This window comes from Populus nigra, chromosome 4 (assembly GCF_951802175.1).
Source record: "Populus nigra chromosome 4, ddPopNigr1.1, whole genome shotgun sequence".
Classification (NCBI taxonomy): Eukaryota; Viridiplantae; Streptophyta; class Magnoliopsida; order Malpighiales; family Salicaceae; genus Populus; species Populus nigra.
The window spans coordinates 2242750-2364655 of NC_084855.1; the positions used below are offsets into that span (position 1 = coordinate 2242750).

General features: G+C 34.4%; 16 protein-coding genes, 1 long non-coding RNA gene and 2 pseudogenes across 25 annotated transcripts; 7 read left to right on the forward strand and 12 right to left on the reverse strand.

Moving 5' to 3' along the window:
• The window catches only part of LOC133692505 (mannan endo-1,4-beta-mannosidase 7-like), a 3362-nt pseudogene extending 1860 nt beyond the window's left edge, over positions 1–1502 (reverse strand).
• Positions 1503–10562: 9060 nt separating this feature from the next.
• Positions 10563–12651, forward strand: LOC133692256 (dihydroflavonol 4-reductase-like). The gene is made up of 6 exons (XM_062113068.1): positions 10563–10800; positions 10884–11053; positions 11323–11517; positions 11630–11789; positions 11880–12072; positions 12173–12651. Exons 1-6 carry the CDS (start codon positions 10683–10685, stop codon positions 12375–12377), a joined length of 1041 nt encoding a protein of 346 aa, XP_061969052.1. The 5' UTR covers positions 10563–10682; the 3' UTR covers positions 12378–12651.
• Positions 12652–15218: 2567 nt separating this feature from the next.
• Positions 15219–21979, reverse strand: LOC133692255 (auxilin-like protein 1). 2 transcript variants are annotated; one of them, XM_062113067.1, is made up of 8 exons: positions 21433–21979; positions 16834–20923; positions 16675–16741; positions 16473–16555; positions 16322–16387; positions 16137–16226; positions 15695–15871; positions 15219–15455 (listed from the first exon to the last, which is right to left on the reverse strand). In XM_062113067.1, exons 1-8 carry the CDS (start codon positions 21798–21800, stop codon positions 15420–15422), a joined length of 4977 nt encoding a protein of 1658 aa, XP_061969051.1. In that variant the 5' UTR covers positions 21801–21979; the 3' UTR covers positions 15219–15419. The 2 variants fall into 2 exon arrangements, with proteins under 2 accessions (XP_061969051.1, XP_061969050.1); XM_062113066.1 differs by having other exon boundaries at positions 16675–16744.
• An 8605-nt stretch (positions 21980–30584) lies between these two features.
• Positions 30585–32999, forward strand: LOC133692920 (proteasome subunit alpha type-1-A-like). 2 transcript variants are annotated; one of them, XM_062114096.1, is made up of 3 exons: positions 30585–31114; positions 32301–32675; positions 32718–32999. In XM_062114096.1, the coding sequence occupies exons 1-3, from the start codon at positions 30764–30766 to the stop codon at positions 32793–32795; spliced, it is 804 nt and encodes a 267-aa protein (XP_061970080.1). In that variant the 5' UTR covers positions 30585–30763; the 3' UTR covers positions 32796–32999. The 2 variants fall into 2 exon arrangements, with proteins under 2 accessions (XP_061970080.1, XP_061970079.1); XM_062114095.1 differs by having other exon boundaries at positions 32301–32999.
• A 563-nt stretch (positions 33000–33562) lies between these two features.
• LOC133690702 (uncharacterized) lies at positions 33563–36669 on the reverse strand. 3 transcript variants are annotated; one of them, XM_062110959.1, is made up of 8 exons: positions 36426–36667; positions 35742–36005; positions 35564–35635; positions 35392–35430; positions 34985–35092; positions 34604–34701; positions 34361–34472; positions 33563–34024 (listed from the first exon to the last, which is right to left on the reverse strand). In XM_062110959.1, the coding sequence occupies exons 1-8, from the start codon at positions 36588–36590 to the stop codon at positions 33776–33778; spliced, it is 1107 nt and encodes a 368-aa protein (XP_061966943.1). In that variant the 5' UTR covers positions 36591–36667; the 3' UTR covers positions 33563–33775. The 3 variants fall into 3 exon arrangements, with proteins under 3 accessions (XP_061966943.1, XP_061966946.1, XP_061966945.1); XM_062110962.1 differs by lacking the exon at positions 36426–36667 and adding an exon at positions 36361–36377; XM_062110961.1 differs by lacking the exon at positions 35564–35635 and having other exon boundaries at positions 36426–36669.
• A 5952-nt stretch (positions 36670–42621) lies between these two features.
• On the reverse strand, positions 42622–45870 carry LOC133692991 (gamma carbonic anhydrase 1, mitochondrial-like). Its single transcript, XM_062114179.1, has 5 exons — positions 45635–45870; positions 44122–44265; positions 43832–43957; positions 43577–43728; positions 42622–43200 (listed from the first exon to the last, which is right to left on the reverse strand). The coding sequence occupies exons 1-5, from the start codon at positions 45747–45749 to the stop codon at positions 42922–42924; spliced, it is 816 nt and encodes a 271-aa protein (XP_061970163.1). The 5' UTR covers positions 45750–45870; the 3' UTR covers positions 42622–42921.
• A 367-nt stretch (positions 45871–46237) lies between these two features.
• Positions 46238–49392, forward strand: LOC133690814 (protein RER1B-like). The gene is made up of 4 exons (XM_062111080.1): positions 46238–46690; positions 47117–47489; positions 48689–48869; positions 49082–49392. Exons 2-4 carry the CDS (start codon positions 47140–47142, stop codon positions 49133–49135), a joined length of 585 nt encoding a protein of 194 aa, XP_061967064.1. The 5' UTR covers positions 46238–46690; positions 47117–47139; the 3' UTR covers positions 49136–49392.
• Positions 49393–52530: 3138 nt separating this feature from the next.
• On the reverse strand, positions 52531–55161 carry LOC133692716 (phenylcoumaran benzylic ether reductase Betv6-like). Its single transcript, XM_062113839.1, has 5 exons — positions 54892–55161; positions 54655–54789; positions 53411–53648; positions 53113–53316; positions 52531–52947 (listed from the first exon to the last, which is right to left on the reverse strand). Exons 1-5 carry the CDS (start codon positions 55072–55074, stop codon positions 52781–52783), a joined length of 927 nt encoding a protein of 308 aa, XP_061969823.1. The 5' UTR covers positions 55075–55161; the 3' UTR covers positions 52531–52780.
• Positions 55162–59021: 3860 nt separating this feature from the next.
• Positions 59022–60194, reverse strand: LOC133691712 (uncharacterized). The gene is made up of 4 exons (XM_062112318.1): positions 60036–60194; positions 59794–59912; positions 59563–59681; positions 59022–59449 (listed from the first exon to the last, which is right to left on the reverse strand). Exons 1-4 carry the CDS (start codon positions 60085–60087, stop codon positions 59326–59328), a joined length of 414 nt encoding a protein of 137 aa, XP_061968302.1. The 5' UTR covers positions 60088–60194; the 3' UTR covers positions 59022–59325.
• An 11348-nt stretch (positions 60195–71542) lies between these two features.
• Positions 71543–73829, forward strand: LOC133691335 (tubby-like F-box protein 5). The gene is made up of 4 exons (XM_062111789.1): positions 71543–72287; positions 72393–72480; positions 72692–72824; positions 72906–73829. Exons 1-4 carry the CDS (start codon positions 71928–71930, stop codon positions 73573–73575), a joined length of 1251 nt encoding a protein of 416 aa, XP_061967773.1. The 5' UTR covers positions 71543–71927; the 3' UTR covers positions 73576–73829.
• A 65-nt stretch (positions 73830–73894) lies between these two features.
• LOC133691334 (uncharacterized) lies at positions 73895–75804 on the reverse strand. Its single transcript, XM_062111788.1, has one exon. The coding sequence runs from the start codon at positions 75715–75717 to the stop codon at positions 74068–74070; it is 1650 nt and encodes a 549-aa protein (XP_061967772.1). The 5' UTR covers positions 75718–75804; the 3' UTR covers positions 73895–74067.
• A 12-nt stretch (positions 75805–75816) lies between these two features.
• Positions 75817–78825, forward strand: LOC133691336 (CBS domain-containing protein CBSX3, mitochondrial-like). Of its 5 annotated transcripts, none has more exons than XM_062111790.1 (6): positions 75817–76684; positions 76763–77081; positions 77181–77256; positions 77987–78060; positions 78145–78205; positions 78316–78825. In XM_062111790.1, exons 1-6 carry the CDS (start codon positions 76521–76523, stop codon positions 78453–78455), a joined length of 834 nt encoding a protein of 277 aa, XP_061967774.1. In that variant the 5' UTR covers positions 75817–76520; the 3' UTR covers positions 78456–78825. The 5 variants fall into 5 exon arrangements, with proteins under 5 accessions (XP_061967774.1, XP_061967775.1, XP_061967777.1 ...); XM_062111791.1 differs by having other exon boundaries at positions 78346–78825; XM_062111793.1 differs by having other exon boundaries at positions 76777–77081.
• LOC133691333 (small ribosomal subunit protein mS77 (rPPR2)-like) lies at positions 78790–81137 on the reverse strand (annotated as a pseudogene).
• A 2013-nt stretch (positions 81138–83150) lies between these two features.
• LOC133691057 (uncharacterized) lies at positions 83151–84084 on the forward strand. The gene is made up of 2 exons (XR_009841569.1): positions 83151–83497; positions 83621–84084. It is a non-coding gene; the product is annotated as an uncharacterized LOC133691057 (long non-coding RNA).
• Positions 84085–86726: 2642 nt separating this feature from the next.
• Positions 86727–88573, forward strand: LOC133691832 (protein RADIALIS-like 3). The gene is made up of 2 exons (XM_062112437.1): positions 86727–87089; positions 88306–88573. Exons 1-2 carry the CDS (start codon positions 86818–86820, stop codon positions 88331–88333), a joined length of 300 nt encoding a protein of 99 aa, XP_061968421.1. The 5' UTR covers positions 86727–86817; the 3' UTR covers positions 88334–88573.
• A 6095-nt stretch (positions 88574–94668) lies between these two features.
• Positions 94669–96484, reverse strand: LOC133693002 (zinc-finger homeodomain protein 5-like). The gene is made up of 2 exons (XM_062114188.1): positions 96162–96484; positions 94669–95940 (listed from the first exon to the last, which is right to left on the reverse strand). The coding sequence occupies exon 2, from the start codon at positions 95808–95810 to the stop codon at positions 94929–94931; it is 882 nt and encodes a 293-aa protein (XP_061970172.1). The 5' UTR covers positions 95811–95940; positions 96162–96484; the 3' UTR covers positions 94669–94928.
• A 5908-nt stretch (positions 96485–102392) lies between these two features.
• Positions 102393–106823, reverse strand: LOC133691894 (uncharacterized). Its single transcript, XM_062112514.1, has 2 exons — positions 105466–106823; positions 102393–102788 (listed from the first exon to the last, which is right to left on the reverse strand). Exons 1-2 carry the CDS (start codon positions 106587–106589, stop codon positions 102767–102769), a joined length of 1146 nt encoding a protein of 381 aa, XP_061968498.1. The 5' UTR covers positions 106590–106823; the 3' UTR covers positions 102393–102766.
• Positions 106824–113620: 6797 nt separating this feature from the next.
• Positions 113621–114927, reverse strand: LOC133691431 (CRIB domain-containing protein RIC6-like). Its single transcript, XM_062111937.1, has 4 exons — positions 114867–114927; positions 114641–114744; positions 114366–114462; positions 113621–114126 (listed from the first exon to the last, which is right to left on the reverse strand). The coding sequence occupies exons 1-4, from the start codon at positions 114925–114927 to the stop codon at positions 113621–113623; spliced, it is 768 nt and encodes a 255-aa protein (XP_061967921.1).
• Positions 114928–118079: 3152 nt separating this feature from the next.
• Positions 118080–119599, reverse strand: LOC133691251 (glycolipid transfer protein 1-like). The gene is made up of 6 exons (XM_062111681.1): positions 119482–119599; positions 119113–119168; positions 118865–118995; positions 118619–118754; positions 118226–118357; positions 118080–118112 (listed from the first exon to the last, which is right to left on the reverse strand). Exons 1-6 carry the CDS (start codon positions 119597–119599, stop codon positions 118080–118082), a joined length of 606 nt encoding a protein of 201 aa, XP_061967665.1.
• Between the last annotated feature and the right edge of the window lie 2307 nt (positions 119600–121906).

The window sequence follows — 121906 nt, forward strand, 5'->3', positions numbered from 1 at the left end:
TTTTTATATTAACTTTGGTTCTTATTTTTATGATTGTTATTTACTTTTTTCTTATCATTTTTTAAATTGAAATTTTTTATCTATCACATTTGATCCTTATTTTTTTTATTGTTACTTATTTTATTTAAAATAATTTATGAAATTATAATTATAATTATTTTAATTTCATTATCTTTCAATTTTTTTATCTGTTAAATTTAATTTTAATTATTTTAATTTTAATTTAATTTATTTTAAATAATTTATGAAATTAGATTTTTTTCAATTTCATTCTCATTCAACTTTTTAATTTGTAAAATTTATTCATTATTATTTTAATAAACTTGAAAATAAAAAAAAAACATCAATAAGCTATTTTTCAGTTTATTTTTCATAACTTAATTAAATACTGAAAAGTGTTTTTCAACTTATTTTTTATGACACTACCAAACATAAAAAAATAATTTACTTTTCTAAAATTTATTTTTTATATAAATAATTTTTTTAAAAAAATAACTTTCTTACAAACAAACAAATCTAATAAACTCCCAAGATTCAAAAGATAATAGAGCTGAGAGATATTGAAGGCTGAAAATACTGTATTCATGAAGAGAATCAGACATGTACAATAAAAAAGATAAGATGGGGAGAAGTCTAGCTAACCTGAAAGGTCCTTCCTGATGGATCTGAGACACATCTGGGTTCATTCATGAGCTCCCAAACCATTATTGTTGGCTCATCTTTGAAAGCGACTCCGGTGATACTGTTACGTCTTGTGAGAATAGCCTATGCAATATATACAGCAAAGATAGAAGGAAAGGACATTGACAGAGAGAGAGAGAGACTACACTAGTTGGATCATTTGTTTCTCAAGCTGTCAGCCATGAGAGGATGAATAATGACAACAATGGCAAGGAGACAGAAGGAGAGTCACCCTCACGGGCCTCACCTTGATATGACTCTTGTAGTATCCTTGACTGGCTGCCTGGTTCACATACAATTTTTCTCCCTCTAAAGTCAACATAGTTGTTCACCCAACTCAAAACTAGCTTAATACCATGCCTCCTAGCTTCCTTCCTAGTAGCTATTTAACCTTTTAACAAAGGATAAACCATATCATTAACAAAGGATGGAGAATTTCAAAAGGCTAAAAAGAATGTTACCAGGCAAGATATATATATCATGAGTTCATGACTGCCTGGAAAGTTTGTTAATTGTAGTGGCCAGGTGAGACATGTAAAGCTCTATCTTGACCATCATTGTAAGCCCGAGTTCTTGCGAGGCCATGTTCTTTAGCTTCTTGGAAAACAGATGTCTGTCACTTTGTCTCTCTGTGAAGGGTCAGTTGCAAAGTACATTAGCCAATAGGCATTGAAGCCATTTGCATAAAATGGGCTACCATCCAACAAAAATTGCACTCCTTTGGTAGTTATGAACCCCTCATCTGTCTCCACTTGGAGAAAAATCCCCAGTTTTTGAATGAGAAGAATCACAGAGAAAGTGAGGCCCCAGTGCTTCATGTTTTTTCCTCTCCCTTTCCTGCCTTTTTTCTCAATGCATCAAAGAATTATGTCCCTGCAATCTCAACAAGTCTGCAGTTTCTTTTATTGAGTGTACATTTCTCCGGCCCTATCAATTGAGGTGGGTGAAAAAACAAAAAAAAAAGATGTCACTTTACTGTAACAGGATTCAAAAATAGGCATGTGGGTGACCATGCTTAAGTGTATAAAAATTAATTTCAAAGCTATCTGTCTTTCTGTCTGTGTCTTTTATTCTTAGTATCTTCGTCTTTTTTTATCTCACAAACCAATGCAATATAAAGGTTGATAAAAACTATAACAGACAAGATAATGTTTTTTTTTAAAAAAAAACATTTACCTACGGCCTAAAGTTAATAAATGACTGGTTAGAAACGTAACTGATGCTTTGGCAGTGTATTTGAAGGCAGAGGTTCATTTTCAGATCCTCCGGTTATGATTAGAGAAAATTTTATCACTATTCGAAGGTTCTCATTGGAGTTTAGGATGAAATACTGTGAAAAACTGCAAAATTATGATTTAAATATGTTAATTTTCGATTTTGGTATTATAAAATTTCTCCTCCTTCTCGAATGTAATTAACAAGCTTCGGAAAAGTCTATAAATTATTTCAGAAATGGCATTTCGGAATTCGAAATTCGATGCCTGGGAATTCAAAGTGTGTGTTGGTTGTTAAAATCCAGTAGATTGCCTTAATAATCTTTAAATCTTTTTTCTTTTTTTATATCTCATCCAAGTATTCAATAGGGCTTCACATGAGGATGCTAGGATCCACAAGATTGATGGCCTAGTTTAGAAATCGTTGACAGGCGCGCGCGCGCGCACACACGGATTACCACTGTACCAATTTGCCAGTTTTTATACGTCTAGGTAGCTGAACGGCTCCAAAATCAAGCGCAAGTCACGGGGACGTTTAGGACAAGCCCTTCGGAGGCTTCATTGGTCGGAGGTGAGATAACCTGGTGAAGCACTGGCCTGAGGAAACTCAGAGGAGAAACCAGGGGCATTGAAAATCTAGGAGTGGCATGTTTAGTTGATTTGACCCTGGAGACACTGTGTTTTGAGTGTGAGTATTCTACGGCTGGTGATGTTGTACGAGGAAGGTTCACCAAAGATCCGAAGGCACAATGAGACCCTAGCAAAAGCGAGTTATCTCCTGCTAAACGTTTATTGTTGTACGTAGTTCATCAAGTGGCATGTTGAGGTGTTTAGTTCTCTAGTCCTATCGAAAGGGAGTTATCTCATGGTTACCGAAGTTATGCGTTTTATAAAAATTATTATTTTTATTTTATTTAAAATTAATTTTTTTATATTTTAAAATTATTTTAATACAATGATTTCAAAAATAATTTTTAAAAAAATAAAAAATATTATTTTAATATTTTACAAATAAAAATCATTTTAAAAAATAATGACTACCGTGACTACATTTACAATTACTCTATATCTATGATTTCAACATCTCCGCCAACAGTCGGTGCTGAACATGGTTGATGAATTTCAGGAACTCCGCGTTGAATTATAGCAGTAGACATCAATATCAATAAAACCAACAGTTTTGAGAGTACTCTACCTTTTCCTCTTAGGTGGCATAGTTGGGCTCTAATGCACGGCTTCGAAGTGAGAACAAGGAACGGTTTGAGCTCACATCAGCCGAGAATGTCACAGATTTCTTACACGAAACTCCATGTCCACAATTTCTTGCCATGAACATGTAGCTACCTACCATGTGAACCATAATTTAAAATCTCCATTTTGATGTAACTTTCATTCCCTTTCAATTCCTCACTAGACATATAACTTGTGCTATGCCCCAAGCCTTTTTTTTTTTTTAAACACACAACATGGATGTTTAGATAATGGTAGTATTTATAAAGAAAAAAAGAAAAACATAATACTCGAGTCATTAACTTGACTGGATTCAATAAAACCTAGTAATGTAATAGTCTGATTTAAACCATAAACAACGATACCAGACAAACCATATATGGAATATTTGGTAATAATTAACTAAAATAAAAAAAGCTGCTAATATCATACCCAAAAGAAAAGGAAATAAAAGTTCGGTGGAGATTCACCATTATTCTACTGTGGACAATGCTTACCATCAGAGGACCTTGCTGAGATGGTTCAAACCCCACAACAAAAGAGTGCATAGCAACATTAAAAAAAGTTATATGAGTTGCTAGAGTAATGTCACAAGAAAGAAAAAAAGAAGAGTGGTCATCCGTTTATATTCAACCAATCAATTCTCTTTAACTCAATAATAAAATTTATTTATAAAAATAAACTTAATTAAAAATAATAAAATAAAAGACCTAGAGAACCCAATCAAATAAAAAAAACAAAGGATAATATAAAGGACACAAGAAGCTGAAAAGAAAAATAGAGCTCAATATCTAATTAAATAAATATCAAAGAATAAAACTGAAAACACATTAGATTTAAAAAATATTAAATAAAACAAATAAATCCCGAGCGAATCCCTTAAAGATAAGTTAATTTTTAAAATTTGCATCCCATAAAATCTTAGACACGAATTTAACCAAGAAGTTAAAATCCAAACAAATTAAAAGTTAAAGGATGAAATCAAGTAAAAAATAATTTAAAAACTTTACAAAGAAAAAAAAATCAAAACAATAAAGATGAAATCAAATAGAAAAAAATAAAAAGGGTAAAATAAAAAGAAATCTCATACATGTAGCATCACACTTACATGACTTCTATTTCATTGATGTGAAATAAAATTAATATTTTTTTGTTTTGTACTATAAAAAAATAAAAAAATATAATATAATAAAAAAATATTTTACAATATAAGTACAATTTCACAAGCAACAATTAACCACTACTCTAAAACACGTGAGGAAAGTACTGTAGCTTTCCCTACATGTTTTTTTTTGTTTTCTTTCCATTCCCCACATGTTTGTTTGTTTTTTTTCCATTCCCCACGTTTTTTCTTTTTTTTTTTAATTTTTTTTTCAAAATTATCTTTTATATATATATATATATATTAATTATCTTTATCGATTTTATTTTTTTACTATTGAACTGTTTGAGAATTTAGCTTTATAGTTTTTTTATTTGAAACATTGTCGATTACTACAGTGTTTCCCTACATGGTTTTTGTTTTGCTACAGTGTTTTTCCGCATGTTTTTTTTTCTAAAATTATCTTTGTCGATTTTTTTTTAATATTGAGATGGTTAAGAATTTAGCTTTATAGTTTTTTTCTTTAAAACATTGTGGATTGCTACAGTGTTTCCTCACATGGTTTTTATGTTTTTTTATGATTTTTTCCAAAATTATCATTGTTGATTCTATTTTTTTAATATTGAGTTGGTTGAGAATTACAATTGTAGCTTTCCTCACAAAACATTGTGGATTGCTGTAGTGTTTCCCTACATGGGTCTTGTTTTTTTCTTTTGGTTTTTTACTATTTTTGTTTTTTTATATGATTTTTTTCAAAATTATCTTTATTGCTTCTATTTTTTTTTATATTAAGCTAATTGAGAATTTAATTTTGTACTTTTTTTTCTTTAAAACACTGTGGATTGCTACAGTCATTCCTCATATTATTTTTTTTGTTATGATTTTTTTTTCAAAATTGTCTTTGTCAATTTTATTTTTTAATATTGAGTTGATTAAGAATTACAACTGTATATTTCTTCACAAAACACTATAGATTACTACATTGTTTCTCTACATGGTTTTTTTCCCTTTCATTTTTTTTATATATATTTTTTCTAAAATTATTTTTGTAGTTTTTTTTCTTGAAAACATTATCTCAAGGGGCGTAGCATGGTGGGAAAGGGCTTGAGATGTGCACAGCAGGTCTCGAGTTCGAGTCAGGACGTGCACCTCTTGTAAGAGCCTGGGACAGCCAGAGTTTTACTCACTTACCTGGGCCCATAAAGTGCGCTTTCCGGGAAGTGGGGTTTTCTCGAATAAAAAAAAAGAAGATATTTCTTTATATGAACTTTTTTTTATATTTTTTTTTATGAATTCACTGTAACACACAAACATACCATAAGCTGACATCTGGCGAGCATGACATCTAGTTATTATCTGCAACACGTTAGTTACAGACTACGAATTTTATTTTTCGGTTGTCATCTCCGAACGTGCAGGTTCGCAAATATAAGGGAGTTAGTTGGAATAACGAGATTCTAGATTTGTGTATTTGGGTATGTCATGAAGCAGACCGCAGCTTGCCTTGAAGTCGATCTCTTTGTTCAGTATATTCTCTCGATTCTTGTCCCTGTGATGAAGCTAGCATAAATGATGGGCCGTACTTTATGCTTTTCTGGAGAAGGCTCCCAGTCACGATCTAGCCTCGGATGGATGGAGACCCGAAACTGTTATGGTCCCAAAGCTCTTTGAGTGCAAGCAACCTGAATTAAGCTCCAAGAAGGGCACGCTCCTTGCTCCGTGTCAAGGTTGTCGGCTCATTTCAATTTTGTCTGGAATAACTGGTATATCCAACTTAGCTATTCTAGTTTCATTTTATCTGTTTTGTAAATAATATATTTTTTATTTTTAAATATATTTTTTCTTTAATCTCATCATTCAACACTTATTTATTATAAATTAAACTTTATAATTTACTGTGAATTGGTTTTTATGTTATTATCTCCATCTTAAGACTTATGTCACATGTTTGGTGAGTTAATATGGTTGACTTGAGTTTTTTTTTTTATCTATTTTTGATATTGATTTTTTTTATTCATCACTTAACATCTTCAATATTTAGTTGATTATAAATTAGACTGTTAATTATTTTAGTTTGTTTTCTATAAAATTATCCAAGTCTCATGATCTGAGTAGACTTGGAACATTTTATTGTGTTCCTTTTTCAAATTGATTTTTTTTATCTAATTTCATCGTTTAATAATGAATTTATTGATAATTGAATTTTATAATTTATTTTAATTTACTTTATAAGGGGTTGTCATGGTCTCATGACCCGAGTCGTGAATTTAAAAAGTTAACCAGGTTGACATAGTTCAATCTAGTATATTGTCATCTTAATATTTTTTTAAAAAGGATATTATCTTGAATTTTTTTGTAGTCAAACTATGTTTTTACTAGTTATCCAAGTTGATCAGGTCAACTCTCACGTGTTTTTTTTCTATTAGAAAATTATTAGCTATGCCTAGATTTTTTTTTCATTAAAAAAAATTGATCTGACTCACAAGAAGCGCGAGACAACAATTTAGTGGTTACTAAATAGAAATATTTAAATTTTAAAATTATATTTAGATATTTGATATTGTGTTTGAAATTTAAATTGCATAGTTTTAAGTTAATTTATCTTTGAATTTAAATCAAAATTATGCATTTGAATTAATATTTTGAATTTATATATATATATATATATATATATATATATATATATATATATATATAAAATACAACCCAAAATGATACAATAAAATACTGATAGATAAGAAAAGTTAAGAATTTTAGAAGAAATCAATGTATTAATTTAGGTTTCGTTTGTTTTGTATCTATTTTTATGTTTGCAGTACAAAAAATACAAAAACGTATTTGGTAACTATTAAAACTACATTTTATACTGTGACACTAACTAAAAAATTAGGTTTGAAATATAGTCTTCACAGTTTTTATTTATTTATTTTTTTAATTGAGTTTTGTATTACCGTGCTGTCAAAAAAATAATTGACCTCGTTTTGACATTAACAAGGAAGAAAATTACATGGAAATTGCATTAAAAAACCGAGGTAGTTTGAATTGGTATCCTTGGTGTGGGTCCCCATATGGCCTTGATAGCTTGATTTGCCCCAAAGCAACCCCACCTTCGCTTTGGGCCCGACAGTGCCTCGATGGCGAACACGGCAAGAAGTGCAGCCAAACAGCGGGCCCCTCCCCGGACAAGACCTGCACACACCCATGATCAAACATGGTTTATCGACCACCAATCAAACGAGGACACGAACACTTAATAATTGAAAACACACTCCTTTATCACGTACAAGACTGGAGATTGGTCTGATGAATTCAGGGTAATCATTTTCATTTCGTTCCATGTTTTTTTTTTCAAAAAAAATAATTAAAATTAATTCAAAACTAATTTTGATTCCGTTTCGTCTTCTAGAACAATTTGTTTTGGTTTCATTTAAATCAGTTTGATTTGATTTTTTTAGTTTGACTTGATTATTTTTGGTTTTTTTGTTTAGATCCGATTTGATTTTTTTAATTTCAGACTTATAAAACCAAAATCAAACCAAACTGGTTATTTTTTTAAAATTCCAATCAATTTAATTGATTTTTTTTTCATGGTTGGATTTTATCAATTAATTTTTTTTTATTTTCTCAATTTAATTAATTTTTTAATTTTTTTACTCACATTTATTTATGAGATGAAGGACAAGAACTCTCATCAATTAAAAACAAATTCCTCCTCCGAAGACCACTTAAGCAACCTCAAGCAAAATAGACTTATTAGTCTTTTATATTTCTAGGGAATTCTTCAAATCTAATAATTGAAATTTCTGAACAAGTCATTTGAGAAAAAAACAGTTTTCGATAACTGTTACACCACTTGTTGAAAAAAAAAAAACCGTGGTCAATCCACTTCACTATCCCCTGTTTATTTTTAGGTTAGAAAATGTTTATGTAAAAATATATATTTTTATTTTAAATAATTTTTTATATGTTTTTAAATTATTTTAATGTGTTAATATTAAAAATAAAAAAATATTTTGATATATTTAAAAACATTTTGAAAAGCAATACCATAACAATACCAATATATATATATATATAAATTGCTTTAAATCATTTTTTATCAAATACACTATTAATTTAACTTGTTTTCACCATATAAAAAATGCATTTAAAACTAAAAATTAAAATCAAAATTTGCTGTCATAAGACTCAAGAGGTTATCTGACCTTGTAAGAATTGCGTACAGGTATAACTCACGTGCGCAACGAGGAGCTGATCAATGGACACCGAATTAAATGCGTTGATCGGACGAATGACGTGGCTCCACCAAACTCCTTTTGACTGAGAGCTCACCAAAAACATTCTGGAAGTTGACAAACGGTCAGACTAGCTACTAGTCCACCACAATAATATACTCGTCATCTCTTATTATTATAATGGATATCTGATAATAATTGTTTTTATTTAAAAATATATAATATTTTTTATTTTTTAAAAATTATTTTTAACATCAGCACATTAAAACGATACAAAAATATAAAAAATATTAATTTAAAATAAAATAAAATAAAAATATTTTAATTTTTTTTCAAAAATACTGTTAAAACACAAAAACAAATAGATCTATATCAAGTCCAAGGTTGTTGGGTTGATGGCTTTATGGTGGTGTTTAATATTATTATAAATTTTTTAAAGTATTTTTTGTTTGAAAATATATTAAAATAATATTTTTTTATTTTTTAAAAAATTATTTTTAACATCATCATGTTAAAACCATAAAAAAACACAAAAAAATCAATTTAAAAAAATCAATTTTTTTTAAAAACACAATACCATCACAAAAAAAATACACTACCTTTACATTATTTGAAATAAATTTTATTTTTACACTAATCATGATTATGGTCACTATATTCTATTTTAAGATGAAAACTCTATTTGTTTTTGTATTTTAAAAGTGTTTTTTTTTAAATTAATTTTTTTTTCTATTTCAAATTAATATTTTTAAATTATTTTGATATGATGATGTCAAAAATAATTTTTAAAAAATATAAAAATATAATTTTAATATATTTTTAAATAAAAAATATTTTAAAAAATAACTTTTTAACGATTGCGTAATAAGTTTGTCTTTCTCTTGTTTTTTTCTTTGTATGCTATTTACTGTCACTTCCACCTCATTAATCGAGTTTTTTAATGATATCTCTGTAATTCTTAAAAATTTTAATTTAGCACCATTATTGCTATATAGAAAACGATAACGGATGCTTCCACTTTTAAATTATTATTTTTTTAGTATTTTAGTTTCCTTGTTTTTTCGGTGAAATATCACCATATGGATAGAATCTCATGAAGGATGGAATGAGAGAAAATTATTTAAAAAAAAATGATGAAAAAGAGCATTCTTAGCTACTTTAATTTTTATTATTATTTTAATTTTCAAAATAACATTTTTTAAGTTTTTATGCTTTCTCTCTTTTTTTTCCCTCAGCTTTTTCCACATAGAAATATAATTCTACCGCTAGCTATATTGATGGTGGAAAAGTTTCAAATTAAAATCTACAATTTAAACTCTATCAGTGCATCAAAAGTCCATTATTTATTATAAAATCTGTAAATATTTAATATATTTGATTTTTTGGCTTGGAATATTTTCAAAACAACACTACTTCTCATAACTTGTTTTAAAAGCTATTTTACATAAAAATTCAAAAACATTTAATTTTAAATTGTTGGGTTATACGTTACTAAACTCTACCTGGTATGTATTAAAAATACGTGTGAAAGAGGAAACAACAAGAATTAATTAATATAGCTTTTAATAGCAAATAATTCTTATTCTTGTTGTTTCCTATATATATATATATATATATATATATATATATATATATATATATATATATATATATATATATATAGGAAACAACAAGAATAAGAATTATTTGCTATTAAAAGCTATATTAATTAATTCTTGTTGTTTCCTATATATATATATATATATATATATATTAACTTGATGCATTTTAAATTCAAACACAATTTTACAACATGTACACAGCATTAACAGAGAAACTTGAATAATTCGATGTTTTTTTTTGACACATTCTTACAATTCCCTCGCTGAACTAGGAAAACTTAGAACAGCTCGTAATTGGCCGTTTTAAAATAGAATATAGATGGCAAAGGCACAAATCATGCAGGCAGGAAATTGTGTAGCTGCATCCACCTTATACACGAGGGAAGACTGTCAGCTCAGCTAATCATCTGCTTGATGGCTAACTAAAATTGATGCGTGGTAGGCCGTACCAGAAAAGTTAACTAAAATTGGTGGCCCAAGAACTGGACGTATCTATTTATGAGACAAGCAAGCAACGCCGAGAAGCCTTACCAAGCTTTTCTAGATTAGAAACACCAGACATTGCTTTCAATTTCCTACCTGACCCGAGTTCTCTCCACCATCTGTCTGAAAATTAAAGATGGGAACAGAAGCTGAAACAGTGTGTGTGACAGGTGCATCAGGCTTCATCGGATCATGGCTAATTATGCGACTACTAGAGAAAGGTTATGCTGTCCGAGCCACCGTCCGAGACCCTGGTCAGCCCCTTTCGACCATCATATACATCAGTTTCATTGAAGCTTTGGTTTATGATTTTCTCTTGTTATTTTCTCCCTGACAGATAACATGAAGAAGGTGAAGCATTTGCTGGAATTGCCAAAGGCATCAACCCACTTGACTTTATGGAAAGCTGACCTTTCTGTAGAGGGGAGTTATGATGAAGCAATTCAAGGGTGCACAGGAGTGTTCCATGTTGCCACTCCCATGGATTTTGAGTCCAAGGACCCCGAGGTATACATGATTTCTAACTGTACCAGCTTTGAAAATGCCAACAGTTTTTCTGCCAAAGGCGATTACCCAGCTTACGAGAGACTGGAACTAATTTCCTCCACTATATCATTCGCCGGAAAAATGTTGATAGCCGGCAGCTTAAGCATGTTTTGGACTATTGTATTTTGCTTCATTAAGCTAATTTCGTGGTAGCAAAATATAATGGTAAAAAACGGTAATTGCTAGTAAACAATTTTGGAATTACAGTGAAATCATTAATGTTTTGGCAGAACGAGGTGATCAAGCCAACAATCAACGGAGTACTGGACATCATGAGAGCATGTGCCAATTCAAAAACAGTTAGAAAGATAGTATTCACGTCATCTGCAGGAACTGTGGATGTTGAAGAAAAGAGAAAACCAGTGTACGATGAAAGCTGCTGGAGTGATTTGGACTTTGTTCAGAGTATAAAAATGACTGGATGGGTTAGTACTATATTAAGCACCTAATTAATTCCCCCTTTCTTCCCTTGCTGTACAAAATCAAAACATGAAATTTCTAATTAATATAAATATTTAAACGTACCATGGGGGCCAGATGTATTTCGTGTCCAAGACTTTAGCAGAGCAAGCTGCATGGAACTTTGCTAAAGAGAATAACCTGGATTTTATCAGCATCATACCAACTCTTGTTGTTGGCCCATTTATCATGCAATCAATGCCACCAAGTCTCCTGACAGCACTTTCACTGATCACTGGTACTGCATCTCCTACCCTTTTTTGTGCTGATTATTAAATTAGTGTTTTTGAATATGACATAGGGAACCATACTTTTCTTGCGACAACAGGAAATGAAGCTCATTATGGGATTTTAAAGCAGGGACATTATGTGCACTTGGATGACCTCTGCATGTCTCACATCTTTTTGTATGAGAATCCAAAAGCAGAGGGCCGCTACATCTGCAACTCGGATGATGCTAACATTCACGATCTTGCTAAATTACTCCGAGAAAAATACCCAGAATACAATGTCCCTGCTAAGTAACTTTCTCACCTAAAACAATCATAAATTATCCTTTCCCTTGATAGTTATTATCCTTTTCTTTCTCTGGGCCTAATTAATTAAATCTTGTCGGATCAGGTTCAAAGATATTGATGAGAATTTGGCGTGTGTTGCTTTCTCATCCAAAAAGCTGACGGACTTGGGTTTTGAGTTCAAATACAGCTTGGAGGACATGTTCGCAGGTGCTGTGGAAACATGCAGAGAAAAGGGACTAATTCCCCTTTCTCATAAGAAACAAGTCGTCGAGGAATGCAAAGAAAATGAAGTGGTCCCTGCGTCCTGATTGTTCCACGGTCCCGTTATTCCATAACTAGACGAATGCCAATCGCACAAGCTATACACTACAAATAATTGTGGTCTTTGACCTTGGATTTGCCGCCGACGGCTTTCGCACCATGATAGTGGTGTAAGGTTATTGCCCACTTAATGGCCTGTTTTATGTGCTTTGTTTCTCAAATTATGTTCATCGTTGGCTTTGAACAATTTACTATATTGTACCTTTTAATTGAATTATGATTAAAAATAAAAGACAAATAAAAACCTTTTTGTCGTTTGCATTTCTGTGTTTTTTTTTAATCAAGGAATGGCCAGGATAATTATTTTCAGTTCAATTTTGTTTTAAATAGAAAATAACAATTAAATTAATTTTTTTTAAAGATTCAAAATCAAACCAAAACCAAAACCAGTTTAAACTAATCAATTTTAATTTGATTAAATTAGTTTTTACCCGACAAAACCTTATGAACATTCTTCCATCCAAAAAGGTACAAGCGTCATGAATCTCTATAAAACTCAGACTATTCCATCTTTGATCAAGTACAACACAGAATAAACCTCTAAGAAGCCTGCTCTATTAGATCATAACCATGAAAAACAAACAAACAAGCCATTTCAATTTTTTTTTTGTCCTTGAAACCAAAAATTGGCTGAAAGGTACTCGAAGTCTTGAAGTAATAGTCAAAGTGTCATTGGTCCTAGAACAGTAAATTCCATGGCACTAGTCTCTAAACAAAACGTTTCACTCAACTTTTCCTCCTAAAAGTATTATAAAACGATAAGAAAAATGAGAACAAAAGATGAAAGGGACTTAATTTTTTTGTTTGAAGAAAAAAATCAAATAAATGCTTAGCTTGATAGCTAACACCCACTACAACACTCGAAGGCCTGACCGTAAGTATTAGGCAAGAAAAGAATTTAAAATCATTCGGGAAATATATCAAAAGTTTGAGTGGTCTTAAAGAGAACTGGTGATCGGGAGAGATTGAGACAACAGTGAGTGAGGGGGAGGCGGCTGTGATTTGGGGAGAGAGAAAACAAGAGAGCAGTGAGAGAGGGTGCTACAATTTAGATAGTATTTAGTATTTGGTTGTTTTTCAAAAAAACAATTTATTTAAAAATATATAAAAATAATATATTTTTTATTTTTTAAAATTTAATTTTGACATCAATATAATATCAAAAAAATTTAAAAATATCAAAAAATAATTAATTTCAAGAAAATAAATTTAAATTTTTATAAAACACGATTTTCACTACAAAAATAAACAACAAACATATAAAATCAATGACCAGGGTTGTGAGTATAGGTTTAATTTTAGGTTTTTCTTAGCCTTTTATAATAGGATTTAATATTGCAGTTCGGTCTAATTCATTTAAATTTAGACTTTTGAAATCAAACACAACCTAACCAAAAAAGATTTAGGGTTTTCTACTTAGTTAATTCAATTTTTTTATGGCATGTGTTTTTGCTCATAAGGTATGCTGGTAGTTTTTTTTTATGTTTATTGTAATTTAAATTCATTCTGATAGTTCAATATTTATGTTTAATTCCTTTCATGCATGTGGGGTTGCGCAAACTGAGTTGCTCAGAATTTGATTAAGGTTCGTGGCTTGGAAACGAGTGAGTTGTTAGGGATTTTGAGGTGTTTTTAAGCTAGCTTTAAAGGTAGTTCCTTGCATGACGTATTTGCAAATGCAGTTGCTTACTTATTCTTTTGCAGGACATCCCTGACCTGGCAAAATATGCAACAGTGCCTGTTATTAATAGCCTGACTGATGACGACCATCTTTGCCAAATAATGGCTGATGCTCTCATGAAAATTGAACATGGTGGCCGGTTGGAAGGAACCAAGGTTAGTTCATCATGCTTTCTATGTATGCTTTGTTTTGTCTTTGCACTACACGAGTTGCATACGATTCTAAGCTAAATCTGTCTACTGCTACAAATTCAGGTTGTTTATGTTGGGGTCGGGAATAACGTTGTATACTCTTGGTTGCTGTGATTCCTTTCCACTTTGTCTGTGCTTGCCCGAAAGGTTTTGAGCCTGATGCGGAAACTGTATAGAAGGCACAACAGTTTGGGATCGGAAAATTTGAGATTACTAAAGACCCACAGGAATCCGTTAGAGGAGCTGATGTTGTGTACTCTGATGCGTGGCCTGCATAGGCAAAAGGAAGAGGCTGCATATTGTCATCAAGTACTTGAAGGATTTCAGGCATATATGCTGCTTTTTTCCAAAACTATTGATTACAAAGGTTTTAAGCTTCTCATGCAGGAAATAAGTAAAACCCAATTTACTGTTAGTTTCAGGCTTATTCATTGAATTATCTTTGTTAAGATTTGATATTGTTATATGTAGATAATAAATTAATAGAGAATAAATATAATATAAATTATATGAGGATACATGAGTAATCAAGAGAAAATTCATTATCGTAAATGAATTAAAAAAAATATTTTACATGTTCTTTAATAACATTGATTATTAAATTTTACCCAAGATAGAATGAGATTTAAAAAATATTCCACCGTTGGTGATCAAGGAGCGTGCAAGATGATGTAATCAAGCTGCACATGCTTGGCTTGCGATCTCAGATCAGCCATACCCCAATCCCAAAGCATCCTAGTTCGTAACTTCATTTAATCTGAAGGGACGTAGAATCTTGTGGGTGGAATCCGTGCATTTGTTTTTCTGTGGAAACTTGAACAACAAAGGTAGCTGCAATTTAGTTACCATTGTCCGTTTGAAGATTTATAGTTTCTGCATATTATATCTACGCTTGACATCCCCCCACCCCGCATTTTTTGGTCTGGATCAAACCAGGGGCACATTGAAGTATGAACTAGCAGCAAGGACCCCTTTTGACAGCTTTGAAATTGCATATAAATGGGCATATGAGTGCACTACAAGAAATGGCCTAAGTATTAAAGACCAAGGATACAAATGTGGGTGTGTATTGCCTACACTAAAGGATTGAGGATGCAAACTTGGACATGAATTTTCTCTCCAGAGAATGCAACCGTAAGGATGAGACTTGACATTGTCTACCGTTCTTCTGCACTGAATTTGTTCCAGGCATCCTGGGAGAAAAAAATAAAGAAAAGAGCATCAGTTGAACAATTCAAGGACAGAGAAAAGGATGAAAAACATAACAGCTGCATGGCATTAAGGCTTAGTTTCCATCCTGAATGCAATACGTTGTTAAGTGCCATTTTTAAAGTTAAAGACCAAGACGTCTGCAATTATCCATGCTTTAGTCCAACTAGGCCATGACAAGCTACAGATAAATTTCCTATGAGAAGAGGAAACAGTAGCACACCTTTAGAAGATCAAAAACCTTCTCACAGGTGTATTTCAGCTGTATGCTTGCACCTCGTTGTTGCAACTTGTCAGGGTGAACAAATAGCGTGGCCTTGCGATAAGCTTTTTTCACAGCAGTACTTGACACAAGTTCAGTCAAAGGAATTGGCTGCCAGCCACTATCCGGGCCAAGGATCTGCAAGCAAGGGAAAATACTGTTAGAAAAAGAAGCTTCAAGGGGATAGCGCATGAGATAATCCCATTTGAGCACAAATGGATATTTATTTTAAACATAACAAATAATCAATTTATAATGTATTAAAATCTAGAAAAGTGATATAATAAGTTAGCTAGTAAATGTAAGGTCACTAAATTGTGAAGAAAATCATAAATCCGTAATGCATCATGGAGTGAATTTATAGAACTTATGGACGGGTATAAGCGGGAAGGTTTCTACACACATATGGCAGTGTTGAAAGCAGAGCACGCAAGTTCCTCTCCTTCCCACTTGACCATCTCTTGACATCAGCTTCCAAAGTTTCTGCCAGTCTCTGCCATCGATATTCAGTAGAAGACAGTGAGAAAAGTATTAAAAAACTAAATGAAATTAGAAATGTTTTCTTATCTTATTTGAGCAGCTAATTACATTTCTTTCTGCCTGCTCTTTCTGAGCAAGAAGTTCGCGCATATTCTTCTCTGCGAGAGCTTTTGCCTGGAAGAGACCAAAACAAGAAGCATACTAGTCAGAAGTCGAAGAATTAAAATTCCTATATCTGAATCAGGTGCAAGGAGCATACCGCACGCTCTGCTGTTCTTTGATGCCTTTCCAATGTGGCTTTATTCCTTGGAGCAGATTCACCATTACCTCCATTAAATCTTTCTGTTGAGTGGGGAAATAAAAAAGTGAATGTATTGCTTAGGAGCAGCATAGAAGCCCATGTGAGTTCAATATCCTTATGAAATGATAGAGCTTTCTATATATCATATTAAGGTACTTACCACCATGATTTGAAGAGCCTGGATACCTTGAACTGCTAGAAGGGCCTGGGTCATTGCATTGTTTATCCTGCTAGAAATTCCGCAACAGTTAATTTTCCATGCCAAATGCTTTTACGAATAGCATAAAAAAGCAATGAAAATACAAGTAAAGACACTAACTCTGGAATTCATCCCATTATCTTTTGAAATGCTTGAAAATCTCTCAGCTGCAGACTTTTCAGCCTGATTTCTTGCTTTAAAAGCAACCTTCTCAGACAAAGCTTTTTCAAGGGCACGCTGCCTGGCCTCTGCGGTTGCCCTCTCTACTGCAGCACGTTCAGCTTTTAGTTTGGCTTCAAATGAGGCCTTCTCAGCTGCCAACTTATTATTGGCCTCTAGAAGAGCCTTCCCTAGCCTTTCTCTGACCTCAGCCTTTAACCTTTCATGAGCTTCTGCAGCTGCTCTCTTGACAGCAGCCCTTTCTCGGGCTTCTGCAAAAGCCCTTTCACGAGCTTCTTGTATTGCCCTTTCGACAGCTATTCTCTCTTTTTCTCTTTCTATTTCCCTCACTTTTACTTCTTCCTTTTTACTGAAGTGTTTCTTCTCCACCTCCAATTTCCTTTGCAAATTATCTTCAGCTTCCTTCTCTTCTATTGCTGGATTCTTGCAATGATTCTCCTCTTTCTTGCTGGTGCTTTGGTTCGGTTCCTCTTCCAAGGATATCTCTGTGGTCTTCCCTTGCCCTTCGAATATAGGTTGCTGACTTGCTTCAGTATCTACACCATTACCTACCCATCTATCTTCATCAGAAGATTCAAAAGAATTCTTGTCTTTTTCATGATTTGTTGCAACTTCAGACTCCTTGACATCATTATTATTTTCTCCCAATTCGTGAGCAGCTTCTTCAACACAACACTCTGGATCATGAAGTGATTCTGTCTCGTCACTGGACCATCTTTCATTGTGAGATGATATCGAACTTTTCTCACTTTCTTCATTATCCGTGCCAACTTCAGGTTCACAGATATCAACATTACCATTATCATCCATTTCATTAGTTACTTCTTCAAAGCATTTTTCCTGATTGGACATGTTCTTGTATTCTGTCACATGATGCTCATTTTGCTTGTCATCAAAGTTAATGTCACTTTCACCTAAATATATCCCATTTTCTCCATTAAGACGAGCCTCAGTCACATCTGCAGTGTGCTTCTTAATCCTATCGAGTCCAATGAAACCTTGAGTGAGGCCTGCAATTTCACAATTCTGTTGCTCCAGGTTGTTCGCATCTTCAACTGCCTCTGACTCCTTCTCAGTCCCTTGTAATAGAGGGGAAGATTCAGTTACCCCCATTACCCTTCCATTCTCCTTGGCAGTAAGTACCTCTGCCTTTAAATCCCCAAAAGCAAAGTTTATTTTACATCCCAAGGCATTGTCACTCCCACCCAGGTTCTCATTTTCACACTGCTCATTTGCATCCTCGGCCATTTCAAGATTGTCCCCCTCGTATCTTAAGGCCTGTTCAGTCACTTCCATGGTCTTCTCATCTTGTTCCCCCAGGCAACTCTTGGATCTTATCCTCTCAGTTTCTATCCCTTCGTGTGCCTTCTCTTCTCTATTCTCAGTTTCATTCATCTGATCACTCTTTTTGATTATTTCCTCATCATCCATGAGTTCTTCTGGCTTCTCACTCTCTTCTATCTTACCCTCTTCGCCTAATATTTCTCTTCTGTGCAAGTCATTTAGTTTCTCATTTTCTTCTAGGTTCCAACCTCCTTGTTTCATTTCACATTCTACCCTGTCCCATTCTTTTCGCTGTCCCTCCATGTTTTCTTTCTTCTCATATATCTGATCGAGGCCTCCGTTGCTCTCCTCTCCAATAGGAACTTCATCTGATCTATTCTCTGTTTCCCTATGATCTAGTGCCTCCCTTTGTTTCTTCTCAGTTTCCACCCAATCCTGAGCATCTTTTAGTCCCTTCATATCTTCATTTTCCTCCAACTCCTGGACTGGAAGTTCTGTGTTTTCTTCAGGTCCATTCATCTGATCACTTATTTTTAGTATCTCCTCATCATCCACAAGTTTATCCAGCTTCTCATTCTTTTCTGTCTCACCATCTTCGCCTGATATTTCTCCCCTGTGCAAATCATTTAGTTTCTCCTCGTATTCTTCTAGGTTCCAACCTCGTTTCATTTCACATTCTACCCTGTCCCATTCTTCTTGCTGTCCCTCCACATTTTCTTCTTTCTCATACATCTGATTGAGGCCTCTGTCATTCTCCTCCCTAATAGGAACTTCATCTGATCTATTCTCTGTTTCCTTATGATCTAATGCCTCCCTTCGTTGCTTCTCGATTTCCACCCAGTCCTTTAGTTCCTTCATATCTTCATTTTCCTCCAACTCATGGACCGGAAGTTTCGTGCTTTCTTCAGGTTTATTCATCTGATCATTTTTTTTTAGTATCTCCTCATCATCCACTAGTTTTTCTGGCTTCTCACTCTCTTCTGTCTCACCATCATCGCCTGATATTTCTCCCCTGTGCAAATCATTTAGTTTCTCCGCATATTCTTCTAGGTTCCAACCTCCTTGTTTCATTTCACATTCTACCCTGTCCCGTTCTTCTTGCTGTCCCTCCACATTTTGTTTTTTCTCATATATCTGATCAAGGTCTCTGTCATTCTCCTCCCTGATAGAAACTTCATCTGATCTATTATCCGTTTCCTTGTGATCCAATGCCTCCCTTTGTTTCTTCTTGGTTTCGACCCAGTCCTGAGCATCTTTTAGTTCCTTCATATCTTCATTTTCATCCAACTCCTGGACTGGAAGTTTTACGTTTTCTTCAGGTTGGTGAAGATTTTCCAGCACAGTTTCACAGTCTTTCCATTCATCAGAGACTGTAGGTGTTTGATAAGTTTCTTCATGGTTATTAGAAATTCTCGTTTTGATTTCATTTTCTTCCTGATGGCAAACTTGTGATGGCTTAACAAAGTTTGCATATAAATTCCACTGAAATGCTCCTACCATTGAATTTAGTTCTCTCTCGACCTTGTCCTCATTAAAAACTTCCTCAGTGCACTCCTCTGGCTTTTTTAATTTTTCTTCTGCAGTCATCTTCTCGCTCCATTTATTTTCATGATTATATGATGCCATTTTCTCTGCATTGTCTGACTGCTCAAATTCTGATGGCATGTCCCTGATATCCTCATAGTCCGCAGCTTCAAAAAACTCTTCTGTTGATTCCCAGTCTTCAGCTTCCAGCCTATTATCTGTTCTAGTTGACTTGGATTCCTTGCTGTGTGTTTCTCCAGCAGCATTATTAGCAAAAGAAGATTTCTTCTCATCTCCAAAATCTGGAGTTAGTTGGCTTGCTTTTGACACATTACCCTCTGATACGCCAGTGAATTCTTGCTTTGCAGTATCCTCTTTTTCACGCATTTCCCGATCCACCAGCTCATTGGATCTTTTTAATCTTTCTTCAGTTTTAACCTCGCTCTTCTGAGCTTTCCAGCTTTTATTAAAGCCTGTCTTTGCACGATTTTGAAACCCTTCGTTCTTTCTTTCCATCAATTCTTTTGCAATTTTAATCTTCATTTGAGCCTCCTCTATTGCCTTTCTAAGTGCAGCTGCTGAGGCAGCAGCATCTGAATTTGCATCCATTTCCTCATCAGAAGAAGCTGGTAAATCTGCACCTCTAGAAGCATCATTTCTAGAAACTCCAAACTTGGAATTCTTTGATATATCGGTGCCACCAATATTATAGCTGGAATTAGTTGGTGAGCTTGAAGGTGGACGTCTGCCTAGGCCAATTTCAAACGCATCAAAAGGCATATCATTCGAAATGGATCTATTTCGACTTGATTTCTTCTGAAACTCAGCGGGACTTCTAAAACTATTTGTGTCAGCAATTCTGGGTTGTGGACCTGACACAGCTTTCCTGCGAGCTGTGTCTTCCTTCACACTCTTACCAACATTAGCATTGAGATGAGAATCATTTAGGACTGATCGTGCTGGCTTGCCACCTTCAGTCATCTTTGAGGGGGTGATTTCATCAACTAGAAAAGTATAGCCAGGAACTGCATGAAGTTGAGCAACACGTGTCATTCCATTTGTCCCATTTTTGTTCCCTGGGTTGCTTTTATTATAAGACACGTTAAGCAGTTTTACACCATCAATCGACTGGAATGGTGCTTCAGGTGATGAATCTTTTTGCTCTTTTGAGACATTAGAATGTTTTGACCCGGCATTCCGCGACCTTGCTTCGGCTAGAGACCTACACAATTTTGGGCCCAAAACAAACAAATAATCATTTTCCACCTTTACAAATTGAATATCCCATCAACAAATCCATTCAATTGTCAAGCAAACAAAACACTAAACGGAATTTACTCATAATTTTGGGGAATGTTTTCGCAGTACACCATCTATTTCTTTGTTTGGCTCAAGGGTTATCATTTTAGAAGAAAAATGTTTGAATTCGTTAAAGAAAAAGTTTCCTCCCCTCCTTGAAAAGCAAAAGAACACCCCCTGTTACAGCCTCTTTCCAAGTTTAAATTAGGCAAGCACATTATGACATTACTTCTTTTCAAATTCCATGCTTGTTCTGCTAAAACTAAGAACATATAACCATGCACAGCTTCAAGTCTAAACCACTAAATCCTTAAATTAAGCCTCGTTTTCATACTTATAGATCCAAAATTTCACTTATATAACTTCAAAAATTCCAACTTTCGAAATAAAAAAAGGAAAATGATAGAGAACAGGGTTTAAGTCCACACATACCGAGTTCCATTGATAGAACTCTTGACTTTCTTTCGTTTAGCAAAGAGTTCTTCGTGAAGCAAACCAAAATCATCATCTCCAAAACCACCGAAAATCGTGGCGTAATCAGCCCTTTGTGCACCAAAAGAAGAGACCTTACTGTTCTCATTCAGCTCGGGGACATCAAGAATCGGAATCGATGAAGCAGTAGCAGCAGTCCCACCAAATATCTCTCTATAATCCAACACTCGAGCCCCGAGCTTCACTGCACCACCACCGCCACTAAAAACGCCGTCGTACACATGCTTTCCGCCATGTCCACGGTCATAACTAAACTTCTTTGAAAACGGAGCAGCAGCAGAGACAGAGGAGACTTGCTGGTGCTCCATTCACAAAGACAGAGAGGGTATTAGTTTAGGTTTTACGCGTTTTGCTTTTGTTTAGGTTTGGTTTTAACTTTTGTTTTTGGTTTTGGTCTTCTCTGAGAGAAACGGTTTGGTCTTTCTCTGTAGATAGTTTTCGCAGAGTCAGACACGAGAGAGAAGACGTGAAAGGAGAAAAAATATTGTCGTTAATTAAGGTGTTTGATTTGTTACTGTTATTTTATTTATAAATATATTAAAATATTTTTTTAAAAAAAGAATTATTGTTAATATATCAAAATAATAGAAAAATTATTAAACAAATTAATTTAAAATAATAGAAAAATTAAATTTTCATAAAAAGCAACGGGCACAGTCATTGGGCGGACGAGATAGGGTGGAAGACGAGAAATTCAGGTAAATATTGTTTTGAATTCGCGAATTTTTATACAAGACAGTGGTGTTTGAGATAGCACTCGAATTGAAAGAATGTAATTTTTTTTAATATTGTTTTCAATTTTATTCTTTCATTTTAATTTATTATATATTATTTTTTTAACTTGATTTTTATTGTTTTTCCTTTGCTATTTTATCAATTTTTTTATTTCTTTTTCAATTCAAATTAATAGTATTATATTTTTTTAATTTGATCCCTATTATTTTAATTTTTAATTTTTTTTAGATTTTTTATAAAAGTTATTATTCTTTTCAATTTCACAGTTCATTGAAAAATTTAATTTTATTTTCAAGTCAATTTGGTTCTTGTTTTTTTATTTTATTTTTATTATTTTACTAAATTAATTTTTCTTTTTAATTTCACCTTTTAATCAGATATAAAATTTATTTTGTATTTTATTTTTATTTTTTAAAATGCTATTTTTTTAGTTCTTTTATACAGTTAATTTTTTTTTCTCAATTCCATCCTTTAATATTTGATTGATTAAGAATTGGACTTTATAGTTTTTTCAGGTAGTGTTTCGGGTTTAACAACTTGAATTATGAGTTTGAAAAGTTAGCATGATTTTTTTAAAAAAAAAACTTTATAGTTCTCTTTATTTTTTTATCAGTTATTTCAATTTCATGATCTGAGTCGTGGGTTTGGTCGGATATTCTAAGTTGACTCGGCTCTGATTACCAGGGTTATAGGTTTATATATCATGCTAACTCGAGTTGATCATGACTGTTTTTTATTTTTATTTTTTACCCCATTTTATTCTTTTATATTTAATAGGCTGTGAATTGAGATATATCATTTGCCCCATTTTGAAAAAATATTTTCTTCTCATATTATTCTAATTACTTTTTCTTTTGTGTTTGATTCAACTACTATTTTTTTCCTTCTTTTTTTTTGTTTACTTGAAATAAAATCAGTTTATTTGATCTAGTCGAGTTTATGATACAAGTCGAATGTTTGTTTGTTTTTTTAAAAAAATACAACACCTGAACATTATTTCTTGCACAAAAAAAGAATTTGATCTCGTGGCGAAGTGCGGGTAGTGAGGCTAATGGATTCTAATTCCAAGTGGTTTTTTATAAGTTAATTTATTTCTTAATTTTTTTAATTTAAAATTATTTTTTAAAAAAGTGTATCAAATCAATATAAAAATACACTTTTAAAATAATCCATGAATAAAACTTAATCTTGGAACAAAAATAATAACTTCATGTAGCAAATTTAAATCCCAACTTTTTTCTTGGATTTCCATTTATTTATATTTTGAATTTCCTTTGGTAGTCAAAGGTAAGTTATTTATTTATTTATATGGGACAATAAAGTTTATATATAAAAAAAATATTTCACAAGCTAATACAAGGTATAAATCAACAATCTTGAGGGGGTAGAAAACAACAAGCGATTAGAATAAGGAAAAAAAAGTTTTTTCTTTCTTTCTTATGGTTGATATAGATGTTTTCCAGTATAAAGACTGATTTCTAAAACAAACTAATTAATTTATATAATTTGAGACAAATTAAGCCGACAAGAGACGTATATATGCCTAGACCGTTAATAAGCCATGAAGAACAGCATAGGAGTAGGGAAACTCGCTTGGTTTAGCCCCTCAGAAGCGTTGTTGACACAACATTAATTTCCACAAATATCCATCTCTGAATTGGATCTGAGGTGTTTATAAAGTTTAACAAGGCAACGCTAGCTCCAAGGTAGAGGGCTCGTTTTATCATTTGTAAACTCTTTCCCAGAATAGCTGGACACACCCCAAATTAACCAGCTGCTCATCCCAGATACATGGAAGGCTCGTTTTTGATCCCCTGTAAACTTTTCCATATTGGCTAGACACACCCAGAAACCAGCTGCTCATCCCAGATACATGGAAGGCTCGTTTTTGATCCTCTGTAAACTTTTCTATATTGGCTAGACACACCCAGAAACCAGCTGCTCATCCTAGATACATTTATCCTCGGATCAAAACTAGTCTAGGACATGATCATGTCTGTACATTAAACGAAGGCACTCCTCTTGATCATGTGTTCCTTGAAAACAATCTCGTTATCGTCGTCATCAACAGTACACAGTTCACAAAAATCTGAATTCAAGCAGCTTCGCAGTGGTCCATGCATTGTCATCAATGGCTTCTGTCTTTGAATAGTAACACACACCGACCACACTATCTCTTACATACATATATTTGTGGGTTCAATGCTATGTGTCTTGAACCAAAAGGCACGGATTTGAAATATTAACCATATTTCTGTGCGGCCATTTTTTTTTTGTTTTATAAGATAAGTGAAGTATTATGATATTGTAAAATAATATTATTTTTACGGGGAAATATTAATATGTTTTTCAATGTACAGAAGGGATGGGCGATGAGTTTGATTTCTGGATCATTTTCAAGCCTAATACCTAGTACGAACAATCAATTCCAACCATCAAATTCCAGTTAGAGATGCTTGATTTTTCAATGTGATCGACCAATGAGTTCACTGCCGTACCTTCTTGGTTGGGGACAGCCTAGGGTTTGGTATTCAAGTTTGTTGGCAATTAACCATCTAGGTGGTGGTCTAGTGGTAAGAGCTTGGGACTAAGGGGTTTGCTCCCTCTTAGGTCTCAGGTTCAAACCCTATGACTGCTCATATGATGGCCACTGGAGGCTTACATGGTCGTTAACTTCAGGGCCCGTGGGATTAGTCGAGGTGCGCGCAAGCTGGCCCGGACACCCACGATAATCAAAAAAAAAAAAAAAAAAAAAAAAAAAAAGAAGTTTGTTGGCAATTTTGATTATTCAAACAAGTCGAGTTAAACATTGCGGTGCGTTTGAGAATTTTTCGATCAAATATATATTAAAATAATGTTATTTTTTTTATATAAATATATAAAAAATATTGAAAAATATATAAAAAAATATTTTTTTTATTTTTTTAAAACAAAAAATAATTCAAAGAACACTTTAAAAAATAGATTGAATCACATTACTATTACTAGGCAAAGTCTTAAATAGTTTAGTAACTGAATAATTAATTTTAAGGAATTGATTTTGTGGTCAATGGAGCTTGCTACGTCATCTGGTTTTTTAAAGTCAAGTATTAAAGTTGGTATTTTAAAATTTTATTTATTTGAATGCATATATAAGGATGGTGATTATATGGATTTGAGATGAGTTTTATCTTTTTCTTTCTTTCTTGATTTCGTTTGAAAACACGGTTGAAATCATATTTTTTTAAATTTAAAAAAAGTTATGAATTTTTGTTTATATTTTTATATCGTTTTGATATGCTGATCTCAAAAATAATTTTTAAAAATAAAAAAAAATACTATTTCGATGCATTTATATGTGAAAAGTATTTTGAACCGTAATCACTACTACAATTTCAAACATGCTCGATGTAATATCACATCTAGGGTGGAGGGAATAATTCTTTTTCTTAGTAGATTTGATACGAAATATAAATAATTAACATACAAAAAAAAAATATTAAGTCTTGTATAACCGTAATGTATGATTAAATATAAATAGTTAGAGGAAAAATCTAAAAAGAAAAATCATTGTAAAGGATAAATTATTCAAGAAACATGTTTGTAAAAAAATTAAAAATTAAAAATATGGTTATACATAATTGGTGTTAGATTTCCTATGAACCCCGTTTATTTCTGAAGAATTTATTGGACTGGATTTATGGAGACAGGTAACTTTGTTATTTTTAAATATACCATATCAACGTAGATCTATGCTATTAAAATTGTCTAAAAAAATATTTAATTTTAATAGATGTGTAAACTAGTTCGAGAACAAATGAAGGAAAAAAATAATTAAAATCTAATAAATAAATGCCATTATATAAATATTCCTTCCACACATTATTGACAATTGTTATTCATATTCTCGCTTTATTTATAACAATTGCAGATTCTCTTAGCAATTATACTACACGTCTCAACGTTCAATCAATTCGAAAACCAGGGCCCTTCACATGGGACAGCAGGTGGATTGGAGGTGACTCGGGACCGAGATCGTGTTGGAGATACTGGTAGGAATTATTTTTAATTTTAAAGTGTTATTTTTTTAAAATATATTCCAAAATAATATATATTTTTATTTTCTAAAATTTATTTTTAACAATAATATATAAAAAATAATTCAAAAACTTATAAAACTACAGCACCCTCCAAGATTACTCGGCACCCCGACCAGACAAGTGTTTTAGGCGACTTTTCGTAGCGGCAGGCCATATGCTCGGTTTTCCTAATGATTTGAAATCAAATAACAAGCTAGTTCATGAACTATTGGGTGTCTAAAATTGCAGACACATGAACTTATAATGATCAACAGCTCGGGCATAGCTGGCTCCAAGTGGGTCTGGAAATAAATCCAAGTATCGAACAATCATTATGTGAAAGCTAACGAATAATTTTACTGTCGTTTTCACCAACATTTTGCATATCTCAACGCTTCCCTTTTCTTTCAAGTTATGCTAAAAGACATGATCAAGAGCTTCGATCACTTAGCTCGGAGAGCATCTCCGATTATGAATAGCTCTACCCTACCTTCTCATTTTTCAACACTTAATTACTCCAAGATATTTATTTTAATGAAATCGTTAAGGAGTGGCATTGCCAAAGAACATGAACTAATTACAATACACATGATGATTATGACCCACGAAATTATTATGGCTTTACTTCTTTCTTTCTTTCTTTATGAAAATCAACGTTTTATAACGACGCCCGAAAGTATTGACTAAAATTCCTTGTTTTTTTTAGGCTAAGAAAATAAAAAATTACTTCTAGATTTTGAGTTAAACTAAATTTAACTTTTTTTTTAATTCTAGTACCTCAAAAAAAAAAATTAATACCGTTATTTTTGTTAATTTTAATTATAAATGATAATTTAAAAATATGATATGTATTTTCAAAACTAAAATTATTAAACTTGACTTGGCTAAAGATTCAGGTCACGATTAAGGTAAATTAACTATGATCAATCAATTTTGTTTTTTTTTTTAATCAAAACAACATTATTTTTTAAGTATTTTTCTAGAAAAAAAATTAGATTTTAACCGGTTCAATTAAATTATAGAATAACTGATGTAACCATATTATTCGATAGTTTCACCTACATTTAACTAGTCTTTTGCCTATGTTTTATGTATAAAATGCCTTGATATTCTTTGTTTTATGTTTTGAAGGCACCTTTAGATGAAAGATGCAAAAAAGAGGTAATTGGAGGTAATTGGCAGATTTGACCCTCAATCGATGTTTTGTGCAGAGCGTGAGTTCTAGAAGTCAAAATGAAGTGATTCCAGTGGCATTAGAAAGCTAACATCCATACCTTTCTGGAAATCTAAGTCAAGAAAAATAAAAATACAAAGAGCATGGAAATCACATCCTTTAAAGTCAAAACTCGCATTCTGCTAGTGTTGACCTTTGTCTATTCAAAATTCAATATCTGGAGCTGTAGATATCCAATTGATGCAAACTAAATTGTTTTGGATTCTTGACTCAAAGGTCTATAAACGCTCCAAATTTCAGCCAAAAACAATGTCATATGAGGGAGATATGAGTTTTAAAAGATGACAACTGAATTCTGCCAGCAAACAGGTTTCGTGAAGAAACGAATCCAAATTACATCCTGAAGTATCAAAACCGACATCCAAGTTTTAATTTCATCAATTTAGCTCCTCTAGTAAATCAATCCAGAAGGTCAAGGAAGGCAGCCACCAACCTCAAATCACCAACCACAAGCCAGCCACCAGCCGCCTTCACACTACCACTATCTATTGATGTTCACACTTGAACTTTGATTCTTTTTACTTGCATTTTATGTATAAATAGGCAGCTAAGTTTATGCTATGAAGGGAGCCAAGAGAGAGCTAAGAGAGAGGGGGAGAGAGTGTAGTAGAATCAAAGAAAGAAGGGTGGCAGCCATAAGAGAAGAAACACGAACTCTTCCCTCTACAAATCAGAAATCATGTATTCTTTCATCTTTAAGAGTAGTTGTTCAATAGATATGCAAGGCTAAACTTGTTTTCTTGGTTGTAAGGATGCAAACACCTTTAGATTTCAAGAACTGTGAGATTTATTCTTCCATTTATTTTCAGTTTGTATTATGAATGAGTATGTTTGTTTTTCTATGCATATTTTCTATGATTGTTTATCTTAATTGCTAGAGCGGACTCTAAGTTATTATTGTGAATAATCTATTGTTAAGTTTAATATCAAAACTGAAGTTATGGTATATAAACTTGTGAAGCAACTAAGCTTGATAATTGTAGCGGAACTACGTTATTAAACTTAGGAAAAACATTCGATTAAAGCAACACAAGCTGACAACTTGGTTGTTAAGATTAATGAATTTATCTAGATCTTAATGCTGCCATTAGATTAAATCATTAGTGCGGATACATTGTTTGTTGGTTAGGGTTAATTATACAGCGGATCCGTTAATTAACCAACATTAAGAAAAGATAAAAAATTCAGAATATAAACTGAAGTTTAGTTTTAAGGATCGGTTCTGATTTCTGTAAGTGGATGTGTGCTTGTGACCAAGGTTTGTTTTCTTGATAAATTTCAATTTTAATTGATTTTGTTTGCCAGTTTAATTTCTACCATAGTTTAGATCATTGCAAATCAAACCCCCCCTAATTGCATAACGTATAGCATAAAAATCCGAACTAAACCTTCCTCGTGGGATCGACACCTTACTTGCTCTATACTATCTTGTGTGTTTTAAGCTAGGATAATTAATTTGTGCGACCGCAACATCGCAACAATAACCCACTTGGTCAAACAACTCTAGATTGATTTTTTTTAAAAACCTAGCCTATATAGGGGATTAGATTAGTTAAATTCTGGGTTAAGTTATCTAATGAGACTGAGTTTAATAACTATGATGAAAGAAAAAATAAAACTAAATGATAGACTAAAATAGGAAGGAATAACCTATTTTTATAATATTACTCCAATAAAAAAAATAAAAACTAAATTGAATTTAACTCAAAACTCAAAATAATCTTAGATAATTTAGATTTTTTACATGTGCTTTCCCGTGTTCTTAAACAAGATAAACCTGAATTTCTTTTTCTTTGTTTTTATTTATTTATTAATATAGATGTTTGGATTAGCTTATATATATTTTAATTAATTTCAAAAGTTTTAAAATTAATAATTATATAAATTTTAAATATCCTTAAAATTTATGGAATTAAAACTGGTTTTTCCTTTGCCTTCAATCCCCGCACCTGCATGCATGGCTGTCCTTTTCTCTTTATATATAAGCCCAAGCAAAGGCCTTGTTTCCAATGCCCGAAGGTAACGATGCTACCGCAACTTTTTCCCTCACAACCAGGGGCGGAATTAGGAGGTCTGACAGGCACTGTAAAGAACTGTTTTTTCCAACGCTCTTTGTTTAATAAATTATATTCTTAACTCTTTAAAAAATAAAATTTGATCTTAATTTTTTTCTTCTAATTTGCCCCTCCCACAACCACAACAAGAAGGGAAAGTATGTCGAGTCACTTGTGACTACCAACTAGTCAACGCCTTCACATGCTGTCACCATGCTAGCTTGAGCAGAAATTCAACTGACTTGTGAATCTAATAAACTAGTTCAGTTTAAGGAGGACAGCTTTTAGGGTAAATCTTGTTCATCTGCTTTTTGTTTGTTCACTTTTATTTTTATTTTTATTTTTGTATTTTTTAAAAGTGTTTATCACTTATAAATATATTAAAATAATATTTTTTTTATTTTTTTAAATTTATTTTTAATGTCAGTACATCAAAATTATAAAAAAACATTAAAAAAATAATTTTAAGAATTAATTTTTAAATATTAACTAACCTCTAGGACCGAACTCTCAAACAGAGATTTATATACTTCACTCGGTGCCGCTTTTAAGACTCGAGCGACCACCAACTCATTCCTTTTCAACGTTTGGTTTCTGGTAGAGTTCTCAAAAAGCTCACCACCTTTAATGTGTGTGCATTGGAGTTTTTTCTCAGGGAATCTAAGCAAAATGCTGTAAAACTTAAAAGCTCTGGGATGGTTAAGTTTTTTTTAATCTTGACTAGTCCAGGCCTGCCGGATCCCAGCTTATCCGGGTTTTAAAACAATGCCCGGCAGTCCTCCATGGGCCATGGTGGTACCACGGAGAGCAATTCATCTATTACTGGACTATCTAACAAACTATTTTTAAAGGCCCAGGCAATTCATCTTGGATTGAAAAAATAAGCTGGTTGCGGATCTGTCCAGCCCAATAGGCCCGTTTTCCAAAGAGCCCAGTAGTTCTTATACTCGCACTGGACTCATACTGGGCCTCCAATTCCAGATACCCACCTTTTCGTTTCAGGGTCAAAACCTCGAGCTCTTCAGAACGCGGCAAGAACCCTGCCTCGATTCATCGACTCAGCTCACCCTCAACTCATTGCTTCCTGACTTGGCCAAAAAGAAAAAAGAAGCCCTCCTATATACTCCCACACCAAGAAAACTAGACATCATCACATCAAATCGAAGATAAGAGAGTGAAAGCTTGAAAAAATGTTCAGGAATCAATACGACACAGACGTTACCACATGGAGTCCTGCGGGTCGATTGTTCCAGGTAGAGTACGCGATGGAGGCAGTGAAGCAAGGATCAGCGGCGATTGGACTCCGATCTAAGACTCACGTGGTTCTTGCATGCGTTAACAAAGCCAACTCCGAACTCTCCTCTCACCAGAAGAAGATTTTTAAGGTCGATGACCATATCGGTGTCGCCATCGCAGGACTCACCGCTGACGGCCGTGTTTTGTCTCGGTACATGCGAACTGAATGCATTAATTACAGTTTCAATTACGAGTCTCCTCTTCCTGTTGGTCGCCTAGTCGTTCAGCTTGCGGATAAGGCTCAGGTTTGTTTGCTTATTTTTAGAAGGCCTAACTTTCTTTTTGGGTTTTGCTTGATTTTTCAGATCGCGGGGTTTAGGGTTTTGGTTATGTGTTATTTGAGTGAATAATTGTTGATTTTAGAACCTAATTTTGCGGGGAAAGTTGGGTTTTTTTTTTGTTAATTATAAATGCAAGCTACTTTCACCAGTACAATAGCGAGCTGAATGTACCTTTGTGTTGGTAAAGGAGTAATTTGGTCAGCAATTAGTGTTAAGTACGAAAATTAGGTCTCTTTAATCTCTCTATTTTAGTCTGTTTTATCTTTCCCTTGATGGATTTGTATTGGGTTCTTTGTTGAGTGTTTATGATCATGTGCTTTTTAAGGATTAAAATCCCCCAATGCTGATGGTGGATGTAAGTATAATCTACCAGCACTGAACCTTTGCAACCCCTTTCTACTCAAGGGTGACATAACTGAGCTTTGATGTCGTGGATTTTCCCTTAACATGTCTGAGTTATAGGTTCAACTTAAATTGACATCTTCTCCACCATTCTTCACATGTCAGTCAATACACAACACAGATTTATGCCTTTGATTTTCGAAACATTCTTTTTGAAACATTGAAATCTTGGAATTCAGATTAAGTTTCAACTTGTGAAACTATCAACCCTTTTTTTCCGATTAACCAAGGAGATTTTATTTGCTCACCAAGCTTAATGAGCTTGGAGAAGTCAATACTTGTGAAACCATCCTTGTAGAAGGTTATCTTCAAAAAAGTGATGGTAAGATTAAAATAATATGCATATTTTACTTATTCTTAATACTGGTACAGTTTTCATTAAAAAAAAAATAATGACTGTACGATAATAGGTGATGTTTTAGTTGATCTGACATTGTGGTGGAGTTAATTATAATTGTAGTTCTATATCTGCCACACGCGGTCAACAGATAAATCTCAATTATATAAAGGATTGATGATTGCTTGATTATTCACTTAATTGTAACTGGGAAATCTTTTGGCTGTCTTTGCATTGTTGATTTAATTTTTATCTCCAGAATGCAACATGGTCAAAGCAAGAGTATTGTAGCTTCACTGGGTAGCTTGTTTTCTCGTTACTGTGTTTGAAACATAAAGTATGTACCATATTTCCATGCTATTCTGCTAGTGCTCTACTCATCTGTAGCTGTAATACATATTTGAATGGCAGGTCTGTACCCAACGTTCATGGAAACGACCTTACGGTGTTGGTCTGCTAGTAGGTGGCACAGATGAATCTGGAGCTCACCTCTATTACAATTGCCCCAGTGGGAACTACTTTGAATACCAGGCCTTTGCAATAGGATCCCGCTCACAAGCTGCAAAGACATACTTGGAACGCAGATTTGAGAATTTTATGGACTCTTCAAGGGATGATCTGATCAAGGACGCTCTCATTGCAGTTAGGGAAACCTTGCAAGGAGAAACACTAAAGAGTTCCATCTGCACGGTTGCTGTGGTAGGAGTTGACGAGGCATTCCATATACTGGATCAGGAAACCGTCCAACAGTTGATTAATGCATTTGAGATTGTGGGAGAGACGGAGGCTGGTGCTGCTGAGGAGGAGGCTGGTGCTGCTGAGGAGGAGGCTGGTGCTGCTGAGGAGGGCACCGCTGCTGAGGAGGGTGCTGCTGCTCATCAGGATGCGGCTCCAATGGACATATGATGACGCAAGAAACAAGCGGCTTCTCTTTCCTAGTCTTGGATGTTTTCTAGCTTGTGTATTCTGAATTTATTCAAAAATGAAAGGCGATCTGGAAGACATCTTTTTGTTGGATTCTCGTTTCCCATGCAATTTAACTTTGCATCACTTGCGCAACATATGTTATGCTAGCCTTGGCGTGCTTATCATTCATGAATTATGATCTCATACTCGGTCTCCCTCTCCCTCTCCTTCTCCGTGTTTAATTTTGAATAGAACAGGCCATCAATGGAGTCTCTTGAAGTTGATGCAGGAGGGCTCGGGGCTAATCCACGAGTGATTTTGGGAAGATGGGATTGTTATGGGCCTTTCTGTGGCCCATTTTATGTTGAAAAGTTTTGGGCTTAGTTCCTCTTGTGACCTAAAAACCTGTATCCTTGGTTTTCCCGGTGTTTTTCCCCTTGAAATTTAAAAGCATGCTCAAAGATTTGTTTGGTAACCAAAATGCTTTTGGTTCCTTCTTTTAAACAGTCCCCAACCTCTCATCTCACTTCACAACATTAGGTCAAATCGATATTTACTTAATCAAATAAAAATATCAATCCCTCAGCCTTCAAGCCTTTCTTGTCTTTTACAATTAAGTGCCCTTCAAAGTTCAAGGTAGTTGAAGACACAGAAACTAAATAATAATTTACTCCAGGAAATACATGTACAAGCATTCGCCCAGTGCCAGGTCCTCGTCATTGTTAAATATACCACCAATAAGAGAAAAAGAAAGCTTATGAGTCAAGTTTATCTGAACGAACATTTTATTGAACTTAGAAACATGCTTAATGCTGTGTTATCCATGGAGAAATGGTTCGTCTTGGAATCATAAAATTAGCCCCAACGGAAACTAAAGCTGCCTCCGTCCTTTTAGAGGGTGGGAAATTACAGTACTTGACGAGGGAGGAAAGAGAAGAAAGAAAAGAAAGAAAAGAATCAATCCTATGATAGGTGTGACATCAATTGCGAATATCAGGAAGAGGGAGGTCCTTGATCTGCATCTGCTTATACATCCACTGCCAATTCTCTGGGGTAACCTCACCCCCAAGCGAGCGGATGACAGACCCACCACTACAGGCACCGACTTGGCAGCATTCCTCCAATGACAGGCCTTTGATCAATCCATATAAAAACCCACCTGCAAAGAGGTCTCCTGCTCCAGTGGCATCAGTTGCGTTTGCTTCCCCAATGGCTGGAACTCGAACAATCTGACATGTTGAGAAATTTTAATAAAATGCCAGGAGTAAGAAGAGACTTCAAAGCGGCAGTGCAAATAAAAAGGGCAGAGGTGGAAGCTGAGAACAGCATCCATAACATTTATAGCTAATTGCTCCTTCTATTGCACAAAAAAGGACATGTATTTGAGGGTGTGTAGAATCGGTAATGTTCCACTAATATTTTTAAGGTCCATAAAGGCAGAACCCAACAATTTAAGAGAAGGCACCGGATCACAGCTGCAATTTTTTTAGCAATTGGGAAAACTTCTTCGTAGAGCTAAGCTTTTGGTGAGCAGAAAACGCCTATGTCAACAACTAGAAACTGACCTCTTTTCCATGCCTTGCAATGCAACCATCAGCACCTAAAGTCACAACAGCCCAGTTGCAATGTTTGGCGAAGAATTCTGCAGCAGCCTCAGGGTCAGTAGTCTGTTCGCCCCTGCAGCCATTTTAAGAAAATCAGTAACCACTGCCAGGAAACATTAGGGCAATTCCAGTATGCAAAAGTGAAACTCTACAATTAAGTAACCTCGGCATACCAAGTGAAGAACATAACCAAACAACGGTTACCTCAACAACGCCATTGCTTCATCCTCGTTAGCAAAGCAGAGGTCTATGTCCCCTGACTCCAGTAACTGTAGAAGAGGTGATCTAAAGTTTCGAACCATCTAGCAAGAAGCAAGCAATTTAATAGAGGCCACACCATAAAGTATTTGGTTGAATTAGTATCAAAACAGACTGATGTCAAATGGAAATGGCATACTTTACGCTCACAAATAAAATACATGATAATACTCAAACGAATTTGTTGCAAGGAAATAAAAACATATTGTTTATGAACACTTCATTCTCCCAAAAGGATGGCCAATTATAATTTGGATGCTAAAATTATTTTGAAACCAAAATTGACCATTCCCTTAATTGGATCTAAAATTGGTAAAAAAAATATACCTCGAAACTCGCCAAATCCAAAGAGACAAAAAGACCCTCTTGCTTTGCAGTCCGGATAGCTGCTTGAATAACTTCCAAATTGAATATTGCATATCTCAGAACCAACCACTATAATAAAGATATATTAGAAACATCCCAGGTAAAGTAAGTGACAATATACTTCAAAAGCAACCATATGAAATGACAAAGCAGTATGAATCCTTCTTGGATATGAGAAAGCAAATTTATGCAAAAAAAATGCCTTCAAATAAACAACTGTTTAAATATTTTATCTTGAAGTTCGTTTTTAGTCCAACTTGACCACCTTGGGAAAAATAAAAATGATAAGGAAAAACAAAAACGAGAAGAAAACAAAGGTGATGGTTCGAATCGATCAACAAACTAAATAATAGTGAAAGATGCCTAACCTTGGAACCTTTAAAGTCCTCCTCGGTCAATTCATCAGCCTGAAAAGGAACAAAATACAAAATGGTTGGAAAAAGCCTCATCTAGATAAGAAAGCTAGGTCAACCCTCCAAATCGATAACAACCCAAAACTTAAATAAACTAGACACGCAAAAGATCCAAAGGATAATGCACCTGAACTTTGACAGCACTAGAGAGACAGGGTCGCATAGTACGATTACCTAATTCATCAACCATGCAAACACACTGCCACAAGATAGTTTACAGACAAGATTTAGCTTTCAGGAATTGAATCACCCCAGCAAAAGCACTAAAAAAATCCCTTCCTAAAAAAAATAAAATTCAAGATCACCTGAGCTGTATGTCCCTGCTTCATCCTTAATCTTGAAAGATTCACTCCATTAAAATTCATATTACTCACAAATAACTTCCCTTGCTCATCATCCCCACATGCCCCAATAATCCCACAAGAGACTCCAAAGCCTGCACTCAGTCCTCTGATAGTATTCGCTACACTGCCACCCGCCATCGTCTTCATCGGAGATAGCTCATCCGGCGAAGCAAGCTTATGCGCCTTCACCTCTTTTAATATATGCTCAAGCTCTTCAATTGCAACCTACATAACCCAGAACACAAATTATTAAATCCCCTTTCATCACACGACCAACAACAACATCACTGTCCCTTTTTCACCAATATTGTCATTGTTAATGTAATAAAACAGAAGTTCTACTTCAAGTAGGAAGGAAACTACTAAAAAAAATCACTCATTGAGTCAACTAAACCAGTACATGTGTTTAATGTCTATAAATAACATAGACCCGAAAAGAAAAAACGACAAGAATCAGACACGAAATATATCAAAAGCCTCCAAGGGTATGGACACAAAGCAAGAAAAGAAACGATCTTTTTGTTAAAAAAGTAGTGAATTATACATAAAAAAAGCAAAACAAGCCAAAATTAAGACATACCCAAGAAAGAAATAAGAAGCCAAAATCAAGTAAAAACGTTAGGAGATTGAAAAAAGAGAGAGTACAGGCATTGAGCCGCCACGGTCACCGGGGATTTGGTCGAGCAAAGACCAGTCAACATGTGCCACGTTGTCGACAAGAGCTGCTGGCTGTAGACCAAGTACGAGAGGGTGAGTAGCAACAGTAACAGTTGCAATCTCTCCATTACTGGGCAAGGCTGCAGCTCCCATTTGGCAAGGGCTTTTTATGAACACCTCGGCCTTCGCCCTCTAACCTTTGCCTCTTTTCTTCGTATTTATAGACGCCCGGGAGAACAGGATTTGCTTCCGGACTGACTTTTACTCCAGAATGTTTGTCTTTTTCCCAAACTGCCCCTGTTTATACTACTTTTTAAAGGATATATCTGGTCCCTGTAATATTGACATTTTCTTACTATGGACTCTCTACTTTATTTTATTTATTTGGTCCGTGTACTCATAAAAATGTCTTAGTGTGGTTCCTCCATAAAATCTCCATTCATATTACCCCTAGTATTTGACACGTGCCCTGAAATAAAAGAGATAACTGCCCTTTTTTTACATGTAGGGAATTAATAGTGAGTTGAATAGAAGGATCGTATTAAAAGATTTCCTTAAGTAGAGGGACCAAGTGGATAAAAAAGAATAGAAGGGCATATTGGAAACATCACTAATGAAGTGAATTAGTCTCCTAAGCTCAATTAATAACATCACGAAAACATCACTAATAAAGTCTTGACATGAGGTTTAGATGATGATATGGTGTTGATGACGGGGCATGCCTCTTTTTCTTTTTTTTTTTAACGTGGGGCATGCCTCTTAAACCATGCTTAAACGGTTATTGTTCTAATTATTGATTAATAATTATTAAATTGTATCATGCATAATCAATTATTATACTTGACTTGTGCTTTTATGGGATTAACCTATATCAAATTAAAATAAACATTGTTTTAAAATTTTAAAATGAAATGATTTTATATAAAAAAATTAACTCAATCAAATTAAAATGTTTTTCTCGGATTAACAGATGAATAGAGTTTGATTTAATAAATTTTTAAATTATTTTTTTAAAAAAAAACCAATTCAAATTAGATTTCACGTCAGCCTCGCCAATCAAGATGGATTTGTTAGCTACGGTTATTTGGAAGAGGTGGAGAGGGTGCGGTGGGTGGGTGGGTGGGTGGAAGTGGGGGAGGTTCATGCCGATCAAGTAACAATTTGATGGGGTAACTTTAAATTGTGGCCCTTCTCCTCCAACGAGCATAATATATTATTATTATTATTCTTTTTCGGTGTAAAAGAATAAAGGATCCGTTATCCGAGGCTGATGGGACTCTTCTAGTATAAAAATTGCATTGGAAAGCCACACTTGTTTCATGCCTAAATTTCATAGAAAAAGATAAACAATGGATTGGATAGGCCCAAAATTGAATCTCGATTCGAGAAAGAGAAATCCCAGCTTCTGATTGGTAGCCCTCCTCTTCTGCTCTTCTAGTTCCATGAATTTAGCCACAGTCGACAGTTGCTCTTCTAGTTTCATATAATAGCATTAATAAAAACTCATATTTATAAATACTTAATAGAAAAGCTTTTTACAATATTAAAAAAAATATATATATTTACAGACTACAACAATACTAAATAGATAGCGATGCTCATTTCTTCTTGGACGGACATCATTTTGCATGATTGTTTTTAACATTCCAATTCCTTTAATTTTTGGGTTTTATATTTGAGTGTCGAGTCGAACAACTTCTCCATTGGCCTGCGAGAAGAGTTGGAAACGATCATTTCGGAGAACAGACGAGACGACATCTGGAATAATTGTGGCATCCTGGTAACGCATAAAAGGCTAAGGAGAATCCGACAAGAGCACGAGTCAGTGACTAGTCAGCGTGGCCGAAACACTGTTGGATCGATCACTTTAAAATTGCCAAGGAATCCAAAAGCAAAGATCCAATGACCCCGCCATGGCCATGAAAATATAACTAGAAAACACAGAAAGCAACGTGCTTTTGAGCTTCTTCTATCTAAATTTCCGAGAACTTATTTCGGCGCAGGACGGTGTCTTGTTTCCCACTTGCAATTGCTCGCCGTCTTCTTTTTTGCTTGTGAAGATTGTACAGGATAGACATCACTGGTATCCCATGGCTACGGATTCTGCTCTTTCATAGATGTCTAGTGTTGTTGATGGCTATCTACATTACATCCAAAACTAATAATATTAACACCCCCTCTCGAAAACATTGTTCACCTGCAACACTCATTGCTCGTTAAAGTTTGTCGTAATTTTTAAACATAATAAGATTATCGATTTATTCAACATATCAAATTTTTAATACAAGTAACCAGTGGTCTTTTCACGTTTTCAAACATGATAAAAAGACAAGTTTACCCTTAAAACCTGAAAACTTAAACCATGCATAAATGAGTTTTTTGGTCTTTTCACTTTCCTTTTTTTTTTTTCCTATTACTATTTTCATGAGGGGTGATGTGGTCTCGTTACCTAAGCTACAATTTTAGCAAGGTTACAAATTCATCATCTTAAGTCAAGTTAATATAGATTAATTTTTTAGATATTTTTTTATCCAATTTTATCTTTTTATATTTAATAGATCGAGAACTTAAGCTAATAGGTTATCATGATCATTTATATTTAGTTTAATTTATATGCTATCATTGGTTTTTTTTAATCATCTAATTAAAAAAAACAAACTTATTTTATCCGATCATACCTATAATTCAACTCACGATTTTTTTCAAAATAATACATTTGCGGTGCTTGAATATAATTTTTAGTAGAGAAAAAATGATCCACGGCGTAATGCTGGTCCTTAGCCAGTAAACACTGGAATCTCTTGTTTCCGTATCCTCTCATCTAATGTCTAAGGTCCACAAGGTTGAGTGACTAAAGTTTAAAATTTAGACAATCAATCACCCACTAGTGTAATTGTAAAGCTCCGACCACTACGATATTGTTTATGATAGGAAAGTAAAAGCAACATGCCCCTCCATGATTTGCAATAGATGGCCAACACGAAGGTGCATAGAGATAGAAATAAAGGAGGATGTCGGTGAAGAAAGTCTCGAGCTCCAGAATTGCTTGGCATGATTCACTGGACCTCGGAGGGCTTCGATTTTATATCGCTGTGGATTCTGTAAGGGGGCAGAAATATTTCGAAGAAAAAACAGCACTAAAAATGAATAGAAGGGGGGAAAGCGCACAGGAAAAACCCAACAAAGAGACCAGGAACAAATCTTGTTGGAGATTAGGATTGATGTTTGATTAGATGGACGACCTCTTGTCTTTCTCGACTAGAGGACAGCTTAAATCACGGGGGATTGCGCCTTGGCCTTTTCAGATTCCGATTTGCATAAAATAATTGTTTCATCGAATTTCTAATTATCATAGAGGCATTGGTGATTATCTGTGAAGCAAAGATTCGTTGCGCAGTGGAATGCTGCGTTATAATGATGTTTTTGCTCTTCACAGTGTAAGCCAATTAAGCACAAATTAGAGGCGAAATCATCCTTTTACAAGGTTATTTCGGTATTGTTAAATTGAACAGGGTTAATTCAGTTATTTAAAATTTATTTTTTTTGACAGGGTGAAAAAACTAAATAATTTTTAAAAAGCAAAAGAATTGCCTGACATCGGAAGACTGCATGGTTTTTTTTTCTTTTTTAAAAACAATAAAATAACTAAATCATTTCTAATAGCAAGAAGTCCTAAATTTATTGTCTGGAGCTTTTTTTTCATTATGTTTTTTTTATTATCATATAAGCTAAGAGATAATTTAATAACTTATCACATTTAAATATAATTAAAAAAATAGTTAATACATGGGTGTGTCCGTGAGGTTTGAGCAACACGGTTGGTGACACCCATTAACCAAACACCAAATTTTATAACGGCATTGGAAAGTGTTCGGCTTCCTCTCCATGCTTGGACGATGCGTGTGGCCAATATAGCGTCAACGACCTTTTCTTGTTTTTAGTTTTATCTCCCCATCGATTTTTGTGTCAAACCCTCCAATTTGTTAGGCTAGCCATTTAACTTGGTTTTTCTTTGAATTTAATTCATATTTTTTTTTATTATTTATTTTATTTGAAATAATTTATAAAAATAAAATATTTTTTTAATTTTTTCATCTATCAAACTTGGTTCGTATTCTTTTAATTGTTATTTCTATGTTTTTTTATCCTTTTATTGATCTATTGTATTTTTCAATTTAATCATTCGTACTTTTATTTTGTTTAATATCAATATCAAATTTAGTCTTTATTTTTATGATTGCTAATTGTTTTTATTTTTTTTCTGATTTATTATATTTTTTTATTTTGTATTTCATTTAATGTTTGAACCAGATTTAGTCCTTATTTTCTTATTGCTATTTTTTTTTAATTTTGGATGAATGTGAATTTTGCTTCAGGATTTTTTCGAGTCTGTTTTTTATGGGGTAACCCGGTCTCATAATCCAAGATACAGGTTTTGAAGATTAACCTGGTTTGACTTATGTATTTTTTAGTTTTTTTTTTTTAATTTCATCATTCCATATTATATTGTTGGCCCCTAGCTTTGTAAATTTTGTTGCTTTCTTTTTATGAGATTATTCTAATTTCATATCTTGGATCATAAATTGGTTGAGTTAATTAGGATTGATTCAAGAATATTTTTTTTCACTTTTGCCTTAAATTATTTTGTTTGCGAGCTCCATTTTTTATTCGGTTTTTTTTATACGAGGTTATCTCATTCTTGTAAGTTGACCATATGTTTGGTATGCTGACTAGAGTTAATTTTTTTCAATTCATCCTTCTGTGTTTGCTTTGATAGTAATTGAACTTTGATTTTTTTTTTCTCTTTATTATCTCATTCTCATTTAATTTTTATCTTGTTAATAAATAAAATCATTGAGATTTTTTAAAAATATTTATAGAATATCTTTTTATAATATTAAAAATTTTAATCTGATTAATCATTATCATTGAATTTTTATTTTACAATCATATTATTAAATAAAATAAACTTATTTAACCTATTCGAATCAATCATTCTATTCTTAAATTTTTCTTACTCTTTGAAATGCATTGTCTTCACCTAATTTTTTTTTATGAAAGGAAAAACTTAATTTGACTTGCTGGAACACCTATCGAGTCCTAGCTAAACTTGCCTAGGGTTGGCTGCACATGGGGTTAGCTTGAAATAGGTTGGAATAGCCAATGCTTAATTTTCCCAAGCTGCCTCCAAATGATGAACATAAAACAACGTTTTCTAGACCATTGCATGGCGAACAGAGAAATGAAACTCGAAAACAGTGTGAAGCACACAACAACAAACAGTGAAAACTGTTCATCACGAATTCACGAGAGAACAAACACAAAAGATCATTTCGTTCCTTGACCCAACTGGGGCAACTCCCCAACACAAGTCCTAAGGTTCCCATTTCAAGACTGGCAATGACGAGGGGGAAATTATTATGCCACATGAATCTTGATCCAATAGCATACCCCAGCGCAGTTCAGAAGGGGTAATGAAATTGAGTTATCTCTGAAACCCGGGCCGCCGATAACACCTCACCTCTACTTGTTAAGCATTTTGAAAATAAAATGAAAACCACATCTCCTTAGTCACGGCGGTCTATTCCCCGCACTTCATATCAACGGAGAATGCATAGCTCCATTTATTGAAGGATACAAATGGCACATCATTTACAGTCGAGGTCCGAAGGTGCCAACAAATAACGTTCATAATGTAATTGATGAAGAAAACTGAAGGAACATGGAGGAAAATAATGTTGGAACCCTTCTAGTTAAGAAATGATTGGCAAAGTTAGCGTAAGAGTGTAATATGCATCTGGCTCCCCAGCTGAATGCCATTTTCGACTCATGCTTCCTGTCAAGCCGATAGAAATGGCCAAGCAACCATACACCAACCAATGGCAGCGCAACAGGTTATCTCTTACAGTTGCAAAAGCACACTCATTCACAAAAGCAGCATTGCCTGTCTCTATCACACACCCATCACATGAATCATATAGCTTTGAGATCCTATCGTTGATTCAACATTGTAACATTCTATCGAGGAGAATCTGGACCATTGCATCTATTTTCTATATTTCTTCTTCGATTACAAATTCTAAGAAAAGCCTCCAGAATTTTATTACACTATGCAGACACAAAAGAGTATTGCCACATGAACTAATTAGTTATTTCAACCCCTTAAATAATTTGATATCAGAAGTACGGATCAACAAAATCATATTGAAATTGAATTTCTTAGGTACATGAATCAGAAAAACATCACGGTACATGATGCTTTATGGCATTAGTTTCTCCCATGGAAGAAAAGAGTGAGCCTGAACAACCACAAGAAGAGCAGAGGTTGAAGCTAAAATGGAGCCAAAATTCTACCCTAAACATGTCTTGTATTATTGGGAAAGAAAGTGATCCCTTCTTCATGTATTTGCGGATACCAACAAATATTCCTTGAAAGACAAACCTCAAATTTTGAAGTTTATGAAACAATACCTCAAGAAATGGCTCATTTTGCCTTATGTTCTTTATCTTGTAGGACATTGTTTGGAAGAATAAGTTCAGGGGGGAGTTCACGCACAACACCTAGCATAGAGTCATACTCCTCGTCCTTCTTCGCAAACTTTTTGCGAAGAACCTTCTCAAACTCAATCTCATCAAAAGGCTTTGCATTCTCAGCTGCATGAACCTGTGCAAGGTTTGAGTAGTTGGTGGCTGACTGGGCAATAAAGGCTATCTCTTCATCAGTCAACTTCCTCAAAAACTTTGCAGGATTGCCTCCCCATACCTGCATACATTGCAAACAACTGAAGCTGGTATTTCTGTTTACTTTCAGCATATCTTATAAAGATTCACATATGCAGTATGAACAAACACATTCTCCACATACTTATCTGTTTAAAATCAAACTGTATTATAATGTTTGATACTTTTGGGTTTAGAAGTGTTTGGAGGTTCATTCTTCTCATTTACATCTCTGATTGTTAAATGTTTAAAGTATGTAGTAAGACCTACAGTCAGTCTCTACAAATAGATGTCAATATCCTTGATGCATCCAATTCGAGACAAGTCTGAAGCATATGATGAACAGCTAAAAATTTATAAATTCAGGAAAAAAAGCACCTTCAAATTCTTAGAGAGAGAGAGAGAGTTAGCTGACATACCTCTCCAGTAGGGATCCTTGTATTCTGTCTCACAAGAGCTCCAGCAGCAACCATAGCATGTTTCTCAACAACAACACCGTCAAGAAGTGTTGCTCCCATACCGACAAAAGCCTCATCCTCAACAGTACATCCATGTACAACAGCACTGTGACCTGCCCAGTTCAAATTTAAATTCATTAAGCAAATTTTGAAAGCATCACACATGACCACCTAATTGCTCCTAGCTAAACATATGACCTCCATAATAATGCTCACCTACAGTAACATTGTCCCCAATGATAGTTGGTAGCACCTTCCCACTTAGATTAGATTTTGCCACATGCACAAGGGAGTTGTCTTGTATATTAGTTCCAGATCCAACACTGATGCTGTTGACATCACCTGCCCACCAAAATAAGTTCATGGTCATTGGAAAAGCCAAAAACAACAAGGACAGCTCTTTGTAGAATTTTAATTCTTAGGCCCAAAAATTACATCCACTTGAGCATATTTGAAGGGGAAAATCGAGATTAAATGCATCAAATATAAGTGGTATAAAATCTTACCTCTCAATACACATCCATACCAGATGGATGATCCTTTTCCAACTTGAACATCCCCAATTACAGAGGCGCTGGGAGCCACAAATGCATCCTTATCAACTACAGGAGCCTTGTCAAATATGTTCATTAGAGTTCGATGCCTGGACACTAAACACAAGAAATGATTAATGTGGTAGATACTTAGACTCGATTCACATACAAAACGATGAACAGTATGTTGATTTTGAGACTATGAGGTCATTTAGAGACTTAGAACTAATAAATTAAATGAATTGATGCACATTTTGTTTATAAATGATCACTTTTCATTTGATATGCAGTATATTATTTATCTTTCATAATGCCATTTTCATTTGTTACTGAATCTCACGGTTCTGATCCCAAAAATGGGCTTTCCAATTCATGACTCAAATCTTGATTTGACAACCATCCGCCATAGCTAACTACAAGCTAGACTAGCATAACCCAAATTATATTCCTTGATGTTAATAATAAGAATCATATTGAAAGGAGATAAAACAAAAAAAAACAAAAAAGGCTAAACTACTTGTTTAGTTGATGCACAAATAAGGAACAAATGACTCGATTCAAAGGCAGATGAAAAGAAGAGATTGGACTATGAAACATGTAGTTAGCGGGCATCAAGGCAGATGATACTGAGCAAGAGAATTAAAATGCTTAAACCAGTCTTGAATGTGTGGTGTATTCGTGTCACTTCTCTGACAGGATGGAGTTCATGAGAGTGTCCCATGTGCATCACAGAGCTATCTTCCAAAGCACTCCATAACCATTATGGAATTTAACAAAATGATCCAATTCATAGCAAACTCATATTCATTATTCCCTGGGTATACTATACAATAAAAGTTTCCATGATAGTTTGAGCACATGCAACATAAAACCACAAGCACTCGTGAGGAGGAGTTATTTCATCCAAGCAATAGGAGAAAAAGTAAGAAAGTGGATGGAAAATCACAGTAATTGCAAAACTAATATTTTTTCAGTAATAACAGAACAAATGGGAGGCAAGTATTCGGGATGAAATTCACTTTATAAAGAAAACTTTCAAAACCCTATCGGTTAAAACCAATTGCTCCTGCATCTCATTAGAGTGGCATCTTTAACAATAACAATCACAACCTCAAATTATACGGCTACATTCCGAGAAACTAAACTATCCTCATCAATAATAAGCCAGCCCAATCTAAAAAACCATGCTACAAGGACGACAAAAAAGTTATTATTATCTAAAATTTCATTATCAAATCTATGAAATGTTCACATTCACAAAGATTAAGCGAATAAATAAAACATTTCTCCAAAAACACCAAATTAGCAAACTAGCTCCGCAAATTATATAATGATCTACGCTGATTCGAAAACAGAAAACACGCAAATAAATTCGTAGTAAAAATGCGAGCTGCGGTAATTAATTATATGATCTAATTAGATAAAATGAAGCTATAAAGATATTTAATTAGGATCTAGGGTTTATAGAAATGCTAAGCTTGCTTACGTTGTTCTTGGAAGTAGTAGTTGCCTTGAAGGCGGCCTCCTAGACGATCAAGAGCTTGGCCGGTCTCGCGAATCCAGAATCCGACGGTGTATATGGCTCTGCCTAGGGTCCCCATCTCCTACTCCTTGTTTGATCAAGTGGTTATTGTTCGTTGGTTTCACTGCGATAGGAAAGAGAAATTTAGCTCGGTGTTGGTCTGTGGGGTTTTTAAGAAAAATGATACTGTGAGGGTAGAGTGGGATGTAGCCGAGACTTTGGAGGGTAAATTTGGGTTTTGATCCATTATTAAATTACAAAATGGTCCCTGACACTCAGCTGCTCTCCAAGGATCACAATTTATATCAATTACAAAATGACTCCAATTGTTTTGGAGTCGTGCTTATTGAATTTCACTTGCCGGGCTTTATATCATAGCCTATCAAGCAAGGCCCAATCGCTTAACGGAAACCTCCTCTCAATTTTATTTATTTCATTAATAGTGTGCACGGAAAAAGAGCTGAACCGAGTAATAAAAACAAATCGAAGAAAATGAAAAAATTAATAATTAAAAAGGCCAAATAGAGAGAAAAACATAAAAACCCATAAAATCTTCGGGCCGGTTCTTTGCCACACTTTCATTTGTATCCAGGCAGAGGTGGCTTAGTGAACAAAGGAAGGAGACTGGGATTGAAAATTGAACTGATCCTACAAAAAGAAAAGACTGGGATCGGGATCGGGATCGGGATCGGGCTTTAACGCGAGCCGAAATCGCCTGTCCAAGCAGTCACTAGGCTGGCCACGTTCAGTCCCAAGGAGACCCTGGCTCGGTCCATAAATAGTTCCTAATAAAACGACACAAGAAGGGCACGTTCTGATGGGTTGATTAGGCGCGCGCCTGCAACTGGCACGCGAAATGTCCATCGTTCAGATGCTAAACGCATTTTAAGCTTTAAAAAAAATCCAGAGAAAGAGAAGGTAACAAAATCAGCGATCGCTTCATCACCGATAGATCACCTTCTCACCGTTCACTTTCCCTAATTGGATCCTCACCTGTTTCAAAATCCTAACTCTCTCGAGGTTAGCTTTCATGATCTCTCTTTATGTATGCTATTATTATATTTATGATTCACTCGATCAATTTAAGCAAAAAGAGAAACAGGTTTTTAACGATTCTTGATTTCATTTGTTTAATTTCTGTTTGGTTTCCGAGAAATCAAAAAACAAAAGAAAATGCTTAGCTAATTCTATATTATTCAACGGGTCTTAATTTTTTTTTTTTGCCTAGTATTTGAATTATTCTCCGCGTTTATAGTTATCATTTACGCATGTGATTAAAAAAATAAGAAGAAATTTAACGATTCTTGATCCTCTTTGTTTTTTTTTGTTATTGAAGTTGTGTTGTTTTGAAGAAAATAACTGAAATGATTATTGCAATTAAGCTAGCTTGAGCCCTAATTAATTCAAGTTTTGTAGAAGATTATTGATTATGTTTTGGATCTGCAGGAGAAATTAGAATATAGTAATTGATGGAAGGAAATGGTGGTGATGCTGCCAATGTGGTGGGACCTGTTGCGAAGTGGAGAAATGATTTCTCTCGGGCATTCCAGTACTATCTCGACCGATCCACTCCTCATCCGATGCAGAGGTGGCTTGGAACTCTTGCGGTTGCAGCAATTTATGTGTTGCGTGTTTTCTATGCTCAAGGGTTTTACATTGTGTCTTATGGTCTTGGGATTTATATCTTGAACTTGTTGATTGGGTTTCTGTCACCCAAGGTTGATCCTGAACTTGAAGTTTTGGATGGGGCTTCTTTGCCAACTAAAGGATCGGATGAGTTCAAGCCCTTTATCCGCCGCCTTCCTGAGTTTAAGTTCTGGTAATCAAGATTTTCTTTTGCAGTATAGTAGATGATTCTGTTTGTTTTGGTATATTAGCTAGTGTTTGGGTGGAATGCCTGAGTAGGTTATGCAATTGATTTTCCAGCATGTTCTTTGTACTCCAGCATGTTTTTGGTGTTCGTGCTGGTATTAGTTTCCATTAATATTTATCTGTCAGGCTTTATTTATCCTTACAAGCAGGTGTCATTTTTTTGTCCTGCATGGGTTTTGCTTATGATTGCTTTGTCCATTTTAATCTTGAAGTATAGGATATCAGAAATACTATTTTGATTAAAGCGTAAAAATCTAAAAGTTAGTATGAAGTGCTGCTTTCATCTGCTGGTGTGGTAGGAAATTTAGTTGGAGAACACTCAGTGTTACATAGAGATTTAGCACTTTGCATTTTGTTGACCCTATACATGCCAGTTATAATTTCTGTGGAATATTATTAATGTTTCATGGCGTTGGTGTCATTAATGCCGCATGATTTCTACACTTGGAATATGTATTCTGTATCAGATAATAAATTCAAAAGGGTATTAACACGTGGCATGGATGTGGACAATCCATATAACCTCTGGTGGATTGAAACCAGTTTGTTGCCACACATTACCATAATTTGTTTGATTATTGCCATCTTTGTTTGCTAGCTGTTGTTGGCTTAAATTATACTCTGTAAGAGCCGATATTAGAAGGGTACGCTTTTTTTTTTCTTTTTTCTTTTTTCTTTTTTCTTTTTTTCTTTTCTTTTTTCTTTTTTTTTTTTTTTTTGGGGGGGGGGGGGAGGTCTTGCAACAAGTTATACCTTTTGGCTTTTCAACATCACACTGACTGAGGAACTAGAAACTATTGCTAAGAGGCTTGAAAAAGGTTTATAAAAAATCCTATTGGCATGGGACCAGCTGCATATGCAAGTTGACGAGGAAAGATTACAAAGAGCTTTAACAACAGACATCATAGGTTAATTAGTCAACAAGAAGACAATATTGTTGGTAAGCTTTAGTGGCCCTAGATCTTGCAAGTCAGGAAGAAGATACACTTTGTCTCAGTCTGATCAACATCATTATTCTGACAGAGCCCCATTCTAAGATGTTACCGAATGAACAGAATCCATCTCACACTTTGCACTCTGACCATATCTTATTTTCTATGAATTCCAGACCCCAAAAATGACTTGTTTTTTTGGTTCTGCTTTCAGGTACGCCATCACCAAGGCTTTTTGTGTGGCCTTCCTAATGACCTTCTTTTCTATATTTGATGTCCCTGTTTTCTGGCCCATATTACTCTGCTATTGGATTGTTCTGTTTGTCCTCACAATGAAGCGCCAAATCATGCACATGATGAAGTACAAATATGTTCCATTCAGCCTAGGAAAGCAGGTAAGAGCTTTGGAGAGTTTTCTTGTAACCACCCCTCTCCTCTCCCTTTTGCCACCATCTTCTATATTCTCTTTCAGTCGTGGTAATTGATGGCTGGTTTTCTTTTCTTTTTTTTGTTTGAACACACAAATGGAGTTAAAATGCACATTGGATGTTTCCTTTTCTTTTTCCAGTTAAAATGCAGTAACTCCTTTCCTTTTGTTTTTTTGCAGAGGTATGGCAAGAAGAAGTCTGATGCAAGCAGCAGTGGCTTGATGAGGGACTAAGCTATGACATGTCCTGAAGCCTTCCAGATGTCTTGCTTTTAATTTTTGAAGGTTTTCCTGTCTACGTCAAGTACCATATGCAAAACTCAATAGGATTTGAAAATTTCATTTTGTTTTATATTTCTAGCTGTAGCAGTCACTAGCATGACTTTACGATCACACATTTTCTGCGTTAGCTGGGGATATTCCTTTATACATTAGAATTCTTCTAGTATTCTATTTTTTTAGTCTAATGAATCAATCGTGGTTGATGGTGAGCCGGCCTACTTTGTTTAGTATTTGAAGATGCCTGAGCTGTCAGTGTGTGTGAATTGATGTTTGAGCTGTGCATTGATTGAGAAAATCCCACTTGTATGATTTTGAACCAATGGCGAGACCTGGTTCGATTCTGTATTCATCTCACTGACTACAGTTTATATGTATGAATCAAAATTCGTTTTCAACTTCAACGCAAAATGTAAAATTTTCAGATCACAATTTCCCACCTTCTTCCTCCCCTGTTCCTTACACATCCGCTGACCATTTCGTTTCCCAGGATGTTGTGTGTTCTGAAATGACATTCCATATTTTTTTTTTTAATTTTGAAGTTGCAGAAATCGATTAAATTGCACTGTGTGTGCTTTGCTGTCCCTTGCAGTGACTTGTGTGAATGGATTGTATTTGGATTCAATGTTTCAAGTTTCAACTGTATTTGAATGATGATCATCTTGATTTAATATGTGGTTAATAGTATATAATCAGCATTTGTTCGGAATGCTCTAAATTGGTTTTACGTTAAGGTTTTATCAATACCATAAAAAGCTAGGCGTGAACCTAACCCAAAGCACAAAAAGGATCAAACTGGGTCAAGGCTTGTTCAGACTGGAATCCATGTAAACCCAATGCGAAGCCGAAATGGTCCACCAATTTGTCTATTGTGGTTCATCTGCTGATCTACATTCATGGATTCATCCTGTTGGAGGTCAGATTCCTTGCAGTCTCTCTCCTGGGGACAGCCAGAAGTTTGCTCGGCGAATCACCAATTCTGACCTCGTGCTGCCCCGAAAACGAGTGTGAGCAACACTGAATCACAAGGGAGAAATTAGCTAGTGTAGCCATGAATCAGCAAGGAGCCAAAGCCGATTGAAGAAAAAAGTTACTCACGACATGGTCAATTTGAATAATTGAATATCTCAAGCCATAATCATATTCTCAGATATCACCTGGCTGCTCCATTGCTAGACGGCTAGAATGAGTGGGGGTGAAGTACAAAATACCACAAAAGCAGGCTTGGCACGTATGTATTGGCTAGGGCCATGGCAATGATGCCAGATGGAAATGTCTAATCATGTACCAACTTGTATATCAAATCTCCAACAACTGAATAGCAAACGTCTCGAATATGTTATTTTGATACTAATTGACTTTAAAATTGAAAGACAAATGTATAACAAATTGGAGCGGTACTTTGCTGAATTTTATATTGACAACGTTTCTCGGACATGGCCAGCTAATTATAGGCATAGAAACTCTCCCTCTATATCTGCAATAGAACTCTCAAATAATATCGGACTGTACCACTTTTCCCCCTACAAATGACTGGGAGAATTTTTCTAGTGATTTTCTTCTTCTGGGCTCTCCTCGCAATTGTCACCCCTACACTTGTTCTCTTATCAGAATCTTCTAAACCTTACTTGGATTTAAATGGTAAGGATTTCTTAACATTTTTATGTTAGGTGAGTTGTTGAGCCTCATTTCTTGAATCTGTAGAACTAATAGTAAGTTGCATGTTTTTTCTTAAGATGTTGCAGTTGAGAAAAAGGGTGGGGTGCTGAAGCCTAGGAGAATGATGGGGTACTTGGAGAAACAACCGAGAATAGAAGAAATAGCTCTGGCATCAATATTGCAGGCACCGACACCAGCTCCAGAACCAGAACCAGTTTCTGGAATTAGAGAGGCTATTTTGACAAGGTTTCTTAAGAAGAGATGAGGCTGGTGATCATCAAGCTTGCTCTCATGGCTATGTAGGTTTGATTTCAGATTCTTTGGTTATTTAAACAAACTCTTTGAAGGCTCTAATGTTGTTCGAATGTCATAAAAAAAATAGTGTAACAGTTGAAGACAGAACTTGTAGATGTATATACCTGTGCTATAGAAACAATTGCGTCAGAAATTTTCTTGTGCTGTGAATCAAGTTTTTGTAAAGGGCAAAGAAAACGAGTGGAAATAATTTTGATCCTGATTTTATTTTCACTCGGCCATTCATAGGCGACAGCTTTCCTCAGAGCAGAAGAAAAGCTGTCTCTTCAAAAGTTGGTTCTAAGGTAGAAGATAAGAATAACTATTGTTTAAGTTTTAAGTTTTCAAGAAATTTTCAAATGCCAGGTGCTAGAGAGCCATTTGTGGATGATCAGTCGAGCAATATTCTGATATCTGAGGATAAAGAAACTTCCTTTCACGTTATTTTTTTCATAAGCAACCTGGCATATTAATTATGCCCAGTCAACAGCACATGACAAACCAATCCCACAATGTTGAGGATCCTTCCTTAATTTGTTAGGTGGATATCAGAATTGTTTGGAACTGTTGTTGGATGGTGAGTTAAGAAACCAAGGCACATCAAACCGTGAAATGGTTAGAAACACCCAACCTAGAGGTTAGAGCCCTATCGATCGTTCCTCTACATGGCCTTAGTTCTGCCTGTCCCTTCATCATTTGGCTCTAGGCTGCAATGGGATTTTTTTTTGTAATTGTAATGACCGCAATGGAATTAAGTCTCTCAGGTAGTGATTATGATAATAAGCTAACCCATTTGGATTGTGATGGGGATCAACCCTTTTTCTTTCCTTTATTTACAAGTTTTCTTGCTACCTATCTAGTGTATTGCTGGTTTAAGTTAAATCATGTAGTTTTCTATGCCAACCTAATGAGGGTCATCAGTGAGATCATAAAAATTAAGCCAAAGAAATGCAGCCCATGATCCTAGCACGACGTTCACGTCTCAGTTAAGCAGCTTGCTCGGTTCCATTGCATCCGGTTTTTAGAGTCAAGCAATATGAGTACTTGTTCTTGTTGGCATTGGCTGGATATGGAAGTTCTTCCTGAAATTGGAAATCCATAATGGTTGTCTTTGGTAATCTCTTGGCAATCAACACTCTACAGAGCTATATCTTTACTGTTCATCCTCCTAAACTGAAATGGGAATTCAGCATTCCGAAGGCTGCTATTCGACCATCATAGCTTTAACACCAAAATACTGTTTCCCTTTATTTGTGTCATTTTCTATTCATTGGTTGACTTTGCTTAGCTATCAGCTTCCTGATTTTAGTTTTTGGAATAAGATTCTTTCATTTATCGTAAATTAAAAAAACAATGCAAGCATCAGGCTTGATTCATTGGGGGACAATGCCATAAGCTAGAAAAACAAATGCAAAAGCTTTAAACATATCCATCATAACTCAATTACATTATTCTCACCCAGAACATCTCTTCCAGCAATAGATACAAACCATGGCAATTAACTAGAGCAGAGCATCATTTCACAAGGTTTATAAGGAAAGAGACCTCCTTGACTTGGACAAACACTCGTCAATAAGAAACACCCAAATTTCCAACTATTCGGCTGTTTATTTCATTAATAACTGGAGAGCAGGAGATGCCAGTGCCTCAGACAAACTGATCAAGGTACTCTTCCACGGTGGTATATTTGACATCTGGATATAGCTCAGAGGCCTCAAGCCCCCATGATGGGTCAATCTCAAAGTTGGTCATGTCACCATTAACGAGGGCTGAGTGGTTGATTGACAGAACAATATTAATCGGAATCGGAGACTCTGCAAGAATGAAAGAAAAATCAGATAAAATATACCAACAACATGATATCTTCACTTCGTTTAATAATTTGCACTTGCTCCTGTGATCAGTGCACATCAAGAATCTGATAGAAAGAAATAGTGCTGGCATTGACATTCTGTTTTATGGATGAGGGTTTCACTGACCTTGGATGTCCTTCAGAAGTTTCTCTTCAGGAACAAAGGTTTTTTCGAGGGTTTTGCCAATCTTTTTCTCCCATAGATCAATAAGCTCATTGAATGAGTAGGTGTTTTTAGGAGGCTTGATTAGGACAGTCTTGTTCAAGGTTCTTGCATCATCCACAGCTTTGATGGTGTAGGTTCCAATGTCATCTTCCTTATTGAAAACCACTGTTGAGCAAAATAAATGTCAAAACTATTAGGCTAATTCATTTTCCAACTCATATTTCATAGAGAGAGTTAATAACATCATATTGTTTATTACACTTGGCATTGCCATCTCCGAGGATGGTGATCTTGTCTCTCGGAGGAGCAGTAAGTCCAAACTGTGCCAATGTGGGGAGATAATATGCAGCAAAGAAGTTGGAAGGCACATAAGTGTAGGGAATCCCTGCAGCCTCGATGGCACGTCGAATCTGAGCCTTCATTGCAAATGCAGTTTTTGCAGGCTCAACAGCATTGACATGATCCACATCCATTCCAAATTCTGAAGGGAAGAATCTCTGAACAAAACACACAAAAAAGATTCAATTATTATTATTAAAATTCCATGTCTCCTTGATGATTCTCTTAGACAAATTGAGAAAAACAGCAAGATAAATAAAATAATCACCATCATGGTATATAGAAGTTGATATTGTTAGACTGCAGCAGAACACTGTAACATTTGCGGGGAGTTTAACATTGAGGTTGAACTATTTTTTGTTAAAATTTTAAATTAATTTTTTTAAAATTTTTAGATCATTTTGATGTGTTGATATCAAAAATAAAAAAAATTATTTTAAGATATTTACAAGCAAATATAATTTTAAAAAATAATATTTATAACGCTGCTAGTAGTTTAATATTTATCTGGTGCCCTTTAATGCCAAACTCTTCAAATAATTTTATATAACTTTAAAAACTCATCATGTACCTTTTTGCTTATTCATTAAGAGGAAAAGATAAGATTTCGCAAAGAGAAATGCCATATTCTGTAACAAATCTCCTTTTCCAGGTTCCATTTAATATTAATTAGAAGTTTTGATTCTGACAAGTATATTACAGTGAGATTAAGCACGATCTCGGGCAAACCTCAAAAATACCCCCCAGCTATATATATACTCTCAATTTTACCCCCAAACAAATGTTTATATCAATTTTGTCCCCATTCAGAATTTATTTAGTTTTTTTTCAGATTTGATCATGAATTCATAAGAAATGGTTTTTTGTGTGGAAATTTACTTTTTATGTTAAGGAATTATAATAGAATACCCCCATTGAAAAATCTAAATTGTTTGGGCGTAGAATTGTTACAAGAGACTGTTTGGGGGCAAGATTGATACTAATCTAATGTCGATGGCATTTTTGAGGTTTGCTCTTTTTTCCTTTATAAACAAGCATGGAAGAACAGAGTGAGCTCAATTGATTTACCATTAACGCAAAGATCTCAATGTCGCAGTCCTGAATGTTAGATTCAATGGTATAACTTGATCAGAAACAGAAAAAGATTTATGATCATGGACCTACCTTGACATTGCCAGCTTCTTTAATGGCGGCAATGATCTTGGTTTGATCTGCTATTTGCATGCTCCCAATCGCTGATATCACCACATCCACCTGCTTGATTGCCTTCACCAAATTGTCATGGCCGTCGACATCTCCCTGCAAATTCCCCACAATATGACACAATCAATACATTTTGTTTCTTGAAAAGACAAGGAAACAAAATCATCAAAACATGGCAGAGGAGGTTTAAGCAGCTACATGGATCAAAGTGACGCCTAAGTTCTTGAATTTCTCGACAAGTTCTCGTTTGACAGGATCAGAGACTGTACTCTCTCTAACCAAGGCGAAAGTGGGGTGGCCGGCCTTGGCGCTTGCCTCCACGATGAATTTTCCTATGTAACCAGTACCTCCAATGATCAAGATCTTGCTTTTATCAGCCATTGTAGAGAAATTCTCTTGATGAAAGAAACCAAGGAAGTTTAACAAGGAGAAGAGATAGACGTTGTGTTGGAGAAACGACACAAGGCGTCCACAATTTATGGACAAAACTGAAGGATGTAATTTGCTAGATAATAATGGGATAATGGTAATTTCAAATTAACTAATTATTTTCTTTTGCTAATTAACTCCGTGTATCTCATATTATATTTGGTAGGTGTGAGGGAATAGAAATAGCCGGTATAAAAAACAAAAAAATATGCTTAGTTAAAAGAATATATATATATATAATTTGTTAGGTAAGATGTAATACATAATTTTATATTATTCTTTAATATATTTTTTTAAGTGAGAAGGTCATATGAGTTTGAAAGTTGCCAATACATATAACAATTTTGTGATTAATTTTATTAAATATAATGATAATACTTTTGTGATTAATTTTATTAAATATAATGATAATAAAATTTAAATATATAATTGTTTGTTCAATAAAATTTTAATATCATGTTAAATAATCATCTCGGCCAAAAAATATAAGTTATTAGATAAAATTTCAATATATAATTTATATTATTTTCTGATAACTTGTTTCTTTTATCTTTATTATTTTCTTCTTTTTTGTTATGAATAAACATTAGTTCTCTAAATGTTCTAATTATTTATTTGCATGAATTTTTAAAAATAGAAAAAATTCATTAACTGTGTTTATTTTTAAATTATCATCCACTTTTATTCTTAACAATAAATAAGTTAAATATTTGTTTTGAATATATTTAAAAAAAATAGTGAAGGGTAATGTAATAAAGTGAATGAAAGTATGTAATAACTATACTTTCTAGATTTAGAATGAAAACTTGAATTAAATGGAGTAATATCAAGAATAAAAAGGGCATTTATTTAGGGATTGAGAGAGTAATTAATTATGACTTTGACTATCATATTAGAGGGGAGAGGTTCTAGAAGTAAAAGTTACTCTTTAATGCTCTACTTGGTCTTTTTTTTTTTAATGATATGTTATTTTCAAGTCTATTTCCCCTGTATTTTTTTTATTTTTTAAAAATCATCCATCATTATCATTGAATCCATGAAAAAAAAATCAACAAACCTCCTTGGAATTTATTGAAGAAAAATTCGTGATCGTGCGTATGAAGTGGAGAGTAAAACTCACTAATGGAACCAATTTCTCATGGATGACGATGGGATCGGTATTTTTAATTTTATTTTTAATAAAGAGGGTTACGAAGAAAATGGATCTAATCAGAAACCTTAGTCTGGCGGGGAACGATTTGTTGGGCAGTCGCTTCCGATTTTCGGTGGGGGCATTGATGAGTGATTTACTACTAACTTCAAGGGCTGAGAGCACGGATTAGTTGTTATCGTTCGAGAAATTTGGTGAACATAGCCGTTTTGTGGGAAAGGTTCATGATTTCTGTACAATGGTAGGTGTAAGATGTTACTATTCTCCCTCTCTTTTTTTTCTCTTTTTTATCATGATAGGTTGAGCAGAAAATTTAGAGGAATTTCTGAAGTGGAGGGTGTGGATCGTTTGAACGACTCTTTGCTGCCATAATTACATGTTATTCTTGACTAAGGGTGTGATTGGGAATGCAGTTAAACCGTGTTTTTTAAAATTTTAATTTTTTTTAGATTATTTTAATGTGTTGATGTTAAAAATAATTTTTAAAAAATAAAATATATATATATATATATATATATATTATTTTGATGTATTTCTAAACAAAAAACACTATAAATCACAACTGCTACTACATTTTCAAACATAACCTTAAAGTTTACAAGGAAATAAGGTTAGGACAACATATTTTTCAAGGCTAAAGAGAAAAAAAAAGGGGGGGGGGGGCATGTCACCTTAAATGGGACGGGGGAACACTCCTCACCATCGTTATGGGGGCGGCAAGACGCATCCAATGCCGTCCCAACATGTTATGTTCTTTTTAATTAAGGGTGATTATTTTCGATTCGGTTTGATTTTTATCAAAAAAAAGTAATGAAATTGAATTTTTTTTTAAAAAAACCGAAATCGGTTTAAACCGACCAGTTTTGGTTCGGTTTGGTTTGGTTTTTTAGAACAAAAACCGGTTCAAACCGGTTTGGCTCGGTTTTTTTGGTTTAGGTTCGGTTCAGTTTGGCTTTTTTGGTTTTAGAGTTATAAAACCGAATTGAACCGGTCGGTTTTTTCAAAATTTTAATCGGTTTAATCGGTTTTTGTTCACGGTTTGATTTTTTAGTTATTTTTTTTTTGTTTTCTCGGTTTTTCAGTTTTTTTGCTCACCTCTACTTCCAACGTGAGGCGCTGCACGCGCCTCCCAAACCCCGGCGCATGTATTGCAGTTTTTTCTTTTTTTTTTAATTATTCTATGCAAATACCAAATTACTCCTGATAATATTAACAAAAAATTAAAAAGACCAAAAAGAAAATCAATCTTAGGTAAGGCCATAATTGATTTATAGGTTTGAAGGAATATTATTTTTAAAATGCTCGTTGGACCGGTATAAGTCATTTTTTATACTAATATTGTTAATTGAAATTCCTGGAGTGGAAGTCCTCCAAATTTCCATCGCCTTACATCAGAAAAGAGGCCAGCTATGCAAGTGTGTGGAGCTAAAAAAGAGTTCAGTATTTTTTTGTAAAATGTTAAATATCTAGGGACCAAAATTGAAAACTATAAGCTAGACTTGGACTTGTTTGTATTGAATAAAAACTCAGGGATTATTTCAAATTGGTATTAGAATTTAGTGTAAAGGACAATAGTAAAACTCAATCTCAGAACAGGGTGCTGTTTCCCTATCGTCGTGAGGGCCTATGAATTGCGACGTCATGATTGTTGTGTGAAGTTAAAGAAAACATGATGCTGTTTATTTCTTGCATTCAATTGCTTCCAGCTGGTTCAGAAATGTAATAGCGGAGGTAATTTAAAATCTTTTTATTTAAAAATATATTAAAATAAATTTTTATTATTTTTTAAAAAATATTTTTAATATCAACACGTTAAAAAATCTAAAATTATAAAAATAATTTTAAAATTTTTTAAAAACACAGTATATCAAACACCCTAAAAATATTGCGGTTTGAGTTAAAAAAGCTTTTCATTTTCAAACTTGTTAGGTAATATCGTAACTTCTGTTTGAGTAAAAAAAGCTTGTTGTATTTAAAATCGTTTGGAATTGTAATGATAATTTTTATATTTAAAAATATATTGAAATAATTTTTTTAATTTTTAAAAATTATTTATTTTCAATATTAGTAAATTAAAATAATTAGAATTCTAGATGTTAACTGATTAATTTCATTCCTTAAAAGTAAAGTGTGAGATTCAATAATTTTTTTAAAAGAAAACTCCAAAAACTGGGGTAACTCGTATAATTACGAGTTAACCACACCCAACTCATGGCCTGAGGTCACAGTAGAGTTCAGGATTTATAACTACGATACTGGTTTCGGTGGATTTATCTTTTATCGTTTTCTTGGTGTTTGTGTACATGGTAGCCCATAAAGCCCAGCAACAAGAAACCTTCCTTTGAAAAACCGGCCCATTAAAAACCTTCACCATTAGCCCAAGCTCGGGGGCTCCAGGGCTCCGTTTCTTTCGTGAACTAATAATGCTCCAGAAGGCCCAATCCACCCTGAACTGATATAAATTAACCAAATAATGAGTCATGAATGTTTCAGGACAGATTTTTTTGTTTTTTCCATTTCCTTTCATTATATAACTGATCATTCTCAAAAAGCTTGTTATATAATTGATACTAAGGTAGGGTCGTTGTTCCTATTAAACATTGCACAGCTTGAATCCAGCTCTGATTCAACCTGCCACGAGACTAAAATAATATTTTTTTTAAAAAAAAAATCTTTAACATCAACCACAATTTTAAAAAATAAAAAATAATTTTTTTTTGGCAAAAACAAACACTGTTCGAATCACAGATATAGAATAGCAGGATACAAACTGCACAATTTCACTTTATTTCTCATGAAGGCCTTTTCAAACCATCTTGATTAATTAGGGGGACAACAAAGATAAAAGCCTGGTGTAATAAAGTTATACAAGTCAATGTCTTGATGGCCAACCATCCTGCACTCTTAATAATTTATACAGATGATCAAGTGGCCAGAAAAGAGGACAAAATCCACTAATCACATTCAACTTCTCCATATTCACAGCATCTTACAAAGGTGGTAGCTTAGCTTTTCTAGTAAATCCATGCAGTATACAGGAAGCAAGGAGGCCATCACACAGCACTGGCTCCACTGACGGATTTTGAGGTGGCGATGTGAAACTGTGTTGAGTAATTGTTGGAGGAACGTTCCAGTTCTGGTGTTTCATTTAGAAATGCCCAGATGCTACTAGCCCACCTGCAACAACAATGGCTTGATTAGGATGTACATGCTAGATTAAACCATACAAGACTTTGATCTAATGGCCATAACGGGGTGAGATGCTTAGGATTTTTAGCTTAATTAATTACCAGCCATTTTTCTTGATGAGTTGCTCCAGACTTGGTTCAATTTCCGAGTCCATGAACTTCTCTGTATCGGCTGTAGAGCTTGGTCTCTGAAACTTTACTCCATCTCCGTACATGCCATCCTGTAACATGCATGTCATGATCATGTAAGTGAAGATTCAGGGTATTCATGCAAAAAGAAGCGTGCCCACGAAAAAACAATATAACTAAGTGAACATGTTATAGAAATTAGACCTGGTTGCTATTAGATGGACTAGAGAAAACTTTGAGATGATCCTCCTCTGTTTTCTTCTTCGATTTCCAGTAAGCATCAATGTCTCCTTTAGTTTGTGACCTATTCCTTTGGTATTTCACTGAAAAAGGAACCACGGGTCACATAATCAAGCCAAATCAAGTAACCAAAAAAAAAAAACCCGAAAGCTCCATGTGTGTGTCATGGCACAGATTGAACAACCATGATTGCCAAGAATATTTACCTGATTCACGATCAGGTACAGGTGAGTCCCAACCAGACATTAAAGATCCCATTTGTTCCAAACCTTTTAATCAAAGCACTTAGCAAGAGTGTGTGTCTTACCGATCTTGTGATGATTATGATCTTTTATCCTTTATATACTGCTGATGTGCGGGGGGTCTCACGTCTTATCCTTTTTTTGTTCTTATCCTTCGCTTGGTCGCCGATATTCGTGCAATACAATGTATATCTACAGGGCCCTAATTTTTAATATAAAATAGTTTTTTAAAAAAATAATTATGTTTAACATTTTTTTCTTTATTTATTATTAAAATTTTAATTAATTAATGAAAACATTTTTCAATAAAAAAAATTAGTTTAGTTTTTAAAAAGTATTTTTTATTTTATTTTGAACGAAAAACACTTCTTAAAAGTTATAAAAAAAACTAAAAATATTTTATTATTTATTAATAATATCAAATTTGATCCATAATCTTATGAGTATTTTTTAAAAAAAAATTTATTCCTAGAAATATTATTTAATTTGATTTTTATATTAATTTTAGTTATTATATTTTTTATTGTTATTTATTTTTCTCATATTTTTTAAATTAAAATATTTATTAGATTTGATATCTATTCTTTTGATTGTTATTTATTTTATTTTATTTATTTTTTAATTTCATCATCTTTTAATTTTTTTTATCTATCAGATTTTATCTCTATTTTTTTAATTACTATTTTTTTGAAATAATTTATGAAATTAGATTTTTTTTAATTTCTTTATCCTTTAACTTTTTTATCTATTTTTGGTACTTATTTTTTTAATAAACTTGAAAAAAAAATTATTTTTCAATTTATTTTTCATTAAATTACTAAAAATTAAAAAAATAATTTATTTTTCAATAATATAAAAATAAAAATCACTTTAAAAAATATTTACTTTCTTGTAAACAAAGTAAAGAATTTAATTCATAATTTGACATGAGAAGGATTCGAAGTCAGGAGTTAACATGTGAGGTTATTTTACAATCAAAATTTGTTATTTTTATTTAAAACTAATTTTTTTTTAATTCTTGTATCTTGATTTGGTGAGGTTAAATCAGATTTATTCGGGTGAATCTTAGCTAATTATTGGTGTTTGACCGTATTAATTTAAAACTTATTTAATTTTAAATCTAGATTGTATTAGGTTATATATTATAGTTTCAGTGTCCGGCACCACCCGTTGGTTTATAAATTACATTTTATCTAAAATATATATATTTTTTATAATTTTGATGTATAGACGATAAATCTGGGATAGTTTAACGACAGAGTATGGACGAAGGAAGCGAGCCTGTTGACTTTATTATATAACAAGCTGAAGTGGGTCTGTGATTGTGACAAGTTTCCCCAACTTGTGTCCGTTAATCTTTAAAACAAACCACTGCCCACAGATTCACTCGTATGGACAAACTAGAGGCAGGATTTTGAGAGGATGGAGATGCCAGATATTTTCCTTCCATTTTGCCCCTGACTTTTGCTCTCACTGCCGGCCCCACGATTGGATTGGCGCGAAAAATATCTTCTGCGTTTTATTTTGACTTCCTGGTCAGGAGGAAGAGAATCAGAGACGATGCTTCATGGGCCTTATGGCCCACTTCATTAAATATATCGGATTGGGCCAGACATAGCCCACTTCTATCCTGTCACTCACAGGCCATTGAACTGGGTCGAGTATCGTCTTCTATTGGCTATGTACATGGGCTGGGCCAAGGAAACTTGAAGCTTCAACTTGGAACGAGCTTCAATTGTTTGGTAATAAGGAATGAAATCGTGAAAATAAAAAGTTTAAATAAAAATAAATTCAATGGACTGTTCAATAATAAGGAATGGAAACGGGAAACGGGAAACGGGAAACGTGAAAATAAAAACAAAATTTTTATTTTAAATTCTTAGGTGTTTAATTAAGAGAAAATAAAATGAGAATAAAAATTAATTAAAGTTACATTGCCATGCAAGGTGAGCTGGGAATGGAAGTAATGAATGAGAATTAATTTTTTAAATGATATAGTATTAAATATTTTTTTTTCATTCTTGATATCTAAATTATCACCATCACTTGTTATTATTACTATTGTTTCATTGTTTTTTCTAATATTATTATTATTTTTCTTTCATCCATCATTATTGTTATTCAACTATTCAATTTATTTTGTTCTTCTCCACCATTATTATTGTTATCATCATTATTATAATAATTTTTATTATTTTTCTACTACCACTGTTGATACAATAAGTTTTAAATTATTGTTCATTTTTATTTAAAAAAACAAACACTAGGAATTTTAAATTTCATTCTAGTTTTTTATTATTATTTCAAACACAATACTCATTCTCGTTCTCAATCTCATTTAAGATCTGTTATTCTTGACGACTAAACAGAATCTGAAAGGTTGATATGGTGATAAAAAAAAGATATAATGCCTTTTTTAATATTCCTAGTTCAAATTAACTTTGATCCAGAATATCGATCGGAGAATTTATACCCTTAGGAGAGAGTTTAAAAGTCAAGACTCTGAGCCTCTGAGGTCGCTGTTTAAGTCCTTTGAAATGACTTTGTCGACTGCCGCTCTTCCTTTAAAACACCCGCAAGGAGGAATTCTGTTTATGTGGAATAAATTTAAGGTGATGAATTGCTGATGCGCGTCATTCCATGGCAGACAGCGACTGCGTATTCACAGTCTTTGCAGTTCATCCACTGAAATTGGAAAATTTAGAATTTGATTCTCGGGCCAATATTATAGCACATAAAAACTTGGCAGAAGTTACAAACTCTCAAATGGCATGCTTTCCAATTTATCTTATAAATGATGATAGCTAGTGACCATAATCAGTGCACTAGATGAACAATTATCTACAATGTTTTTTCTTCTGGGAGCTTTGGCAGGCATGAACAACTTTCTCTGTGCGATATATACTTTTTTTCGATCGAATTGCCAGTATCCACGCTCAAATAAAATATTTATTGACAGCAAAATCTCGCAGATTTTATTTTTCTCTGGATTTGAACCAGTTCCCAAATCATCTGAGTAAATACGTGGAGGCTAGTTATCAGTAATTTAAAATAAGACCTGGTGGGATGGACATTGAAGAAGATGAGGAGAAAGAAAAAAGTAAAAGGAGCACTGCTTTTGAGCGTGAGCAAAGTCAGAAAAAGTTCGGGAAGACAAAACAATAAAAGGCCGAGTTTCTCTCATTATTTCTCAACCATAGAACAGCTCGTTTACTTTCTTGCTAGGTTTTTGGTATGCATGGCTGTGATTATTGCTATTCAACTATCACTCGACAGCACCTGAATTCCGAGCATCATGTTTACCACAAGCCGAAGATTTTCCCTCTGTGCCATCATAAAATCAAAGGGATAGAGGGAATAGGTCGGTGCTTTAATCATGGCTCCATGTTTTTCTGTCAGATTTTACTCGTGGACTTGTGCTACAAGACGCTCAAACACTTAAAAATAACATCCTGGAATTTTTAAATTTTAAGATTAATTTTGAGAAAACTTTCATATATTTTGAAAAGTAAATGATCCATAAAGTTTTTTACTGAAGATAGTCTATAAGGCTATCAAAAAACACACACAAAAAACCATCCTAATTAGTAAATTCAAAATTAAATTGAAAATTATAATTGGAATAGAAAAAAAATCTAAAAAATAAAAATATCAAAGTAATAGCTTACAAACCGAAGTTAGAATTTTTCTTCAACTACAAGCTTTTGTTACGCTTCCTAGTACTGTCCCTACAATATAATTCATCATTCGAATTTGCAGGAGTTACAAAATATCTTCGTCATTGACGTCATTCGAGATTCAAACCTAGCTAGCTAGCATCCCATAATTCAACCTATAAATAAAATAAAATAAACTGGGCAAAATGAAGGTGGGCAGCTCTCAAAGCAATGGCGAATATATGAAGGTGGGCAACTCTCAAAGCTGGGCAACACAAACCATATATTCATGCCACGCACGTCACATTACACGTTTCATTGGCCGGCAATACTGCTTCTAATTAACCTGTGGCAAGACGGCATCAAAATAATCAATCAATCACTTGAAGATTTAAAGTTTTATATAGCTAACATGGGTATAGTTTGTATGGCTACCCAGAAATCTTATCCCGTCGTCGAATATGCCTATCACATTCATGCCTTGGCGCCAGCTTCGTCTGTCCTTGCTGGCATGTATTACCAGTTGGCAAATTTCCAATTATAACAAGCTTGATGCAACCATCTATTGCATAAAGTCAGTTCAATTAATGAAGGCAACAAGGGCTCCACGTTTCAATCCTTTTAAGAATCTAACGTCCTGTCGTTTAAAGGGCACCTATATGTTTTGGCTATTTCTGCCTCGGCTTATTCCATAGAGTAGAGGTGTTACTGTGTATGTCTGATACAATTGAGCCCGTTTGGAGCGCGGCTGCGGCTGTATTTTCAAAAAATCTAAAAAATTTTTTTTTTGCTAAAATTTAATATGATTTATATGTTTTGGATTGTTTTGATGTGCTGATGTCAAAAATAATTTTTAAAAAATAAAAAAACATCGTTGGCATGCATTTTGGCACGAAAAGTTATTTGAAAAGCACCCGCAACCACACTGTCAAACACGCTCAATATATCGGTACCTTTTGTTGTGTTAAGTTCTCGAAATTTTATATATATATATTAAAAAAATCATCTTAACTCAATCATTTAAATTACCAAGTGAGGTATCAAAATATAATTTATATTATTTTTTAACATATCCTATCAAATGAAAGTTATTTGAACTTGAAACTTGGATAAATTTACATTTCATTGTGTTTAATTTTTATCAAATAAATAAAAATTATGAGATTTGAACTCGTGACCGTTTGATCATTAAAGTTCTGATACCGTGTCAAAAAATTATCCCAATCTAATAGTTTAAACTATTAGGTGAGGTTCTAATAAATAATTTATATTATTTTTTAATAATATCATTATATTAAAAATATTAATTTAATAATTTTTGAAGTATAGAAAAAGAAGCTGATGTGCTTGATTTGATTGGGTTTAAGTTCTTGCCACCCTGTTTCCAATGGAATGTCATATTTGAGGAACATTTATTCCCATCTTTACATCTCCATGTACACATCCCTTCTTTCTAAGATTTAAAGATATGCATTGAGGGTCTTGACCTGGTGGTAGGAGGGGCTTTTCTCCTTCTGCTGCTCCTGGGTTCAAGTTCTCATGTGCATGTCTGTCACCCCCGCGGTGTCTTACATGCTCACTGGTTTTGCAGGGTGTTCAGTGGATCGTGGGATTAGTCGTGGTGCGCGCAAGCTTGCCCAATTATACTAAAAATATATGTGATTTTATGAGACATCCTGCATAATTTTTTTACCAAGTACTTGAATTTTTTTAAAAAAAATGAACCAGAAATCACTTAATCTAATGCAACTTCGACTTGAAAATTCAAATGAGTTTTAACTTCAAAAGTTTTAGCAGCCAAAGGGCGTGGAGTATTCAATAATGCCTTTGCTAAAATCTAAAGGCGTGTGTCTGTTATTTAATAGTGTTAAAGAGTGTGATAGTGATTGTGGTTTAAATTGTTTTTTTAATGTATTAAAATAATTTTTTTTTATTTTTTAAAAATTATTTTTAATACCAGCATATCAAAACGAACTAAAAATATATATATAAAAAATTAAATAAAAATAAATAAATTTTAAAAAAACACAATTTTAATCATGTTCCTAAACATCACCTGTATTTTATAAAAGGCAAATATTTTGTGTGACAAAGAAGCCATACCATAGTTAATCAATACAAGACTTTCGGTCTGTAATTATATGATTAAAATTCCCACGGTAAAGGCCATGATCAGTACTGAGGGTCTTCTTTAGGTGCACCCATTGGTGAGTGGACCCTCTATTTTTAGGTGGCTATAATTTTGATACCCTAGTCAGACAACAAGCGATGATGATTCATTTCTCTGCAGATGAATAAACCTAATTATATACACAAAAAATAATCATTAAGCCACGCATTAATTATACCAAAATTGTATTCTTCGTGTCCAATTGAACGGGGCAAGAATAATTAGGTTTGTCTGAGATATACGCCAATAGCGAGTGATCTTACTACCCACCAGCCGATTATTCACAGTACAACTATTTAAGGAAGTTTTTAGATTTTTTTTAAAAATTTAAATACCTTTTTAACATCTCCATCAAAACTTATTTTTTAAAAATATACTTTTAGTCTTTCACTTAAGCTTCATATTTAATAACTTTTTTCACCTGCAAGCGCAGTTATTAAAAATCAATTATGAGTTAATTTAGTTGATATAGCTGATTAATTTGAAAAACTAATTTGAATTTTATAAAAAAAAAAATATTATTATTTTAATTAATTCTAGTTAACATTTTAAACAAATGAAAACAACTTTACTTTCTATTTCAAAAAGCTGCTAGTATTTTACAATCAATCATGCAAAACAATAGTGAATGTGTCAAAAAAAATTAAAAAAAAATTAATATAATTTATATGTTTTGAATTATTTTGAGGTACTAATATTAAAAATAATTTTTAAAAAATAAAAAAAACATCATTAACATATATTTTAATATAAAAAATTATTTAAAAAATAACCACCACCAAACACATTCAGCATATAATTTGTTCATTAATTAGCAGAGGCATCTACAGCCTACAGCCATATATATATATATATATATATATATATAAATAAATAAATCGCAACGAGAATTCACTTTTCGGAGATCAAAACTATTTTCCTCGTTGCAATCATTGACTCCACGAAGAAACACAGGGTCAGATTCGATTTCTGTGTATAAAATTAAGATATTAAATAGCAAGGATATAAAAAAAAAAAAAGAAAAAAAAATTGTCGTTGAAAAATTTTCCTTATCCCACCGTGCATTCACTGTAGTGAGACTAGATTTCTCTGTCTTGGGGCCTAATTGACCAAGGAAAATCATTAGACTGGAGTGGTTTGCACGTGTACGTGACTCTTGCTGGTAACCTTTCTGACAAGGACTCGCCTGTGGGTCCCCACCTCACATGGGTCAGGATCAAAAGTTCACCTAAACAAGGTTATGTGGTTAACCTCACCTACAGTTATGATAACCTCGAGGCAGGTCAAATATTTTTAGTGTAAAACACAGATGCTAGGGTGACGTTAATATTAAAAACAAAAAAAGATGCGAGACATGTGTAAAAAAAAAAAAAAATTGATTAAAAAAATAAAATAAAAAAGGATTAAATCATAAAAAAATTAATTTTAAATATTATATAAAATAAAATAAATAACAATTAAAAGAATAAGATCAAATATAGCAAATAAAAAAAATTAAAAAAGGATGTGATTGTAAATATATTCTAATTTTATTAATAATTTTAAATAAAATAAATATTAATAAAAAAACACGAACTAAATCTGAAGAAAAAAATTAAAAGGTTATTATAAAATAATTAAAATGTATGTAGAAATCAAGCAGGAGAGATTGAAAAAAAAATTAAAATATTGATGTCATATAGAAAGCACGTTAGCAATTCGCGTTGTTTAGGGATGGAGGTGTCATTGATATAACTCTAATGTTGCCTTGAAGCCACCGTTTGGCAACTAAAAGATCTTTTATGCATCACTTGAATGCTTGCAGGAACTCCCTGTATATTGGAGTGTCATTGCATAAGCTAGCAATTTTTTAAAAAAATAATATTATTTTTTTTAATAATAATTCCTCATAGCTCACGTGATTATAACAAGAAAAATCAAAATGGAAATATGAAAAAACTCGTGGACACCAGTTATTTTTTTTTAATTTTAAAGGTAATCGATGTAGTTACTTTACCATGTTTTGTAAAAAGTCAAAACAACCCCTAGATGCTAGTTTAATATTTATTGTTTTAAAAGATAATTTAGTCTTTTTATTTAAAAAAAAATATATAAAAAGATTGTATTATCCCAATAGCTATCCAAAGTGTTTTTGTTGAGAAGAGCAAAATCATCATTTTGTTATTATAATTTACAGTGAAAATCATTCTTGAGTTACAATATTTTACATTATTAAACACCACTCTTTCATTTTAGGTTTTTTTTAAAAAAATTTGCTTATTATGTATTGTAATCCTAATAATGCAATGCATTTTATTTATTTTTAATTAAAAATTTACTGATTGGATATTTCCTTTCTATAATTTTTTTAACATACTAATATATTTATATCAAAATCACTCATGTGTGCAAAAGGTCCATCGTTATCACGGATAGGCTGTAGTTTTTTTATGGGGAAAAACACAGTGAAATTATTTAACTTTCCTTGCAATTTCAGCTCATTCCAAGTGGGTTTCCACGTGTCAAGATTCATGCCTAGTGGAATATCTTTTCATTTGAAAGAAATGGAATAATAGAGGGAAATGCATGTATTATTGCTGTTATCGCCTTGCATCCACACCCATGAAGCAAAGATCAAGCTTGCAGCAGAAAGAAAAAGAAAAAAAGTTCGATCGTGATCTTGCTATATATGGTCCAGCTGGGCAGCAATTCTGGTGCTGGTGGCTTAGGTGGAAGTATATGGATCCTTTGAGAGGAAATGTTTATTTCTAGTTTAATTTTTGGACCATACACTACGTTAACATGATTTTGTCGAGCAGGCATGAAGTGATGGTCCAACCTAAGCCATAAACCTGTCCTAAAGCAAATGAAAAGGAAAACACAAGCCATAATTGACATTCAAGCCATGGCTGCAAGAGTCGAGGCAAGACTTTTGTGATAAGCATGCCAAAACAATGCAATTATGCACATTTATGCTCGCAAGTATATTTAGTACATAGTATATATTACATAGTTGTTAGACTTGATATACAATCTAATCTAAAAAATAATTTATATCATTGGGTCACCGTATCACTTTACATTTGTATATATATTCTTTATTTAAAACAATATTTGTTTTAATTTTTTAAAATAATTGATTTTACCTAATTAGGTTTGAAAAATCGACCAAAACAAAGTTAGATAACAAATTAATGTCCTAAACCAGCATCACCTAAAAAAAATCGCGAATAATCAAGCATATTTCCTAATTACGTGACAGCTCAAAAGGAAGAATAAATATTGAACTTAAAGTAGCTAGTAATTACAATAACTTTTCAGCTAACAAAAAAGCTAGTTTATATATATATATATATATATATATATATATATATATATATATATATATATATATATATATATATATAAAAGCTGCCTACGGCCTAGATAGCTAGGACCAATGTGATGAAAAGATATACTATATAATAAGATACAATGAAAAAAAAAAAGTTGCTTGGACTCTTATGAGTGTCTGGGAAAACGGTTTATATTGTATTTTTTAAAAAAATAATTTTTTTTATATTTTTAGATTATTTTGATAATTAATATCAAAAATATTTTTTAAAAAAAATTTTAAAATAAAAAAATTTTAAATTATAATTACTATCACACTTTTAAATACAACCTTCTTAATTGTTTGGTGATCATGCCCCCCTTGTTTATATTTAAAAGAAAAGATCATCTTGCCATACAAAATGCTCAACCAACGCAACCTCGTAATAGATGCCCTAAAAAGAAGAAATTCTCAACTCTCGAGATAGAATTGTTTATAATAAATGTATACGTAGAAATTGATAAAGTAGCTAGCCTAGATCACTTGCTATTAATCTAGAGCTTGTTTAGTAGTATAATTATCGGTATTTTTTAAATAATTTTTCATATTAAAATATATATTAATATTTTTTTTTATTTTTTAAAAAATATTTTTGACATCAACATATCAAAACGATGCAAAAAATACAAACCATATTAAATTTTAATAACAAAAAATTTAAACTTTTTAAAAATATATCTGCAGCTGCGTTCTCAAACGTTTCCTTAGTCACTGATCACTGTTTATAAATGTGATATCTGTTTATTTTTAATTTTTTTAATATATTAAATAATATATATATATAATTTTAATACCAATATATTAAAACACTTCAAAAATATTAAAATAAAATTTAATTTAAGCTTAAAAAATATTTTTTTTAAAAAAAAACACAATTTAACAACAATATCAAATAGAATATTAACTTTATCGGTAATGAAAACAATAACATGAAGATAATTATAGGATTTCAAGCAAATGCCATTGTCTTCTTAAATATAGTGATTGTTTTTGTAATTGTAGTTATTTCTGAAAATATTTTTTATTTGAAAAATTATTAGATTAATATTTTATCATTATTTTAATGTATTAATATTAAAAATTAAAAAATTAAAATTTTTTTAAAACACCTTGCATTGAGTTATTAAAAATAGACAAGCATTTGGAAACACACTCCACACTGATTTTCAAGACAATTCAATAATAAGAGGTTAAAAATAAGGTAATTATTTTGCGTTGCAATTGAATTGCCGATTCATAATTTTTTAATTTTTTTTATGTTTCTATATACTAACATTAAAAATAAATTAAAAAAATAAAAAATATATTATTTTAATATATTTCAAAACAAAAAATATTTTAAAACATAACCTCTAAAACATATTTAAAAAGAATTAGGAATTTCTAGAAGATAACAATAATATTCTTTGATTAACCCACGGATCTTTTAAAGGAATCACGAGGCTTCACTGTGTGTGTGTGTGTATATATATATAAAATACTCCAAAAATATACCTTGGTGATAATTCGTTTGATGCTGAACAAAGGACACTTGTTAATTTATCAAATATAAAGGAATTAGGGTTTCCAATGCGGAGATTAACGTAATTTAATTAAATAATAAAACATATTTTATTAATTGCATATTATAATTTAATTTCTTTGTATTGTATATATGAACTCCCCCCTCAAATCGATATATAAAAATAAGTTTTCTAGACACATATATTGGTCCAATCAACGTTATTGACAGTTTTCTTGCCTTATACAGCATTCTGCAAGTTTTAACATTTAAAAAATAAAATTCAAAATCTGTTTCAAAACTTTTATTAATTTAGAAATGACCGGTTTATAAAAAAAAACCCAATTAATCTACCATGATCAATTTATATTTTCTGTGTGTTTAATATTATGGTGAAATATATTTTTTAAATATTTTTTTATTTAAAACTATATTAAAATAATATTTTATTTTTCACTTCAACATATCAAAACTATAAAAAATATTAAAATAATAGATTAATTTAATATTTTTTAATTAAAATACAATTTAAAATAACAGTAAATAAAAGAAAAGGCAAATCATTATTCATGTGATTTTGTGGGCAATTATTAGACCGCTTGATCACTACCACGTGTAATAGGCCCGTGTCAATGAAGCCAACATACCCAATACAAACCTAACACGTCAGAACGAATTTAGTATCCCGTCCAAGAAAATCACACACAAACACTCCACGATAAAATTAACTGACAAAACCTCAAAAAATAAAAATAAAATAAAAAAGCAGCTACAAAAGATTATATTAAAAAACGATTCAATAATAAGAGGGAAAGAGAGGACCGAAAGATTAGAATTCGAGATCCGAGAAAAATAAAAGCAGAGTGAGGGAGTGTGTGGCTGTGCCAGTCCCTCTGTTCAGAAAAAAGCTCCTCCGCCTCAGGTCCTGGTGGCTAACTTCACAACTGCCGTCGTGTCACTCCTCCACGTATACAAAAGAAAATAAAGACAGCTTTTGCTCTATCCAAGACATTGGCAGACTTCCCTTAGATTCCTCGTCCCGATCTCCAACTCCTCAGAATTTCGTCATTTCATATGACTTTGTCTAACTGTCTGTAATCACATGCATGAATTTGCCTGTCTCACCTTCTTTTAATTCCAAACCGAAATCGCTAATCAGATCTCGGGTGTGATCAAGATGTCATTTAAGGGAAAGTTAAAGGAGATTAGAGATGACATTTCTACCACATTTTCGATGGGAAAGTTACAGAGGAACAGAACAAATCGAAGAGGGAGAGCTTATATTGCGCCTGAATTAGGAGGTGGGTCTGAGTTGTTTAGCGAGTTGATTGAAGAACAGAGTCCGTGGGCTAATTTGCCGCCTGAATTGCTACATGATGTGATTCAGAGAGTTGAAGGCAGTGAAACTTCATGGCCTGGAAGAAGAGATGTTGTTGCTTGTGCTTCTGTTTGCAAGTCTTGGAGAGAAATCACTAAAACTGTTGTTAAGACCCCAGAACAGTGTGGTTGCATTACTTTTCCTATCTCACTAAAGCAGGTGACTTGAAAAAAGAGAACCCTTTTTTTAATTTTTTTGTTTTGTATTTCTGTGAACTGTTAGGTGTTAATGTAATTTTGGGGGTTCTTTTTGGTTTTTGATCAGCCGGGGCCGAGAGATGCTCCAATTCAATGCTTTATTAAGAGGGAAAGGGCCACTTCTACTTATCTTTTGTATCTGGGTCTCAGTCCTGGTAAAAACTCTATGCTTTCTTGTGTTAATTTAATGGGTTTTTTTTTGAATTTTTGAAATAGAAAGATTGTTATTGCAATGGGTCTATTTTTTGAGTTATTTGATTCACTATACAGTCAGCCGTGTTCTACTGTGATGGTGTGTTTTTAATCTTAGTAAGCTAAACTGTGTGTTTTTTGACTGCTAATTTGATGTCACTTATCAAATTTCAGCTTTGTCTGGTGATATGAATAAAGTGTTATTAGCAGCAAAGAAGATTAGGAAGGCTACAAGCACAGATTTTCGGATATCATTTGCTGGAAGTGATTTCTGTCAAACCAGCAATACCTATGTTGGAAAACTGAGGTATGGTTTATCCTTTTGGTTTTCTTGTCTTTGCACCACCTCGTTCTTCTTTTGTGGAATTGATTGGGAAATTCTGAACAGGTCTAATTTCCTGGGAACCAAATTCACCATTTACGACGGTCAGACTCCATGTCCTGCAATGAAATCCAATTGTAAGCCGCAGCGTAAAGTTCGTTCCATCCAAGTGTCTCCAGGGGTTGCTGCTAGAAATTATAATGTGGCCACCGTTTCTTATGAGCTTAATGTCCTTCGTACCAGAGGTCCAAGGAGAATGCATTGCACCATTCACTCGATCCCTATTTCTGCTATTCAAGAAGGGGGAATAGCTCCTACTCCATCGGAATTCAATAATCCTAGCAATGAGCAATCTTCTCCATTGTCTGCTTCAAAACTAAAGCAACCACCTATTGATTTCAGCTCGAATAGCCTTGCTGAGTCATCTGATTCACTTTGCAGCAAAAATGATCCCCTGATTTTGAAAAATAAAGCTCCTAGATGGCATGAGCAGTTGCAGTGTTGGTGTCTAAATTTCAAAGGGCGTGTTACAGTGGCCTCTGTGAAGAATTTCCAGCTGGTGGCTGCTGTGGAGCCTTGCCAAAATGTTCCAGTAGAAGAGCAAGAAAAAGTCATTCTGCAGTTTGGAAAGATTGGGAAAGATATCTTCACCATGGACTATCGATACCCCCTCTCTGCCTTCCAAGCTTTTGCAATCTGCTTGAGTAGCTTTGACACTAAACCAGCTTGTGAATGATCATTTTCTTTTGCCATCTTGTGCCATATTCACATTATCCTTCCCTGAAAATTTTGTTGTATATATTCCCTTTAAAAGAAGCATCTAGGATTTGCACTTTATCATCAGCATTAATTTTATGTAAACAGCAGCGGCCTTCGTGGTCTCTATGTAAGTTGCAACATTTGTTTATCCGCAGACAGGTAGTTCTGCAGCAGCTACCCCAAGTTTGTGACTTCTTCACTTATGGAATTTTATTTCACATATTCTACGAACTTCTAAATTTTTTTCTTTGTTTATTGGAAAGTTTGTATACTGAATCTTGATGTTAAGTTGCGAATTACAGTGAACGAAACATTTCATTAACATATGATGCAAAAGTATTATACACAAACATTACTTTCTGGATGATCTTGCATCCTTATTATCACATTTGTAAAATATCGTTATTGTCATGTACATATTGCATGCTTTTGTTGGCAGATAATCGTATCGAAGTCATCGTTTACCAGGTCAGAGAACCCCTATGTCCTTGTCTTCTCTCTTCTGCCCACAACTATAGCGACAGCCATGTCTTCGAGGCTTTTCTGGATTATCAGGGTCGGAGTCGCTTGATTCCAAGAAAAGCCCTCTTAGGCATCGTCTTCTTACCTTCGGCTCATAACTAAGCTTCTCAGCAGGGGTGACTTGGAATTCAGCCTTGCGAGTCTCCAGACGCACTGGTTTACTGCTGTTCTTGCTGGGTTCTTCATCGTTATAAGAGAGACTCAGCTGTACACCAGGGCTTCTTTCGCTTACTGAAGTTTCAAACAATATCGAGTTGTTGACACTTTGTGTGTTACTGTTAATATATGCCTTCCTTGCCGGATCTTCTTTTGTCAGCAGATCTTTGGAGCTTCTACCCCTCGAGCTTCCTTCTCCATCAGTAGTAGCTTCGCTGCTCTCATCTGGATTGATCTTATAACCACGATGAATGTGGACTGACCCATCCTTTCTTGATGATTCAGAGCCCCCATACATGGTAGCTCCTCTGTTTTCACCTGCTAGAGTAACAACGCTGACAGGCTTTTCTCCTATGGGATGCTCCATGTGCTCCATTCCCAGGTTATGAACAAACTTGGAAATATCTTCCCTGATTTCTTTTTGCAGGGGAACTTTTTCTCCGTTGGACATGGATGTTTTTTGATGAGATTCGCCAAAGGCAGACCGGGTTCTTGCTGTTTTGATAGTTTCCCCATTAGGGCTAATGGTCGTTGTCTTCTTTCTTTCAAAAATATCTTCCTTTTTCACTGGTTGTGAAAGATGCATAGGATGATCAGCACCTATGGTCCTGGAATCTGATTTTTGTAATGATGCAGGCGTCTCAAGTGCTGGCTCAGGAGTTGGTGTTGGTGCTGTCACAGCATCTGATGCTTGTACAGGCTCTGCTGCAGGTGTTGGTTTTGTTTCTTCCTGTTGAGTGTCGGATTGGGTAGACTTGGGAGGAGGCTGAGAGATCTCTTGTGTTGCTAGTTGTAATTTCTTTGATGGGGACTGAGAAACTGTTGGCTGCACTTGGGTAGCTGTCTTAGATGGAGAAGAGAGCTGTGGAGATTTTCTACCTGGAACTTGAGTGGCCAAACGAGACGGGGATTGAGTTTGGGGGACCGTCACTGCTGCTGCTGATTGGGGCTGGGAAGTGGTGCGAGAAGGAGAAGGAGCCACAGATGCAGCTCTTGATTGTGGAGTTGCTCGAGATGGTGACTGGGTTTGAGGGGCGGCTTGGGATTGAATTTTCGCACGAGAGGGTGATGGGGGCACAGATGCAGCTCTTGATTGTGGAGTTTCACGAGATGGTGATGGTGGCACAGAGGCAGCCCGTGTTTCTCGAGATTGTGATACTGGTTGGGCATTGACTTGGGACTCAATGGCTGCACGAGGTGGTGGCACTGGCTGAGGTTCAGTTTGTTCCTGTTCTGTAGTCTGAGTAGTAGGAGTCGTTGCTGGGGTTATCCCAGCAGGTCGGAAAGGTGGCCGTTGAATGGGGATGGTGGTGATTGGCCGTGCTGGTGCTCGAATTTCAACTCTAGGACGAGGAGGTTGGGGTTCAGCTGTAGGACGTAGAGCAGCAACAGGTGCTGATAACCAAGGGAGCCGAAAGCGGAATGGCCTCTGGTCTGCCATAGATGATTTGATTAAAGAAAATGAAAAGTATAACGAAGGATATAGATGTAGGTTGGCTGCGTTGATGCTTAATTCTTTGTAGAGAAATGCGGTATTAATATTAATAAGTTTTTATTTGATACCTTGGAAAGGTTTTGAGACCTTTCTATTTCCGTCTTCAAATTCACTCTCCTTTTGCCTCCTTTACTCTCTAAAGGCTAGCCTTTACACGAGAGAAATTCGGGATTCTTTAGACAGATCTTCCTTCTCTCTCAGGTCTAGCATCTTCCTTCTCTCTCAGGTCTAGCATCTCAATTTGTCATCTTCAAGTTTTGTATTTCTCTCTCGTTCTGCTTTAAGTTTTTAAGTTGTCACTGTGTTGTCTCCTTCGCTGAGAAACCAGGGTACTTTTCTCCTAAAGGCATTCTAAGTATATGCTTTGCAAAATCTCTGTTTGTAGGGCATAGCTATAACTCCATCCACATGATACATGTGTTATCTCAGACTATAGATTGCCGGTGATCGATTTCAGTTTTAATCTAGAATAAAAGAAACAGAAATTCCTTGACTCTACGATAAAGATACCAATACTGCAACGATGACTATTTTGTCGTAAGCACGTAATTCAGCATGGCAAAAAGGTTTAAGCATTGCATGCAACCTCTTGTTTTGCTAGCTGCCAATACTACCATTGTCCCATGCCTACCAGAGAAGCAACCTACAAAACAAGAAAAAAGATCGGACAAATATTCTTTCTTCCTTCATCCTATCATTCAAGAAAAGAACTTTGCAAGGTAGACATTCTTCTGTCTTCTCCTTGAAAAATGCTATTTATGGGTTGCATCCATCTCATAACTTCACAGTTACAAGATCGCCTAATCGTTTCAATCTTCTCCTTGAAAAATGCTATTTATGGGTTGCATCCATCTCATAACTTCACAGTTACAAGATCGCCTAATCGTTTCAAGCTCTCTAATCTTCCTCATAGGTAAGATAATTCTCATTTTAGTTTAGTTTAACAAATTTTATTTCAAACCTTCATTTAGGCAATCACAAATCCTGTCAGCCACATTCTTGCAGTGGACAATACTTTGAACTTTAATTTTTCAGCGAACAGTGTTGAAATGCAAGGACTTGTCCAGGGAGTAAGATCTTGCCAGGAAACCCTCAGAGTGGCAATTCTAAGGCATCCTCATCTAAGAGACATAATTGAGAGGAGAAAGATATTATCACATTCTGGATGTGTGACCTCCTCTCCTCCAGTGGGAGAGAAAGGACTAGAGAATTTAACAGTGGCAGATGTACTGGTGACGAAGGGAGAAGAAAAGGTTGGCTCTTGGCTCTGGTGCCGCACCACTGACACCGTTTATGATGCTGTGAAGAATGTAGGTTTATAATGAAATAAAGCTGAAACAGTTCTCCTGAAGAATGAAGTTTCTCTGTATAGTACACAAACATTACTGCTATAAGATCTAATTTTGCAGATGGCGCAGAATAATATTGGGTCACTGGTAGTCTTAGGAGAACGAGAGCTTATCGCAGGAATTATCACAGAGAGAGGTACCTGATTTCTGAATAAGCCTACTTTACATTGATTGAATTACTCTGTCAGTCAGGCATTCATCCTCTATCCTTGTTGTAATGAAAGACAACAACGAGAAATAAACTTGACATTGAAAAGACTTGGTAAACATCACCGAGCTTCACTGTGATGCACAATGAACGATTTTTTTTCTTTTAATTTCATTATTTTTTTAAAATTTCATCCTTGAATTTTTTTTAACAATAATCCGGACGCAACTCCCTCGTGGTTTTACTTTAAACCTAATCTAGATTAAAACTCAGGTCGAGAGATTTTTTCACTGTTAATTTCATTATTTTTCTCCATTTCATTCTCAAACTTGTTTTATTAAATAGCTAAGTTGATTTTGGATTTAATAAGCCAACTAGGTAATTTCAAACTTCTATATTATTTAATCAGATTAGAAGATTAACTTGCTATAACAAGTTTAATAACAATATGAAATTTCTATAACCTAAATATTTTTTTGTTATGTTTCAAAAAAGAATTATCCTACCCGTGGGTCTATAAACTGGTTATCTCTAATTCTAATTCTTCGGGAGAAAAAAAACTTTAAATTGACTTCGATGGTGTAGGTAATGTTTGGACTGCCAAGATTTTCAAAATAACATTGGAAACTAAAGAAATTTTTTTACTGAACTACACAATATGATGAAGTAGATATTAATCTAATTTCTGTTAATGGTGGTGGAACGGATGCTTGAGCAGACTATCTGAGGAAGATAATAGCACAAGGGAGATCATCTAAGTACACAAGAGTTGGGGAAATTATGACAGATGAGGTTATTTCTTGAACTATTTTTGTATGGGGGCTATAGAGTAACAATTCTCCTATCTAAAGATGTTTTAATTTCAATGCTTGACAGAACAAGTTAATAACTGTGGCATCTGACACAAACATTCTACAAGCAATGAAGCTAATGACAGGTATTTATGATGCGAAGAATACATGTTTTCAGATTACATGTAAAATAAATTAGAGTTTTTATTGAATTTGATGATGTCGTGATGAAAGGAAATTAAAATCTTGATTTGAGACAATCACATTCGACATGTTCCTGTCATAGATGGAAAGATAGCTGGGATGGTTTACATGGTAGATGTGGTTCGAGCTGTGGTAGAGCAGCAGGGTAGAGAATTGAAGCGGCTGAACGAGTTCATTAAAGGAGAATTCTAATAGAATCTAACAATATCAATGTATGAAAGCTTCCTGCTTGTAGGGATAACATGTCTTCAGAATCTTCTCGCATCAAGATCTCTTTAAATCTCACATTGAAGAAAAGAAAAACTTGGATCCAGAAACTGTCAGGCATGAATGGTGGGATTGCGCGTGTGCATGATTGCTGTGTGAGCATAACCTCAACTCGTAAGATCAGTCAAAGAAAAACATAGGGTACGAAGATGTCTATGGGTATGCCTCCAGTCTTGTGTGGATAATAATGTGTTAGAGCGCAAGGCAATCCAGCATCTGACAGAGAAATATCATAGCGCATGTAAAGCAACCGTTTAGCTAATACAAAATGAACCAACCTGCTTCTTTCAATTAATTATTACCAAGGGCCACTTTATCATGATTCGGTTTCCTGAATAACACCAACATGGGCACATGAATAAAAGCAAAATTCATGGAATATGGTTGAAAGGACGCTCCATCCTGCTTGTCAGGCAGTGTTCGACTTTCATATATCCTCTTGATTATCACTAGTGTGCCAAAAGCTCGAGAATCGAGACTGCAAACTATAACGATGGTCTCTTGCGGGGAAAAGCTGGAAATGCCATCAGAGCAACCTTCAGATGCTCTGAAGCAAAGCTCTGGGCCTCCACCAACCCATATACCCTTCAAGCCTCCTGCACAAACCCACCAGCGATAATAAGCCCACCAACAACCCTCTGAAATCATGCGCCCCCAGTCCTCCTTACCTTCCAGAACCCCCAGAGCTTGAAGAGCCTTCTCCTCGACCCTAGCTCATGCATACATAGCACAAAGACTAACTTGAATCTTGAGAGGAGAAGCCTCATCCTGCACAGAAATCTATCCAATAGCTTCTCAACCTCATCAACCAGCTGTAATCAAGCAATCGACAAGGACAGTGCAAGTAGCAAGTCCAGGCTCAAAGCCAAAAGATTTAGAGCCTTATCCAACGGATTCTTTTTCTCATAAGCTGCAATCATTCTTGTGTCCAAGCTTTATCATATAGTCAGTTATTCCTTGCCTGATCAGGATCACCAGCATGCCCATATGCCTCAACAAGCAATGCACAAGACTCCAAGCTGGGCTGGAATCCTGCGAACTGCATTGTACTGGCAATTCGCCCAGCTCAACCAACATCTCCATGTTCCGAAAATGACGGAAGAAAAGCCATGTAGATCTCCTTTGTAGGCATGATATCTCTTGCCTCCATCTCCCTCATCGATGATTCACTCAGCTTAGGTTGACCAGCATTTACATATGCCATGATCATTGAATTGTAGATGTTTGTGTCTGGTTGGAAACCATAGCTCCTCAAGCTTTCCAATGCTTCTCTGGAACGGTCAAAATTTCCTGCATTGCTGTACATGTGTACCAAAACAGTGGTGGTCAAAATATCTGGTAGAATACCATTTTCTTTCATCTTCATAATAATTCTTTCAGCGTCTTCTATGCGGTTCTCTTTAGCTTTGGCATCGATAATCATGGTGTAGTCACGGATGTTAGCCTGGAATAGATAAATCGACAACTAATCTTGTTAATCATACACAATGTCGTAAATGAACTAGTTGTGTAACTGACAATGGTAGCAGCAAAAATATAATGAGCACTGTACCTTAAGGTATAAATGAGTTTTCTCTTCTTTCAACTTATCCAGCAAAGTTAACCAATCAATCCTGCTAGGCTGTCGAAGCTCTACCCATTGAACTATCAGTGGTGAAGGTTCATCCTCCTCTTTTAGTGCTAGAATTTTCTCGGTAACCGGTAACCAGTTTGCATTTCCCAGATATTGGCTTGGGTTCCTCGGGCCAATCACGCTCTTCTGACTCATGGATTCTATAAGCTACTTCAGCCCACTCAGGATCAGAAAGATCAAGGCCATAAATCTTGTGCTTCATCTTCCCATGTCTCATAGGAAGAGTCACGACCTTAGGTTTCTCCTCACCCCGGGTCACGGAATTCCTGCCCTCTTCTGCTGCTTTCTCTTCTTCTCTGACGCGGGTCAATCTCTCGTAAAAGCCTCTCTCTTCCATCTTCTCGCAAGCCCATTTGAACCTAAACTCCCTCGGCATGTCCCCTCGGATTCCAATCTCACCAGAAAACGTACGCATTTCCTGCACCTCCTCGCATTGCAAAAAACCCATCATTTTCTCCTTCCTTTCCTTTTCCATATCCTTCAACACGGCATTGCTCACTTCCCACTCTGTTTTCCACAAATCCCCACTGAATAGCCACCACAGGACCAAGCACATGTTCAAGACCACCCTTTCCCAACCCCCCGGCATTATCCACACAAAACGCGTCAAGAAATCATTCATGGTTTCTTCCTCCTCCTCAGAATCATTACTACTGGGTTTCGGATTAAAACCCGATTCAATAACTTTGTTTCTCCGCTAGAGTGCATATATCTATTAAAAAAACAAAATGGGCTTCGAGTTACCAACATTATAAAGAAGCACGCATTCACGGCTGCTGCTTGAGGGGTGGATTGAAGCTCTGATGGTAGAAAAATATCTACGAATTCGTACTGTTCCATTAAATCTTGACATGTTGACAACTACTTGCCTATTAACTAAATGCTTCAAATTCATGCTTCCGGTATGCATATATGTACAAAACTCAAAACCCAGATGCAAAATTGCCACGAAACCAAAGCAGAGATATCAAATTGGCGAGAATAACCTCAAATATCTGAAACTGAAAAACGCACGTTCGATTTTCATTGTATATTTGCAACTGTGTTTTTTTTTATTTTTTTAGTTTTATCCTAAAACTTTGTTTTTGATCAATCAAGTTCTATTCAATAAACAATTAATTTTAAATTATTACGGAAAGAGTGAGATTTAAAGATGAAAAATAAAAATAAAAAACACACGATAAACATAGATCATATATCATAAGTTTTAAAAACATTTATTTTGGTCCTCTAACTTAAATAATCATGTAAATTATATAATTGTGGTCTTTTGAAATTGTTTCAATTTCATTTTAATATAAAAATTTATTTTTATTATTTTTTTATCCCTGATTAAGAAAGGAGAGAGGAAGGTGTAATATCCCACATCAACGGATGAGGGTTTGGTAGTTGGCCTTATTAGTAGTGCTGGTTGCTAACATGTTGTACGCGTTTTAGGGCGTCAGACTCAGAAGTGGGCTCGCATCACTAGAAACAAATCCGTGAGGACAATAAAGCCCAAAGCGGACAATATACAACATGTTCGGGCGGGCTGTTATAAAAGGAGTCGTCGAATTTCAGTGGTAGAGAGAGAAACTTACCGTTGACACCAATTTAGGCTACCAAAATAAGAGATTTTTGTGTCAAATTATTTTATTTGACGTGAATAGTTCATATTAGGTGTTTTTGCACCTTATAAGCTTGTAAAAAAACAAATCTAAACTTGGATTGATTTTTGGTTTTGAGTTGAGTTTGATTTTTGAGGCTACGAATGAGTTTGTCATGGTTTCTAGTAGGGGTGAGTAAAAAAACCAAAAAACCAAAAAACCAAGAAAAAAAACTGAAAAAAACCAAACCATGAAAAAAATGAATTAAATCGATTATAATATTTTAAAAAAATATTTGGTTTGGTTTAATTTTATAAGCTCGAAATCAAAAAACCCAATTAAAAAAATTAAAAATCAAACTAAAAAAAAAACTAACCAAACCAAAACCAAGTTAAGCCCAAAAAAAAAATTAATTCTTAATTTTTAATATAAAATAATTCTGAATAAAGCCCCTCCTCTAAACTGGACAGGTCCAGAAAATAAAGATCAACAGTGAATGGGCCCACAAACTGTAGCTTAGCCCACGCATAAATTCAGCCTTGTTAAATTTACAGTCGCCAAAAAAATTATCATATATTTCAGTTGTTAAACAAGCACTTGATTTTAATAAAGATAATTATCTCAGGAATTAAAAAAAAAGATCGGAAGAAATTGTATTCGAGAGAAATTTTATGAAATATTTCCTTTTTATATTTAATATTTCAATCACTTTCAGATCATGATAAAAAGAAATAATTGATATGTTTGAATCCATAAACACGAAGTTATTTTATTTATATTTATTTGATACATAGAATAATAGAATGTGAGTTTGGTACACGTTAGAGGTATTGAAATTACTGCAGAAAAACCATAATAAATTTTAAAATATAATTTATATTATTTTTTAATAAATTCCTTTAAATTTTTTTAAAATTTTAAATTTGTATAAGCTAGCACATAATATTAAACTAAAACTTTAATGTCATATTAAATAGTTAGTTGTGGGAGATTTTTTCAGCGGCAAGATTAGACTTGTTTTTCTCGAAAGAGCCAAAACTTAAATTTTACCAATTATATCCCTAAAATTTGTAGCTCCCCAAGCGAGGTAAATTCTCAGTATATAATATATTATTCTTTTACAGTTACAGTGATTATGAAGCAACGCTAAAAATAGAAAGTAGTCCGGATTTGTTTGTTTGGGAAGTAAGTTATTTTTTTTAAAATTTTTATTTTTTTTATTTTTAGATTATTCTAATATATTAATATTAAAAATAATTTTTTTAAAATAAAAAAAATTATTTTAATACCTTTCTAAATAAAAATTAATTTAAACCATCGTCACTACCATAATTCCAACCTATTTTTCTATTTTTCTATAGAAACAGAAATCTCAACATTATTTTTCTGGGATGGCAAACAGAGGGTTTGGTGAGAGAGAGAGAGAGAGAGAGAAACACCTCCATTGCTTTCATATGCTTTAGCAGGATAAATCAAGCAGTAAATATATGCTCCTGCTTTTGAACACTAGGCTAATTAACTTGATCTGTGCTTCCCTCTTTCAGATAAAGTGCAGCAGCATATCTGTTATCTTGGAATAAAATCAGAGCTAGGTCATCAGCTGAATGCTTTTGATTTGAATTCATGTCCAGCGTGCTAAGAAAAGAGAATATATCATCCTCAAGCGAAAGATTGAGCCATCGATTGATCCCATTGGTCGTTCCATGAACCTCAAGCACCTACCTCTTATCTTTTCGAACATTCCATCAGTAAGACATCTTTTCACTGCTTTATTGAAGTAGATTCAATGATAAAAAATCTTTCTCTCTAGAACATATTTCCCCATTTTTCAAAGATTCCCTCAATGGTGGCCCTCCTGCTTTTACTATCAGATCATGCGTGGACCATAAACTAAGAGGGAAGGAGGGGGGCTGTGCTCTTCCAAGCCGTAGAAAACCAAAGCTTAAGAGCCACGGGGACCCAAATGTTATATCCCAGGTAAGGTAAATAGATGAATGCTCCAATCATGGGAAAAGGGCTGCGAAACACAGGGAAATGGACTCCACCGCGGAAAGAGAGAAGGAACCCATTGATGTAGCTTTCACTGAGGTAGACTTGCGAGAGCATGATAAGGATTCTAAGTATTGTGGTGTATTTTATCGAGATTCCTTGCGCATTTACCTGGCCACCCGGGTCTATTTATTTATTCGGGCCCTTCCTGAGCATTTGAGTGAGAGCTAGTTTCCATACATGTCTAACCCCACACTAGCTCCTAGCATATTCCCTCTCGAACTTACCTTGTTGTAGCTGCATCCGTATTTTCAAATTAAAAATATCATTTTCATGCTTTTGATTTTGGGCTCGTGTCGTGTTTACAAACGAAAGTCGACGAGCCCTTTAAAATTTAACTTGGAAATGGGCTGTTGATCGATAACAAATCACCTTCAAATTTAAAGGGATAAAACCAGATTAGTCCCCGATTTATAATCTTCTTCTCGTTTATGTCCCAAACCTATAGTATGTATCAGTCGGGACACTAGTGCATCCAAGAGTCCTCAATTTGATAATTCCATTAAAAATTGAGAAAAAAGCTAGGGCACATTTGCTGAGAAAAGGCTCCTATTGAGGATTCTTGAATACATTGAGGACCTGATTTGTAATAGATTTGCTTAACAAAATGCAAAAGAATCCATGCGTGGAGCAGATCATTAACTCGAGCAACGAAGTCGTTTTCCGAATCCAACAACACAAAGGCCCAACAGGTCCACTGGATTGATTACCCGACGCTAACACACCATCCCAATACCAAGTAAGAGTATCAAGAACAGGCCATCGTCGCTCGTGTCGTTATTCGATCCATAAAATGGCGTTGAAACTTAGGACAAGGCCACCATATGGTTAACAGCCGGGACCACACCTAAGGACACTAGCTCGTGGCAAACACGTTTGTCTTGTTGTGAGGAGAGCGTTTGGCTGCCAAAGAACAGTAAAAACATATTTACCACTCCCGACTAAACTTTAGTTTTCTGACACTGTATCTTCCCGAAGTGCAACACCTAGTGATTCTGCTGATTCATCGACACAAGTAAATACCATCACCGCACGCCTTAGCAAACAACCTGGCAAGAAACCTTTGGAATGTTGCTCAGAAGGCAGAAGTAGAAGGTGATAACATATCTTTTCCAAGTTCCAACATCAGTGACGTACCGGATTCTAAGATAAACTTCCCGATAATAACTACACTACTCAGTTTATTAGATTTTTTTTAAGAAAATACTTACCTCCAGGCTATTGAATTAAAAAAAATTATTGAAAATATCATTACTATGTTTAATCATAAATTATTTAATTATATTAATAATATTACAAAACTCACCGATAAAATTATAAATAATATTTTTTTATTAATGATATATTATATTTATCGAGGTAGTTTTTATCGGTGATATGTTATATTTATCGAGAAAAATACCAATAAAATAGAGTAGATAATTTTTTTTTGTGGCGTGCTTATTTCATCTGCAATCTATAGTAATTATTTTATTAACAAAATTATAAATAAAACAAGAATCATCAAGGAAAGTTTTTCTGACCTACGAGCCTGTCAATAAAAATTTTGCCGACAAAATAAATTCTTAACTATCTACAGAATATTCCATCAATAAATTATAAAATTCTGGTAGTGTAGCAGATTGTCTAAGATAATTGTTAGAGAATAATATAAATCATATCCTGGGACCTCACCTAATAGACATCTCAACCCAAAAGCTTAAGCTGTTAGGTAAAGGTCTCAGGATATGATTTATATTATTTTCTAACACACCCCCTCAAGTGAAAGCCCTTTGGGCTTGAAACTTGCACAGGTCCACTTTACCTTATGCTTAATTTTTATCAAATAAATGAGGATGGTGAGATTCGAACTCGTGACCACTTGGTCATCAAGGCTCTGATACCATGTCAAAGAACCATCTCACTTAAAAGCTTAAGCTGTTAGGTAAATGTCCCAGGATATGATTTATATTATTCTCTAACATGTCAAAGAACCATCTCAATCCAAAAGCTTAAGCTATTAGGTGAGGTCTCAGGATATGATTTATATTATTTTCTAATAATAATAAACAGAAGACTTATTCTATCTCGAGGTTTTCTATTTGAATTCCAAAACTAAAAATAGAAAATAATTTTGAAAAGCAAAATCTTGTCATATGTAAAAGTAAAACGATACATGGTTATACAAATGTTTTGTTCTAGCAGTGCTATGTAAGACTAGGAAATGAATAATGCTTTATTCGCCTTCTCTTTTTATCTTTTTGGTATTTCCAATATTGTAAGAAATATTTGCAAGATCAGAATCGGAAGAAGAAAAGAGTGGTCAATAAACAATTACAAAAAAAGGGTATAATTGTGACAAGTTGCTCAAATTAACAAGCAAGGCAAGAAAATCCAACCACTAAAAAGGTGGGGCAGAACATCTGGTTACTGTGTGTTCGATGGAGGTCTGTAGAAAAGGTGGAATGGAGGCTCATGTTGTAAGCGAATCTATATTATGTTAATGAGTAGACTCAAGATTGGGGATGGGATCTAATCCCCACTCAGCTGGTAAAAATTCTCGACGAAATCCACTTGCTGATGATATTATAAAAGAGAAAGAAAAAGACTTGATAAACTTGACACTGATTCTCCTTTCATTTCGTCCTCTTTACCTTTGCTTAAGTAGGAGAATCACATCTTGTTACACCCCCGTGAGGGTGGGAAAATATATTCGCCAACTTGCACAACCCCACCATTTTCTCCTGCTTATAAGGAGCAAGCATGGAAATCTCTTGTCCATACCATCTCTTGACTCCAGTCTTCTCCTTTGACTGAGGCATGCAGTGGTGATCTTCACTTTCTTTTTCTCTCAAAGTTTCTTTCCTTTTAGTGTCTTCTTTTTTTACTTTTGGAGACTCTCAACTTAACACTCAACGCGTTTCCTTTCTAACCACCGTCCAGTACCTTATCCCCCCCCCCCCCCCCCCCCTCTTCAGTTGATAAAGCCACCTCCTCCACTACTCACTTACCATTAATTACACCTTTCCGCATAGGGGAAATGTCTTATTTCACATCTTCAAATGGCTCCTGCTCCTCTTGGACAGCCAAACAAAATAAGCTATTCGAGAAGGCCCTGGCTGTATACGACAAAGACACCCCAGACCGCTGGCAAAATGTGGCCAAGGCCGTGGGTGGCAAGTCTCCTGAAGAAGTTAAGAGGCACTATGATCGTCTCGTGGAAGATCTCGTGTACATAGAATCCGGCCAAGCCCCTCTGCCGAATTACAAGCCCTCTGGCAGCAATGGTAGAGGACTTGTTGAAGAGCAAAGGTAATGAACGTTTATGGTAACCATGATATATATACTCATAATTATTTACTGGATAAAAACTACATGAAAATTAATCTTCTCAATTTATCTTCAATATCCTTGCATGCAATACTCTTTTATTCTCGTCTAATTCCCATCTTAGTGAACACTTTTTGGTCACTACCACAATATCATGCATCTTAATTACACATGTTCAAGAGATGAATATTCACATTGTCATTCACTATCCTTCGAAGTTGAAAGGGCATGAGCAGGCACAAACTAGCTAAGCTCTAAATCCTAAAATCTCTCCAGGCATTACATTCCTGCCCTGCCCATTATATATTGCCATTGAATTTGCAATATTATTATTGTATGTATGCGTGCTATGGACTCTCCGCTCTCAAGATAAAAGAGTCTCTATTGTCCACCTTTTCTCTTTACCTTGCACGTATATGGCCAGCTGCCCACTGTATATAGAGAAAAGAAGATATATATTTTTTTCTGATTTCAAATCACCCCAGCAAAACTTCCTTGGATTGTGTATAATGCAACAAGAAACGTCACAGCTTTCATTAACTGCTGATTTTGAGGGTACGTATATATATGCTGGCCAAGCATCATGTATTATATTTTCATTATGTACTTGCCTTTCTCTTTTCCAGTGGCGTTAGGGTAAACACAACACCGACCCTTTGTACCCCCGATATATAGTCCTTTTATATTAATTTATATGTATATAGGCTAGCTATGGTCTATCCATCATCTATTCAACTTCCTAAGGGGAAAAAAGGCCCATGAAATCTAATCCTTCTTGTTTTAGATCACTCGCACATGGTCCTATGATTTGGAACTGGGCATAAATTATTATAAAAAATTAGCCGGTGCTTCTAATTCTGATAATAAATTATTATTTTGTTACACAAGAAAACACGAGTTTTTTTAATCAAATCTCACTTTCCTCCGTGACCCAACTCGTTAATCCCCGGACCCTGCTCACGACACAGGTTCTTGTGTCAAAAATTTCATGCAGGATACCCAATGTGGCCAAAATCGGCTATCTGTTATAAAAAATAAATATAACAAGACCCCCGAGTACTGTAAAAATTATAATTTCAAGGATAATGTGATTGTTGAGAACCTGCAGCGGTTGATTAATTAAAATTAAGCAGTCTAAATAGGGAATTAAATATAATTAGACATCACTAATGCTGTTCGTTTTAATTTTTTTGGACAGGCTTGCGAGGAACTTAAAGCTGCAATGAAGTGAAGCACCATAGAGTCCAGATCTGTAGAAACAACATGCATGCAAGACAAGTATTAAAAAAAAAAAGTGAATCTAGTTGCTGGCTTGGTTCTGTCTAGCGTTAATTACTGTAGTAATAATGAACGCAACATGAACAAGCCATGTGCGATTCAAACTTTTTAAGCTGGTGTGTGTGATGTATCTATTCTAATGGTGTTTTCCACTGTTAATTATATAAAAAAATCGTGTGTTCTATATATATATGTTTGCTCCTTCCCAATCAACAATAGAGTTGCAAAGCACTAACGTCTTTGTTTTATTAAAAGAGTGCTGAAAATAACTTTTTTCTCTCTCGTAAATGCATCAGCTGAACTCATCTATTATTTGATTTTGAGCTATGCATAACCTCACAGCACAAAAAAAATAATAAAAAGACTTATCATTTATAAACGAGATCGTTATCTATATTACTTTAATGTAGCAACAATGAAATTAGACATCCAGCTTTTCTGCAGACCATTTAATCCTACTCCAAAAAGTTTTGAATTTGTACGATCCCTGTTTGCCTAGTTGCCTGATCTGGAGGCACCCATGTAAAGCAACATCTGCCTTGTTTCAATCCAATTCACTAGTAGGACAGTTTTTGTTTTCGTTTTAGGAAGGTCAAATTTAATCTCAAGTTTTTATGAACTATAATTGCAGGACAAATTTAAACCCACTAAAGAAAGAAAATGAAGCATAAATATCTTAAATTTGTGCGACATGGACGCACTTGGGAAAAATATTTTCTGATGGTAATGATTAAGGCCACGATATGTCCCCAGAACACTATAAATAACTAAACGAAACTACAATTGTTTCAAAAGTTTACATTTATCAGTTGTTAGAGAAGAAAAGAAAATGGCGAAGACAGCATTTGTTCTGGTGCTTTCATTGGTGCTGCAGCTTCTATCAACATTCCGCACTGTGTTGAGTACAGAGGACCAAGGAGAAACCATCTCTGATAACACGAACCAGGCTGCCTCCTATGCGATCGAAGGAGAGCATGGAAAGCATGCCAAATTCCTTGGGAGATAAAATGGAGGATGCTAAGGAGACCTCATGTCATGGAGGGCATGGTGATTCCACACATATTTTGGAGTGAGTTGTTGTATGTAAATGCATGAACTATATGTGAAGATATCTCATAGCACACCAGCTAACTGCATACAGGTTTTCGATCCGGAAATTATATATATTCATGCACACAGGTGAATAAAGTTTCTTGAACGAGTATTAATTGGCTTGCTGTTAATTTCAGGACACGGTTTTAGTTACGGGAAATCATCAACCAAAAGGAGAAGCAGGACCAGCGCCGGCGCCGGCACCCATATCATCAGCAGGCCCGCGCGGCATCAGACTTGGATCCGATAAATCACAATTATAAAACCCGATCCAGAATTGATTAGGTCTAAAGTTTAGGTTCAGGTCGATTCGGATCATCCCAAATTTTTATTTTTAAACTCTCAAAACTACATTGTTTTGAAGGGGAAAAAAAACCTTTGGATTTTTCCATGCAATCAGCACGGTCTAGGTTTTGGACCCGTGAATGACTTGAATCGACCATCGATACAGGTCTTATAAAACTGTACATTACAATTTGGAAAGGGATGGTCGAGTCGGCTCCCTTAAATTAGCAGGTTTTAGATTTAATTTAAGACGAAGATTCTTCCGGGAATCCCAGGATGTATGCTGTCGATGCAATGTCATCGAGATGGAAATTGCTTGTTTGAATAAAAATTACATTTTTGTATATATATATATATATATATATATATATGAATTAGTGCAAAATATTGCTTGTATGAATAAATAGAATTTCCTTAAATAGCAAGCATAGCATGCCATCGTTCACTCAAAAACTTGGAGCACTTCTACCGATGAAGTTGATAAAACATGGAACACAAGACCAACAGGCATGACTTGAATGGAAGTTACAAGCATGGGGTAAATAGAAAAAAATGTTAGAAGGAATAAAATTGACCTTTTTTTCTCATAGTGTTCCATACTTTTGAAAAGATTTTCTCATTTTGTAGCCATTAAATATTTAAATTAAATAAATCAATAATTTTGAAATAATCTTCTTATTTTGTAGCCATTAAATGCAATAAATTACAAGAAAATATTTTAATTTCTAGTTTTTTTTATCTTAAATGTGCACGTATCGTGTGACAACAAATCATTGTAGATGCATGCTGTCGTGGAGTGAGGGTTCTCGTAGCAAGCACAATGAATAATGGAGGGATCGAATTAGAAAAATTAATAGTGGAAGCACCTAATTAATTGAACTCCCATCAGAGAGGGACTGTGGGTGTAATTATCCCAAATGAAATTAGTAGCAAAAATCAAAAGCAGTCCAGCAAAACCTCCTGGACCGTACACCCACCCTAAACAAGGCCCGTTGTCAGGTCAACAGACACTCCCTTGTCCTATAGCATGAATTTGGGTTGTTTTTTATTTTAAAATTATTTTTAAAAAATTTAAATTTAAATTTTATTTTATATTTTTATTTACTTTAAGTTAATATTTTTAGATGATTTTGATATATTGATATTAAAAATAATTTTTTATAAATAAAATATATTTTAAAAAGTATTTATTACTATATTTTAAATCACCCAAAACAGTCCGAAACAGTCCAGCAAAACCCCTGGAATTAAAGAGGGTTTTGGGATTAAATATCAGAGATGAAGGGTGGAGATTGAGCTGAGCCATGGAATCTAAAGAGAGATGATTTTTGGGACTGATGAAGGGAAGCTTGCTTGATTTGTTGACGACGACGAAGATGATGAACTCTCTCCCCCTCTGAAATGGCTGCTCTGTTGGGGAGATAGTTCTTCTGGTCGGGGTGTGATTAGGATTCAGGGGTTTTACTACGGTTCTATTGTGCTTATAAGGGGTTTAAGGGTGATTGATTTAATATTAATGGGCTTAAACTCGGTTACAGTATTTCAAAACCTAAACTGTGTGGAGAAACCATGTATATTAGCCTTGATTTAATGTAGATTACAATAGTGAATTAACTGATTTGTTCTTAAAAAAATCACACAGTATTCTTTTTTAGCGGTAAAATAGTTTTATTTATCATTTTATAATTGTTTGGGACATCTTAGTCCTTTTATAATTATTTGCACAATAAAATTAGGCTTTTTCAAAAAAAAATTTGACATGCACAATGTAACTATTTTATTGCCATTGAAATAAAAAAGGCCAGCTTTTGGAGCATGTTGATATTTTTATATTTTTTTTTGTAATTATAAAGTTGGTATCATAAGCAATTTGGTTATTTAATTAATAAACAAATAAAAAAAATTAATGATGTGTTTATGAAAGCACCGACAAGTGAATCACTCTACCATCTTTAGACGGCGGGTGTGGTGACTCAGGGTGGGTAAAAACCTGCTTCTTGGTGTTTTCTAATTTGCAATGGCGTGGGCTATCGGCACAAGTGACTTCATTCCCAGCAACGTGGCAGTGATTGATTCCTTCTTTTTTTTTTTTTTTTTTTTGTTATATCAGTTTTCGTGACTATCCTTGTAACATTTCACAATAGGATTCTTTTCCCATAGGATTTGGTCCCAACTTTTCTAATTGTTATTTTTTTTATTTAAATTAGTTTAATAATTTTTTTATAATTTCATTCTTCATCTAATTTTTTTATTTGAAGTTTGGTTTTTATTTTCTTGATTGTTATTTATTTTATTTTGGATAGTTTTTGAAATTAAATTATATATATATATATAATTTCATTCTCCTTTATTATATTTATATATAAGATTTTATCCTCATTTTTTTTTATTGCTGTTTTATAACCTTTTTTAAATTGATTTTTTTTATTTCATGCTTCAACACTAAATTGATCTTCTTGATTGATCTTAAATTTAGAATTTAATGGGCTATGAATTTAAGGAATTAACCCAAATTTGAGAGATTCGCTCGAGTTTATTTGTTGTTTTTTTGTTAAATTTATTTTTTTTAATTTCATCATTTAACATTTAATTTAATTGGATATTAAGCTCCGTAATATTACATACATACATATATGATTTTCACTAATTTTAAAAACATACAAAGTCTTTTTATATTTCATTCTTTGTTGAATTTAGTTTATTTTAAATAATTTTTTAGTAAAATTAAATTGCTTGCTCAATATTTATTTTTAAAAATATATCATCCTTTATGTCATTATCTTTATTTATTTTAATATTTTTTAAACAATTAGAAAAAATAACTGACCCCAATGTAGTATTAGCCTGGAAAGAATTTGATGGCAACGAAACGCGCGCCTATAGACTTTTATCTAAAGGTCCACCAGGTTTGTTCTATGCACTGCAGAGTACGGATTCCTTTCATATTTGAATCCAACAAAATTAGGTGAGAGGAAATATTTATGAGGATGAATGTCCCATCAATTTCAGCATGACAATTTTTTCGGACCCAACTAGAAATTCATATAGTTTTAATAGTGAGAATTTATTCATGATAAAACACAATTTTCAAAAAAATAATAACTATTATTGTTCCAGCTGTTTAAGCTATGTAATTTTTAGGCCAACAATTGCAAATATGCATTCTCTATTTAATGATTTAAATATCATAAAGTTTTTTCTTCCAAGTTAGTCTTACTTTTTAAATTATCAATCAAATTTATCGATTGGTGGTCTATTCAATCACATCATCTATCAATCTAATCATGAAAAACCTAATTTCTCCGTGAAGTTCTCTCACACTTTCATTAATTTGAAAACATCTTGATGTGAAATAAAAAAAATATAATATTAACAAAAACTAATTGAGAAAGAGAAATTATTGTTCTCTTTCTCACAAAATACTGTTCATTAAAATAATATACATATTTTTTAATGTTATCCTTAAACATTAGATTTATTTATTTTTATTAAGCTTCTTATTTTAATTTAGTTTACTAGATTATCTTAGTCTCATAGTTTAATTCATAATTTTTGTTGGTTAACCTAGTTGACTCCAAGGTTTTTTTTGGGTATTTTTAATTGATTTTTTTTTTAAATTTTATCCTTCAATGTTCGGGTTAATTGAAAATTAACTTTTATAATTTGTTTTAATTTACTTTTTATGAGACTATTTCAGTCTCACAATCCAAGTTAAGAGTTTACTTTTTATGTTTTTTTTTTTAAAAAGTTGAGGTTGGCTTTGAACTTACTAAGTTGAACGGGTTACATCGAATCAATCTTTACACGGTTTAAATTTTTTTTCTTCATGAAAACTTGTTAGTAATATCTGTATATATTTTTTTTTTATCTTTTAAAAATTTGATCTAACCTGCAACGTATTTCAACCCTTATTCTTGAACAATTTCTCATACTTCTGTGTTTCAACATGTATATGCTTGTGAGGAATTTGTCATCCTAATTTTGAAAGACATCACTGTTTCTATCACACCATTTTAATCATGGAGATTGGCATTGTATAACCTTACTCTGCTTCATCATGCAAATTCAATGGTGAAATGTTTATGGCAGACTGTTCTTGTTTTATAAGAGAGTCTATTATTGGGAGATAAACCACACGACTAGACTTAGCTTTCTTTTAGACGATGTCGATATATACTAGACTACCCTTGTTCATGAATTGATGCCCGATAACCAATTATGATGCTTCTTCTAAGTGCATATGCCACAACAGTATATAGAATGCGACTATGGCAGATAAAGTCTCCAGTCCAGGTGATGTACTTTATTGCACCCTCACACCTAGTGTTTTTGGCCCTTTTGAGGCTTCCACACCCAAGTCAAGAAACGAAGTGTTCGTATCATTTGAAATCTGTTTCCGAAACTATTTAAAAGAAAAAAAGCTGATGCCAAAACCAAAATCCACTTCCATTTCTCTTGCACAGTTAGACTTAATATGAAACATGGATTGAACAGCAATCTTTTCAGTGTTCATGTTGATTCGTGGAGGAATTATCAATGATTAAATAGGGGGATGAGGATGTGTTTAATCCAATGAATTATCCAGGGCCCAGCCCTACTATTTTCTGGGTTCAAACACAGACCAGTACTTTAGGGATATATATTATAGACAGATAAGACATCAAGCCTAACATGGCCCATATTGGTTGCTATAATTGTTAACTGGGATTCAGGCACATGTTCCTCGTATGATTGTGTCAAAAACTTGAATACAATCGAGCATTATGCACAAAAAGATTATAATTTTTGCTTCATTTTCCTTGTCTAATAATTTTGTTGGAGAAAATAATCGAGGAACTCTTAAAATGAATGATATGTGACAAATAATCCAAACATACTATAACTCTGATGGGAAAACAATGGAAACTTTTCTAACAACATTGGTATTGAGAAAAAGGAAGATTGCAAAACTTAGGACAACATGAGAATTTTACAAATTTTTGATCAAAGACAAAGAAAAGACCTTCCCATATTCAATAATCATGCTAACCCGCCTCCATCTTCTTCTTCTTTTCATGGATCTCTCCTCCTACTCAACCAGCTAGCTACCAACCAAGCCTTTCACATTTATATCCATCATGAATACCTCATCACTTGAAGCAATTACTTATATTCTTCAAAGAAACATCATGGGTTCTCATCAAGTGGCACTTGTTGCTGTTGCTGCTTCTTCAAATTCTTGTTATTATGCATCCAAACCTTGAAAACCTGCCTCCTTACACCAACTTCGGCACAGAATCTCTCCACTTCCTCTTCATCTTGTTTGTTAATCCTCCACCCAACTTTCTCAGCAAACTCCATCATCTTATCTTTCTGTTCTTGTGTGAATTTTGTTCTATGTCTTTTCTTCGACATAACATAAGGTGGAGGTGGTGCTCCCTCTGCATTAGACTGAAAAGGATTAAGTTCCTCACTTGAAGACTCAGTTCCTCCACTGGTACCACCAAAAGCCACACTCATGGGTTGAACCATATTTGCAGTGTTAGGACTTGTATGCAACCCCATAGAATATCTTTGATGGTGGTGGTGATGATGCAGTACAGTTGGCGAAGGCAATGGTGGTGCCAACTGAAGACTATGAACCATAGTAGTGCTTCTTCTTGAACCAGGACTAAATTGAATCTCTCCATCGAGTTCTCTGCGGTGAAAGTTGCGGTGGCAATCACAAGCTGCACATTTTAGTGCTTCTAAACTTCCTTCTTCGCCTCCTGGCATGAACTCACCACAACCATCAAAAACGTTGCCGCCTACACTGGCTGCGTGGTTTCTGAGACATTCGAGGTACCTTGTGTTGGATGTTTTGGAGTTCGATCCGCTTGATATGATTGCAAGTCGATCTGGGTTTGGAGATCTTGAGGGTTGGCGTGGGTGATCTAGGGTTTGAGTGTAAGTAAGGACACTGGTGCCATTGTGGTTGCCATCTTTTCTTCTTTCCAATCCCGATGATTGGTGACTATAACTTGAAGGGACTGACGTTCTTATATCATTTTCTGGACCTCTTATTTCCATGGCTATGCACCGCACCTTTCTTAAACGCAGTACTAGAATCTTTTTTTGAAAATAAAATCTTAAGCTTTCGGAATAATTTTTAATAACAATGGAACCTTAAATCTTGAAGCTGCTCTCCAAGATTGCACGCCTAACAGTAAATAAGAAACATTTCAAAAAAGAATAAGTTGTAGTAGCTTAAATACGTACTAAATTAATGACCTAAGCTAAGTTCGGGAAGCTGTTAAGATTCCCTCAGTTGTGCCAAGAGGCAAGCTTGGAATGAGATAAGAAGGAAGAGAGGCGATAATATCAAGAAAAAAAATCTTAAAAACAAACAGGAAATTGAAGTTGAAATGGGACCTAACTCACAGTTTCAAGAGCGAGAGGCCACAGTTAGCATCACCAGCACTACAGGCTTTCTGATCATCATCATCATCATCATCATCAAGTCCTTCACATCTCTCTCTAGCTAGCTAATGTTTTCAAGTTATGTAGAAATACAAGAATTGGCAATAGAGAGATAGAAGAGAGAGGGGTTCGGGTGTGTGTGTTTTTTAAGTTTAAGATTATGGGGGTTAAGGACTGTGCTTCTGGGCTTCCAACAGGCCAACTACATGTCCAACAAGAGACAGCTTGGTTGCTTGTGACGAAGCCAGAGGGTAGATAAACTTTGTGAGGAGATGGTGATGAGATTAAGAGCCCTTTCTCTGTACAAAACAACCGACAACGTCATGTTCAGCCCTCTCCCACGCCCTGCCACATTGGGTCCCACTTAACCCCTTCATTATTGCTTCCCTTTCCATTTCTTATCTTTAACCCAACTTGACCCCTAGATAACCGAACAGATGTATATGGTGTCCTCCTCTCACTTGATGCGACCCAGCTAGCCTTATTTTTCGCCACCGTGCTTAGTCTTAAACCCTAGGCATTACATTAGCCTCTAATTCGTTACTTTAACAAACAAACACCTACTTTAACAATTTGGCTCAGATCATCAGTTAAGGTGATACACAATGAGCTGTTTGTTTCAAGAATTTAAAGAGAAGTTAATAATGGATAAATAAGTTTTCCAAAAATATTCCAGCTCGAGTATATGGATGTTTTTTTTTAAAAAAAGTGAATCCAGTGTTGTTAAGAACATCGACTCAGTTGATATTCTTTAGATGCTTAAAGTTTAACAAGAATTTATGCAAATGAAGAAGGAAAGAGCTATGGGGGGGGGTAAAAAGTGAAAAAATCTGCATGGGAATGGTCCACAGTAATGGTGTTGTCGTGTAGTATAGTGCAGTATGATTCTCTCAATCTCAACTCTCAAGCATGACCAGAGGCTAATGTGGGCATTCTGTTTTTGATCTGCAAACCTCTCTGCAACACCACGCTTGCCCCAAGCAATGTCTTACCTTTCTGTGATGCAATCGATGGCTTTGCTTGTCCCTCTCTTTGAACATCTTTTGCTTTGGTACTTGCCTATTTGCTTGCTAGATAGCTCTCTACCTGTTCATGGTCGTTTCTTGTTGCAGTACAGCTTCCACCAATAGAATTTCGAAAGCAAGAGTCAGAAGCCAGGACCTTTATACATTTATTTTTGTTTTTATTTTGAGCATCATGATCCAACTTGGAATCTCTTTTTCCCTCTTTTCTTTTTTCAGATGCAAAGCACATATTCGTTTTAGGTCTAGTCCTGTTAAAATCTATTGCAATTTTGAAGCCTGTACATCATATCTGGTATGAAACTTTTGGGAACATAAAAGAGAAAATTGTGTTTCATTTTCAGAACTTTAATCTCCATACATCTTGACATTTTAGCCAGGCAGCTTAATTTGGCATCTTGCTTGCTGCAATATTCAAGATTTTGGGAGTGGCAGGCCAGAGCATCACACTCTCAATATTTTTGTCTACCACACTTACGGCAGTTCATTTAGTATTGCGATCATGCTACTCCTTCCACTAGCTGTGGTTCACCAACAACCTGAGTAATTTGTTGATCAGTTTATTTGATGTTTAGTTTGTAAAAAAGCATTCCAACAAAACATGGATTTGAGGTTGAACTTCTCTTACCTAGCATAGAAAATGTACTAATTCGGTAATTTAAGTTTCAGCAAATGGGTTGATAAATTCTTGGTTGAAAGTAGTAATAAAAAATAATAATTCATGCTGCTTCGTTGTTATGTTCATTATAGTTTTTGATTTAGGTTATGTGGTTTACTTAAAATTAGTCCTGAATTCAATAAATTAGTTGTTTTATTATGGTTTTTCAATGTTACCCGTTTTGATGACATCAAGATTTATCATTTTCATGGCTAGAATTGGTGTGAATAATCGATGACTATATATCTCTTCAATTGGAATCTACCAAATCTCTTTTTTAATTCTCTTTTAAATTCAATATCTGAAAAGTAAAAGGAATGAATTTATTTATTTTTAATCAAAAATGTATTTTAGAAAACAAAAGGTACTATAAATTAGTTTTCTAATTTTGTAGTCAGAAACCAATAATCCCTCTAGTTTTGAAAATAATTAATTAATCATTTGATAAATGTTGATCATGTTTAATCTAATAATTTTATTTTAAAAAATATCTTATTTTTATTAATCTTTCCATATCATATATTTCTTCTTTTATGTTTTCTATTTGTCATAATAAAAAAAACTAAATAGATTGAAAAAGAAACATGAATTGGGTAAAAAAAATCAAGCTACTAATAGATTTAATTAGATAGATAGCCCACACTTCGCCACAAGCCCTGTTGAATTTTATGTAGTTTTAAAAACAAAGCTCAAGAGCTGTCATTGTACTTTAAAGAACAAAAAAAAATCAAAGACTTGACATCATAGAAAAAGAACTAAAAAAAAATAATTGTCAATCCCTAAGAATTAAAATGTTGACGAATGAAATTGAAGAAAAAAAGAGTCTTAAAAAACAAAACACCAACAAAACCAAGTGAGGTTATCAAAACCCACGAGCAGAATCATGCGGACAGAATAATCCAATAGAAGGCAAAACAAAAAGGAAAAAAAAGTTTAATTTTAAAAAGAATTAAATCTTGAAGAATAAAATAAAAAAGAATAAGAAAAGGAGACAATAAAAAAAACTTGGGTCACACGGACAAACCTTTCACTTAGATCATGAGACACAGAGAACCTGATTGAAAAGAAAATCAAAGAAAATAACGAACAACCTCGAAGGATGTAACCAAGAAAGAAAATAATGTCAACCCATATTAAATTTTCATACTCCTGACACTAGCTAGTGACTAAACTAGAAACACCGTATCTGGAAAACAATTATTTTAAAACTTGGCTTGACTCGACAACTTGACCCATGACCTAGGTGACCCTTGACTTAAACCAGACCGAGTTTCAAAAGAAATTAGGAGATAATTGATCCAAGTGTAGGACGATCAAAAACTCGGGATGACCCATGTTTCGATTAGCTTGGAGAAAATCTAATAAAAAAGGGGTCAAAACTCGTTGATTGATTTTTTTTAAATGGCATCATTTTGACTTTTTTATAAAACAAAAAGATTTGGTTGATTTAAGCTAACTTGAGTCAACTCACTCAACCTATGACTCAATAATTATCCCGAATTGACTCTCTGGTAAGGCCTATAAAGAATGAGAAAAACCAAGGATACCAAATCCCAACAAATTAAATGTTGAATGATGAAATAAAAAAAAAATTGATGGATAAAAAAATAGCAATTAAGAGATTAAGGACCTCATTTGAAAAAACAAATTGAGAGGATAAATTAAAATTTTGAATTTAAGGGTAAAATTAAAAAAAATTAACAAATAAATCCAAAATAAAAATAAAAAACCAAGAGAATGGGGACCGAATCTAAAAAAAATCAAGATTATGGATCCAGGAATGAAATTGAGAACAAATTAAAATTTAATAATAATAAAAAAGCTAAGAATCAAAATTACAAATCAAAATATTAAGGGTCAAACCTTAAATACCATAAAAAATTGAATTGAAGGGAAAAATTGAAAAGAAAAACTAAATTAAAAAAAGAATCCAAAACAAAAATAAAATTTAAGAAAACAAGGACCAAGTATGAAAAAAATTAAAAATAAGATCATAGATCCAATGAAGAAATTGAAAATAAATTAAAATTTTAAAAAAGAGCCAAGAATATAAATTAGAAATTAAAATATTGAGAGTCAAACCTGAAACATTATAAAATAAGAGGACAAATTATATATAAAAATCAAATGCCAAAGCATGCAATTGAAAAAATAAATGTAATTTGATACAACTAAAAGAAAGAGGATCAAATGTGATAAAGATAATAAATAACACACCCTTTTGATTTTTTTGCAAGGACAACACATTTTTCAAGGCTGAAGAGAGAGAAAAGAGGGGGCAAAGAAAACACGTAGTCGGAGCTCAAACATGCATGAGACGAAGTAACGCGCCTCACCATCATAAAGGGAACGACAAGATGCATCTAACATCACTGCCTTGAGATGCGATGTTCTTTCAACGGGAGGCGTCACACACGCCGTCTAAGGGACGTAGGTGCCTCCCACACGCTAGCGCGTGTGATGTACGCGGTAATAATTTTTTTTAAGAGTTAAATGATAATTAAGTAACTACATCGTTTCTAGAATAAAGAAAAACCAAAAATACTCTTGCTCGTGCGGTCAAGGGAAGTCAACATCTAAGGTTATTATTAACATTACACTGTACTAATAAAAGTTTAAAAGACCCATTTACTCCTATCCAATCTTATAATATCATATGTGTTTTATGAAAATACTATATTATCCTTAAAAATACATGTTATAAAGCTTAAATTATGAAGAATAAAAATAATTAAAACATTGTTTGAATTCATAATATTTCTCCTCACAATCCACGGGAGAAAACTGAGTTCATTTAGTTTTTTTTTGTAATGACATATAGATTTTCAAACTAGAAAAATTATTCAAAATACAAGTAGATCTCAACAAGCTCCAACCCAGGTGAGCATTGAATGACACTAGTGTCACCTCTTTGTAAATGATGAACTAACTGGCTAGAAACTGACTGCACTGAGTCATTGAGCTGAGCGTAAGTAATGGTTGAATTCCTGGTTGCACCATTCGAATCATGTTCAGACCAAATGAAGGCTGGCTTGGACCGGAAGGCTGGTAAGGGAGCCCGTACTGGGAGGTAGAGAACCACCACAGGCTGGTCAGGGAAAGAAGGGCCATATTCTCGTAGTCCATGTTGTTTTTTTCAGGAGTGTATTACGTTATCGGGCCATTTTATAATAACAAAAGGTGAGATTTGATAAGAGAATCAAGATGGCCTATCTTGTTTCCATCGAAGAAAACTAGAACAAGAGGCGAAATTTAGCAGATATTCGACCGAGAATATTCCACTTATTGAGCTTTCATGCACTGTAAAAATCCCTTGTCTTCGTGTCTAAATGTTTGTATATGCCATGCTGACATGAAAGCATTGAAAGACACAAAAAGCAACTTCTGAAAAAGGGTTGGCAAGCAAAGGAATTTTGTTGGAATTTCACCCAAATTAGTATGGGATCAAGTAATTTATAAACTAACAAAAAAATAAAGCGGGTGTTCCGAACAAGTTTGTTCCTCGAGCCTAGTCCGTCCATGTGTATGGGCTGGAATGTCATAGGCCCACACTTGGAATCTTATCCCATAAAAAAAAAACAATTAAATTTAAACGCGGGAATAAACTCTTATGAGAACATTTGAAAACGTGAGTTAATTCCTGTTTTTTAAAAATTAATTTTTTTATATTTTAAATTATTTTAATGGGTTGATTTTAAAAATAATTTTTTTTAAAAAATAAAAAAACATCATTTTAATACATTTCATAATAAAAAACACTTTAAAAAACAACCCAATCACTCCTTATAAAAATTAAAATATGAAGACATGTTCCATCATTGAAAAGAACAACGATGAATGAATTTAAGGAACCATAAACTTATTTAATTGGTTCTCTATTAATAAAAATTACTAATTAAAGCATTAATTATGTATGAGATTATTATAAAAAAAATTATTTTGTACTGACAAAACCTAAAAGGTATAGCTATGTTATTATAGCCACCATCAGAGCATTACTCATCGTAATGGTACTTGTTGCTGGTTGCAATGCTTATGTTTTTGCAACATTTTTGACATGCCGGCCTTTGTCAGTTGCTAAGCACAGGGAGAACAGCTCTCCCTCAATTCCACATTTTCATCAATCTTTCTTTGGACTTTATAATGAAAATCCCATGTCTCTAACCACTAGATCGTACCCTGGAATTCATCACTCTTTGTATTTCTTTTGAGTGATTGAGCCATTACATCTCTATTTTTAAATGAACCATTTGTATTCCAAACCTTGGTTCCATTAGAGATGGTATAGACGCAAAGAGTTGGAAACTTTGGGCGACGGGGCGCCTTCACTTGTCTATGACAAATTAGAGCCTCGCTAACATCAACCTTAGGCAACGCTTCGGCAAGAGAAAGGGATAGAGTTCTGTTGTAAGTTCTTAAAAACGCTCTGCTAACTCATGTGCAAAATTTGGCTGATGCACCTATGCAATCTGATTCATCTGATGCTCTTAACATATAAAACCTCATCCAAGATTTCTATGTACATTGTCTGCTTGCGACCATCCATTGATAAGAGCAATTGCCTCCGCTGATAAAGGTTCTAATTGTATAGCCAGGATACAAATAGCCAACCACAGTCAAAAGGCAAAAACATGGAGCGAGCTCTTCTAACTCTATTATGTCCTATAAGAAAGTCCTGATGACAAAATCCAATCTTTTACAAAGACAACAGAGCTTGACCACATCTAGTCTTATTTAATTTTCAAAGCAAGAGGCAAGTACCAATATCTCTTGATGTCTAGGATATCCAGGCTTTTCACGAGTAGCGTCCAACTTTTTTGCACAGCTCTGGAAGCACCTCAAATGATTGCTGGATAGAAGAATAACTTCTCATCCTAAAGTTCCAATCATTGTCCCCAAGCACAGGCCCTAAATCATGGTGGAACAAAGAAAGAAACAGATGTTAAACGAGCAAATATGAAACACGGATATGCATTCCAATGTACAGCAATTTAAATCCTTCTACATTATAACGTGGTATTCTGTTCTGTCTAACTATATAAAAAAAATCTTTTATAAGCATTAAGAAAATCTATCAGATAAATTAAATGGTCAGATGATTAGCTGGATTCTAAGAAGCTACAATAACCCCATATCCTGTGCATCATTCAGACCCTGCCAAACCTGGTTTGTATTCCAGGGCACCTGGGTCCCTGTGAAATCAAGTGCCCTTCCCATTAGCTGATTCAAGAGTAGTCCTTCAACCATCTTATCAGAGGTGGTTAGGGAATCTAGGGTGCGGGTGCAGTAAGATCAATTGTCCTATTCCATTAAATCAATCAACCCGAAATATCTCTTCTGTAGTTCCGAAAAATATATGAAATTAAACTTTCAACAGGAGGAAACTATAAAGCATGAAAAGCAGCACCTGATTTAATCATAGCATTAGCAATAAAACTAGAAAAGGGCAACCCTGGTGACAATGAACTCAAACCTAGGTAAATTGAAGGGGTTAACCTGTTTCGCAAGTTAAGAAAATAACACAAAGGAATGCAAATGGGAACAACAGTATATTGCACCGACAAGATCCCAAATCCCAAAACAAGGAATGTTTAAACGCAGAGTATTCTACACAACAAACTACACTGCAAATAAGCATATGCCATCACCAAGTGCGCAAACATTTCTGCTACACCTTGGATAGATCTACTTATAAGGAAATGGAAGTCTTAATCCTTCTTCTCAGGTTCCAAATTTAAAAATGCCACAAGGTTTAGCAAGAGCTCTGAAAATAAAATCAAACCTGTCGTGAACAAACCGGGAAGCAGACACGCCCTTGATATGGTTTGAGCAAGTAATGATATTCCCAAGCTTTATCAATAGTATGACATTCATGCCATTGATTATTGGATATAGCTTCTAGAAAGTAAAACAACAAGCTAAAACCTCAGATTTTACAATAACTATGACAGTAGAGTCATTTTCCAAGGCATGGAAAGTGAATAATGGAAGATACAAGTAGAATCCCAAATAGAAAGAAGATTGAAGAGATCAGGGCAGAACTAGAAATTTTTAAGTGCAGATTTGGTGGACTTAAAAAATGAGTTGAAGTAATAACAGAACAGTTGTTGTTTTTTCTTCCCTTCTAGTTTGTTGGTGGGGTGGAGGGCATAACTTCTAAACTCAAGGTCAAATTTTCCATTTAGAAAGCAACTTTATGATATTTTATGTTAAACCTATACTAAAATGTTCTGTCCTTGATATTGGAACAGCGCGTCACCTGAATGTTGTATTTCTTTTAACTTCAACCAGAGAGTACAAATTGAACAAAACAAGAGAACACTGTAGATCAAGGCAATCTCATAATAGCTAAAGCCAAAAAAATTAAGCATCATACTGATTGTCCATGTTTAATTTAAGAGTTTGTCCTTTCCCTCAGACAGGTTTGGCTTAATAGAATTGCATTGTCTTATAAATGTTTAATTTGTGATTGAACCTTTCTATTAATCATTTCCACCAATCATCCCCTTTTCTTCTCAATCTAATGTCCGACCAATTCATTTCTATCTTCATTTTCTAAACTATTCTATGTTTCAGTCCTAGCTACTTATTAAAGTAATTTTGCACAGTCATGTACCCGCAATGTCCGACATGTATTGCTGCTTATTGACTCTACACCATATATTCCTGCCTGATACAAATCCCATCACTTGAAATGCAATAGTATTTGGAATATTATTTTCAATGCAATGGACACTGAAAGTAGAGCAAAAAAAGCTCGTAAATGGAAGATTCTCAACATGCCAAGATAATGATAAAAGATGCTAGTCTCCGTTGAACAACAACATCATCTTTAATAATCCAATGGAAGATAACTTGAATAAAAAAGGTTCTATTCTAGCAAACTTAAAATTTGACCACTAGTTTATGTTGCAAGTTGCAGGCCTGATTCATTAGGTAAAAAGCTATGTGTTCTAAAGCTTTCAATCATAATCTAATCTTCTTCGTGATGTAAAACTATGTCAATCTTAATCTAATCTTTTTTCCTAATTTAAAACTAAGGATATTAACCTATAATCCCATTCAATTCTAACGAAACCCCACCCCCCCCTGGCCTGATGCAGCAAGGATGTTTTAACATTCCCCTTTTCCATAAAATTCCAAGCCCAACTAAACTTGTTAAGCAAAGCTTTTGAAAAATGCCTGGGAACAAATTATCCAAGTTCAAAATCACAACCCTAAGACACTCTCTACATCCCCATGCCTTGCATCAGACACTTTCAAGAGCTACCCCCATACCAGACCCCTTTCAGCAATTAAGAATCTAAAACTCGAACTACAATTCTATGTACATTAACATCTTGCAGTTATAAGGACGTAAAAATGTGGCAAGGAACAATACTAAAAGCAAGCAATCCCTGAACAACCAGCCACATTGCAAGTTCTGAAGCGCAAGCACATAGAACCACTTCAACCCAAATAAAATAAACAATGCATGAATAAATAAGAGAAACAAAGGAACAACTAATAATGACACAAAACATCAAAGTTACACGAGTCAAATTTGCCATTCAACAAAACCGAAAGTGGAAAGGATCATAAATACCCAAGATTGAGAATGCTGTTTATCGGGTCAATAAGCTGAGGCTCCTGCTGGTGCTGTTGTTCCTCCTGCTGTTGTTGTGTCAAATTACCACTTGAAGCCAATGCCACAGCACTCGAAGGTGACCCTTTTACCTCTTGAAATCTCCAAAGATACCATGATGCAACCGACCTATACGGCCTCCATTTTTCACACAGGTGATCCATCTGTGATGGGCGTGGCAACTCCGGCAAGTTATGAAGCACTTGCAACCCTTTCCTCACTTGAAGATCATTAATTGGCAACACATCCGGTCTATGCAGCGAAAAAATCATAAACATATGCACTGACCAAGAACCAATCCCATTTACCATTGTAAGCATAGTAAAAAGAGATTTATCATCCATATTTACAATCGCAGAATCCGATAAAATCCCATTTTGATACTTCCTAGCTAGATCATGAAGGTAACTCGCTTTACGCCCAGAAACCCCAATTTGCCTCAACTGTTGTGGAGTCAAAGCAAGAACTGTTTCCGGTAAAACTCCAGCCTCGCCGCCACAAAGCGAAATGAAGCGCGTGTAAATTGAAGTCCCTGCTTTAAAAGCAAGTTGCTGGTAAAGAATGCTACGAGCGAGAGCAAGGAAAGGAGTAGGGAAGGTATCAAAGGTAGGGGGTGGGTAAATGTCAATTAAGGAAGCAAGGAGTGGATCAGCGTTACGGAGATGGCGAATTGCGTTTTCAAGTTCACCTTCACATGTTAGAGATCGTGCCATGATCCGCGGAGCGAGTGCGACGATTGCTCGATGTTGGGCGGTTTTAGTTCTTGGGGTTTTGGTTGCAGTGGTTCTGGGTGGTTCAGTTGTGTTTTTGATGGAGGTTTGGGTGGAATTAGGATCGTTAACGGTGGTGACAACAGCAGAATCGGGTGAGAGTTTACGGATTTTACGAGGACGGGAAGGGATTTTTGCGGGAGGAGATGTGATTGGTGGTGGGATAGTGGTTGATTCCGTGGTAGTAGTGGTTATTACAGTGGTGGTGGGGTCATTGAGTGGCTGAGTGTAAGCCTGGGTTTCGATTTGTGGCAGAGGCTGGGATTCTGATTGGGAAGGTTGTGGTTGAGGTTGGATTTGGGTCTGTTCGCCCATCAGTGATCGGTCAAATTAGGGATTAGGGTTGACTATTTTAGTGTCAGTAGTGGTGGATGCGGCGGTGGTTGTTGTGGTGGTGGTGGTGGTGGTGAGTGGTGGAGCCAGGTATTTGCTATTTTAATTTTGTGGGGGTGAAAGGGTGTGAAACGGGGTATCGGAAATTTTAGGATTGACGCTCGCTTGGTCGCTGCGTCTGAGAAGGAAAGAAGATGTATCTGAGTTATTGTGATCCCCACGCTATTCCATGAAACGTGAAGCTTACCGCTGTTGTGATTTGGACCTGTTGTGGCCCAGAGCGCTTGGAAAAGTTTGCTTAACTTTGAGAACCTAAAGCCCACATATTAAGCCCATTAAAGTTTCAAGACAGGCCTAACTTGCTTCCACGTTTGAATTTTAGAAGACGCGTAGGAGAACCATCGTTTAAAACTTAGATGGCGGGTTGATAGAGTTTGGGAACAGGTGCAAATAGTGTTTCTTTAAAATTTAAATTATTTTATTTAAAATTAATTATTTTTTTATATTTTAGATCATTTTAATATAAATTTTTAAAAAAATATATTATTTTGATGCATTTTTAAATAAAAAACACTTTAAATCATAATCACTACTACATTTCTAAACATATCACTAGATTGGTATGAGTTAAATTAAAAAAATTAATTGATTCAATCAAAAATTTAATTAATTTAAATTTAACTTGGTTAAAATTAGATTATCAATCCATTAACTATTTTTTTAAAAAAAATACTTAAATGATATTATTTTAATTTTATTTTTTATATATAACTAAACTTTGGTTTTGCAAAAAACTATATAAGATCAATGATTTATTTAAAACTTGATTAAGGGGTGATTCAGTCTCAAAACAAACCTTAATGCCTCTGGCGTTAAAAAAAAATTATATCTTTCTTGATAATTTTGATTTTGGTTACATCTAATCATATGAAAACCTTATGACAAACAAATTAATCATTATTAATTACCAGAAACTCTAAAAAGCATGTAGGAATTCTACTGTGTCTGCAATGTGGACATGCACAGTGGATTTTCGCGCCTTTTGAAGACCACTTTGATGTTCCTGTGGGCTTAGAAGAAAAGAGTTGAAGAAACAGAACGAGAGACAATAAGCTTGTACGCTCCATTTCCGTGTCTTGGAGCTGTGTTGACTAGCAGCGGCTTAGGCATGGGAGGGAGTAATCAAATTAGGGATTTTTTAAAAAAATTATTACAATAATTTAGAAAATTTAGAGAATAATATGTACTAAATTAGGGATTTTTAAGAAGAATTTAATAAAAAAAACACATTTTTACCTCACTTCTAAAATATAATATGTACTAAATGTACAATATAGCTGTTAAAAAGTGCTGACATGTTATGAAAAATAAATACAAATTAAGAACTTAGTCTTCTCCTCCTTGTCATCAGTCTCAAATGTGTTCCAATTATCAGCAACAGTGGCGTTTTAATTTTACACTCTTGCTTGCAAAAATAAAAAGAAAATTAATTTGTTGCTGAAAATAAATAATCTTAGAAAAGATGGTGGGTAGCTAAAAACTCGAATTCACGTTACAAAGCTGTAATTTTCTTTCCCTCGATTTTTCTTAACACAACATTCACTAATATAATTTTAAAACTCGATCCGATAAGTCAATTTAAAATCCAGCTGATTTAGGATTGAAACTAGACTAAATTGTTTTAAAAAAATAAAACAGGTTAAAATTCGGAGTGACCCAACTAATCTAATAGGTTAACTTAGTGACCTGATAAGACTCGGTTAAAAATCCAATTAAAATTCATTATCTTTTATTATTTTTTTACTAAAACGATATTATTTTAATTTTTTAAAAAAATTGAAATTAACCCGGTCAATCACTTGACTGGATTTAAAAACTCTTCTCACACATCCTCACTCAAATGTGTCATTGACTCAGCCCGTATGCAAGTTTGTGTGAGAAGTAATATAAACCTTTTCAAAATAAGGTTTTGCTTTTTCGTGAATCATTGCCAAGAAAAAGGATTTAATTGCATCTGGATTGCTTGCTTCCTTGCTTATGAGAGGACAAGTTGTTCCCATAGATAAGACAGATACAGTAATTTAAATATTGATATTGCGGTTTAAATCAACCGTGAATTAGTTAAATATTAAATTTAATTGATATTGCGGCAACTGCAACTTAATTAAATGTTAATATCCTTAAAATATTATATTTCTGAACGTAATATCCTTAAAATATTATATTTCTCAACCACGACATTCTTAAATTATTTTATTTCATCGAATCTTGTTCTTCTCATATTCTATTTCGCTATTTATTTATATTTTGTATATCAATTGCTCGATTGACCCCAAAATTGTCGTTCCTGGAGGCTTAGAAAAGATGGCTCGTTGTCATCGTGATGGTGCAGTAAATGCTTTGCCAACTTGGCTGTGTCTTTGATCTTTCTCTGGCGTTAGGAGAGGTGGTGCAGAATTTGGTGGGATTGGAAATTTGGTTTTATCTGGACGATTTGTCACTCATTTTGCGCTGAAGGTGGCTGATTCTAAAGGAGTTGGTTGGTTTTGGCCAACTGTTTTGGTTTGTTTGCAATTTTTTGGCCTTTCTTGGATGTTTTTTTTCCCTCGGAAAAAATGGAGGCACGTCAACACCATTAGCACTGAAAGATTGCAGACAAGAATGGCAATTTATGGAACGTAATTTCAAAATCTCTTTTTGTATAATCGCATCCAGCTTTAGCACACAATGCTGTGCACAAAGAAAGGATCACCACGAAATACAGAACACCATTAGCGTTCAGCTTTGCATGATCATCCAAATCTCCCTCCAAACTCACGCAGCTCATCTCTTGCTTCGGCGTCTTTATGCTTACCTGCAAGTTATTGAAAAGCTCTGTAAGTAACATGGTTTTATCACTGATCACAATCCAGGGGCAACACAAATAAGTATAATTCGGAACCCATTTTCATTATAAACAACAAATTGATGGCGAGTTTTTAAGTTGAATTTTGTGATTTATAGACGTAAAGTAGATTTCTTTTCTATTATTAAGACTGAACACTGGATGATGCAGAAAATCTTACTTGTGCCAATTACTTGATAAAAAAATCAACTTGGCTTCCTTGTCCATACTTATGAATGAATTCCTTCTTATTGTACTTCTCTTCGTTCGACTTTGTAAGACTTTCCCAGTTAAAAATAAAATAAAATGGTGAAACGACTTGGTGAAAAACTCAATTGATCAGAATCTCTAAAATACTCACTCGGGGGAAAAAATTGAGATTTGGATTATAATTTAGAGATTAAGTTTGTTAAAGTCTCTCTATTTCAGGTACCAACAATTTATTTTTAATCAAACAAGGTTATGCGGCTAGCAGCAATGTAGAAAGAGTTGTCAGGTTTCCACAGGAATTTCCTGCTATCTTAGCCATCTCCAACAACGGCACGGGTTTTACCTCGTCCTTGAGAGACTCCATGCAAGGATATAGGTTCATTATCCGGGAAAATTCCTACACTGGTGTGTTTTCCAGACCAGTTCGGGTCTCCTCCGTTTACACAAAAGAAATGGTATTGTTTTTATATAAAATCAGATACACATTGAACTGCTGAATGCAAAGGAATAAGAAGTAATTATATCACAATATACCAGTTGGCAAGAATGGCAAGAAACAAAACATAAGAACTTGGGTAAATTGCATAGTTCAAGATAATTAAGAAAGGAAAATAGTCATCTTGAAATCAAAACGTAAACTACAAATGCATAACTAGATAAAAATATAAAATATCATGCTCCAACTAAGCATTCCAACGAAAGAAGTATGGATGTATAGAAGGAAAAAAAAAGAAGAAAAAGGAACGCTCTTTGTGGCTCTAACGTTGATGCCTTTTCAAACTTTTCCACCATCTTCTACGTATTCTTTAGGGCATCACCTTTTGGAGTTCTTTCAAAAGAAGCAATGAAGACAATAGAATGAAAGACGTACATCAACGCGGCTATAACATAAGGGAGGCACTGAAAGAATGCAGATAAGAATGGCAATTTAGGGAGATTTGAAACCTCTTTCGTAAATTCCCATCCAAACCATGCTGCGAACAAAGAAGCGATCACCCAACAAGACAGAATAAACTCATTTTTCCTCTTTGCATAATCATCCAAATCTCCCGCTGCTTTCAGATTTGCATAATCATCCAAATATTCTTTGAGGGATGTTACTCGGAGAATTATTTTAAGACTGTCAAACCAGGCTATAGAATAAAGGAGGTAAATCAACACCATTAGAACAAAAGGGAGGCATTGACAGGTTGCAGATAAGAAATTAAGGCAATGTATGGATACGTAATCTCATAATCTTTCTCATAGAATTCCATTCAGCTTCTGCCCCACAGTACTGTGATCAAAGAAAAGATCACCACGTGAAATAGAATAAACCAATTTTTCCTCTTTGTACTGCCTGTTATGATTGTTGCTATTATGTGCAGCAATCATAAAGCATCTGCAGCCTATCTTCTAGAAGAGGATAGCTGCCATTACCATTGTCAAAGAGAGCTGCTAGATGCAGCCACCGTTGTTGAATGAGCTGGAGTTTGGCAGCCACCAATGTTAACAACAAAGCAAGAAGAGCTGCCATGAAATGCCTATAAATAGAGATATTATGTGAGAGCAAAATGTAGAGAGTGTGGTGAGTGTAGTAGAGAGATCAAGAGAGAAAGAGGGGTTGCAATGGCAGTAGCCTTGCTGCCATTGCAGCAGCTGCAAGTGCAGCAAAGATCAGCTCCTCCATGTATGTTGTAAATCTTTCTTTATATATCTCTAATAATATAGACTTTCCCGTGGATGTAGGCGGTTTTGCCGAACCACGTTAAAATATTGTGTCAGTGTGCCTTACCCTCCTTTGAGCAACTATCAATATACCACCAGTCCGCGAATGGGAAGCCGGAATCCCCAACACTGCCATCACCCAAATCTCTCGTGTTCAGCTTTGCATGATCATCCAAGGCTCCCTTCAAACTCATGCTGTCCATCCCTTGCATAGGTGTCTCTATGCGTACCTGCAAGTTACAAACTCTGTAAACTAGGTTACCTGGTCTAGGGGCAAACGATTGGGCAACACAGGTAATGGGAAGCCGGAATCCCCAACACTGCCATCACCCAAATCTCTCGTGTTCAGCTTTGCATGATCATCCAAGGCTCCCTTCAAACTCATGCTGTCCATCCCTTGCGTAGGTGTCTCTATGCGTACCTGCAAGTTACAAGCTCTGTAAACTAGGTTACCTGGTCTAGGGGCAAACGATTGGGCAACACAGGTAAGTATAATTATTCGAGAACCCATTTTCATTATAAACAATGAATTGATGGCGGGTTTTTAAGTTGAGTATTTTTGTGATTTACAAACTTATAGTAGATTTCTTTTTTTCTTTTCTATTATATTATTAAGATCAACACACTGGACAATATGGAAGATCAGAGGTGAAAATCTTACTTGTATGAAAAGCCTCTTGAACCCGCTCCTGAACAAGAGTAATCTAGCGATTGTCTTTTATATGATTCGACTGTGGCTTCGGAGTTTATATATCCGCAAAGGAGTTGGACTTGGAATCCATAAACTACTGGAGCGATAAACCGTGTTTATCTTTGACTTGGAACCCGAAACCTGTTCTTTTGGGGAACTTCAAATAACCATCAACGAATCTTGATTAATCCAAACAACTTATTTCTTTTCGATAAAATCCTCAAAGTTTAAAAAAAAATTATCAACTTCGCTCCCTTATCCATATTTATGAATGAATGAATGAATTCCTACTTACTATACTTCTCTCCGTTGGACTTTGTAAAACTTTTCCCATTAAAAAAAAATGGTGAAAAATTCAATACTTTAAAGGAAACATGTCACGAGCATTGAGTGCTGATGCAATAGGATCAAACTCAGATCCTAACCCACGCAGGATACAAATAATAAGACTTGGCTTTGTGCAGGTAATCCTCTAAAGAAGAAGTTACTTTGGTGAGAGTCTGCAATTCTCCCTACATTTGCTGAATATAGCCTTAGGTATGACTTTTATAAAGAGTCTCCAAAACATTCCAAGCATCATGACAGGATTCACTGTTGATGACTTGGGAGAGAACTGTTGATCCATCCAAGGATCAATTGACTAATACAAGCCAACTTGCTGCAGCTAGATTGGGTTGCAATGAACCATCAGCATCAATGATGGTTAATTCAAGACAGGGAACCCCATTCGTCACATATCCAAGAAGACCATGTCCTCTCAATATTGGAATAGATTGAGCTTTCCATAAAAGATAGTTATTTGAGCTTAATGGAGATATCAGGTAAATGAGTTTTTGAAGGTGAAAAATCAAGAGAGAGCAGAGTATGTAGGCAGGATTGAGGAGGTGCATGGGAGATTCCATTGCTGGCTGTAGAAAAGCTAGCTAACCCATCGTTGCCTTTGTTGTATTCATATATAAATAGAAGATTACAGTAGTAATTATCACCTATAGGGATAACAACCAAACTGCATTGGAATTGACAGGGATATTGGCACTTACTGCACTGATCTCCCTCTCATTCCTGCAATAGTGCACTGTGGCACTGCTCCTCCACTGCAGAATACCCAGTGATTCCTGTTATATACGCTGCCGTGATATATATCACGTCTGGTAGAGTAGGATTTTGTTTGATCCCGGGATATCAGGACATGTTGCTGTTATCAATTAATGATCATCTCACCATGATCAAAACTACTTATAACCAGCCATGGAAAGGGTTAAAAAAGGAGAAGAGAAACTAGTTATGTAATTATCATATTTTTGTCCTTGTGTCGTTCAAGAAACAAAAAAACAAATATGAAGCTATTCTAGTTAAGGAAAGAGATTCGGTTCTCAGCTCTCAGTTCTTACAAGTGATATACCTACCGTAAGGATCATTTAAGGGTCAGCGGAGACAAAAAGGAAATGAACTCGATTGGTTTGATTTCAACTAAAGATTCTAGCAGCTACCCGATGTAAGAACATTAGTATTACAATATGTTCAAGAAATTCCACTAAATCCACTCTCTTCACCATCCCATGAAGGACTTAAAGCTCTGGTTTGAACTTGCTCACCACTGTTACTAGATTTGGATATCATTTCTGATCCCTCATCCCCCTCCGAAGCTGGGACTTTAGATCTTGATCTTGATCTTGATGAAGACCCCCCAACAGAGGCATCTTTCGATTTCTTTCTCCGAGTTTTCTTTGGTATTTCAGGTAAATCTGAGGGTCGCTCATTCTCTACACTAGGATCCTTATGATTTCGACTTGTTTTAGAACCATCCAATAAATCTTTGGTGCCATTTCGTGAAGACCGCCTAGATTGTTTAGGTTTATCTGATTTTTCCTTGCTTGGAGATTCAGCTGATGTACCGGTCGATGAACGCCGTCTAGATGATTTCGGCAATTCAGGCAAGTCCCGAGCTGGGGAATTTTGTGATCCTACTGGAGAACCAGGCGCCCCTGGTGGAGAATTTGGTGCCCGTGAACCTTTTCGACTTGAACCTGCAGAGCATTATCAGTCAACAATAATCAAAATGACGATTCGGTAAGCTTTATGATTCATTTTTGTTGACGCTGGTACACAACATTTAGATGTTAGGAACAAAATCAAAATATGATAGCTAACATGTTACATTGCCATGAACACCAAACAAAAGCCAACTTATAAACTAATCGAAGCCCATTTTCAAAACGGGAAAAAAAAAGCCGAAGGAGCTATGCAAGAAATCAAGCTATTGTACCTTCAGACACCCATTTCACAGAACCTTCCTCCTTCGAGTCTTGATCAAGACTTAAGGGAGCCGAAGAGAATTCTGGTGGAGATTTAAACTCGGTCATCTACACAAATAAATCAAAGCACCGCCTCAATGAGGATTACAGATTATTTCTTTTGAAACAAAAATAAAAGTTGCAAAAACCTTAACTTTTCCATGTCCTTTACAACTAGTTTCGTTTGTGATATTAATGATCAATTTTTATACACGATCCAAAATAAGTTGAGAAGAACAGCATGTACCCAGCTCGGTGAATTTATAGAGGGACCATCCCATCCTATGTGGGCAACATGTTTTACATCTGTGGGATAACCAATCTGCATTTCAGGCTCCTTCCCGTCATTATCTGCAACACAGTTAAAATTTCTATCGGTATCACCCAGAAAAGAACACATATCATATAGCATTGTTTATTTTTCCAAGAATTGAAGAGTTGCACAAGCACCATGAGAGAGAGAACTTGCATACCGAATATTTGAGAAATGTATCTTAAGCCTTTTAAAAGGCCCTTCATTTTGTTGTTTGACATTTGGTTAACTGGAAAAATAACTTTCTGTAAAGTAGCTAGCCTTTAGTAGGAGAGGTGTTGATGAAAAATTAAAGCTTCAAATCTGAAACACAGAAAGCAAGAAGATTTTTTTTTTCGAGTTAGAACATGTATATACATCTTGTGTGGCAAGAACTAGCATACAAAATAAATAAAATGATTTGCGTAAAGGGAATTCATTAATGAAAAACTATGGGATTAAGAACATACTTGGACAATAAAACTTGCTTTGATGAGATAAGTCACCAGACTCATGGCAGCAATGAATTCAAACTACAGTTCTTATTAAGAAACCAGACTATCGAATTCTACAAGAAATTTTTGACATATTTTCAAGCTTCAAGAAGAAATGAAATTCAAAGAAAACTAAGATAAAAATGATTAAAAAAAAAAACACTTAATAACTTTTTGACAAATGTCTAGAAAGAGTGGTGGTGGTGAGAGGGGGGGGGGGGGGGAGTAACTCATAAAATTGCTAACTCATAAAATGGCTGTTTAAGGCAAGACTCGTGTTAATTCGATGGCCATGAACCAAAAAACGAATAATTGATCGAAGTTTTCGGTATAGGAATGAAGAGGAATGGGCCATTACTGAACACACTAAATTTAGGAAGGTTTTAACAAGTCTTTCTTCTGTATTCTATTATGAATGAAAGGCTAAATGTTTTGGTGGCATGCATGGTTCTTGTTGACTTTTGCTGGTGCCTGCTGACTACTCGGATGAGAAAATGGTTAGCCTGTGTATTCCCTCTGTAAACAACTATCTATATTTAGGGTCCCTTTTTTGGCCGGAAGGTTTTTTTTGGTCCCTTTTCTTTTCTAGACACACTAGTCCATAACATAAATAATTAAGCATTGAGGGTAATTTCTGAACAAATCAATTTTAACTCCTAGCTTAAAATATGAAGTGCATGGTTAATCATTATAAGCTAACAGAGTTTAGATAATTAAGAGGTCAATTAAGAAGTGGGGGCAAAGTGTTTATGGAGGGTAAAAGAAAAAATCGCCAAGTACACCATCTTACATACATGGATCTTGTAGGATTCTCAAGAGATACAGGAAGAAAATGATTATTCATCTCTTTTGCACCTTATGTGAATCCCGGGATATTGAAGAATATCCAGAAAGGCATTTAGGGAATCGATTTGATTATATCTCTGTTCGTTCCATTTGAAGTCCATTTGAATAAAGGAAGGATCCCAAAAGATCGATCTCTTGCGTATTACAATTTCTGTATTCCTCGAGAAATGAAATCTATAAAGAACTGAACCATGCTTCATACTAAGAAAGATAATAATACGTTGAAAGTTATTGTGTCAAGTTGACACAAGTTGTTCGTTCACGGTATTCTAAAGGTGATTTATTTGTCAAACTTTTACTTTTCTCTTACAGTCGTTTGTTGCATTCTTTTTTATTAAGATTTTTATAAATAAAAATTTACATGGATCTGGCAAATATACCAAACTCAAAGAATATAAATTTAATAGTTAGTCAAGTCCAAGATAATATATATCTGACGAGCATATCAAACTCAAAGAATTTGAACTTGAACTTGATAGTCACTCAAGTTAAGTTAATGTAGATCTAATAAACATGTCATACCTAAAGAATTTGAACTTGGCAATTCGCCAACTCCAAGGTAACGTGGGTATGAAAAACATGTCAAACCCAAAGTATACTAGATCCAGAGAACGTAGACTTGACAGAAACCAAGCTCAAAATAACATGGGTTTAACAAGCATGCTAGATCCAATGAACTTGAACTTAGCAAACAATCAAGCTCAAGGTAACATGGGCCTCGCAAGCACGTCAAACCCAAGGAATTTGAACTTGAAAGTTAGCCAAGTCTAAAGTAACGTGGGTCTGGCAAGTACGTCAAACTCAAAAAACTTGGACTTAAAAGTCAGCCAAGTCTAAGATAATGTGGGTCTGACAAACATATCAGACCTAGAGTACCTGAGATTGATAGTCAACTAAGCCTAAGGTAACTTAGGCCTGACAAGCGTGTCAGACTCAAAGAACTTGGACATTACCAAGTTCTAAAACTATATGTCTGATCTTGAATGATCCTCTACAATAAAAATATTAAAGATATGATAAACCGTCATATATATACTCATAGGTGTATACAAGATCTTTAAAGGGACCTATCATATGTACTATCTCATTAATGATATGTAGGAGATATTTGTCTCTCATTAATGTTACCAAAAACATAGAACTTTTCATTCTTTCCCTTCTCTAAAAATAACAAGGTTCAAAAAGTATAAATACCCCTTTAAACCATCCAGGTAAAAGGTTAGAACTTTTTATCTCTTAAGATACGGATATATAGATTTCATAGCATTAACCAATTAAAAACTTAAGAACAAATATCTTTGTTCCTTAAATTTAAAGCTCTTTTAAGTCATTTATTATTTTAAGTCAATTATTATATTTCCTATAAATATATGACTTTATCATTATATGGTCTTTAAATATCTCGATTGGAATTGTTTTTGCAGTTAATCAAGCTTCTACCATAAATTTGGAATTCCTTATATTAAAAAAAAAACCCAAGTACTTGAATTAATCATTTTCTCAAACACTAAATAACATTTTATTTATATATTTTAGATTTTGAGACATCATCACATTTAATTCTATAAATACAACTGTTCTATCTTTGCCACTGTGATTAATGGAGGTATTTGCAGCTAGTCCATCCTCTCTCTCAAATTTTCGATCAACTCTGATCTCCCCCTTCTCTGTATATTTGTTTCTTTTTTCGTGATGCTTGATCTAAAATATTGCTCATTCTTTAAGATAAACTCTTCACGACCCTTTTTTCTTGGCTTTTTTAAGAACCACGGATCGGATATACAGGTTACATAAAAATTATTTCATGTAGGTGTTGTAGTGATCAGGATGCAGGAATCAAGAGAGAATGTCAAGAAATCACATTTCAATGAGGATAATAAAATGAAATGGTGAATTTGCTATCACTAAAAATTGCAAATACCAGGGCAAAATGTGATCAAACTTCCTGAGGAGGTGATCAGCTAAAACTGGAAAGAATCAAAGAAATAAAAAAAATCCAAGCAAACAATAATTCAAGGTCCTGACGAACTTCAATCACCCTTGACTATGGCTCATCAAGCTTTCAAATTGTCCATTCCAACACTAGCCTGCAGCAAGTCCGAAATCGTGTATCAGCGCAAACACAAAACCACGGGATACTTAATGCAAGTCCAGTCAAACTTCAAACGTTAAAACCAATAATTTATCTGCTAAATCTTACGAGGAACTTGTGATTCTCTTCCAATAAAGGTGAGAACCTTCCACAGAAATCTTCCATGTCAGAAACGTCATCTCCTTTGACACCCACTACACTCATAAACTTCTTCCTATCCGGAGCCAACTTCAAGGCAACCTGCATCCAGTTGATTGGATTTCAATAACAATGAAAACCAGTAGTGAAATGTACAAATGCATTAAGATTTGGTGCAATTATATCTTATTTCAAGAAAATTTAAAACAAAATAGAGAACATTTTCCCTAGAAATTTCTTTCACAAAACTTCTACAGTTGCATATGCATTTTTAGATGCAATATAAAAGAAGAAGAAAGCATGCAACTTATGCCAATAGAACCATATATCAAAATCAAGAACATTGATGCTACAAGTGTTTACGCTAAAACTTGAACTAGCCAGCCAGCCATGCCATTTTTTCAGGGACTTGTCGTATGAATCAGTGCAAACTTGTGACATGCTCCAGTCCGGATGCACCATTAAGTTGCGGAACAGTTCTGACAAGAAATCCATGGCCCTATAGAAGTCAAACATATATTGTCTCAAACATGAAACATAAGAAATTGCACACTCCTGACAGACAAAAAACGGTAATTTTTCCAAATAAAATACGGTGTTAGTGCTAACCTTGTCAGCCAAAGTAAAGCATTTGTGCAACTGGATGAAGATTTAACCTTTTTCGATTCAATTTCTGACTGTACTATCCTGTACAAGTAATTGAATTCTGATTGATTGGACAAATACCTAGTCTCCAGCCTCTGCAACAAGAAAAGGAAGAGTAAAGAATGTGATATTGATCAGTTTCTTCTGCAGAAAATAGCTATTGACACAGAAAAAGCATTTACAGCAGCTGCATAGAAAAGGGATCATCTTACCGATATATTACCACCAATGTCAGATTTTACAGGTCCCATGGCTGGTCCAAAGTTGTCTGCAAAAATAGAAGCAATCATTACTGGCCAAAGAGATTAATTCTGTGTATCTCTATGAAATAAACCGAAACTGTAACACCAGCAAAGGCTGTTGAGCAAATTTGCATGCTCCCAGTCATCCAGAAATCAAGGAGGAAAACAAAATTTCTTTTCAAATATTCATGGCTGAAAGAGAGAGTCATTAAAGAAGTAACACATAACAATGAAGCAATGTATTTTACATGTTCTTTAGTTTCAAGCATGAAAGAAATTGTGCAGGTATGCGTGCAAAATCAACAAGTCTCTGACAAAATAGCAGTAACTAAGATGTACCTAAAACAGGCAATACTGTTTTGCACAAATCCAAGAAAGGCTTGGCAAGAATTTCTCCCTCGGGAGACTTAACATGGTCCATCTTTTCCAAAGCTTCAGCAAACACATTTCCCTCCATTCTTCCACTATACTTGTTAGCTGCATACCAAGTTGCTTATATATTAGCCCTAGCTAGATCGATAGAACTAAGGTATATATGCAAGTGTAAAGATTCATAAACTTGATAGGCATTGACTATATGCAGTTATCACAAGCTACAATCTAAAAGGGAAAGAAAAGAAAAGGGTATATTGATTTCGTTTCTTCTTACAACGACAGAGGGATTGTTTAGCAAATTTCACTACCCAAATCTCATCCTTCTTCATTGTAGTTGGAAAACTATGCTTTAGCTCTAACTCACCGTGATCTCTCCTAGCAAAAGAAGAGGGCACCACTAGACTGCAGGATCCTGTGTTTGATTTTTGGCTTGCAAATACACCATTGAAAAATGAATAAAATTCTTAACAGAATGATTGATTATGAAAGATTATGTGATGGACTGATGTTAATATATATATTAATGGTGTCAAACATGAAAAAGAGGAACTGATTGATGCTCCGTAATATAGTACTAAACACGAATTAATCACCTGTGAATATGAGATGCCGAGATCAGAATCTGAGCGAAAATGGAAGATAGAAATACCGTTATTTCAGTTGTCAATGTGAGATCGATTGAAACCACGGCGTTCAAGAGCTACTTAGCCACATAGTTTAATGAGAAAACAAAAACTAATTCCCTAGTTTACGGGAGTTCGGAACTGTTTGCCGTAATTTATTTTATTTTTTCATTTGACTCAGTTTTGATCGATCGATTCAAAATCATTTTAACTTTGTGGCCAATGTGATTTTAAATGACTGGCATGATAGTTAAAAAAACATGCTTTACTCTATGACTTCGAACCTCGGACACGACATCGTGAGAATTTATTAAATCCCTCTTAATACAGCGATGTAGAATATATATATACGTACTTAAAATTATTCGGAAGCCATTCCGAAAAGAAAATCTTGAATATTGATGCGTAAACGACTATGAAAATGCTCCTTATTATCAAGCAAAAATCATTTATTATTACTATTATTTGGTAAAAATAAGTTCAAAACTCAAAACCATGTATCTGGCTGAACGGCTGTTATCCATACTAATTTTGTGCTAAAGAGTACCTAAACCAGCAAAAAATAAAGCTCTCCTTTTGTTATCTTTTGGCCATTGTCTTCTCTATACATTTACATAAAGCTTTAAACACTTGGCATGCAAACACAAGTAATGTTCGCAACGTTATTAAGCACAGACGACTGGACCTCGATGACAAGCCTGTTTGTTTTTGCGTGTTTTTGATAAAATTTAAAAAAATTTTATTTTTTATTAATTTCAAATTAATATGTTTTTAGTGTTTTTAAATTATTTTGATGTACTGATATTAAAAATAATTTTTTTTAAAAAAAAATCATTGACAGGTATTTTGGCACGAAAAGCTATTTGAAAAGTAACCGCAACCACACTGTCAAACAATCCAGACATCAGAGATGCTGTGGGCATAGCGTAGTTAGGATGCTAACATCCCATATTATCATCTAGAAGGTGGCAGAATAGTAAGAGCTTGAAATCAAGAGATTTATTCTCTCTGTAGTTTCAGATTTGAACACTGTAGTTACTAATATGATTATCACTGAAAACTTATGTAGTCGTTAATTTCAGGGCACGTGGGATTAGTCGAGATACACGCAAGCTAACCCGAACATCCACGTTAATAAAAAAAATATATATAAAGCATCATTTCATGCCAAGATGCTATAGACATCATAATGACTTCAATTTACCGAGGGGAAAAAAAATGAAAGAGACATTTGCCGAAAAGAAAATGACTAAATCGGAGTGGGAGGGAGAGTCGCTACAACTAAAGAGAATCTGTAAAACATATTTTGAATCCTCAGCAAATTACATAAGTTGCCGAAGCTGCCAAGAATCCGAGAGCAGAATTTGGTTTAAACATATTAGTGATCCACTCCAACCATTCATGCAAAAGGCCACCCATAGTTGCTCTTCTCGAATTTCCCAATGAGGTACCATCCTGTTATCAATCTAGCTGGATAGATTGATTCAAAAACTTGGGATTCAAAACTCAATATAGATTTAATTTTTAGTTGAATTGAATAAGAGTTTAATCTAATAAAATCTGATTGATTAAGACAGATTTTGAATAATTTGGTTAACTTATTTAAACCTAATCTAAATTTTCTCAAGTCAATATCAATAAATTAAAAAAAAGTTATTTAAATAAGGAAACGACCCAATTATCCAAATTCCTTTTCGAGTCGAATCATCGTTCTCCAAAGACTCCCCACACAATGTTTCTAATTCCATTAACCTTGAGTGATCAAA

Bases quoted from the DNA above. Each gene is read 5' to 3' on its own strand.
- LOC133691894 (XM_062112514.1), bottom strand. From the start codon at position 106,589: ATGGGCGAACAGACCCAAATCCAACCTCAACCACAACCTTCCCAATCA. The intron at 102,789-105,465 runs GTATTTATGATC...ACCATGATTTAG, and splicing joins AACAGCATTCTCAATCTTGG to GGCCTGTGCTTGGGGACAAT.
- LOC133692920 (XM_062114095.1), top strand. From the start codon at position 30,764: ATGTTCAGGAATCAATACGACACAGACGTTACCACATGGAGTCCTGCG. The intron at 31,115-32,300 runs GTTTGTTTGCTT...TTTGAATGGCAG, and splicing joins AGCTTGCGGATAAGGCTCAG to GTCTGTACCCAACGTTCATG.
- LOC133692716 (XM_062113839.1), bottom strand. From the start codon at position 55,074: ATGGCTGATAAAAGCAAGATCTTGATCATTGGAGGTACTGGTTACATA. The intron at 53,649-54,654 runs GTAGGTCCATGA...TGTTTTGTTCAG, and splicing joins AAGAAGCTGGCAATGTCAAG to AGATTCTTCCCTTCAGAATT. The intron at 53,317-53,410 runs GTAATAAACAAT...TTTGCTCAACAG, and splicing joins CGGAGATGGCAATGCCAAGT to TGGTTTTCAATAAGGAAGAT.
- LOC133691251 (XM_062111681.1), bottom strand. From the start codon at position 119,599: ATGGAGGGAAATGTGTTTGCTGAAGCTTTGGAAAAGATGGACCATGTT. The intron at 118,755-118,864 runs GTTAGCACTAAC...TGACTTCTATAG, and splicing joins GCTTTACTTTGGCTGACAAG to GGCCATGGATTTCTTGTCAG. The intron at 118,113-118,225 runs GTAAGATTTAGC...GACTTGCTGCAG, and splicing joins AAGAGAATCACAAGTTCCTC to GCTAGTGTTGGAATGGACAA.
- LOC133691334 (XM_062111788.1), bottom strand. From the start codon at position 75,717: ATGGCAGACCAGAGGCCATTCCGCTTTCGGCTCCCTTGGTTATCAGCA.
- LOC133691712 (XM_062112318.1), bottom strand. From the start codon at position 60,087: ATGGGATCTTTAATGTCTGGTTGGGACTCACCTGTACCTGATCGTGAA. The intron at 59,913-60,035 runs GTAAATATTCTT...TTCCTTTTTCAG, and splicing joins TGTACCTGATCGTGAATCAG to TGAAATACCAAAGGAATAGG. The intron at 59,450-59,562 runs GTAATTAATTAA...TTGTTGTTGCAG, and splicing joins CTCATCAAGAAAAATGGCTG to GTGGGCTAGTAGCATCTGGG.
- LOC133692256 (XM_062113068.1), top strand. From the start codon at position 10,683: ATGGGAACAGAAGCTGAAACAGTGTGTGTGACAGGTGCATCAGGCTTC. The intron at 11,790-11,879 runs GTACTGCATCTC...TTGCGACAACAG, and splicing joins AGCACTTTCACTGATCACTG to GAAATGAAGCTCATTATGGG. The intron at 12,073-12,172 runs GTAACTTTCTCA...TTGTCGGATCAG, and splicing joins GAATACAATGTCCCTGCTAA to GTTCAAAGATATTGATGAGA.
- LOC133691335 (XM_062111789.1), top strand. From the start codon at position 71,928: ATGTCATTTAAGGGAAAGTTAAAGGAGATTAGAGATGACATTTCTACC. The intron at 72,481-72,691 runs GTAAAAACTCTA...ATCAAATTTCAG, and splicing joins GTATCTGGGTCTCAGTCCTG to CTTTGTCTGGTGATATGAAT. The intron at 72,825-72,905 runs GTATGGTTTATC...AATTCTGAACAG, and splicing joins ACCTATGTTGGAAAACTGAG to GTCTAATTTCCTGGGAACCA.
- LOC133692255 (XM_062113066.1), bottom strand. From the start codon at position 21,800: ATGGAGCACCAGCAAGTCTCCTCTGTCTCTGCTGCTGCTCCGTTTTCA. The intron at 16,556-16,674 runs GTAAGTACCTTA...CCCACTCAACAG, and splicing joins AGGCTCTTCAAATCATGGTG to AAAGATTTAATGGAGGTAAT. The intron at 16,388-16,472 runs GTATGCTCCTTG...GGTCTCTTCCAG, and splicing joins AAAGAACAGCAGAGCGTGCG to GCAAAAGCTCTCGCAGAGAA.
- LOC133691431 (XM_062111937.1), bottom strand. From the start codon at position 114,927: ATGTCAAACAACAAAATGAAGGGCCTTTTAAAAGGCTTAAGATACATT. The intron at 114,463-114,640 runs GTACATGCTGTT...TTATTTGTGTAG, and splicing joins CTATAAATTCACCGAGCTGG to ATGACCGAGTTTAAATCTCC. The intron at 114,127-114,365 runs GTACAATAGCTT...AATGCTCTGCAG, and splicing joins TGTGAAATGGGTGTCTGAAG to GTTCAAGTCGAAAAGGTTCA.
- LOC133692991 (XM_062114179.1), bottom strand. From the start codon at position 45,749: ATGGGGACCCTAGGCAGAGCCATATACACCGTCGGATTCTGGATTCGC. The intron at 44,266-45,634 runs GTAAGCAAGCTT...TCTTGTGTTTAG, and splicing joins CTACTACTTCCAAGAACAAC to TGTCCAGGCATCGAACTCTA. The intron at 43,201-43,576 runs GTATGTCAGCTA...CAATGTATGCAG, and splicing joins CAAGGATCCCTACTGGAGAG to GTATGGGGAGGCAATCCTGC.
- LOC133690702 (XM_062110959.1), bottom strand. From the start codon at position 36,590: ATGGGAGCTGCAGCCTTGCCCAGTAATGGAGAGATTGCAACTGTTACT. The intron at 34,702-34,984 runs GTATATTTTTTT...GCTTCTTGCTAG, and splicing joins TGGATTTGGCGAGTTTCGAG to ATGGTTCGAAACTTTAGATC. The intron at 34,473-34,603 runs GTAACCGTTGTT...AAATGGCTGCAG, and splicing joins GAAGCAATGGCGTTGTTGAG to GGGCGAACAGACTACTGACC.
- LOC133691336 (XM_062111790.1), top strand. From the start codon at position 76,521: ATGCTATTTATGGGTTGCATCCATCTCATAACTTCACAGTTACAAGAT. The intron at 76,685-76,762 runs GTAAGATAATTC...AAATCCTGTCAG, and splicing joins CTCTCTAATCTTCCTCATAG to CCACATTCTTGCAGTGGACA. The intron at 77,257-77,986 runs GTACCTGATTTC...ATGCTTGAGCAG, and splicing joins AGGAATTATCACAGAGAGAG to ACTATCTGAGGAAGATAATA.
- LOC133691832 (XM_062112437.1), top strand. From the start codon at position 86,818: ATGTCTTATTTCACATCTTCAAATGGCTCCTGCTCCTCTTGGACAGCC. The intron at 87,090-88,305 runs GTAATGAACGTT...TTTTTTGGACAG, and splicing joins GGACTTGTTGAAGAGCAAAG to GCTTGCGAGGAACTTAAAGC.
- LOC133693002 (XM_062114188.1), bottom strand. From the start codon at position 95,810: ATGGAAATAAGAGGTCCAGAAAATGATATAAGAACGTCAGTCCCTTCA.
- LOC133690814 (XM_062111080.1), top strand. From the start codon at position 47,140: ATGGAAGGAAATGGTGGTGATGCTGCCAATGTGGTGGGACCTGTTGCG. The intron at 47,490-48,688 runs GTAATCAAGATT...TTCTGCTTTCAG, and splicing joins CTTCCTGAGTTTAAGTTCTG to GTACGCCATCACCAAGGCTT. The intron at 48,870-49,081 runs GTAAGAGCTTTG...GTTTTTTTGCAG, and splicing joins CATTCAGCCTAGGAAAGCAG to AGGTATGGCAAGAAGAAGTC.